This window comes from Triticum aestivum, chromosome 5B, assembly GCF_018294505.1.
Source record: "Triticum aestivum cultivar Chinese Spring chromosome 5B, IWGSC CS RefSeq v2.1, whole genome shotgun sequence".
In the NCBI taxonomy this organism is placed as follows: domain Eukaryota; kingdom Viridiplantae; phylum Streptophyta; class Magnoliopsida; order Poales; family Poaceae; genus Triticum; species Triticum aestivum.
Genome location: NC_057807.1, coordinates 58,703,372 through 58,847,550, shown reverse-complemented (window position 1 = coordinate 58,847,550; position 144,179 = coordinate 58,703,372). Strand labels below are relative to the sequence as shown.

General features: G+C 45.4%; 1 protein-coding gene, 2 non-coding genes and 1 pseudogene across 4 annotated transcripts; 3 read left to right on the top strand and 1 right to left on the bottom strand.

Moving 5' to 3' along the window:
• Nucleotides 1–36,213: 36,213 nt before the first annotated feature.
• Nucleotides 36,214–92,406, top strand: LOC123114631 (uncharacterized; annotated as a pseudogene).
• TRNAK-UUU (transfer RNA lysine (anticodon UUU)) lies at nucleotides 66,571–66,642 on the top strand. Its single transcript has one exon. It is a non-coding gene; the product is annotated as a tRNA-Lys (tRNA).
• Nucleotides 69,109–69,180, top strand: TRNAK-UUU (transfer RNA lysine (anticodon UUU)). The gene has a single exon. It is a non-coding gene; the product is annotated as a tRNA-Lys (tRNA).
• On the bottom strand, nucleotides 69,579–75,067 carry LOC123110396 (protein NAR1). 2 transcript variants are annotated; one of them, XM_044530893.1, is made up of 12 exons: nucleotides 74,819–75,067; nucleotides 73,947–74,340; nucleotides 72,953–73,035; nucleotides 72,707–72,860; nucleotides 72,358–72,544; nucleotides 72,096–72,222; nucleotides 71,551–71,701; nucleotides 71,425–71,474; nucleotides 71,024–71,195; nucleotides 70,801–70,927; nucleotides 70,606–70,697; nucleotides 69,579–70,045 (listed from the first exon to the last, which is right to left on the bottom strand). In XM_044530893.1, exons 2-12 carry the CDS (start codon nucleotides 74,061–74,063, stop codon nucleotides 69,893–69,895), a joined length of 1,413 nt encoding a protein of 470 aa, XP_044386828.1. In that variant the 5' UTR covers nucleotides 74,064–74,340; nucleotides 74,819–75,067; the 3' UTR covers nucleotides 69,579–69,892. The 2 variants fall into 2 exon arrangements, with proteins under 2 accessions (XP_044386828.1, XP_044386829.1); XM_044530894.1 differs by having other exon boundaries at nucleotides 73,947–74,289.
• Nucleotides 92,407–144,179: the final 51,773 nt, after the last annotated feature.

The window sequence follows — 144,179 nt, the reverse complement described above, 5'->3', positions numbered from 1 at the left end:
ATATAGTAAGAGGGGACATGACTCTCTTGTGTCTTGTATGAATTGTTTTTTTACACGTTAAGTTTGTTCTGCCGAACAAGGAATTTGCACCTTGTTATCCCAAAATTTTCAAGCTCGAGTATCTTTTGTCTCACCTGCTTTCAAACTCCCGCTTCTTCAACCCACGCCGCGCCTTGTTATCCCGAAATTTGGACGCGCGCGAGAACTCCCTCATCCGAAATCGCTCCCGCAGCCCAGATATGCAAAATCCCCCTTCTACCCCTCAGCCGGAAATGAAGCTCCACGTCGCGGTGTCAAAACCGGTGGGGGTACGCTGGTAACTTACCCTACATTTCCGACAAGCGCGTCCCTAAGCTTGGCTCCCCCTCCCCCTTCGCTCCCCATTCGTACACCGAGGCCGCCAAAACCCGTGAAACCCCACGCTCCTCCGTCGGCCTCCCGACCGCCGCCCAGCCGGAGACTCTTCCCCGACTACGTCGTCCACCAAAATAGCTCGCCGTCCCTCATCCACCGCACCGGATGAGGATCCATTGTCGATCTCATCGTCCCGATGGATCAGCCGCCCCGTCCTCCACCTCCAAGGAGCTGCCCCGATGTTCGCCTCATCTATCACGCCACGTTAATCCCCACAGCACCGTCTTGACCTGCCCCACTGGAACCGCATCACCCTCACCAATTCCTCCGATGAAGCCGAGGACAACTCGACGCCACCAAGGAGGTTCTGCACTCACCGCTGCATTTTACCTTTTATTCGATCTCACGGGGCTGCCGGTGCTCGTTACCGAGCAGACATGGCGTGTCTCCATCGACGGCGCCGTCGCCGGCCACATCATCCATGGCGTCTTTCCCCCATGTCGTTGCTTCCTCGGCAGCGACTTCCACAACGACACTAGATGCAGCTGCTCCGGCTCTCGCTCGCGCTGCGGCTCTGTTCTTGCTGTTGGTCACGCTGCTGCACTGCTCCTGCTTTCGTTCGTGCTGCTGCTCTACTCTTGCTCTCGCTTGCGCTGCTGCTGCTGCTGCACGACCTCCTGCGGCTACACGAGTTGCTGCTTTAGCACTCACTCGCGGTGCTACTGCATGACTTGCTCTCTGCTAGTGCGTTCCCTGCTCGAGTGTCTGCTGATTTAGATCACTGCTTCTCTGCTACTAGTGCTCGGATGCCCTAAACATCTATTGCAATGCTCTGTTACTAGTTCAATCAGTTTCGACAATAAAATTTAGTTTTGACTGTGAAGTTCATTTTCTTCAGTTAAGTTCAGAGTGAACAGTACTTACAGCATCTGTCGGAGTGGCCTAGGCGCAGCTGATGCGTTTTACATCTAGCACTTTTTGGTGATGTATTTTACATCATCTATTGCAGATGATATTAGGGTCCCACTTCAGATTAACGTTGTTTGTCTTGTCATGCTTCAGCCTCGTTGCCGTATGATGATGTTATGTACCTAGGGTAGGGTCATGGACCTATCTAGGATACCATACCCAAGGACATCCTTAGACGAAGCTACCTTCCAGTCGACCAAGAGAGACTTCACTCGACTGGCTAGAAGACACTTGACAAACCTAAAGACACTCGACCATGAAGACTCACTCTACCACCAGGAGTTCAGGATCTACTCTGTACCCAACGTCTGTAATTAAGTAGTCTTAATGGTCATGATGACACTTTATGTAGGGCATTACCAGTAACGCTCGGCCATAATGTACTTTAACCCTCTGCTACGTGGGTTGGCTGGGGTCCTGGCATCCTCTATATAAGCCACCCCCCTCCACTGGTAGAAGGGTTCGCACCCCTGTAACCCATATACACATAAACCAGTTGACCGCCTCCGGGCTCTGAGACGTAGGGCTATTACTTCCTCAGAGAAGGGCCTGAACTCGTTAAACACTCGTGTGTACAACTACTCCATAGCTAGGATCTTACCTCTCCATACCTACCCCCCATTCTACTGTCAGACTTAGAACCACGACAGTTGGCGCCCACCGTGGGGCAGGTGTCTTAGCGACTTTTTGGAGAAGTTGCAATTTGTCCGATTGCCTTCATCATGGTTTCCAGCGGAGCTATGGTCGAGGGCCACGAGATCCGTCTCGGTGCGCTCGCTTTCATCGCCGACGACTCTGCTTGGCTCCAGGAGGCACCACTCGACATCGATGCGCTCCCCGTCCACGGGGCGACGCACTTTCGGGCGTGTGTCTGCGGCGTCCTACTGCGGCAGCCGTCAACTCCTTACCGGTCGACTCCTGTGCTGTCTTCCCTCCCTGTATCCCGCCAGCACAAGCGCTCCGGTCGGTCGAGGCTCCAGCGATGGGTGAGACACACAGTGGCTCGCCAATCGGCCACCACCCAAGTCGCGGCAATTGAGCCCGACGAATCTCTCTACAGCATGTTCGACTGGCTCCGTAGAGACTGCATCCGAGTGCGATAGCAGTGATCCAGCGGCGGAGGTCCTGATGGTCAACGGACCTCGTAGCCCTCCCGGTATCCCCCGCAATGACGGGATGGACGATGGTGGCGACCCCGCTCAGGCCCACGAAGAGTATTAGCCCGAGCCACTCACTTCTCAGCAGAGGGAAGAACTTCGCCGCCGGAACATGGATGCCATGCATACTCCCATTGCAGGAGAAACTCCTGAGGCTCGTGCCCTAGAAGAGGCGCGTTTGGCCAACTTGGCTGAACGCACTCGACTGGAGAACCTCCAGCGAGCACTCGACGAGCGTGCGCGTCAGCGAGTACCCGACTCCTGCCGACGTCAGCTCTTTCCGCAACCGACTCAGGTATATCGAACCCCGATTCAAAATTTGGCAGCTGCAGCCCGTATAGCGGAATCAATTCAGCCCTCTCGGTCGGAGGCTAGAAGAGGCTTGATGCAGATCAGAGATTTTCTCCGGGCGGCAGGAGATCAGAATTCAGTTGTAACGCAGTCGCGCAATAGGATTCACAGTCGATCCATTGCTGCGAATACTGTTCAGTCGGCTCACAGCCCAAGGTCACCTCCGAGGCGAGTGGGAAGTGAAGGCCGGCGGGACCACTATGATGATTGTTTTGATCATGATGATAGGTGTCGAGTGCCCACTCCTCCCCCGAGAAGTGGGTCTAATGCCCATCGGCAGCAAGATGACAGGCGCCAGCCCAGTGTTGGGCGGAGAGCTCCAGTCGACCCCAGAGAGCCAGGCTTTGACGCGAGATCCATCATCGTGCAAGGTTTGGTCGACGGGAACAGAGCTCACAGAGGAGGCCATGACAGAGATGTGCCCACAAGCAGTCGAGTCCATGTTTCAGGTCCAGAATGCTTTAGTAGAGCCATCAGAGCCGCAGTGATACCCCCCAACTTCAGGTTGGTGACTGGAGTAAGTAAGTTCACCAGAGAGTCTAAGCCTGAAACTTGGCTTGAAGACTACCGAGTGGCCATTCAGATTGGTGGCGGTAATGATGAGGTGGCCATGAAGCACTTGCCACTTATGCTAGAGGGTTCGGCCAGGGCGTGGTTGAATCAGTTAGCTCCTAGCAGCATTTACACCTGGGAAGATCTTTCCCGAGTGTTCGTCAGGACGTTTGAGGGAACTTGCAAGCGACCGGCCGGTTTGACAGAGCTGCAAGTTTGTGTACAAAAGTCGAGTGAAACACTGAGAGATTACATACAGAGATGGATCACTTTGCATCATACTGTGGAGAATGTGTCGGATCATCAAGCGGTCTGCGCCTTCAAGGATGGTGTCAAGAACAGAGAGTTGAGCCTGAAGTTTGGTCGAACTGGAGATATGACCCTGAGTCGGATGATGGAAATAGCCACCAAATACACCAATGGTGAAGAAGAGGACCGACTCCGGAGTGGCAAGTACAAGCCGAGTCAGTCGGAGAAAGGAAACTCCAGTCGAAAGCAGAAGCGGAAGGCCGAGCCAGCTGCTCCTGGAGAGGCTCTGGCCGTGACTCAGGGCAAATTCAAAGGGAAGCCCAAAGGATCTTGGAACCCCAAGAAGGTAAAGGATAAGGAAGGTAATGACGTGATGGATCTACCGTGTCATATCCACACGAAGAAAGACGAAGAAGGTAACTTCATCTACCCGAAGCATACCACTCGCCAGTGCCGGCTCTTAATCCAGCAGTTTCAAGGAAAACAACCGAAGGACAAAGAGAAGGAGTCGGACAAGGCTGAGGACAAGGAGGACAGTGATGAAGGGTACCCTCATGTCAATTCCACTCTGATAATTTTTGCCGATGTAGAGAGCAAAAGTTGACTGAAAGTGATCAACCGTGAGGTCAATATGGTCGCCCCGGCGACACCAAGCTATCTAAGATGGTCGCAAACTCCCATTACTTTCGACCAGTCTGACCACCCTACTCACATTGCCACCCCTGGGAGGCAAGTGCTGGTGGTCGACCCAGTCGTCGAAGGCACTCGACTGACGAAGGTATTGATGGATGGCGGCAGCGGATTGAATATACTATATGCAGAGACGCTCAAGGGAATGGGCATTCCGATGTCCAGGCTTAGTTCCAGCAACATGAGTTTTCACGGAGTCATTCCTGGAAAGAAGGATGAGTCACTCGGCCAAATAGCTCTGGATGTAGTGTTCGGCGACTCAAAGCATTTCCGCAAAGAGAAGCTGACATTTGAAGTCGTGGATTTCCGAAGCACCTACCACGCTATTTTGGGAAGACCAGCCTATGCCCGCTTCATGGCTCGACCATGTTATGTGTACCTCAAATTAAAGATGCCTGGCCCCAAAGGCGTGATTACTATCACTGGCAGCCGGAAGAAGGCAGAAGAGTGTTTCCAGAAAGGCTCAAAGATTGTGGATGACCAAATAACGATTGTAGAGCTAGAAGGATACAAGAATAATGCAGATCCGAGTGATTTGTTACGGGCTAAGAAGTCCGCCACAGAGTCAGCGTTCCAGTTGTCTGGGAGATGAAGCAAGTTCATATCCACCCGACCGACCCCAACGCAGCTCCGACCCATATTTCCACAACACTCGACTCTAAATAGGAAGAAGCGCTCATCCAGTTCCTCCATGAGAACTGGGACATCTTTGCATGGAAGCCAGCTGACATGCCGGGTGTTCCCAGGGGGCTGGCTGAGCATCGCCTTAGAGTCGACTCAAAATCGAAACCTGTTAAAGAACATCTTCGACAGTCCGCCGTTCAGAAGAAAAAAGCCATTGGCGAGGAGGTGGCTCGACTCCTTGCAACAGAGTTCATCCGAGAGATATACCACTCCGAGTGGCTCGCCAATGTCGTTATGGTTCCCAAGAAGGACAACTCACTTCGCATGTGCATTGATTTCAAGCACATTAATCGGGCCTGCCCAAAAGATCATTTTCCTCCCCCTCGCATCGACCAGATTGTCGACTCGACCGCGGGGTGCGAGAGATTGTCTTTTTTAGACGCCTACTCCGGGTATCATCAGATCCGTCTGTATGGACCCGACGAAATCAAAACAGCTTTCATCACTCCATTTGGGTGCTTCTGCTATATCACCATGCCATTCGGCCTCAAGAATGCCGGAGCCACGTTCATGAGAATGATTCAAAAGTGTTTACTCACTCAAATCAGTCGGAATGTGGAAGCGTACATGGATGATATCATGGTCAAGTCACGAAAGGGTTCCGACCTGTTGACTGACCTAGCTGAAACATTTGCCAATCTCAGGAGGTATGATATCAAGCTCAATCCATCAAAGTGCACATTCGGAGTACCTGGCGGAAAGTTACTCGGTTTTCTCATTTCCGAACGAGGAATCGATGCTAACCCAGAAAAAGTTGGCACCATACTCCGAATGAAACGCCCTGTGCGTGTGCACGACATCCAGAAGCTTACTAGATGCTTGGCCGCGTTAAGTCGATTCATCTCTCGCCTCGGTGAAAAGGCATTGCCCCTTTACCGACTAATGAAGAAGGCAGACAAGTTCGAGTGGACTCGAGAAGCTGATGCAGCGTTTGCCGAGCTGAAAACTCTGCTCTCCACCCAGCCAGTGCTTGCTGCTCCAATCAGCAAAGAGCCTCTCTTGCTTTATATTGCAGCCACAGGACAAGTCGTCAGTACTGTACTTACGGTCGAGCGGGAAGAAGAAGGGAAAGGCTTCAAAGTTCAGCGCCCAGTATATTATCTCTCTAAAGTTTTGACCCCATCAAAGCAAAGATATCCTCATTATCAGAAGCTCGTATATGGGATCTACATGACCATGAAGAAGGTTGCTCATTATTTCTCTGATCATGACATTACAGTCGTCAGCGACGCACCATTGTCAGAGATTTTGCACAACAGAAATGCAACTGGTCGAGTGGCTAAATGGGCGATTGAACTCCTTCCCCTTGATATCAAATTCGAGGCAAAGAAAGCCATTAAGTCCCAGGCTATAGCAGATTTCCTTGCCGAGTGGATTGAGCAACAGCAGCCGACTCAAGTTCACTCGGAGCATTGGACCATGTTCTTTGATGGCTCTAAGATGTTAAATGGTTCTGGTGCTGGGGTTGTTTTGGTTTCCCCCCGAGGAGACAAGCTCAGATATGTGCTCCAGATCCACTTTGATTCCTCCAACAATGAAGCAGAATATGAAGCACTCTTGTATGGGTTGCGCATGGCCATTTCACTCGGCGTCCGTCGCCTTATGGTCTACGGCGATTCGGATTTGGTGGTCAATCAGGTGATGAAGGAGTGGGACGTTAGAAGCCCAGCCATGACTAGATACTGCAATGCAGTGAGGAAGCTCAAAAGGAAGTTCGAAGGGTTAGAGCTCCACCACATACCCCGACTGAAAAATCAAGCAGCTGACGATCTGGCGAAGATAGGATCCAAGAGAGAAGCCATCCCCAGTGATGTGTTCTTGGAGCATATCCACACTCCGTCAGTCGTAGAAGATCCTTTTACCGACGAAGCTCCGCAACCTAAGAGTGTTACGGATCCGACTGAGGTTGAAGTCCCTGCAGTGGTCGACCTGATCATGGAAGTTTTAGTGATCACTCCCGATTGGACAGTACCGTATATCGCGTATATATTGAGGAAAGAACTCCCGGAGGACGAAGAATAGGCTCGACAGATCGTCCGCCGATCTAAGGCCTTTACCGTGATAAGGGGACAGCTGTACAGAGAAAGCGCGACTGGAGTTGGTCAGAAATGCATAACGCCGGAGGAAGGTCGAATAATCCTTGATGACATCCACTCGGGGACCTGTGGCCATCATGTGTCCTCTCGAACCATCGTGGCCAAAGCATACCGAGCCGGATTTTATTGGCCAAGAGCGAATGAAATGGCGAAGGAGATAGTCGACAAGTGCGAAGGATGTCAATTTTAGTCCAATATGTCACACAAACCCGCGTCAGCTTTGAAGACTATACCACTTGTCTGGCCCTTTGCAGTATGGGGGTTGGATATGGTCGGTCCTTTGAGAACAGGCAGAAGCGGTTTCACCCATGTGCTGGTAGCAGTCGACAAGTTCACCAAGTGGATTGAAGCTAAACCCATCAAGAACCTCGATGCCGGTACTGCTGTCAGCTTCATCAGAGAATTGATATTCAGATATGGAGTCCCGCACAGCATCATCACTGACAACGGGTCAAACTTCGATTCCGAAGAGTTCAGAGCTTTCTGCACGTCCCAAGGCACACGAGTCGACTATGCTTCAGTCGCCCATCCACAGTCGAATGGACAGGCAGAACGAGCCAACGGTTTGATTCTCAAAGGATTGAAACCCCGCTTGATGCGTGATCTTAAGCATGTGGCTGGTGCATGGGTCGATGAACTTCCCTCGGTGCTTTGGGGGTTAAGGACCACGCCCAACCGGTCGACTGGAAGAACTCCATTATTCTTAGTCTACGGAGCTGAAGCAGTCTTGCCAAGTGACCTTCTCCACAATGCTCCCCGGGTTGAGCTCTACACCGAAGCTTAAGCAGAACAAGCGCGGCATGATGCAGTCGACCTTTTAGAGGAAGAAAGGGAGATGGCTCTGATCAGATCGACCATTTACCAACAAGACTTGCGTCGCTTCCACGCCAAAAACGTGAAGAGTCGAGCCTTCTAGGAAGGAGATTTAGTTCTCCGAGTGGATCAGCAGAAACCACACAAGCTTGCTCCTTCTTGGGAAGGTCCTTTCATCGTCACCAAGGTTCTCCACAATGGAGCATGCTGTCTTTACAATGTCGAGCATCAGATCAACGAGCCACGAGCTTGGAACGCGGAGCTTCTCCGCCCCTTTTACACTTAAGTATTCACTCGGATGAGTTGTAATAAAAGTACTTCTGTAGTTTATTTATCAAAGACAAGAGGTTTATAATTTTCCCAGTAATTGCTATTTCTTTTGTCCACATAAAACAATCCCCCAGTGGGTGGCTTTGCTGCCAATCCGATTCGCCTAAGTCTGTAAAAAAATCCTAACCGAGTGGTGAGCCAGTCTCTCACACGAAGGCTTAGCTGCGAAATCCGTTTCGCCTAAGATAAATAAAATCCTACCGAGTGGTAAGCTAGCCTTCCACTCGGGGGCTTAGCTACAGTCCAAGTACTCGCCTAAGTTAAATAAAATCCTACCGAGTGGTAAGCCAGCCTTCCACTCGGGGGCTTAGCTGCAGTCCAAGTACTCGCCTAAGTTAAATAAAATCCTACCGAGTGGTAAGCCAGCCTTCCACTCGGGGGCTTAGCTGCAGTCCAAGTACTCGCCTAAGTTAAATAAAATCCTACCAAGTGGTAAGCCAGCCTTCCACTCGGGGGCTTAGCTGCAGTCCAAGTACTCGCCTAAGTTAAATAAAATCCTATCGAGTGGTAAGCCAGCCTTCAACTCGGAGGCTTAGCTGCAGCATTGCGCTCGCCTAAGTACAAATACAACGTGTGCTCTACAAGGAGGACGAGGTGCAGGTCGACTGCTACCCTCTCCTTCCGAGGTACGCCACAAGTACAACGTGCGCTCTGCAAGGAAGACGAGGAGCAGGTCGACTGCTATCCTCTCATTCCGAGATACGTCACCAATACAAAATCCTACCGAGTGGAGAGCAGACCTCCCACTCGGGGGCTTAGCTGCGGCCCAGTGCTCGCCTAAGTATCTGAAATCCTACCGAGTGGAGAGCAGACCTCCCACTCGGGGGCTTAGCAGCGGCCTAGTGCTCGCCTAAGTATCTGAAATCCTACCGAGTGGAGAGCAGACCTCCCACTCGGGGGCTTAGCTGCAGCCCAGTGCTCGCCTAAGTATCTGAAATCCTACTGAGTGGAGAGCAGACCTCCCACTCAGGGGCTTAGCTGCAGCCCAGTGCTCGCCTAAGTATCTGAAATCCTACCAGGTGGAGAGCAGACCTCCCACTCGGGGGCTTAGCTGCAGCCCAGTGCTCGCCTAAGTATTTAAAATCCTACCGAGTGGAGAGCAAACCTCCCACTCGGAGGCTTAGCTGCAGCCCAGTGCTCACCTAAGTGTATTAAGGAACAAGTTGATTGCAATAAGCGCTTCGCTTTAACCTGCAAAAGACACTTTGAATCAAAGGCAAACATATTCAACGACTGAATCCAAGCTCGGATAATACCTAACGGAACCGAAAGTGCTCAGGCACTAGGCCTGTTAAGGTTTGTCGGTTACAAAACTCACTCGGCACACCGAGGCAAATTTAAAGTATCAAGCTCAGAAGTTTTTTACCCCTCCTGTGGAGGGCTGGAAGGTGCGACAAACTCGTCCAGGTCAATTCCATCTGCAATCCGAGTGGCAGCGGCAATGAAGGTCTCCATGAAGGATCGGAAATCGTGCTTCTTGGTATTAGCCACCCTAAGAGCCACCAGCTTGTCCTCTCGTGCATCCTTGCAGTGAACGCGGACCAAAGACAGAGCAACATCTGCACCGCACCTAGCCGAAGACTTCTTCCACTCCTGCACTCGACTTGGGACCTCGTTCAGTCGAGTCATCAAAGACTCGAGGTCGTTCTGGAGCGTCTCTCTTGGCCAGAGTGTCATGTCGATGCGAGAAGTTGCGACCTTCAACCTTGCGAGATAGTCGATGACAGCGGCAACACGAGATTCAAGACGGAGCACATTCATGGCGACTTCATCTTTCACGGGAGAGTTGATGGGGTCCAGGTTTACTTCCAGTCGACCGGTCTCCTCTTCGAAGTTCTGGCAAAATTCTGCAAACACAACCACCGAGTCAAGACAACAGTCGAAGATTACAGTTAGAATATTTGTTTGATACAAAAGATTACCTTCAAGCATGAGGAATAACTTCTTGGCGAGTCCACCCAGATAAGCCTCCAGATCGTTCTTCTTTCTCACCAACTCACTGGCCTTGTCATTCAGGGTGGTCTTGTCACTTTTCAGTCGACTGACTTCCTGGTTGGCAGCATCAAGAGCAGCTTTCAGATTGGTGTTTTCTTCTTCATGTTGGGTGGGAAACAAACAAACAATAGTATAGTTTTGGATCCATCCACTCGTTTGCTACCATCAGTCTTGATTTTTGCATGCACCCCTTAGGCCTTAGAAAATCTAACTATTTTTTTATTATGCATGTCAGATATTGTACACAATCATACTAAACATGTAGAGAAAAAGAGAAGACCGTTGCATGCGAATATAATGTCATGCAGACGCCGCTCCATGGTGGGCAAAGTGGCCCCTGTCGGTGTCAAAACCGGTGGATCTCGGGTAGGGGGTCCCGATCTGTGCGTCTTAGGCTGATGGTAACAAGAAGCAAGGGACACAATGTTTACCCAGGTTCGGGCCCTCTCGATGGAGGTAAAACCCTACTTCCTGCTTGATTGATATTGATGATATGAGTAGTACAAGAGTAGATCTACCACGAGATCGTAGAGGCTAAACCCTAGAAGCTAGCCTATGATGGTTATGATTGTGATCGTGATCGGCCTTCTAAGGACCAACCTCTCCGGTTTATATAGACACCGGAGAGGGCTAGGGTTTACACGGAGTCGGTTACAAGGAAGGAAATACAATATACGGATCGCCAAGCTTGTCTTCCACGCAAAGGAGAGTCCCATCCGGACACGGGACGGAGTCTTGAGTCTTGTATCTTCACGCTCCAATAGTTCGTACAAAGTGTATAGTATGGTTGTTTGGATACCCCCTAATCCAGGACTCCCTCAGTAGCCCCTGAACCAGGCTTCAATGATGATGAGTCCGGCGCGCAGTCTTGTCTTCGGCATTGCAAGGCGGGTTCCATCTCCGAATACTCCAAAGTAACTATCGAACACTTAGACTGTGTCCGGATTTCCAAGATGATCTTCACATACCATAGTAGGGAGCATAGCATAAATCTGCTCCGCTGGCAATCTTTGTACGCCGTGCTCTTGCGCCATGGCCCGCCCCAACACGAACCGGTGTTTCTTGTACCACCTCAACTCGCGTTGTGAGGCGGTTTTGTTGGCACGCCCTGCCAAAGCAGAGATCGTGTTCCTCTTATTACGGGATCTTCCATCAATACGGGTGTTCGCCACCCCATGATGACTGTTGGTATGACTCCGTGTTTTTAGATAAGTCTTGAGTGGTCATGCTGAGGACTCTTGATATACACCCCCTTTATAAAGGGGCCGAGGCCTACACCTCTTTTCCACCACCCTTGCGCCTTCTCGCATCTCGAGTTCTAACACCCGAGACCCAAGCGCAAACACCCCAGATCCTCCAATATGTCCGGATCCAACCCTGAAGGCTGGTGGGTGGCCTTCTCGATCAAAGAGGAGGACATTGCGAGGCTTAGGGAGGTCGGATACCTGACTGCCGACATCCATCACAGGCTTCCTGCTCCAGGGCAGGTCATCCCGACTCCCAAGTCTAACGAGAGCGTCGTATTTGTTCCTAACTTCCTCCGCGGCTTGGGCCTCACCCTTGATCCTTTTGTGAGGGGGCCCATGTTCTATTACGGGTTAGATTTTAACGATCTAGCCCCGGACGCTATCCTCCATATCTCGTCGTTCATTATTGTGTGTGAGGCTTTTCTCCACGTCACTCCACACTTTGGCTTATGGCTCAAGACCTTCAATGTGAAGCCGAAGATGATTGAGGGGCGACATGCGGAGTGCGGAGGTGTCATAATAAGCAGGAACACCGATGCCCCGTGGCTAGGGGGTTCTTTCCCAAAAGTATCCAATATGTGGCAGCAGAGGTGGTTTTACGTCATGACTCCCAGAGGCACAACGTGGGTGGCCGCCCCCAACTTCCACTCGGGCCCTCCGTCACAACTGGCGTCATGGAACAACGTAGGACGGAACTGGGGGCCTGCTAGTGATGTACCAATACTGCAGAGCCATATCCGGGAGCTTCTTGAGAGGGACATTAACCTTGTCAGCATAATTCAAGTAATGCTAATCCGACGGATGCTGCCGTGCAAGCGCCGGCCTCTCCGGATGTGGGAGTTCAATCCAGAGGGTCCGTGGACTATTAAGCACTTCTTCGGCCTGAAGCTCGAAGGGATGTGTAAATTATTCTTCGGACCACAAGTAAAGTGTCCGGACACCACCGAGGATGCGGTCCTAAGCTGCAATCGCCTAGATACCCAAGTGAGTAACCTTGACACCGGACACTTCGTTTATATTTGTCATAGTCATTATTCTGAAAATCCTCCATGGCCAGGAATGGCTCAGCAAGGCGGAGAGAATCAGGTGTCCGGCGCCACTTCCCGAAGGCTCGCCTAGTCCAACCATTGCCAAGATGCTTGACTAGGTGCTCAGCAAAATTCCCTCAGGGAAAGGCGCAGGGAAGAATAGAGAAGCCGAACTTCACACGTTGCGCATCCAAACCGGGGGAATTGTTACCTCCCCTGACGAGGATAGTCGGGAAGGGGAGTCTAAAGCCTCCTCCCCGCGCGGGAAGAAGAGGGCAACCTCCGAAGACTTGGAGACAGAGATGCCCAAGCAAGGGAAAAAGGTATCACCAGGGGGCTCTGCCCCGATGGGCACCCTCACCGCGTCATGCCTGCCAACAAGCTAGCCCTCCACCGAGCTGTAAGTTAACCGTAAATCCGAAGGTACTACTTTTCTCCGAGTACACTAACCAGGATCCATTTTTTGCAATCCGGCTAGCAGCTCTTCTCAACAGAGTTCGTCTTTGGGGGATCTTCCTCCGGAGATGATGGAGAGTGAGACCCCACCAGCCTCTCTGCCTCATGAGGCGGGTGACACCAAGGTGTCATCAAGGAGGAGTCTGGATTTGCCGAAGCCAGAAGCTAATCCGTCAGCCGCCCTGAGCCCGAAGCGTTCGGCTCCCACGGGGGGCGATGAGAAGGGTCCGGCACAGTTCGGTGTCCGGTCGGACATACTGGCGGGCCTTCTGGAGCAAGCTGCGCTATCAGAGGAGCACCACTCATTAATTAGCACCGTGCTGAAGAAGATTTCATCCGCCACAAGCGGTTTGAATGAAGTATTTACGAGCCTGCTCAGAGGCTTTGAGGTATGTAGTGAAAAATACACAATTTTTTGGCTCTAAGGCACGCGCTAGGTGTGATCCATATGGATAGTAGCCCTTGAGACTCTGGTTGCCCGCCCTAGGCGGCAAACCGAGGATCATATTGTGTAAGTAATGATTGCGCTGTACATATGCGCACGTATCTAAGGATCCGACAGCCGACCAGTCCGTTGAAGTTGCCAAACTGAGGAGGCAGATTGGATCTATTGATGCCGATATCACGCTGGTGAACGAGCGGCTGAACGAGTCACAAGGTATGTGCTCTGCTTTCCTTGTTATGTTGTATAGGAAAATATGAGAGGGGCATAATATTAATGCGACATGCGTGGATTGCAAACGGTGCTGCTGCCGTGGAATCCCTAAGGGCGGAACTTGCCCAGGCCAAGGAACAAGCTCGGGCTAGCAATGCGGCTGCCCTAAAGGCAGCCGAAGAGTTGAGAGCCGAACAGGCTGCTCCTCACCGAAGCGAAGACAAGACAGCCGAAATGGCTGTTGAGTTGAAAAATGCCGCCGACCGGTATGAGCTCCTTGAAAAGGAGAATCAGGTTAATTCGGCTGACCTGAACAAGACACTTAATGCGGCCAAGGAGATGTGGAACGAAATCAGGGATATGCAGGAGGAGCTTCGACATGCCGGAAAAATCGCGGCTGGGAGCCCCTACTTGTTGCGGATGAAGTTTTTGGATCCAAAGTATGCTCCCCTGGATCGACGCTGGAGTCCTGCAGATGCTTATGCGGACTTGGCGAAGAGTACAGCCGATGCCACCAAGTTTTTCAAGGATCAGGGTGATAAGGAAGTGGAGAAGTTGTTATGGTCCCAATTCAATGCTCCCGCGCGTCCATTGACGTTGAGTGAGAAAATGGCTGCTTTGGCGGAGCTTCATAGGTTGTCCGGGCTTGCCATGCGGTTTGTAATAGACCATCTTTGGCCGAGGGGCCCTAAGCCGGACAGTTATTTTGGTTTGGTGCAACAATTCCTCGGTGCCGTATCGCAGATCGATGCCATGAGGAGGTCGGCGTGTATAGAGGGTGCACGGATGGCCCTTGCCCACGTTAAAGCATACTGGACAGATATGGAGGCCACCGTCATTGCGACCCAGAATCCGGCGGGAGGTCAGGATCCGGCCGAGCACTACTTGGAGCAAGTAACAGAAGGTGCTCGCTTAATAGAGGCTCAGTGCTCAAAGAATGTCATGTTCGAGTGACAAGTCGCTTCATTGTAAAAACGACGTAATTTTGATTATGGGGCTATATTTATACTTTGTGCCCGAAAGTATTATTGTGCCTCCTGTGCGGCCGTTTTTATGTATACGTATAACTCTGAAAGTTAGCAGTCGTTGGCTTCAGCCCCCACGCATACAATGCGGGGGGGTTCGCGAAAAATATGCATAATCACACTTGATCCAACGTCTTGGTCCACTAAGGACGTGATTGCACGTCGAACTAGGCAACCAGACTATATAGTTTTAACACTTTCACTTAGCCATAGGAGTTTGACGGTGGGGCTACTATGTAGCCCCTAGTACTTTTGCATGCATCCGAATACGGGCGCGTGTGTACATGGCCGGGAAATGGCCCTTCATTAATGCGGAGGAATCCTAAAGATTCCTGTAAGTCTTCGAGTGGTTGAAGAGTCTCTCGTTGTATCATGACAGTCAGTTTTCAGCTTTCTCTACTGAGGTGCTCATCCGGAATAACCAGGGTACAATCACAGTAGTTCTCCTTTGGCTGCCTTAGTCGATAAGAACGGAACGTAAGGCGGCAAACCCAGGAGCCGGGCAAACCCAACATTTGACCAAAGACATGATTCGGAGCTGATGCATATAAGGCCAAACTCGTGACGCCGAACACTCCCGAAGGTATTCGCACTTTATAACATAAAATGGGCTGAAAACGCCCTTTCATTATGAACCCTATATTTCCAGGTACGTGCATTAGTCTGTCGTGGCGAAATGCCCATAACGGCAGTACCCTCTGTGGGTATAGTACCCATGAGATAAGTAAGCAACATGAGGCAATAAAAGGTTTACACAGGGGCTTAATCTAAAAAGAAACCTTTGAGAGGGGCCCTGCTGCATGTCTGCGCCTTTATCTCCGTTGTGCCGTGTCCTGGAAGGGTATCGCACGAATGCTGTCTGTAAAAAGAAAAACTCATGTAGAAGAGCATAACGTGAGCGTGCGATGGATAGTAAAAGTGTAAAACATTGGCCTGTAAATAAGGTCAGGCCAACATTGGGGATTTATTAAATATTTATAGCCCCTGGTGTCCTCTATGGGATTTACATATACGGCGCCCTGGTTCATTTTTATTCGGGCTGCCGGACTCGTCTAACCATGTCCGTGGTCTTAATGACCAGTCATGCTTTCTGGTATTGGGGGGCGATTAGAGTCCGGCCACTGGAGTCGTCGTGTATTCCTCCGCGCATGAAGAGCGCCCTGTGTTTCTGTTAACGGTGATGACGCCACGTGGACCTGGCATCTTGAGTGTAAGGTAGGCATAATGTGGTACTGCGTTGAAGTGGGCGAAGGCCGTTTCTCCCAAGCAATGTGTGATAGCCACTCTGGAAGGGTGCGATGGTGAAGAGTAGTTCTTCGCTTCTGGAGTTGCCTGGGTAGCCCAATGTTACCTCCAGTACGACGGAGCCCCTACCGTAGGCTTCAACGCCTGTTATCACCCCTTCAAAGGTGGTGTTGCTTTGGCTAATTCTGGATGGGTCTATCCCCATCCTGCAGACAGTTGATGTCTACTACACAACCTTCTTCTTGTAGACGTTGTTGGGCCTGCAAGTGCACAGGTTTGTAGGACAGTAGCAAATTTCCCTCAAGTGGATGACCTAAGGTTTATCAATCCGTAGGAGGCGTAGGATGAAGATGGTCTCTCTCAAGCAACCCTGCAACCAAATAACAAAGAGTCTCACTAGTTCGGCGAAGAGATGAAGATACAAGTGCAAAATAGATGGTAGATATAGGTTTTTGTAATCTGAAATAATAAAAACAGCAAGGTAACTAAAGATAAAAGTGAGCGTAAACGGTATTGCAATGATAGGAAACAAGGCATAGGGTTCATACTTTCACTAGTGCAAGTTCTCTCAACAATAATAACATAGATAGAACATATGACAAGCCCTCAACATGCAACAAAGAGTCACTCCAAAGACACTAATAGCGGAGAACAAACGTAGATATTATGGTAGGGTACGAAACCACCTTAAAGTTATTCTTTCGGATCGATCTATAAAAGAGTTCATACTAGAATAACACCTTAAGACACAAATCAACCAAAACCCTAATGTCACCTAGATACTCCATTGTCACCTCAAGTATCCGTGGGCATGATTATATGATATGCATCACACAATCTCAGATTCATCCAACCAACATAAAAGTACTTCAAAGAGTGCCCCAAAGCTACTACCAGAGAGTCAAGAACGTGTGCCAACCCCTATGCATAGGTTCATGGGTGGAACCAGCAAGTTGGTCACCGAAACATACATCAAGTGGCACATGATATCCCATTGTCACCACAGATAATCACGGCAAGACATACATCAAGTGTTCTCATAAATACTCAATCCAATAAGATAACTTCAAAAGGGGAAACTCAATTCATCACAAGAGAGTAAAGGGGGAGAAACATCATAAGATCCAACTACAATAGCAAAGCTCGAGATACATCAAGATCGTGCCATAGAGGAACACGAGAGAGAACACGAGAGAGAGAGAGAGATCAAACACATAGCTACTGGTACATACCCTCAGCCCCGAGGGTGAACTACTCCCTCCTCGTCATGGATAGTGCCGGGATGATGAAGATGGCCTCCGGTGATGGGATCCCCCTCCGGCAGGGTGTCGGAACAGGGTCCCGATTGGTTTTTGGTGCCTATAGAGGCTTGCGGCGGCAGAACTCCCGATCTATCTTCTCTTCTGGAAGTTTTAGGGTACATAGGTATATATGGGTGCAGGGGGTACGTCGGTGGACCTCCGGGTTTCTCACGAGGTAGGGGGCATGCCCAGGGTGGGGGCTCCACCCTCGTGGGCATCCCGAGACTCCCCTGGCGTGCACTCCAAGCCCATCAGGTTGGTTTCCTTCCAAAATTAACTTCTCCAGTTGATTTCGTTCCGTTTTGACTCCGTCTGATATTCCTTTTCCTCGAAACACTGAAATAGGCATAAAACAGCAAATTTGGGCTAGGCTTCCGGTTAATAGGTTAGTCCCAAAAATAATATAAAAGTGGATAATAAAGCCCAATATTGCCTAAAACAGTAGATAAAGTAGCATGGAGCAATCAAAAATTATAGATACGTTGGAGACGTATCAACAGTGTCCTGGTATATTAAATTGAGACTACTGCCGCTGTCCATGAGGACGTGGGTGAGATGGTATCCATCGATTATTGGGTCAAGCACCAAGGCCTCTGATCCTCCGTGTCGAATACTAGTTAGGCAGTCCGTGTGATTGAAGGTGATCGGACAAGCCAACCAGTAGTTAGGTGTGGGTACGATGGGCCCTATAGCGTACGTGTCTCGGAGCGCGCGTTCATGCCTTCTCGTGGATGTGTGAGTCACGTGGATCAAGTTTACTGTTTTAACCTCTGGTGGGAATTTTTTCTGTCCCCCAGTGTTCGGCTGGCGAGGTTCATCCTTGTCTTCACTTGGTCTTTCCCTTCCCTTGTGTTCGGCATTTAATTTGTCGGCCTTCTTGAAGACCCAGCACTCTCTATGCGTGTGGTTCGCAGGTTTGTCGGGGGTGCCATTAATTTGGCACAGTCTGTCCAGGACTCTGTTCAGACCGGATGGTCCCTCTTTGCTACCTTTAAATGGCTTCTTTTGCTGATCGGGTCGAGAGCCCCTGAATCCGACATTGACCGTTGTGTTGTCCGGGCTCTCTTCCTTATTTTGATTTTTGTTTTTATTACGTCGTGGCTTCCCGTTGCCATCCCTTATTTCGGATGTGCTTGGGTCGTTGGTGCATTTACGGTCCAACCAGCTATCTTCACCCGTGCAAAAGCGGGTCATAAGGCTTGTTAAGGCTGCCATTGTCCTTGGCTTTTCTTGGCCAAGGTGTCTGGCAAGCCACTCGTCGCGGATGCTGTGTTTGAATGCCGCTAAGGCTTCGGCATCCGGATAATCGACAATTTGATTCTTCTTAGTGAGGAATCTGTTCCAAAGTTTGTGGGCGGACTCTCCGGGCTGTTGGATTATGTGACTTAAATCGTCCGCATCCGGAGGTCGGACATAACTCCCTTGAAAATTGGCCCTGAAAGCGTCCTCGAGTTCCTCCCAACTTCCAATTGAATTTTCGGGGAGGCTTTTCAACCAGTGTCGAGCTGGTCCCTTCAGCTTGAGGGGAAGGTATTTGATGGCGTGGAGGTCATCCCCACGAGCCATGTGTATATAGAGGATAAAATCCTCGATCCAGACCCCTGGGTCTGTCGTTCCGTTGTATGCCTCTATGTTCACAGGTTTAAAACCCTGTGGAAATTCATGGTCCAGTACTTCTTCGGTGAAGCACACGGGGTGAGCAGCCCCTCTGTATCTGGACGTGTTGTGGCATCCCGTCGGCTGTTGTTGTGTCCGGTGTTTATTCTGAACTGGTATTCGATTGGTATCATCATTTTGGTGCCATAGTCCCACGTTGGGGTGTGTCCTTTAGATCCATAGATGGACCTAGCCGCGTCGGCTTTCTTATCCAGGTGCTCACGTAAATCGTGTGCGGCGTCGGTAGCACCTCTGTTGTGGTTATGAAGTGGTTCGTCTGGTCTCTTGGTCATGTTGTTCTTTGGTGGAACGGCCTCGTTGACGAATTCTGGCAGCAGCTTGTGTTTTGGATAGCTCTTTGTATGGCGGTCGTCGCCGTATCTTTCTTCAGTGTCTAGCACTTTATTCCATCTGCGATTGAGCGTTTCCTGTGCGGCCTTTAGCCGTTGCTTCTGCTTCTTCAGGCTTCTCGCGGTGGCCATAAGCCTTCTATGGAGGTTATCTCGTTCCATGCGTGTTTCCGAGATGATGAATGCATCGTCATCCGGACTATGTTCTTGTCCTGGGGAGGTTTGATGAACTAGTCCCACGGGATCATTGTGATCGGGCGTCTGCTCCGAACTGTGTTCGGCATGACCTGGCTCATCGTGCTCCATTGCTGGGTCCGTATGGTCATTGTTGCCTTCGGAGTTGACTAGGGTGTCGATCTTTCTGGCGCTCTTGTCGCTATTTTTATTGTTGCTGGACTTGGAGCGGCGTCTGTGTTGTCGTTTCGATTTTTGCCCGGGGGTTTTATCTTCCAGATTGTCGCTGTCGTCCTCCTTAGGCGTGTCCACCATGTATATATCATACGACGTGGTGGCTGTCCACCGCCCTGTGAGCGGTGGTCCCTGTTCTTCTCCTGCATCGTCGTCCATACTGTCGATGTCTTCGGAGTCGAAGTCAAGCACGTCGGTTAATTCATCGACCGTGGCAATGAAATGGGTGGTGGGTGGGCAACGAATTCCTTCGTCGCCTGCTTCCCACTCGAGCCGAACATAGTTCGGCCAAGAGTTTCCTGTCAAAGAGAGAGATTTTAACGAGTTCAGCATGTCGCCAAGGGGTGGGTGCTGGAAGATATCCGCAGCGGTAAACTCCATTATCGGATCCCAACTAGGCTCGGCGGGCTCGGGAGCGCACGGACTGGAATCTTCAGCCGGATACGAGTCCGGGGGTCCGGTGTTACAGGCTTCCTTAGAGGTAAGGCATGTGTTCAGCTCTACCACCGATGAGTGTGCGGCTTGCGGGGTGGGGTCCATCCACCCGTCCTTGGGCAACGCAGTCTGCTCTGGATTTAGGTCCGAGGCTACCGCAGGGGTGATATCCCGAGCATTGTCCGACAGCAGGTCTAAGCCGTGCTCATCGTGACTGTCCGGCGCTCCTGGCACAGGCCCAATTCCGTCGAAGATCAAGTCTTTGCGGATATCGGCTGTGTAGTTCAGGTTTCCGAACCTGACCTGGTGGCCAGGGGCGTAGCTGTGGATCTGCTCCAGTTGGCCAAGCGAATTGGCCTGCAGCGCGAAGCCGCCGAACATGAAGATTTGTCCTGGGAGAAAAGTCTCCCCCTTCATGGTGTTGTGGACGATTGAAGGCGCCATCAAGCCTTGCAGCAGCGACACAAAGGAACTCTCAATGAAAGCACCAATGTCGGTGTCAAAACCGGCGGATCTCGGGTAGGGGGTCCCGATCTATGCGTCTTAGGCTGATGGTAACAGGAAGCAAGGGACACAATGTTTACCCAGGTTCAGGCCCTCTCGATGGAGGTAAAACCCTACTTCCTGCTTGATTGATATTGATGATATGAGTAGTACAAGAGTAGATCTACCACGAGATCATAGAGGCTAAACCCTAGAAGCTAGCCTATGATGGTTATGATTGTGATCGTGATCGGCCTTCTAAGGACCAACCTCTCTGGTTTATATAGACACCGGAGAGAGCTAGGGTTTACACGGAGTCGGTTACAAGGAAGGAAATACAATATCCGGATCGCCAAGCTTGTCTTTAACGCAAAGGAGAGTCCCATCTGGACACGGGACGGAGTCTTGAGTCTTGTATCTTCACGCTCCAATAGTCCGGACAAAGTGTATAGTCCGGTTGTCCGGATACCCCCTAATCCAGGACTCCCTCAGCCCCCCCCCCCTCCTGCATTTCCAGATTGTATTCCAGAGGAAGATAACTGTTCAGATGGAGATTCAGAAGGAGCCGACCATGCCTGTTTACCACCTGAGGTGTTTGCTCTAACCTGGCATGCTGATGTTGGTCATATCATGCATATGGCGCCTTGCATTGCTTACATTATGCATCTTATATGTCATCAGCTTAGTTTAGATTTGCTTTGTGTGAATGACACCTGTTTGGTTTCTATATCATACTCTCACCATTCCTAAATATTTGTCTTTTTAGAGATTTCAACAAGTGACTACATACGAAACAAAATGAGTGAATCTACACTCTAAAATATGTCTATATACATCCGTATGTGGTAGTCCATTTGAAATCTCTAAAAAAGACAAATATTTAGGAACGGAGGGGGTATATGGGAATTATGCAATGTCATCTTCTTTAGCCAGGCATCATATACATGAATCATGCAATGTCATCCTGTTTAGCCAGTCATCGTATATGTGAATTGTATCGTGCCATATTTTTTTCCATAATGTATTCCATTTGTCAACAATGTTTATACATTCATCTACTCTTCCTGTGCATCAGCCATTTGATCGGTCATGGGAAAATCTGGAGTGAAAACAAGGTCTTTCGAGCAGTCAGTACTACCTGTCGATGCAGATTTCTTGCTAGTTACAGATAGCTCCTCAGAGGAGGATTCAGAGAGAGATGACCAGTCGTATCCCCCCCCCCCCGAGGTGCATGCTCTAACTTGGCTGGGTTATATTGCTCATATCTTGCATATGGTGTCTTGCATTGCCATGCCATCTGCTTAGATTAGACATGCTTTGTGTGAATGCCTCCTGTTTGCTTTCTATATCAGATATGTGAATTATGCAATGCCATGTTTTTCAGCCAGTTCTCATGTACGTGAATTATGCACTGCCATGGAGCCAGGCATCATATATGTGAATTATCTCATGCCATCTTTTTTTCATTACGTATTCCTTTTGTCGACAATCTGTGTATATTGAACTACTCTTCATGTGTATCAGCCATTTGAGCCGGTTATGGAAAAATCTAGAGTGAAAACAAGGTCTTCAAAGCATGCAATGGTACCTGTTGAAGCATATATGTCGATGGTTATAGGGAGCTCCTCAGAGGAGGATTCAGAGACAGATGACCAGTCCTATATCCCATCTAAGGTGTATGCTCTAAGTTGCAATGTTTATATTTCTCATATGATGCATATGGTTTCTTGCATTGCTTAGTTTAGACATCATATGCACAATATTGAATTCTATCTTCTTAGTTTAGAGATCATACATGCGAGTGCTAGCTGCTTAGTACATGAATCAATTGTGTCAATTATATCATGCCATCCCGTATACTTAGACAACATGTATGTGAATTATTTCATCCCAACCTATTTTAGAAAGACATCATATAGTTTTGTCATGTCATCCTGTTTAGGTACTCATCATATGTTGAATTATGCCATTATATCCTGTTAAGTTATCCATCATATATCTGAAACTATGTCATGCTATCCTGTTTAGTTGGGCATCATATATGTGAAATTGTGTCATGCTGTCCTGTTTGGTTGGACAACATATATGTGAATTACCACATCTGTCTATCATACAATGTCTGTACGTTCAATTTCTTTTCTTGTTTATCAACCATTTGAATTGGAGGGGGTGATGGAGGTATCTAAGGGAGCAAAAACCCGTTCTTCGCAAAAAGACAGTGCTACCCGTCGATGTAGATAGAACCATGGTTGTATTGGCCCACAAACTAGCCCACCATACATAATCGAGACTCTTCCAGATTGCGCACTTACACCGTTGGGCAGAGAACCAGCTACAACCCATCTAACCGCAACCCCAGTGGATAGTAACCCACTTATAGTTGACAAAGCACCATTTCCACCACAGAGTACCCCCACACGAGCAACTTGTAAAGCTACTGCAGTGCCCAAAGCACGAAGACCACCACAGCTAACCCAAACTCCACGTTTAAAGCAGAAGAGAAACTGTTCTCAGGTCAGATTCCGTAGCTATGGTCCATACTCCTTTGCTATTGCATCATTGTATTTACTCATACCAACTACTCTCAAATTTGAAGGATCCAATTGAAACTCCAATGGTGCAACAGGTATGTTTTAAATCTATTTGTTTAACTGGATTGTTGTTCTAACTTCTTGCTCTATGTTGCTTTCAGTTTAAGTTGTATAAACAGTTATGTTCTCATGTGATGCACATTACAAGTGCTGCCAATGTTGTGTAGTTTCTCACACTTATATTCTGTCTATGCTGCTGTGTCTTAAAAAATATAAGTTGAACAGTGTCTCTATCTTGATTAGGGAACATAAACTAGAATGATATGGACAATACAGTGACCATAGTACATAGATATATGTTTGTTTCATGCTGTTATCCTGTCCACCTGACTACTGAACTGGTTTACCAAAATAAATTTTGTATACTACAAGCTAAACCTGTGATGTGTCTGCTTGTTTCTCTTGTAGTATGCAAACAAAATATTGGAGAAGAGCACCCCACTATGCAATGGTAGAGAAAGTAATGCAGATAAGGTTCAAGATAGTGAGACAACCCTGTTGGTCTCCAAGAAAGGTGATAAAAACGATCTTGTAGACAGTGAGAAAACCCCACAGTCCTGCGTTGATGTAGTGTTCGAGTTACTGGCCAGTACCGCTGGCACAAGCACTTCGAACTCGTTGCCTGAATCACTTCGGCTTCTTCAGTCTCCGCTACAAGCTCAAAAGCATCAGTCAGCTGTGCTGCGGCAAGAAGCGGAAGGACTGAGGAAGTTCCTGCAGAATTCAGATGCGTACTTTCTTGTGCAACAGCAAGCCCTGGAAGATTTAAGCGCCAAACAAGAGAAAGTTAATAAGCTTGCTAAGCATCTTGCCAGCATTATGGGTACCTAGGATATTGTTTCTTGAACTCTTCTGAAGTGGTTTCAGTTCTGGACTTGTTTTGCTGCGGCGTTTATATGCTACTTTGTTCCCTATATTTGCACTGGTGGCGAACTTTTATGCCCAGTGGATGTAATATGTGTAATAGCCGTGATAGCCTAGCATAAGTTGCTTGCTTATTTATTTCCTTGTTGTCTTGTTTATTTGTTTGCTTGTAGTCAGTGCAGTTCTTTTTCCGCGGTTTGCTAGTGGCTGCAATAACCTATTTTTTAAAACTAGGCCACAATAACCATGGGCTAATATTTACTGTAGTGACACTAGGACTCCTACGGGCCATAGAAGCAGTGGGCCTTCTACGGGTCGTAGAAACAGTAGGCCTTCTACGGGCCGTGGAAACAATGGGCCTTCTACGGGCCGTAGAAACAATGGGCCTTCTACGGGCCGTATCATCAATGGGCCTTATACGGGCCGTATGATCGATTGGCCAAACATGGGCCAATAACAGGCCGCATTATGGTCGTAAACGGGCTAGAGTTGGAATCGTCCGTTCATGGGCCGACCATAATGGGCCATCGTTAATAGGTCGTATTTGATGACACTATGAAAACGGCCCAACGTATTAACGGACCACAAACAGGCCGACTGTAACCACGGGCTGAATTTGGCCCACAAGCAGAAAATTTGATGACAGTAATTCTGGAAATGAGCCCAAGAATAAATGGGCTCTGAGAAGGCCGAAAGATAACATGGGCTGTAAACAGCCCAACGGAATAACGGGCCGTTAATGGGTATAAAGTGATACACTGTTCATTACGGGCCAGTTTCACCACGGGTCGTTAATGGGTGTAAAGTGATATACTGTTCATTACGGGCCAGTTTCATCACAGGCCGTTAATAGGCCAAGAGTTGCATAGGGCCTCATATGGGCCGAAAGACGTCATGGGCCATACATGGGCCAGAAGTGACAACGGGCTGGAATCATATTGGATGGCCCAGATGACGCTACTGGGCCTAATTCGAATAGGGTGTAACGGGCCTTGGGTTAGCGGGCTGTAAATGGGCTATATGTGAACAGGCCGTTAACAGGCTTTCCATGGGCCGGCCCGCCACCTTTTGACCATGTCAAACAGGCCGGCCTTTTCACAGGAATGGGCCTCTGTTGGGCCGTGCCACGTGTCGACGTATCATAGGCGCCTTCTATCCAATGAGTGGATGACATCTGTCCCAACGATGAGCCAACACGTGTTTCCTCCAGCCAATGATGATTTTACACGTGGAAAATCCCCATTGGTCGGGGCTATTAACGGGTTATCGGATCCAAAACCCGACCCGATAGCTTAACGGCGTCCCATTACGGTGGATGCCACGTGTCGGTCACCCTTGACGAAAGCACTTCTATGACGCGCGATTTATTGTCATGGAAGTGGACACTTCTGTGATGATAATTTTGGTAATGTCATGGAACACTTCTACGATAGCACAGGTATGACTATCTTGATTTTGTCATAAAATCGTCGTGGATGTACATGCCTGACAAAAAACGCGACCGACTATTGAGGGAGTCCTGGATTAGGGGGTATCCGGACAGCCGGACTATATACATCGTCTGGACTATTGAAGTGTGAAGATACAAGACTCAAGACTTCGGCCCGTGTCCGGATGGGACTCTCCTTTGCGTGGAAGGCAAGCTTGGCGATCCGGATATTGCGTTTCCTTCCTTGTAACCGACTCCATGTAAACCCTAGCCCTCTCCGGTGTCTATATAAACCAGAGAGGTTGGTCCTTAGAAGGTCGATCACAATTACAATCATACCATCATAGGCTAGCTCCTAGGGTTTAGCCTCTACGATCTCGTGGTAGATCTACTCTTGTACTACTCATATATTCAATATTAATCAAGCAGGAAGTAGGGTTTTACCTCCATCGAGAGGGCCCAAACCTGGGTAAACATTGTGTCCCTTGCTTCCTGTTACCATCAGCCTGAGACGCACAGATCGGGACACCCTACCCGAGATCCACCGGTTTTTGACACCGACAACTGTGACAAACATGTATCATCACGGAAGTGTATTTTTTTTGTAGTGCATATCGGAAGGGTGCCAGGAGAATATATCCCAGTTTTCACAAAGGAAATCCCGTAGTGCGGCATCGACCGTTGGGTCTAGTTGTGCTCTAATAGATGCTGTCTTCTTAGGGTCCATTGGGTGGACCTGGAATTTGACTATTTCTTCTGCCGGCTTGAAGGAGGTGGATTTGGGTCATTTGTCTAAGATCACATCATTTTTATCCACCATAGAGCGCAGTGCGGTTAATTCTTCGGCCGCGAGGGCTTCAGATAATGCCTCAAGGGCCAGGGATGCGGTTTTGTTTTCGGCGCGGAGTGCTATGTCCGGATCACTAACAAGTGTGATTATGCCGTTTGGTCCGGGCATTTTGAGCTTCATGTACCCGTAATGAGGTATAGCTTGGAAGCGTGTAAAGCATCCCGCCCCAGCAGGGTGTGGTATCCGCTGTTGAAAGGAGCCACTTGGAAGGTGATCTCTTCAGACCGATAATTCTTTGGTGTGCCGAATACCACATCAAGTGTGATTTTTCCTGCACATTGCACCTCCCGACTAGGAATGATTCCTCAGAAAGTCGTGCTGCTTTGCTTGATGCGGCTCTTGTCTATTTCCATTTTGTGGAGTGTATCCTCATAGATGAGGTTTAGTTCGCTGCCGCCGTCCATGAGGACCTTGGTGAGTCTAAAGTTGTCCACGATGAGACTGAGGACTAGTGCGGCTGGCGCTCGGACTGTATTGTATTTCGGTTCATCCCCAGCATTAATGGTTATAGCCGTGTTGTTCCAAGGGTTTATCGTTGCAATTTGACAGACTTCGGCAAGGTCATGGAGTGCCCTTTGAGCTTATTGTTTGAAGTGAATGTCTCGAAGACCGTCAATACTATGGGGTCGTCGTCTTCTGGAGGGTTTTGATCTAGGAAGTTTTTGGTAAGGATGCCCTCGCCGCTCTTGGCTACCTGCCGGAGTATCCAACATGCTCTAAGGTTGTGGGTTGGTATGGTGCCCAGTGTTCTATGTATTTTGCATGGGCCATCAAGCCATCCCTCCAGAATGGTTCCATGTCACGTAATAGATTTATGTTTTTGGCTATTAGACTGGGTGTGTCACGGGAATGTGTCCTTTTGCCTTGACCAGCGGTTGAGTTGGGACCGATGGCCCCCAACAAGCTGCCTGATCCTTCCAAGGGCTTTCCATTGCGCTGTACTTCTGTATGATATTTTCCAAGTCAGCGAAGTGTAGTGTACGGCGGCGATTAATGGCGTTGAGGATTCCTCCATTCGTGCAATTGTTGCAGAACGCAAATGTCGCGTCCTCGTCGCAACAATATTTAACCTTATCCTTGACAAGAAGGAACCTGGCCCAGAAGTGGTGGACCATTTCCTGAGACTGCTATTGTATGCTCATGAGAGCGCTTATGTCTGGGTGGGTGGGTGGAATTGAATTCGGACCCTGACCCGATCAATGATCCAGAGTTTGAAGGTTTTCCAGGCTCGACAGTCCGGGCTCTGGAGTATCTTCTGGTTGTCTATGCCCGCTGTCCGATTCTATGTTCGGAAGGCCAGTCACCTCCTTTTGCTGGTGGGTGTTCGGCCCTGCGCGGTCGGCGATCCGGACATAGTCCTTGTTTAGTATAGGGGAAGAGTTACCATCTTGCTCCTCGACTACTGCTACCTGGTGAGTGACCGGTGGAGATTTGATTTCTCTTCGGTCGGGTTTAAGCCCGATCCAATCGTAATCTATGGCGATCCCCAGGGCGGTGATGCGATCAAGGAGCTTGTTTAAAGATGAAAACTTCGCCGAATCCATCTGCTTGGAGTGTTTGGAGTCGATACGAAGGGGATTTCGATGGCCCGAGAAGTCATCGTTGGCTTAACGGACAAGCGGGCGGTCATGGTAAAGCCGCCCAGCCGGAGTGTTTGGCCTGGGGCCGATTCTCCTCCGGCGGTGATATTGTCTTTAAAGACGAGGCGATTCATCGATCCTATTGTCGACGGCACAGTGGAACTCTCAATGAAAGCACCAATGTCGGTGTCAGAACCAGCGGATCTCGGGTAGGGGTCCCGAACTGTGCATCTAAGGTCGATGGTAACAGGAGACAGGGGACACGATGTTTACCCAGGTTCGGGCCCTCTCTATGGAGGTAATACCCTACTTCCTACTTGATTGATCTTGATGAATATGAGTATTACAAGAGTTGATCTACCACGAGATCGTAATGGCTAAATCCTAGAAGTCTAGCCTATATGACTATGGTAATGAGTCTCTCCTTTTGGACTAAGTCCTCCGGTTTATATAGACATTGGGGAGATCTAGGGCTACACAGGGTCGGTTACAGAGAAAGGAATCTACATATCTAGTCGCCAAGCTTGCCTTCCACGCCAAGGAGAATCCCATCCGGACATAGGTACGGTCTTCAGTCTTCGTATCTTCACGGCCCATCAGTCCGGCCCATGGCTAACAGGTCAGGCGCCCGAGGACCCCTTAGTCCAAGACTCCCTCACTAGCAGCTGCCAGAAATGACTTGTTAGGCTTTGTGAGATTTTTCTCTATATATAGAAGTATGTGACGTTTCTCTCATAGCAAACAACTGATTTTCCCTTGAAAGCAAACAACCGATCCTTCTCTTCTTACCTTAAAAAACAATTCACCCTCTCACTCATTGCACGATGCAACGGTCACACTCACATCTCAATTCCCTGGCATGCTCTGCCCACCACGGCTTCTCATCGTCGCCTCCCCTCGACGCCACGTCATTTAGCTCGCACCTTGCTCTCAGCGCCACGCCCCCTCCTCTCCATGATGTCGCCCGCCCCCTCCTCTCCCCTCCACGACATCCCAGGCCGATTCTCAGTTCCAAGGATGGCACACCATCATAGCCAAGGGTGACCACCATGATGACACAACCTGCTGCTCACCACAACGCCGCACCTTCTCCAACAACATATTCCTCTGGTGTGTGTAGATGATGGATGCTGATTTGTAATTGCCAAAGAAACAACCTATGTAGCTTCCTGTTTGACAGCATAGTAGTAAGAGAAATAACCTTGCATACCTAGTTCACATGGTCATGATATCATGATTAAACTGGATTTCTTTTGCTATGATAATAAAATTAACCATAGTGGTCACTACAGTTCAGAAAGAAGTGGTTAATTTGGCGCAAGATAGATAACATAATTCTGGAAAAAAAGCTCCATAATTTTTTTCAGGCAAACCACAAAATAATTTAGTTAGAGGAGATAGTAAAGAAAATACCCCTTCAATTCTAGAATTGTTATAGAGGCGTCACAACTATGCTACTACTACACAAATGTATGAAACTTTTTGAAATTAAATTATCATATCTAAACTCAAAACATCGGGGCATCCTTAATTCATACATTCAGAGCAATGCAAACCTCCTAAACATGCTGGACCTATGTGCTAGAAACTTCTAAAAAAGTTGTAAAGAAATAGCAGATTCATGAACCATACATGACCTAATTAAGCCCTAGTAAGGATAAATCAGTGTCTATATGAATGCAACCACGTACCTTTTATCTCTGTGTCTTCTACATAATCCAATTCATATGATACCCTTGGTTTTCCTGAACTTGATGGGTAACAAACAGTCTTCAAATATCCCGAGGGAAGAAAATTATTTGGAAGCTGCACTCTAACCTGCAACAATAAGGGGAGAAAATTAAAATACACATTTTCTATTAAAAATGATCACCAAGATCTTAAATAAGCAAACAGAGCATTAAGCATTTTACACCATGAGGTATACAAAACAAATGAGGTACGGGGCGACTTCGCGGGCGACGACATGGGCGGTCTCTCCCGCCGGGGAACAGCGGGTAGGAGGGCAATTCTGGGCGCTCTACGACGCCGCTGGAGATGCGGATGACAAGGATGGTGACTCAGACGGCGAGGAGTCGCTGGTGAGATCGCTGACGCCGTCGGATGCGATTTGCGAGGCATTCCGGGTTGGTTACTCCGAGAAGGAGGTGTCACTGCTCGTCGACTTGGCGATCCCCCGCGACGATCCAGCTAGGCAGGGACTGAAGGAGGAAGACATCGTCGAGATAGTCCGTCGGGTCATCCATCGTCGTATGACAGCTTCGGCGATCAGGCCTTGGCGATTGTCAGCAATCAAGCACCTCCAGGCGAACCGGCGACGCGGGAAGCAGCAGCTCAAGCTCCAGCCAGGCCTCGTCGCAAGCCTCAGCGGCCCGCTAGGCTTGCTGGGCCTGAATGGGCCTAACTCTCTGTAACGACTACATATGCGTGTGTGTGAGTGGGTGGGGGCAGGCGGGCAGAACGGCTAGAAGCCGGGACACGGCACGAGCGTGAGGCTCAGGGACTCGATCCCCTTCCTCTCTGATCCCCAATTTGTAATCCGAATGCTCGAACTCCGCCATGATTGATGAGTAAAGAGAGTATTCTTGACAATCTGGTATCAGAGCCCTTCGATCCATCAGCCCTTCCGACTCACCACCGTCACACGCGACTCGCCGACCGGCTGCGGGCGGCGGCGATGGAGCGCATCCCGCCGGAGACGAAGGCCATCTACGACCTCCTTCGTGCCGATTTCGACAAGGTCAGCCGCGAGCGCGACGACACCACCGTGAAGGCCATCGCGCAGCTCGACACCAAGCTCGACCTCCTCTCCGGGCGCCTCGACGAGGTCAAGGTCTCGATCGGAGTCGACATCGACGAACTGTGGCAGGAGTTCGACAAGCCTGCACCAGCTGCGGATCCGCATGGCGCACCAGCAGCTCCTTCTCGAGCGTCAGGCCACAATTCCTCCGGTTCTGAAGCGTTCTGCTCTGAAGCTGAAAATCGGGGCCCTGTTCATCGGGCGTATGTTCCGCCTCTCATCAGAGGTACGCATCTCGAGCCAGCGCTGCAGCGCGTTCCGTTTGCATCCTTGGATTTGAGACAGAATTCTGCTGATGTATATGGTGTTGGTCCTCGGATTGAGATGCCCCGTTTCGGCAGATCCAACCCGAAACTCTGGCAGGCCCGTTGCAAGGATTATTTCAAGTTTTGGGGCACACCGCAGAATCAGTGGATTTCCCTGGCCACTTCGCTGTTCGAAGCATCTGCTGCTAGGTGGTTGGAATCAGTTCGCCGACGAGCTCCTCACGCCACCTGGGATGAGTTCTGCAAATTGCTCCAAAACAGGTTCGGCCGCAACTTGCATCAGACTGTTCTAAGGAAATTTTTTAACATCTCTCAGACTGGAACTGTGAAGGATTATGTTGAATGATTCTCTGAGCTATCTGATCAGTTATCTGCCTACGAGAGTTCTCCCAACACTGTGCATTATGTTACCCGTTTTATGGAAGGACTGAAGCCTGCTGTCAGGTTGGCTGTTGGCATTCAGCAGCCAGCAGATTTGGACACAGCCTATCAGTTAGCTATCTTACATGAGGAATTGGGAATAAGCTCAGTAGGGCCGTCCATGGCTGGCGCCAACCGAAGGGCTTCTGCGTTGCCATTACCACCCCCTCCACAGCCCTCAGCGTCTAATACAGTTGTTGTTCGTGTGGTTGATGATAAGAAGGCAGCAGAAAGTTTCAGAAAACCTGTTTCTGATGATAAGTGGGGTGCTCTGCGTGCTTATAGAAGATCAAAGGGGTTATGCTTTGTGTGTGGAGAGCGCTGGGGTAAGGATCACATTCGTAAACAAGAAGTCCAGTTGCATGTTGTGCAAGAGATGCTGGATTTTGTGCAGCATCTTCCACCGGACTTGGCCAACTATATTGAAACAGATATAGTTTCTGAAGCCAATGCTATGTCACTTTCTGCTGTGGCTCTGGGTGATACTTCTGCAACCCCTGCTCTGACAATGAAGATGAAAATTCAGTTGCAAGGCCGTACCTTAACATTTCTGGTCAATTCAGGTAGTTCTCATACATTTTTGAACTGTGCAGTAGCTGAGTTGCTGTCAGGAGTATCAGACAGGCCTGTTTCCATGGTCAGAATTGCCAATGGCAAGTTAGTTCCTTGTTCCAAACAACTTCTGCAGGGCAAGTGGACTTGTGGTGGCCATAAATTTGTCAGTAACTTCAGGATTTTTCCCTTGGGTTCATATGATGGAATTCTGGGCATTGATTGGCTAGCTGCACACAGCCCTATGCAGGTGGATTGGTCTGCTCATTGGCTTGCTTTCCATCATGATGGTGCTTTCATAACCTTGCTAGGAGAAAATGCTGCTCAGCCTGTTTGTACATTATTCAGTCTCTATGCTCTCACATCTGCAACAGATTCTGCTCTGTCTGAAATACCACCTGAAGTGCAATTGTTGTTGGATAAGTTTGCTTCTGTGTTTGAAGCTCCCTCTGGCCTACCTCCTAGAAGGCAGTATGACCACACTATCCCACTAGTTCCAGGTGCTGCCCCAGTGTCCCTTCGGCCTTACAAAATTGCTCCTGCTCTAAAAAGTGAGATGGAAAGGCAGGTGCAAGAGATGCTGGACAGTGGCATCATCAGGCATAGTAACAACCCATTCTCATCCCCTATGATCATGGTAGAAAGAAGGATGCAACATGGAGACCAGTGGTTGACTATAGACACTTAAGCAATATTATTGTTAAAGGCAAGTACCCTATACCTGTTATAGATGAATTACTAGATGAGCTGGCCGGATCTCATTGGTTTTCTAAGTTGGACCTTAGAGCTGGATTTCACCAAATCAGAATGGCACCTGGGGAAGAATATAAAACTGCTTTCCAAACACACATGGGCCACTATGAATTCTTGGTCATGTCTTTTGGTCTCACTGGTGGCCCCAACACATTTCAGTTTGCTATGAATAGTGACCTGAAACCAGTCATGAGGTGCCATCAGGGCAAGAAATTTGTTCTTGTTTTCTTTGATGATATATTGGTCTTTAGTATCACATATTCTCAGCACTTGCAGCATTTGGAAGAGGTGTTGCAGGTCATACAGAAACAACAGTGGCAAGTTAAGTTGTCTAAATGCACCTTTGCTCAGCAGCAGGTTGAGTATTTAGGGCATGTCATTAGTGGGCAAGGGGTAGCTACAGACCCCACTAAAATTGAAACTATACAAAACTGGCCTGTTCCTGTTACTGTCAAGGAAGTCAGAGGATTCCTTGGTCTGGCTGGATATTACAGGAAGTTCATCAGGCTTTTTGGTGTGATCAGCAGGCCCCTCACTAATCTTCTCAAGAAGGGGGTGTTCTTCCACTGGACAGATATTGAGCAACAGTCCTTTGAGGCTCTCAAACAAGCTCTGGTTTCAGCACCTGTGCTGGCCCTCCCAGACTTTTCAAAACAATTTGTGATTGAAACAGATGCATGTGATGTAGGAATTGGAGCAGTCCTTATGCAAGATGGGCATCCACTGGCATACGTTAGCAAGGCCTTGGGCCCTAGAAACCAGACATTCTCGGTATATGAAAAGGAGTACTTGGCCATCTTGCTCGCTATTGACCATTGGCGTCAATACTTACAGTTGTCTGAGTTTGTCATCAGAACTAATCAGCACAGCCTGTCTAGCCTTTTTGAACAAAGATTGCACACGGTATGGCAGCGAAAAGCACTCACCAAGCTGTTGGGGCTCAGTTACAGTATCTGTTACAAGAAGGGCGCTGAAAATGGTGCAGCTGACTGACTGTCACGCAGGCCGCACTCTGCATCTGAAACACTTCCTGAAGTTTTGGTTGTGTCATCGGTTCAGCCAGTTTGGCTCACAGAAATATTGGACAGTTACTTAGATGATCCTTTCTGTGTTGGATTGCTGCAACGACTAGCTACTGATGCTGAAGCTGACAAGAAGTTTTCCTTAAAAGCAGGACTACTTCGTGTGGATAAAAGCATCTGGATTGGCAATGTACCTTCCTTGCATCAAAAATTCGTCAGTGCTTTCCATGATAGCCCGGTAGGCGGCCATTCTGGTTTTCCGGTCACATACAAACGGGTTCATCAACTTTTCCGGTGGGCTGGTATGCGAGGGTTCATCAAACGGTTTGTGCGTCAGTGCCTAACTTGTTAACAAGCTAAGCCAGAGTGCACTCCCTACCCTGGGCTTCTCCAGCCGCTGCCTGTCCCCAACATGCCGTGGGAAATGGTCACCATGGACTTCGTGGAAGGATTACCTACTTCTGGAAGATATAATTGTCTTATGGTGATCATTGACAAGCTGTCAAAATATGGACACTTTGTTCCGCTGCACCACCCTTTTACTGCCCAGACCATTGCTGAGGCCTTCCTGAATTCAGTTTATAAACTACATGGGATGTCGTTGTCTATTGTGTCCGATCGTGATCGTATCTTTACCAGTCTCTTTTGGAAGGAACTCTTCACCAAGTCTGGAGTCATGCTGCGAATGAGTTCTGCGCGCCATCCTCAGTCTGACGGCCAAACAGAGCGCATGAATCAGCAGGTTGAGTGTTTCCTTCGTTGCTTCGTCAGTGCTCATCCATCTCGTTGGGCTCAGTGGATACCGTTGTGTGAATTTTGGTATAACACTAATTGGCACTCAGCTACTGGCTCCACTCCGTTTGAAATCATTTACGGGCACCCTCCACGCCATTTTGGGCTGACGGCTGATGATGCAGTCCAGCCTGAAGACCTTCAGTAGTGGTTGACGCAGTGCCAGGTCGTCATCGACTCAGTCCGTCAGCACCTGTTGCGTGCTCAACAGCGCATGAAGGTTCAAGCCGACAAACACCGCACTGAACGCACCTTTGTTGTTGGTGACTCTGTCTTTCTGAAGCTACAGCCTTACCTTCAGTCGTCAGTCGCTCCTCGGGCCAATCACAAGCTAGCTTTTAAGTACTATGGCCCTTTCAAGATCATTTCCCGGGTGGGAGAAGTCGCCTACCAGTTGGATTTGCCTGTTACCAGTCGTGTGCACCCAGTGTTTCACGTTTCACTGCTGAAGCGTGTGTTGGCGCCGGACTGTCAGGTTCATTCTCAACTGCCGCCTCCTGATGCACATTTGCAAGTCCCTGAACAGGTGTTGCAGTAGCGGATGGTCCGTCGCGGCAATGATTCGGTCGTCCAAGTATTGATCCGATGGAATGATTCTACCGAAGACATGGCCACCTGGGAGGACAAAGAAACACTCAAGCAGTTGTTTCCTCGTGCGCCGGCTTGGGGACAAGCTGTTTCTAAAGGGGGAGGAATTGTCAGCGATCAAGCACCTCCAGGCGAACCGGCGACGCGGGAAGCAGCAGCTCAAGCTCCAGCCAGGCCTCGTCGCAAGCCTCAGCGGCCCGCTAGGCTTGCTGGGCCTGAATGGGCCTAACTCTCTGTAACGACTACATGTGCGTGTGTGTGTGAGTGGGTGGGGGCAGGCGGGCAGAACGGCTAGAAGCCGGGACACGGCACGAGCATGAGGCTCAGGGACTCGATCCCCTTCCTCTCCGATCCCCAATTTGTAATCTGAATGCTCGAACTCCGCCATGATTGATGAGTAAAGAGAGTAGTGTTGACAAGGTCCTCTACCCAAGGTGAGTCTGCCCAAACCTACCTTGTCTGATTATTTCAAGGCGGGAGCATGGAAGTTGGTTCAGAGAAAGAAGAAGAAGAAGCTAGCCGCGGCGGCGGCGGTGCCGGCGCCGGCGGCAAATTGGCTGAGATCCGTGCAACACAGATCCAGCGTTTGAATTTCCTGTTGGGCTCTGGTGGGCCTTATGTGGATGCTATGGCTGGGGGCCAGTTTGCTGATGGGTGTGAGGCCCAGAAATTGCCGGTACAGAGTGGCCGAGGTTAGCTGGGTATGAGGCCCAGGCTAAACCGGACGCCACATCTGTCGCGAACACCGGCCCGTGCATGCGTTCGATCGATCGTCGATCACACTGCTCGTTATCGCCGCTCCCTAGGGTTCTTCATCGTGCGGCACCTAGCTTCGCTGCGTGCGGTCCCGAGTGAGAAACGTGAATTCCTCCCCTAGCAGTCATGGCTCGACGGGGTGGGGCTGCTCCGCCAGGTCTGAAACCGCCGGTGGCCGCCGGGACTGTGTCGGCTGGCCGTGGTGGTGGCGTTCAGCTGGTTTTGAAGCCTCTTGTGGCCGCGGGATCTGTATAGGCTGCTGCGGGTCGTGGAGGTGATCCTCTAGGGCCTAGGCCGACGGCGTCTGGGCTGGTCGTTCTGGCGCCCGCGCTTGCCGTTGCGGGCCACGTCAACATGCAGGGGCCGAGGCCGCCACCGCTCGGAGCTGCCGTGGCGGCACCCCGCAAACAGGCGCAGGTGCATGGGCAGCAGCCGCGGGCTGCACCGCCGCCACACTTCGTTGAAAGGCCGCCGCAAAAACGGGCAGGGCCGATGCAGGCGCACGCACCTCCGCCTCAACCTGTGCATGCGGGCGATGGAGGCGCGGGACATGCTCGTCTACCGGTTAACCGCGGGGGTAATGGACCACCTCCGGGACAATGGGGTGACGATGACTATGATGCTTATGGTGATGGTCAACATCGTGGCTCGTCGTCGGCGGGCGGTGGGCGTGGCTATGCTTGGCAGAGTGATGGTACTACAGGATGACCTTTTTGTGCCCCCCAGGAGGTTTCGTTAAAGGGGCATCTGGCCCAGATCACTGGTAGAGAGGTGGATACCGAGGTCATCGTGGGGGTTGTGGTGGTAGGAACCGCTACCGCCAACCTCCACCGCCTATCATGGTGGATCCAACGACATCTTCAGAGGTGCCCGCTTCCGGACAGGCGCCGGAGTTGCCCGGTCAGGTTGTCGATGCGGTGACGGCGCTGGCTAATGTTGTGGTGCCGGTGCCCATGACTGAGACCTTGGTGAGGGTGCTGTCAGTGCCGCCGACAAGACAGATGCACATAGAGCTTCAAAGTGGGCTCGTAAAAAGGAGAAGATGATGTGTTATCGAGGTGGTGAGAGGGGGCACTTTATAGCTGAATGTGTGACTGAGTTATGTGATACTTGTCTAAAGCCAGCGCATGACACGGGGGAGTGTCCGATACTATGTGATCAGATGCCGAGTATTACCATTTATGGAGTTTATTGTGCCGAGTTGATGTTTTTTGAGTCTCCTAGTGCGAGGGAGATCCCAGAGGAGCCCCAGAGCACCACCACGGGGATTGTCAAAGTCACAAAAATTGATGTGTCTAAGGCTCAGATTATGCGGAGGCTCAGTGAGTTAGCTCCAGGTAATTTTCAGTGGGAGCTTATTCGACTACGGCCAATATGTATAAGGTTGATTTCCCTACAACAGAGGACTTCGAGCGTCTTCTAAGTTTTGGGTTGTGCAGAGTACCTGGCACTGAGTGCATCCTCGAGTTCCATGAGTCGAAGAGGGTTGAGCCACAGGGCAAGCCTCTCACTCAGGTCTGGTTATGTTTCTCGGGGGCTCCCTCGAAGCCGCTTTCGGATGCTCGGGTTGCTGCTAGCTTGGGGATACTGGTCGGGAAGACCGAGAGGGTGGACATGGCCTTTACCCGAGCCAACGGGGTGGCCCGACTGTTGGGGAACGCAGTAGTTTCAAAAAAATTCCTACGCACACGCAAGATCTATCATGGTGATGCATAGCAATGAGAGGGGAGAGTGTAGTCCATGTACCCTCGTAGACCATAAGCGGAAGCGTTATGACAACACGGTTGTTGTAGTCGTACATCTTCACGAATAGATCGATCCTAGCACCGAAAGTACGACACCTCCATGATCTGCACATGTTCGGCTCGGTGTGTCCAATGAACTCTCGATCCAACTGAGTGTCGAGGGAGAGCTTCGTCAGCACGACGGCGTGATGACGGTGATGATGAAGTTACCGACGCAGGGCTTCGCCTAAGAACTACAACAACATGACCGAGGTGGAATCTGTGGAGGGGGGCACCGCGCACGGCTAAGACAACTGTCAACTTGTGTGTCTATGGGGTGCCCTGCTACGTCTTGAGCTTGCGTTGGTTTTCCTCGAAGAGGAGAGGGTGATGCAGCAAAGTGTAGCGTAAGTATTTCCCTCAGTTTTGAGAACCAAGGTATCAATCCAGTAGGAGGCTCCTCAAAAATCCCACGCACCTACACAAACAAACTGAGAACTCGCAACCAACGCAATAAAGAGGTTGTCAATCCCTTCACGGCCACTTGCGAAAGTGAGATCTAATAAAGATAGTATGATAAGATAAATATATTTTTGGTATTTTATAATATAGATGCAAAAGGTAAAGATGCAAATAAAGGTAGAATGAAATCAAATATGATAAGAGATAGACCCGGGGGCCATAGGTTTCACTAGAGGCTTCTCTCAAGATAGCATAAGTATTACGGCGGGTGAACAAATTAGTGTCGAGCAATTGATAGAAAAGCGCATAGTTATGAGATTATCTAGGCATGATCATGTATATAGGCATCACGTCCATAACAAGTAGACCGACCCCTGCCTGCATCTACTACTATTACTCCACACATCGACCGACTCCTGCCTGCATCTAGAGTATTAAGTTCATAAGAACGGAGTAACGCATTAAGCAAGATGACATGATGTAGAGGGATAAACACATGCAATATGATATAAACCCCATCTTGTTATCCTCGATGGCAACAATACAATACGTGTCTTGCAACCCTTTCTGTCACTGGGTAAGAACACCGCAAGATTGAACCCAAAGCTAAGCACTTCTCCCATGGCAAGAAAGATCAATCTAGTAGGCCAAACCAAACTGATAATTCGAAGAGACTTGCAAAGATAACTCAATCATACATAAAAGAATTCAGAGAAGATTCAAATATTATCATAGATAAACTTGATCATAAACCCACAATTCATCGGATCTCGACAAACACACCGCAAAAAGAGTTTACATCGAATAGATCTCCACAAGAGAGGGGGAGAACATTGTATTGAGATCCAAAAAGAGAGAAGAAGCCATCTAGCTAATAACTATGGACCCGTAGGTCTGTGGTAAACTACTCACAACTCATCGGGGGGCAAGGATGTTGATGTAGAAGCCCTCCATGGTCGATTCCCCCTCCGGCAGAGTGCCTGGCGAAGGCTCCAAGATGAGATCTCGCGGATACAGAAGGTTACAGCAGTGGAAATTGTGTTTCTGGTGCTCCTGGATGTTTTCGGGGTACGTAGGTATATATAGGAGGAAGAAGTACGTCGGTGGCCGCCCGAGGGGCCCACGAGACAGGGGGGCATGCCCTACAGGGGGGGGGCCTCCTATCTCGTGGGCTCATCGGTAGCTTCTTGGCTTGCACTCCAAGCTCTCCGGATCACGTTCGTTCCAAAAATCACGCTCCCGAAGGTTTCATTCCGTTTGGACTCCGTTTGATATTCCTTTTCTTCGAAATACTGAAATAGGCAAAAAAACAGCAATATGGGTTGGGCCTCCGGTTAGTAGGTTAGTCCCAAAAATGATATAAATCTGTAAAATAAAGCCCATAAACATCCAAAAGGGGTAATATAATAGCATGGAACAATCAAAATTTATAGATACGTTGGAGATGTATCAAGCATCCCCAAGCTTAATTCCTGCTCGTCCTCGAGTAGGTAAATGATAAAAAGAGAATTTTTGATGTGGAATGCTACCTAGCATAATTCATAATGTAATTTTCTTTATTGTGGCATGAATGTTCAGATCCAAATGATTCAAAATAAAAGTTCATATTAATAAAAGAAATAGTAACACTTCAAGCATACTAATCAAAGTAATCATGTCTTCTCAAAATAACATGGCAAAAGAAAGTTCATCCCTACGAAATCATACAGTCTGGCTATGCTCTATCTTCATCACACAAAATATTTAATCATGCACAACCCCGATGACAAGCCAAGCAATTGTTTCATACTTCAATAATCTCAAACTTTTTCAACTTTCACGCAATACATGAGAGCGAGCCATGAACATAGCACTATATGTGGAATAGAATGGTGGTTGTGGAGAAAACAAAAAAAGGAGAAGATAGTCTCACATCAACTAGGCGTATCAATGGGCTATGGAGATGCCCATTAATAGATATCAATGTGAGTGAGTAGGGATTGCCATGCAACGGATGCACTAGAGCTATAAATATATGAAAGCTCAATAAAAGAAACTAAGTGGGGTGCATTCAACTTGCTTGCTCACGAAGACCTAGGGCACTTTGAGGAAGCCCATCATTGGAATATACAAGCCAAGTTCTATAATGAAAAATTCCCACTAGTATATGAAAGTGACAACATATGAGACTCTCTATCATGAAGATCGTGGTGCTATTTTGAAGCACAAGTGTGGAAAAGGAGATAGTAGCATTGTCCCTTCTCTGTTTTTCTCTCCTTTTATTTTTTTCTTTCTTTTCCCCTTTTTTCTTTGGCCTATCTTTTTTTTCTTTTTGGACTTTCTCTCTTTTTTCTTCTTTTTTTTCTTTTCTTTTTTTTTCTTTTTGTAAAGTCCGAAGTCTCATCCCGACTTGTGGGGGAATCATAGTCTTCATCATCCTTTCCTCACTAGGACAATGCTCTTATAATGAAGATCATCACACTTTTATGGATTTACAACTCGAAGCTAGAACAAGATATGACTCTATATGAATGCTTCCGGCGGTGTACCGGGATATGCAATGAATCAAGAGCGACATGTATGAAAATTATGAAAGTGGCCTTGCCACAAATACAATGTCAACTACATGATCATGCAAAAAGCAATATGACAAAAGTAATGTGTGTCATATGAACGGAATGGTGGAAAGTTTCATGGCAATATATCTCGAAATGGCTATGGAAATGCCATAATAGGTAGGTATGGTGGCTGTTTTGAGGAAGGTAAATGGTGGGTGTATGGTACCGGCGAAAATTGCACGATACAAGAGAGGCTAGCAATGGTGGAAGGGTGAAAGAGTGCGTATAATCCATGGACTCAACATTAATCAAAAGAACTCTTATACTTGTTGCAAAAATTTAGAGGTCATCAAAAACCAAAGTACTACGCGCATGCTCCTAGGGGGATGGATTGGTAGGACAAGACCATCGCTCGTCCCCGACCGCCACTCATAAGGAAGACAATAATAAATAAAATTGTGCTCCAACTTCATCACAAAGCGGTTCACCATACGTGCATGCTACGGGAATCACAAGCTTCAACTCAAGCATTCTTTAAATTCATAATCACCCAACTAGCATGACTTTAATATCACTACCTCCATATCTCAAAAAAATTATCAAGCATCAAATTAATCATAGCATCCAATTCACTTTCTATGATAGTTTTTATTATACCCAACTTGGATGCTCATCATTCTAGGACTAACTTTATGATCATAGCAAATACCATGCTGTTCTAAAAGACTCTCAAAATTATATAAGTGAAGCATGAGAGACTAGCAATTTCTTCAAAATTAATAAACCACCGTGCTCTAAAAGATATAAGTGAAGCACTAGAGCAAAAACTATCAAGCTCAAAAGATACAAGTGAAGCACATAGAGTATTCTAGAAAATTCTAATCAAATAGGCTTCTCCCAAAAGGTGTGTACAGCAAGGATGATTGTGGTAAACTAAAAAGCGAAGACTAATATAATACATGATGCTCCAAGCAAAACACATATCATGTGGCGAATAAAAATATAGCTCCAAGTAAAGTTACCAATGAACGAAGACGAAAGAGGGGATGCCTTCCCGGGGCATCCCCAAACTTAGGCTTTTGGCTATCCTTGAATATCATAGGGTGCCATGGGCATCCCCAAGCTTAGGCTCTTGCCACTACTTATTCCATAGTCCATAAAAGCTTTACCCCAAACTTGAAAACTTCACAACACAAAACTCAACAGGAAACCTTATAGGCTCCGTTAGTGAAAGAAAACAAAACCACCACATAAGTTACTGCAATAAACTCATTCTTTATTTATTTTGGTGTTAAACCTACTGTATTCCAACTTCTTTATGGTTCATATACTGAATTACTAGCCATAGATGCATTGAAATAAGCAAACAACACACGAAAAACAGAATCTATCAAAAACAGAACAGTCTGTAGAAATCTGTAACTAACGCAAACTTATGGAACTCTAAAAATCCTACCAAAATAGGAAGTCCTGGAAAATTTGTTTATTGAACAGAAGCAAAAAAGAATCAACGCAAAATCACGTTCCTATGATTTAACAAAATTATATTCGTGTGTGCAAAGTTTCTGTTTTTCAGCAGAATCAAATCAACTATCATCGTAGGTTATCCTATAGGTTCTACTTGGCACAAACACTAATTAATAGATAAAAACACATCTAAACAGAAGGTAGATGCAAGATTTATTACTAAACAGGAGAAAAAACAAAAAACACAAAGAAAATTGGGTTGCCTCCACCCTAGCGCTATCGTTTAACGCCCCTAGCTAGGCATAAAAAGCAAAGATAGATCTAATGAGTGGCATCTTTGGCACTAAATTCATAAGTAGAACGCATGATAGATTCATAAGGTAATTTGACTTTCTTTCTTGGAAAGTGCTACATGCCTTTCTTTAAGGGAAATTGGAATCTAATGTTCCCTTCCTTCATATCAATAATCGCACCAATGGTTCTAAGGAAAGGTCTACCAAGAATAATAGGGCAAGAAAGATTGCAATCTATATCTAGAACGATAAAATCTATGGGCACCAAACTTCTATTTGCAACAATAAGAACATCATTGATCCTTCCCATAGGCTTTTTAATGGTGGAATCCGCAAGGTGCAAATTTAAAGAGCAATCATCAAGATCATAGAAACCTAGAATATCACATAAAGTTTTCGGAATCGAGAAAACACTAGCACCCAAATCACACAAAGAAAAACACTCATAATATTTAATTCTAATCTTTATAGTAGGTTCCCACTCATCATTAAGTTTTCTAGGTATAGAAACTTCCAAATTAAGTTTTTCATCATAAGATTGCATCAAGGCATCAACAATATGTTTGGTAAAAGCTTTATTTTGACTATAAGCATGAGGAGAATTAACAACGGATTGCAACAAGGAAATACAACCTTTTAAAGAGCAATTATCATAATCAAATTCCTTCAAATCCGAGAGAGTAGGTTCAATATTATTAGAAGTTGAAGATTCTCCAATCTCACTTTTACCAAATTTAGCATCAAGATCTAAAGACTCCGAATTTTTGGGACGCCTTCTAGGCAAAGTTGATTCATCATCACTCCCATAATCATCAAAATTCATATTGCAAAACATAGATCTAATCAGAGACACATCAATAACTTTAAGATCCTCATCATTATTTTCATGTAGACTAGAAGAACACACTTTTATAAAGCTTTCTTTTTTAGCACACAATCTAGCGGTTCTTTCCTTGCACTCGTCAATGGAAATTCTCATTACTTTAAGAGACTCATTGATATCATGCTTAGGAGGAGAAGATCTAATTTTAAGAGAATCAACATCAAGCGAAAGTCTATCAACGTTTCTAGCCAAATCATCAACTTTGAGCAATTTTTCTTCAAGCAAAGCATTAAAATTCTTTTGAGAAATCATAAATTCTTTCACACTATTCTCAAAATCAGAGGGCATCTTATTAAAATTACCATAAGAATTATTGTAGGAATTTCCATAATTATTAGAGGGATTACTAGGGAACGGTCTAGCATTAAAATTTCCTCTATAAGCGTTGTTTCCAAAACTATTCCTACCAACAAAATTCACATCCATAGATTCATTATTATTCTCAATCAAGCAAGACAAAGGCATATCATTGGGATCAAGAGGAGTATTTTTAGTAGCAAACATCTTCATAAGTTCATCCATCTTTCCACTCAAAACATCAATTCCTTCTATAGCATGCACTTTTTTACTAGAAGATCTTTCGGTGTGCCATTGAGAATAATTAGCCATAATATTATCAAGCAATTTTGTAGCATCTCCTAACATGATTTCCATAAAGGTGCCTCCCGCGGCTGAATCTAAGAGATTTCTATAAGAAAAGTTCAAACCGGCATAAAACTTTTGTATGATCATCCATAAATTGAAATCATGAGTAGGGCAATTGCGAAGCATCAATTTCATTCTTTCCCAAGATTGGGCAACATGCTCATGATCAAGTTGTTTAAAATTCATAATATCGTTCCTAAGAGTGATGATCTTAGCGGGAGGAAAATACTTAGAGATAAAAGCATCTTTGCACTTGTTCCAAGAATCAATACTATTTTTAGGCAAAGACGAAAACCAAACTTTAGCACGATCTCTAAGTGAAAACGGAAATATCTTAAATTTGACAATATTGTTATCCGTATCTTTCTTATTTTGCATATCACACAAATCAACAAAATTGTTTAGATGAGTAGCGGCATCTTCACTAGGAAGGCCGGCAAATTGATCTTTCATAACAAGATTCAGCAAAGCGGTATTGATTTCACAAGACTCAACATCATTAAGAGGAGCAATCAAAGTACTAAGGAAATCATTATTATTGTTATTCGAGAAGTCACACAATTTGGTATTATCTGCGCCATGGCAACAAGTAATCCAATACACAAGCAAACAAAAAAACGGCAAGCGAAAGAGAGGAGAAGATTGGGAAAGAGAGGGCGAATAGAACGGCAAGGGTGAAGTGGGGGAGAGGAAAATGAGAGGCAAATGGCAAATAATGTAAATGCGAGGGAGATGGGTTTGTGATGGGTACTTGGTATGTCTTGACTTGAGCGAAGACCTCCCCGGCAACGGTGCCAGAAATCCTTCTTGCTACGTCTTGAGCTTGCATTGGTTTTCCTCGAAGAGGAGAGGGTGATGCAGCAAAGTGTAGCGTAAGTATTTCCCTCAGTTTGAGAACCAAGGTATCAATCTAGTAGGAGGCTCCTCAAAAGTCCCACGCACCTACACAAACAAACTGAGAACTCGCAACCAACGCAATAAAGGGGTTGTCAATCCCTTCACGGCCACTTGCGAAAGTGAGATCTAATAAAGATAGTATGATAAGATAAATATATTTTTGGTATTTTATAATATAGATGCAAAAAGTAAAGATGCAAATAAAGGTAGATTGAAAGCAAATATGATAATAGATAGACCCGGGGGCCATAGGTTTCACTAGAGGCTTCTCTCAAGATAGCATAAGTATTACGGTGGGTGAACAAATTACAGTCGAGCAATTGATAGAAAAGCGCATAGTTATGAGATTATCTAGGCATGATCATGTATATAGGCATCACGTCCATAACAAGTAGACCGACTCCTGCCTGCATCTACTACTATTACTCCACACATCGACCGACTCCTACCTGCATCTAGAGTATTAAGTTCATAAGAATAGAGTAACGCATTAAGCAAGATGACATGATGTAGAGGGATAAACACATGCAATATGATATAAACCTCGTCTTGTTATCCTCGATGGCAACAATACAATATGTGTCTTGCAACCTTTCTGTCACTGAGAACACCGCAAGATTGAACCCAAAGCTAAGCACTTCTCCCATGGCAAGAAACACCAATCTAGTAGGCCAAACCAAACTGATAATTCGAAGAGACTCGCAAAGATAACTCAATCATACATAAAAGAATTCAGAGAAGATTCAAATATTATTCATAGATAAACTTGATCATAAACCCACAATTCATCGGATCTCAACAAACACACCGCAAAAAGAGTTTACATCGAATAGATCTCCACAAGAGAGGGGGAGAACATTGTATTGAGATCCAAAAAGAGAGAAGAAGCCATCTAGCTAATAATTATGGACCCGTAGGTCTGTGGTAAACTACTCACAACTCATCGGAGGGGCAGGGATGTTGATGTAGAGTCCCTCCATGGTTGATTCCCCCTCCGACAGAGTGCCGGCAAAGGCTCCAAGATGGGATCTCGCGGATAGAGAAGGTTACGGCAGTGGAAATTGTGTTTCGTGGTTCCCCTGGATGTTTTCGGGGTACGTAGGTATATATAGGAGGAAGAAGTACGTCGGTGGCCGCCCGAGGGGCCCACGAGACAGGGGGCGCGCCCTACAGGGGGGGGCGCGGCCCCCTATCTCATGGGGCCCTCGGAAGCTTCTTGACTTGCACTCCAAGCTCTCCGGATCACATTTGTTCCAAAAATCACGCTCCTGAAGGTTTCATTCCGTTTGGACTCCGTTTGATATTCCTTTTCTTCGAAATATTGAAATAGGCAAAAAAAAACAGCAATATGGGTTGGGCCTCCGGTTAGTAGGTTAGTCCCAAAAATGATATAAATGTGTAAAATAAAGCCCATAAACATCCAAAAGAGGTAATATAATAGCATGGAACAATCAAAAATTATAGATACGTTGGAGACGTATCATGCCCCCTCCCCCGTATATAAAGGATTGGAGGAGGGGGGGTCGGCCCTCTATTTTGCACCCTGGGAGGAGTCCAACTGCCACCGGGAGTAGGATTCCCCACTTTCCCTAGTTGGAGTAGGAGAGAAGGAAGGAGGAGAGAGGGAGAAGGAAAGGGGGCGCCCCCCCCCCCTCCCTAGTACAATTCGGACCCAAGGGGGAGGGGGGCACGCGGCCTGCCCTGGCCACCCCTCTCACTCTCCACTAAAGCCCATTAGGGCCCATATACTCCCCGGGGGGTTCTGTTAACCCACTGGTACTCCGGTAAATGCCCGAACTCACCCGGAACCATTCCGATGTCCAAACATAGTCATCCAATATATCGATCTTTATGTCTCTACCATTTCGAGACTCTTAGTCATGTCTGTGATCATATCCGGGACTTTGAACAACCTTCGGTACATCAAAACACATAAACTCATAATACTGATCTCACTGAATGTTAAGTGTGCGGACCCTACGGGTACTATGAAGACATGACCGAGACTCATCTCCGGTCAATAACCAATAGCGGAACTTGGATGCTCATATTGGTTCCTACATATTCTACGAAGATATTTATCAGTCAAACCGCACAACAACATACGTAGTTCCCTTTGTCATCGGTATGTTACTTGCCCAAGATTCGATCGTCGGTATCTCAATACCTAGTTCAATCTCGTTACCGACAAGTCTCTTTACTCGTTTTGTAATGCATCATCCTGCAACTAACTCATTAGTCACAATGCTTGCAAGGCTTATAGTGATGTGCATTACCGAGAGGGCCCAGAGATACCTCTCTGATACTTGGAGTGACAAATCATAATCTCGATCTATGCCAACTCAACAAACACCATCGAAGACATCTGTAGAGCATCTTTATAATCACCCAGTTACGTTGTGACGTTTGATAGCACACTAAGGGCGGGTTATTTTGCTAGCTTTTTTGGGCTTCCAGAATAAGCTGCCCCCTACCCAGCTTATTCTAGAAGCCCAACCAAAATTTTCTTTTTAGAAGCCTACTAGTCAAGTCTCAACTACTAGGCTTCTAAAAAAATAAATTTGGTTAGGCTTCTAGAATAAGTTAGGTAGGGGGCATCTTTTTGCAGCTTATTCTAGAAGCCACCAAAAGAACTGGCCCTAAGTGTTCCTCCGGTATTCGGGAGTTGCATAATCTAATAGTCATAGAAACATGTATAAGTTATGAAGAAAGCAATAGCAACAAACTAAACGATCATCGTGCTAAGCTAATGGATGGGTCAAGCCAATCACATCATTCTCTAATGATGTGATCCCGTTTATCAAATGACAACTCTTGGTCCATGGCTAGGAAACTTAACCATCTTTGATTAACGAGCAAGTAAAGTAGAGGCATACTAGTGACACTCTGTTTGTCTATGTATTCACACATGTACTAAGTTTCCGGTTAATACAATTCTAACATGAATAATAAACATTTATCATGATATAAGGAAATATAAATAACAACTTTATTATTGCCTCTAGGGCATATTTCCTTCAGTCTCCCACTTGCACTAGAGTCAATAATCTAGATTAATTGTAATAATTCTAACACCCATGGAGTCTTGGTGCTGATCATGTTTTGCTTGTGAGAGAGGCTTAGCCAACGGGTCCGCAACATTCAGATCCGTATGTATCTTGCAAATCTCTATGTCTCCTTCCTTGACTTGATCGCGGATGAAATTGAAGCGTCTCTTGATGTGCTTGGTTCTCTTGTGAAATCTGGATTCCTTTGCCAAGGCAATTGCACCAGTATTATCACAAAAGATTTTCATTGGACCCGATGCACTAGGTATGACACCTAGATCGGATATGAACTCCTTCATCCAGACTCCTTCATTTGTTGCTTCCGAAGCAGCTATGTACTCCGCTTCACATGTAGTTCCCACCATGACGCTCTGCTTTGAACTGCACCAACAGACAGCTCCACCATTCAATAAAAATACATATCCGGATTGTGACTTAGAGTCATTCGGATCAGTGTCAAAGCTTGCATCGACGTAACCGTTTACGACGAGCTCTTTGTGACCTCCATAAATGAGAAACATATCCTTAGTCCTTTTCAGGTATTTCAGGATATTCTTGACCGTTGTCCAGTGATCCACTCCTGGATTACTTGGTACATCCCTGCTAAACTAATAGCAAGGCACACATCAGGTCTGGTACACAGCATTGCATACATGATAGAACCTATGGCTGAAGCATAGGGAATGACTTTCATTTTCTCTCTATCTTCTATAGTGGTCGGGCATTGAGTCTGACTCAACTTCACACCTTGTAACACAGGCAAGAACCCTTTCTTTCTTGATCCATTTTGAACTTCTTCAAAACTTTGTCAAGGTATGTGCTTTGTGAAAGTCCAATTAAGCGTCTTGATCTATTTCTATGGATCTTGATGCCTAATATATAAGCAACTTCACTGAGGTCTTTCATTGAAAAATTCTTATTTATGATATTCAGAAATTCAGTATCATTTCCGATCAACAATATGTCATCCACATATAATATCAGAAATTCTATAGAGCTCCCACTCACTTTCTTGTAAATACAGGCTTCTCCAAAAGTCTGTATAAATCCATATGATTTGATCACACTATCAAAGCGTATATTCCAACTCCGAGAGGCTTGTACCAGTCCATAAATGGATCGCTAGAGCTTGCACACTTTGTTAGCACCTTTTGGATCGACAAAACCATATGGTTGCATCATGTACAACTCTTCTTTAAGATATCCATTAAGGAATGCAGTTTTGACATCCATTTGCCAAATTTCATAATCATAAAATGCGGCAATGGCTAACGTCATTCGGACGGCCTTAAGCATCGCTACGGGTGAGAAGGTCTCATCGTAGTCAACTCCTTGAACTTGTCGAAAACCTTTCGCAACAAGTCGAGCTTTGTAGACAGTAACATTACCATCGGTGTCAGTCTTCTTCTTGAAGATCCATTTATTCTCTATGGCTTGCTGATAATCGGGCAAGTCAACCAAAGACCATACTTTGTTCTCATACATGGATCCCATCTCAGATTTCATGGCCTCAAGCCATTTTGCGGAATCTGGGCTCATCATCGCTTCCTCATAGTTTGTAGGTTTGTCATGGTCAAGTAACATGACTTCCAGAACAGGATTACCGTACCACTCTGGTGCAGATCTTACTCTGGTTGACCTACGAGGTTCGGTAGTAACTTGATCAGAAGTTTCATGATCATCATCATTAGCTTCCTCACTTACTGGTGTAGGAATCACTGGAACTGATTTCTGTGATGAACTACTTTCCAATAAGGGAGTAGGTATTGTTACCTCATCAAGTTCTACCTTCCTCCCACTCACTTCTTTCGAGAGAAACTCCTTCTCTAGAAAGGATCCATTCTTAGCAACGAATATCTTGCCTTCTGATTTGTGATAGAAGGTGTACCCAACAGTCTCCTTTGGGTATCCTATGAAGACACATTACTCCGATTTGGGTTTGAGCTTATCAGGTTGAAGCTTTTTCACATAAGCATCGCAGCCCCAAACTTTAAGAAACGACAACTTATGTTTCTTGCCAAACCATAGTTCATAAGGCGTCGTCTCAACAGATTTATATGGTGCCCTATTTAACATGAATGCAACTGTCTCTAAAGCATAACCCCAAAACGATAGCGGTAAATCAGTGAGAGACATCATAGATCGCACCATATCTAGTAAAGTACGATTACGACGTTCAGACACACCATTATGTTGTGGTGTTCTAGGTGGCGTGAGTTGCGAAACTATTCCGCATTGTTTCAAATGAATACCAAACTCGTAACTCAAATATTCTCCTCCACGATCAGATCGTAGAAACTTTATTTTCTTGTTATGATGATTTTCCACATCACTCTGAAATTCTTTGAACTTTTCAAATGTTTCAGACTTATGTTTCATCAAGTAGATATACCCATATCTGCTCAAATAATCTGTGAAGGTAAGAAAATAACGATACCTGTCATGAGCATCAACACTCATCGGACCGCATACATCAGTATGTATTATTTCCAACAAGTCTGTTGCTCGCTCCATTGCTCCGGAGAACGGAGTCTTAGTCATCTTGCCCATGAGGCATGGTTCGCAAGCATCAAGTGATTCATAATCAAGTCATTCCAGAAGCCCATCAACATGGAGTTTCTTCATGCGCTTTACACCAATATGACCTAAACGGCAGTGCCACAAATAAGTTGCACTATCATTGTTAAACTTATATCTTTTGGCTTCAATACTATGAACATGTGTATCACTACTATCAGGATTTAGTAAAAATAGACCACTCATCAAGGGTGCATGACCATAAAAGATATTGCTCATATAAATAGAACAACGGTTATTCTCTGATTTAAATGAATAACCGTCTCGCATCAAACAAGATCCAGATGTAATGTTCATGCTCAACGCTGGCACCAAATAACAATTATTTAGGTCTAAAACTAATCCTGAAGGTAGACGTAGAGGTAGCGCGCCGACGGTGATCACATCGACTTTGGAACCATTTCCCACGCGCATCATCACCTCGTCCTTAGCCAATCTTCGCTTAATCCGCAGCCCCTGTTTCGAGTTGCAAATATTAGCAACAGAACCAGTATCAAATACCTAGGCACTACTGCGAGCATTAGTAAGGTACACATCAATAACATGGATATCAAATATACCTTTCACTTTGCCATCCTTCTTCTCCGACAAATACTTGGGGCAGTTCCGCTTCCAGTGACCAGTCTCTTTGAAGTAGAAGCACTCAGTCTCAGGCTTAGGTCCAGACTTGGGCTTCTTCACTTGAGCAGCAACTTGCTTGTTGTTCTTCTTGAAGTTCCCCTTCTTCCCTTTACCCTTTTTCTTGAAACTGGTGGTCTTGTTGACCGTCAACACTTGATGCTCCTTCTTGATTTCTACCTCCGCAGCCTTTAGCATTGCGAAGAGCTCGGGAATTGTCTTATCCATCCCTTGCATATTATAGTTCATCATGAAGCTCTTGTAGCTTGGTGGCAGTGATTGAAGAACTCTGTCAATGACACTATCATCAGGAAGATTAACTCCAATGTGAAGGTAAAAGAAGCGGAAGATGAAAATATGAATATGAAAGAGAAAAGGAAGCAAAATAAAAAAGAAGGTGATAAGAAAAAAGAGGAGAGTCATAAGACCTCTAAGAAGATGGCTAAGTACAAGGACGAGAAAGAGAAGAAAATGAGAGCTAATGAGAATAAATAAATTAAGGAGGAGGGGGTCGGAGGGAAAGGGAGGAAAATGAGAAGAAGATGAAGGCACATAAAGAAAGAGAGGACGCGAATGAGAATGAGAAAGAAGAGAAGGAGCGGCGAGAAAATAAGAAATATATTGAGGAGCAACAAAAGGAGATAGATGAGCAGAAGGGAAGGAAGGAGAGTGATAAAGGGGAGGAAAGAGATGAGAAGGACTAGAATGACAATATTTTCTGCCCTCAATTCTAAAGGACGATTTATCCATGGAACAAGTGGTTGGTTTTCTTGATTCATAAAAAAATTAAAGTGACTAACTCATGTTTGGTGGTCCATTTTTATCTACCATATTTGCATGATTGTTGTCAAGATTCTCTTTTCCATTGAGGTCCACTTTAGGAATGGTGCTTACTAATTTGACAAAGTTAAGATTGTACATAGTCTTTTTCATCACAATTTTTGTTCGAGTAGTTATTGATATGTTTCAAAGATGGACTATACTGTGTTTCCTGACTTTAAAAATGAGTAAAAGAGAGATAACATATACACACATATATGAGTATGTTATATCCTAATATAATCTGCTTCATCAAAGTTGATATTATTCGTATTTACTGTTTTGTAGATTGTAAAGAAAAGACACACATGTAATATTTCCCCCAAAATATAATGCATGTTTGGACAGGGGATTGCACCCAACCCTGGCATTAGTTCAGATTGATTATTTACACCACTAGCTATCACCCAACTCTTGAAATCAATCTCCAAGACTACTATCGATCATGTCACTAATAAAGGGCTAGAATTGATCACCTTTGACGGGTGTCGGGCCCATCACTAATCTGTTGAGCTCGACATGTGTGTGTGTGTATATATACAAATATTCTTAGACATTGATTAAATGATAACATATGTTGTAGCCAATTCCACTGGACTTCCACAAATACTTGGAAGAGTATACCAGAGTGGTTTCCCTGAGAGTTCCAAGCGGGAACAAATGGCAAGTAGAGCTGGATAAAATGTCCGGGGAGCTAATCTTTGTGCGTGGATGGAAGGAGTTTCTCTCAGACCATCGCGTCGTGTATGACTGCCTGCTGGTATTCTATTATGATGGGCAGTCATAGTTCTTAGTGAAAGTGTTCTTGCCATCATTCTACGAGGACCCGTACGCGTTGCTCGACCATCCACAACACATGGATGCTGCCATGGCCATTGAGGATGAGAAAGGGCACACGTGCACCAATGCAGATGGTGCCCCACAAAATGATGATGATGATGAAGAAGAACCAACCTCTCAAGAATATGAAGGGGGCGATGACATGAGCATCGATGCAGATGACACTGTTTCGCAAGAGGAAGTGGAAAATACATTCTTAGAAAGTCCAGATAAGAAGGAAGAAAGTGAATGGCGCATGTCCTGCAACGACGCAGTGGAACCATCGCAGCAACATGAGGAGGATCGGTCCAAGATCAACCGTGCCCCTGTCACTAGGTAAGACGATGGTTTTGTGGTCAAGAAGAGGGCTAGGTCCAGGAAGGCTGATGATATCATAGTAGAACTGGACCGATCAAACAAGCCAAGGTTGCGGAGAGGAAAAGGCCTGAAGCTCCACCTTGTGATTTGGCTTCTGAGAGAGAAGCATCAAGCGTCAGTTTAGCAGGTAATTAAGAAGAATCCTCCCATCGATCGATCTATTTCAAAGTGGTAGTACTTTTTACATATGTACTGATATGATATGGCTTGATGTTGTAAAATGATTTCTTTGCACTTGGTAATGAGCTAACATGTGTCTGTGTGCACATTGAACTGTAAGCATAATCGGAGCATCGTCCACCCAAGAAGTCCAAGGCTGATGGGGCAAAGTCTCCATCTGGAGAATGATACGTCCCAAATGTATCTACTTTTCCAAACACTTTTGCTCTTGTTTTGGACTCTAATTTGCATGATTTGAATGAAACTAACCCGGACTCACGCTGTTTTCAGCAGAATTGTCATGGTATTATTTTTGTGCAGAAATAAAGTTCTCGGATTGAGCTAAAATTTATGGAGAATATTTCCAGAATATACTGGAGGGCACCACCCAGGAGCCACAAGCTCAGGGGGCGCGCCCACCCCCCAGGGTGCGCCTGGTGAGCTTGTGGGCCCCTGGGGCGTCCGGCAATCCTAATTCCAACTCCATAAGTATCGTCTTGCGGAGAAAATCAGAGAGAAGGAATCATCGTGTTTTACGATATGAATCCGCCGCCACCTCCTGTTCTTCATCGGGAGGGCTGATCTGGAGTCCGTTTGGGGCTTCGGAGGGTGGAAATCATCGTTGTCATTATCATCAACCCTTCTCCATCAACAATTCTATGATGCTCACCACCAGGAGTGAGTAATTCCTTCATAGGCTTGCTGGAAGGTGATGGAGTTGGATGAGATTTGTCACGTAATCGAGTCAATTTGTTAGGGCTTGATCCCTAGTATCCACTATGTTCTGAGATTGATGTTGCTATGACTTTGCTATGCTTAATGCTTGTCACTAGGACCCGAGTGCCATGATTTCAGATCTGAACCCTCTATGTTTCATGAATATATTTGATTTCTTGTCCTATCTTGCAAGTTGTATGCACCTATTATGTGTTATGATTCGCATACCCCAAGGTGAAAAAATTGGGATTCTTTCCGGTGATTACTATAGTATGAGGAGTTCATGTATTCACTATGTGTTAATGCTTTGTTTCGGTTCTCTATTAAAAGGGGGCCTTAATATCCCTTAGATTTCCTTATGGACCCCGCTGCCACTAGGAGGGTAGGACAAAACATGTCATGCAAGTTCTTATTATAAGCACATATGACTATATACTGAATACATGCCTACATTACATTGATGAATTGGAGCTATTGTGTATTGCTCTAGGTTGTGATTTTATATGATGAATACAATCCAACAAAATTATCCATCGTTGATCCAATGCCTATGCTTTTCTCATATTGGTCTTTGCTAAGTTACTTCCGTTGCTGCTACTATTACAATCACTACAAACTACTAGTGTTACTGCTATTGTTCCTATCACTATTGTTATTGTGCTACTAAACACTTTGCTACAGAAGTAAAATTTCTAGGTGTGGTGGAATTGACAAATCAACTGCTAAGGCTCATAAATATTCTTTGGCTCTCCTTCTACCGATCAATAAATTTGGATGAAATACTACCCTCGAAGACTGTCGCGATCCCCTATACTTGTGGGTTATCAGGACTCGGCTTCAAAGGGAGGACCACCAAGTGTCACTTTGAAAGGTAATTAATTAAGATTAACCCTCCGATCCATTGATTTCAAACTAACTATTCTGATGGCTTGATGTTGTAAAATGATTTATATGCTCTTCTTCGATCGGAATGTATATGCTCATTTTCATCGGAATTTATATGCTCTTGTTATCAAGCTAACATGTACCTGCTTGCACATCGAATGGAAGCAGAACTAGAGCCTCGTCCACCCAAGAAGTCTAAGGCTGAGGGGGAAAAGTCTACTGCTTCAGCTTCTAAAGGAGCATAATCAAGTAATAGTTTTGCAGGTAAGTAAGACGGAGCCTCCAATCGAGAATCGATTTCAAATAAGTAGTGATGTTTTACATATATATTTGTTTGAGATGGCTTAAATGTCGTGTCAGTTTTGACTCTGCTAGTATATTTTACATTGTAAAATGATTCATATATATGCTCTTGTCATCGAGCTAACTTGCGCACATATATGTAGTTCCTACAGGTATATTTGCACCAGAATCCATGTGTATGGACTTAACCACGTTGCACAAATCTTTTGGTAACAAGCATGCATCATAGAGTCAATTCCCGATGTTCAACAGGAGCAATGGTGAGACCCAACATGGCACAGGTAAATATTCTTTCTTCCCTCCTGTAAGGGTGTGCTTCTATCACACTATACCACTGATTAGTGAATATAACAAAATTTGAACAGAACTATCTTCATAATTTGCATCTTGTTTTATACTTAGTTGTCATCAAGGTTCAGAGAAGGCCGGAATTAAAGTTGCAGAGACGTCGAGTAACCCAAAGGGACAAGGAAGATGCCATGAACAGGGCACGGAGGTTCCAATCCAAGAGGCCCTTCGTGATCAAGGAAATGAAGCAAACCGATGTCTATGCCTCGTACTTCATGGTAATTAATCAAATTCTTCTCTGCATACACATATTCTAAAACTGCATTGCTCGCTTACTGGTCGACTTGGGACACCGTAGATCATCCTAGACATGTTCGTGAAAAGTTTCCTCCCAAAGGATAGCAGGAAGATGACGCTATGGGACCCACAGCGAAGCCGTGGAAGGTGTTGTACGAGTACACTGGCAGCGAGTGTCCCCACGCGGCATTCAACGTCGGCTGGGGTGCGTTCGCCATGGAGAACAACATGGATAAGTGGGACGTGTGCGTGTTCGAGCTCCTGGACCATGACTACAACATCAAGCTGCACGTCTATAGGGCCGTGCTGGAGATCACTGATACGTCCATTTTGCATCATGTTTTTATGTTGATATGTATTGCATTATGGACTATTATTACACTTTATGATGCAATTCTCATGCCTCTTCTCTCTTATTATGCAAGATTTCATGAAGAGGGAGAATATCGACAGCTGGAATTCTGGATCGGAAAGGAGCAAATCTAAGATCCCTATTTTGCACAACTCCAAATGTCCTGAAACTTTACAAAGAATTATTTTGGAATATATTAAAAAAATATTGGGTGAAGAAATACCAGGAGGGGACCCACCAAGTGGCCATAAGCCTGGGGGGCTGAGCTTGTGGGCCCCCTGGCCAGCCTCCGGTGCCCATCTTCTGCTATATGAAGGGTTTTGAGCTAGAAAAAATAGAGATAAGACTTTTGGAATGAAGCGCCACCGTCTTGAGGTGGAACCTAGGCAGAAGCAATCTAGGTCTCCGGCGGAGCGATTCCATCGGGGAAACTTCCCTCCGGGAGGGGGAAATCGAAGCCATCGTCATCACCAATCTTCACCAACATGTTCAAACCCTAGTTCATCTCATCTCATCTCAAACCCTAGTTCATCTCTTGTATTCAATCTTTGTCTCAAAACCTCAGATTGGTACATGTGGGTTGCTAGTAGGTTGATTACTCCTTGTAGTTGATGCTAGTTGGTTTAATTGGTGGGAGATCATATGTTTAGATCCTTAATGATATTCAATACCCCTCTGATCATGAACATGAACATGCTTTGTGGTTAGTTACTTTTGTTCCCAAGGACAAGGGAGAAGTCTTGTTATAAGTAATCATGTGAATTTGGTATTCGTTTGATATTTTGATGAGTTGTATGTCGTCTTTCCTCTAGTGGTGTTATGTGAACGTCGACTACATGACACTTCACCATGATTTGGGCCTAGGGGAAGGCATTGGGAAGTAGCAAGTAGATGATGGGTTGCTAGAGTGACAGAAGCTTAAACCCTAGTTTATGTGTTGCTTCGTAAGGGGCTGATTTGGATCCACATGTTTAATGTTATGGTTAGATTTATCTTAATTCTTCTTTCGTATTTGCGGATGCTTGCGAGAGGGGTTAATCATAAGTGGGAGGCTTGTTGAAGTAAGGACACCAAACAAGCACCGGTCCACCCACATACCAAATTATCAAAGTAGCGAACGTGAATCATATGAGCATGATGAAAACTAACTTGATGATAATTCTCATATGTCCTCGGGAGCGCTTTTCTTTATATAAGAGTTCGTCTAGGCTTGTCCTTTGCTATAAAAAGGATTGGGCCACCCTGCTCCACCTTTCTTACACTTGTTACTTGTTACTCGTTACGAATTACCTTGCTACCAAACTATCTATTACCGAAAATTTCAATGCTTGCAGAGAATACCTTGCTGAAAACCGTATGCCATTTCCTTTTGCTCCTCGTCGGGTTTGACACTCTTACTTATCGAGAGGACTACAATTGATCCCCCATACTTGTGGGTCATCAATCACCCCTGCGTCCTCGCCCCAAAACATCGTCCACAGGGTTTGTGCATAGCCCTTTGTTTTTGTTCTAGTAATATCGTTGATGCTGGAGGCGCGTGTTGGTGACCATTTTGTTGAATTATTATCAGATCATATTACTTGGGGAATCGTGTTTGTGACTGTTTTATTGGATATTGCCTTTCGTTAGTTTTCTTGTCGTGGCAATTTCAATATATTGTTTTTGTTGTAGTAATATTGTTGATGATGGAGGAGTGTGTTGTTGATTATTTTGTTGAATTATTATCAGATCATATTACTTGGTGAATCGTGTTTGTGACTGTTTTATTGAATATTGGCATTTGTTAGTTTTCTTGTCGTGGCAACTTCAATATATGTAGACTTTATTATCTAGTAAGCATGTTGCATCATCGATCAAAATTGGTACAAGATAGTTAGGCAGTTCGGTCCAATTAAGGTACATTTCTTCTTGCATCACTAGCTAAATCACGGGATGCCACGTTTGCTTCTCTTAACCGTTTTGTTTGGAATGGATTATTATTTTCTTAGTTCTCTATGAACTTGTAGGGTTTAAAAAACCGTCGAGTTGTGGGCCGTCAGAACCTGTTTGGTCCCTTCTACTACAAAACAAGGGTTTGGCCTATTTTTTGAAACGAAAGAAGTGAAGAAACGAAGGACAACAAAACCACAGTTTCTCCAAGTTACATTATCTGCATTACTAGTGGAGAAAACCGTTGAAATTTTTTCATATAGTGTCAACACTGATTTCCTAGTCACTCTTACTTCTCTTTCGAAGTGAATCACACTCAACTTCTACGTCAGGACTATATATCATTATTTCTTTCCTAAGTGCCATGGATTACTCCACTAATATGTATAACGAATTCCCCTACTTATTTCATGCCAGCTGTAGAACTCAGAAAGACACAAACACTTTTCAAAATGCATTCTTCTAGATGGCTCTATGGTGAATATACCAACGATCAAAAATGGTGTGCGGGAAAGAAATTGTAGGTTGCTCCAAATTCATCTTTCAATAGGAACTATGGCTAAGGAGAAGCATTAGCATTGGCAACCACAAACTCTATGAGGTATGCATATCAACCCTTTAGTTCATCGATCCGTATTACACGTCCGTGTTTGATTCATGATGCATGAGACGAGGTCACATTATCCCGCTACATGAAAATCATTTTTTGCCTTGTGCTCACGCATACGCTGAGCATTTTCTATTAGCCACACGACGTATAAGGCTATAAGTTGTGTGTCTAGTATGTGACTCATAGCAAAACCATTCGGCTCGGCATACATCCACGTACGCTGTGACACACCAAAAAGACACGGGGCCTATACAAAGGGCTCGGTGTACATAGCACTACGCTGAGGTCATCACGGAACACACGGCGTACAATTGTGCCACATTGTGATGGTGGCTTACGTAAGTCGTGCGACACCCTCGAATGCCGTGTGCCTTCAACAGCACACGCACGGCGTAATTGCGGCCCGTTAGCCTTTGAGTGCAAGTGGTCGGTGGTTGTTCACACGCAGTGGCGGACCTAGAAAGTGTTTGGAGTGGGGGCAAACTAATTGAGTGGGGGCATATTCTACAGAAATTCAAAGAATTTAAGCATATTTTACAGAAAACACAAGCAAATATTACTAAACTTTCAAATTTTCAGTGGGTGCCTGGGCCCCCACTCACCATAACGTGGGTTCGCCCCTGTTCACACGTGGTTCCGGCGACGGGTGGTTGTTCGGATTCAGGTGATCATGTGGATTCAGCTGCATCCATTAATGGAGGCATAACACGTGGGTCGTCGTTCACCTACCTCGCGCAGCGCCCTCCCTCGCCTAAAAATTCATCCCCCAACCGCACGCGCTACTCCCCTCCCCTCTCCTTGACAGATCTAGTTGTCGCATGCAAGCGCCTGATCCACCACCAAAACCCGACATCAGCAACCTAGGGAAACCACCACGCACAGGCCGGCCGAGATGAGCAATCTTCTATTTATGCTTTTCCCTCCTAATAATTAAGTTTTGTATTATGTTAGTATGAATACTTTATATAGGCATTCAATAATGTTTACAAGGATTTGTACTTAAGATTTGCTTCATAGCTAGATAGATAGGTTTAATTTGATGTAGATAGATGCTAATGTTTACAATATTAATTGATAAAAAAGTGGTATGGATATGAATTGGATCTTTTTTCATACTAATAAAGTTTTCTCACATGCTAGTATATAAATATTTTATATAAGTATACAATAATCTTCACAATGATTTCTCTACTTTAGGTTTGCATACAATTTAATTCTATATATTTTTACAGATGGACGTTAGTAAGGGATGGAACGGGCTCATAGAGGCATTAGCGTTTGGCGATGCTGATCTTGTTGGAAATATGCCCTAGAGGCAATAATATTGTATTATTATATTTTCACATTCATAATTAAGTGTTTATATTTCATGCTATAATTGCTATGATCCTGGAATATGTGATTCAGTGGAAAACTCATATGGACATGTGAAATGATAAACGGATAAAGTAAAGGTTCCTAGTCTCGCCTCTAAGACTAGCTCAAGTGTTATTAGTGATCACGTTTTGCAAATCTTAGGATATCGTTAAGTGTAACGATAGTCCTAAAACAACACTGAGATTATGACGTTGGAAGAACGATCATATTGAATCGACCCAAACTTGTTTGTTATGAATTGACATAATATCGCCTATAATCAACTGTAATAACACGAAGTATTAACGTGTGATTTTGCTCGTTAGACCATGAGAGTATCACGGTCTTCTTACCATACAGTGGGCTTTGGGGTTGCTCAAACGTCACCTGTAACACGGTGATCATAACAACAACTTACAGGTTCATGAGAAAGTTTGACAAGTGACCGGGTAGCTCGAGAGTGGGATTTGATCCTCCGACGATGGAGAGGTATTATTAGGGCCCTCTCGGTGTGATGGCATCGATCATCGTCTAGCCAGACACTAGTGACTTCGTAACGGGATGCTGGAACAAAATAACGAGAAAGTAGAACGAAACTGGTAACAAGGATTTTGGTATAGTGAGCATGGTGATGACTCGGGAGGATACCGATGCATCTTGGGTTCACTTGAATATCATTCGTGTACTCACAGGGACCAATATGGACGTCCACGGTCCCGCTATCGGTCATTGGACAAACGATTTTGTCCATGTATGTGAGTTACCGAACCTACGGGGTCACAAGCTTAAGGCAATCACGATCTGTTGAGTGTTAGTAGGATGAGAGTCATGCAGATATATTTGTGGAATTATTTCATCAATATTCGGAATAGTTCCGAGAGGATCTGGAAGCGTTTCGGGGTCACATGAAGGGTTTCGGTGAGTATCGGGTAATACTGGGTATTACCGATAAATTATATATAGGTGGAGAAAGTTTCTGGAGATGTTTATATATATATATATATAATGGTCTTTAAATATTTAGGACATTTTATATTTAATTTAAATATCAACGGGCCTAAAAAGGCCAAGAGGTGGAAGGAAACTTGGGCCAAAAAGGCCCAAGTAGGAAAGTGCCTCCCTTCCCTAAGGAAGGGGACCGGCGCCCTAAGGAGGCTTTTCCTCCTTGGTGGCAACCATCCTCTTCCCCTCCAACCTATATATACTTGAGGTATTGGCCACAATTGTATAAACATGTTTTAGAACCTCCTCTCGTTCTTCTAGTTCTAGTTCTACTTGGTCCTAGTTGACTAATTAGATCTAGTCTAATCCTATTGTCCTCATAATTAAAAGGCCAATGTGGTTCTAATCTCCTCCCTCTAAGTCTCCGGTGATGATTAGCTCTGGACGGTGAAGCGCTGCCGGATCGTGAAGGTTGCACGCTTGCAACCAAGTAGAGAGGCCGTGTGAGAGGATCTAGAAGATGGGTCTAGAGGGGGAGGGTGATTAGACCCTTAACAAGCAAAAGTTGCAGTTTTTAAATTCTTCAAGCTAAGGTTGAGTTTAAGACAAGTTAAGGCACTCCCAATACATTTCAAGCAAGCATGACAAGAGTATATGCAGCGGAAAGAGTAAAGCATGCAACTTGCAAGAAAGTAAAGGGATGGGATTGGAGTTTGCAAACGCAATGGAGACACGGGGATTTTTGGCGTGGTTCTGATAGGTGGTGCTATCGTACGTCCACGTTGATGGAGACTTCAACCCACGAAGGGTAACGGCTGCGCGAGTCCATGGAGGGCTCCACCCACGAAGGTTCCATGAAGAAGCAACCTTGTCTATCCCACCATGGCCATCGCCCACGAAGGACTTGCCTCACTCGGCTAGATCTTCATGTAGTAGGCGATCCCTTGCCCTTACAACTTCTTGGTTCAACTCCACATCTTGACGAGGCTCCCAAGCGACACCTAACCAATCTAGGAGACACCACTCTCCAAAAGGTAATAGGTGGTGTGTTGATGATGAACTCCTTGCTCTTGTGCTTCAAATGATAGTCTCCCCAACACTGAACTCTCTCTCTCTCTCTCTGATTTAGCTATGGTGGAAAGATGATTTGAGTGGAAAGCAACTTGGGGCTAGAAATCAAGATTCTTGTGGTACGATTGGTATATCTTGATCTCAACACATGAGTAGGTTGTTCTCTCTCAGAAAATGTATGGTGGAAGTGTAGGAACGTTCTTATGGCTCTCTCACAAATGAAGAAGGGGGTGGATGGGTATATATCCAACCATTACACACATTTGACTCATCTCGGAGGGACCGAATGGTTAAACTCGGTGGCGCTGATTAGTTCAAAAATTTGAATGTTAGGAATCTTGGTGGGACCGACTAGAACAACTCAGTGGGACCGATGTGCTAGGGTTTAGGGCAAACCGCATCTCGGTGGCACCGATTGCATCAACTCGGTGAGACCGAAGTGAAGCAATAAGGCAACAGAGAGTTGGTCAAGCCATCTCGGTGAGACCGATTGCTATTTTGGTGAGACCAAAATAATTGCAGCATGCAACAAAGAGTTGGCAAGGCCATCTTGGTGAGACCGAGATCCGTATCGGTAAGACTGAATTGTTAGGGTTCTGGCTGTGGCTATGTCATATGAACTCGGTGGTTCAGGGTAGAAAGAATCGGTGGGGCCGAGTTGGAGTTTAGGGTTTTGACATATTTGGATGGAGAAAGTGGCTGAGGGTTTTGGAGCAATATCACTAAGCATTTGAGCAAGCAAGCCATTAAGCAACACCTCATCCCTTTTTAATAGTATTGGCTTTCCTATGGACTTAATATGATCTTGGATCACTAAAATAAAGATGAAGAGTCTTGAGCTTTTGCCAATATTTTTCCTTAGCATTTTGAAGGGGTTCCACATCCTCTCGTCCTTGCCACGCCATTGTTGGACTTGTGTGAAATACACTAGATGAAACTATTAGTCCAACAAGAGATATGTTGGCATTAATTACCAAAATCACCCAGGGAGTAGTTGTGCTTTCATCGTGCTTTCTGTCTTTGGTTCGAGGGATCGTTCATGGACGGTTTGAGGACTCCAAGTACGATCTACACCAACACGTTCTTTTTCCGCTGCAACTCGGTGACAATAATGATCGTGATCCCAAGCCTTTATGCATCTTCATATTTATCTTGGTTGATCGTAGGTGTGAATTATTTTTGTTCTCTACTATGTTTCCCAAGATGAAGGAGATCGCTTCCTGGTATGACTACAATAGAGGCATTAAAAGTGCACTACCCCGCCACTACGACCCTCGTCAGTAGCTAAGATGGGATGCAGCGAGCCCCTACTTTCTGGTTATGGGCTCCGAAGAGGCGTGCCATTCCCCAAGATCGTCTAGAGTGGCAACTAAAATTCACCTACCCGACATTCAACTATAGGAGCGCCGACAGCTACCAAATCTCGGTACGGGTGATTGTGCCACGTCCGGTCACATCGGGTCGGTACAGACGGCCCTCACCTTTTCCTTTGTCGATGCTGCGCCAATGGCAACCCTCCTTGGAGATGAGGGAAGAGCTAGGGTGGTATAAATAGAGGAGGGATGCAACCCAACAAGGGGGGCACTGTAACCAATCCATAGTAAACAAAGCAATATCATGCTAAGGTAGGAGTAGGGTATTACACCACAATCTGCTGAGTAGCTTCGGTGTAACTTGCTTTCTGTCGCCCATCCCCAGCGGTTGATGACTTATGGAACCTAACGCGTTTAGTCCCTGGCCGAAGTCACAAATGGTTGCTACATATAACCCAAATGCCAGGTTCTTAGACACCAACAACGTGTATTACTCGTTTTTTCCATTCATGTTTACGACCACTATTCATACGATTTTCATTGTATCCATGTGCGAGTAGCTCCCCTTGTTCCCAGGGATATGGATGAACTTTGGTATATATAGGGGATGAAATGTTAAATGAGGATATGAGTTTCTCTGTTGAATGTTTGGTTTAATATCCTTCACGAATGTTGTGAAGGTGCCCTACTCAACATTTCCGCCATAAGGCCACGAGGCATATTATTGTTGTTGTAAAGGTTAGGATGTCGAGGTAATTCGAGGTGACAGTAAAATCCTCAATTATGCGCCTTTGCAATTGATTAGGAAATAACATATAACACTTAGCGAGTCCGCATCCACGGACAAACCCGATGCGGGGAAACTATGCTAGTGGCGTGTGTGGTACAAAGTCTACCTTGAGTAGAACGTATTCTATACTCAGATCTGTCCAATCACAAACATCAGTGTGACTCAAGTGTCCAGCTATGACTATGCTACGACATATGTTGCGATAGACACATACCAATGGGAATTCCGGATTACCGAATGCTTTAATCCACTGCTAGTTCCGACCCTTTACTTGTTCCACTGCGCTCATTTACATTCTTTTGCGCCATTTACTTATAATCTGCACTCTACTAAAAATCATTATACTTCCGCCCTCACTTTGCTTTGAGTTTACAATTTAGTTGCAGGCACATTTTTGTAAGTCCCTACAAGGGACGATAGTCCAATTCCTTTGCTCCTTGTGGGATCAGTACTGTTGTTTATAAATGGCTACAACTAAATCTCGTGTACTTGCAAGCCATCGGTACCTATAAGATTTGGTCTTATTTTATTTGAAACTCATCAAGCAAAACAATGTCAGTATCTTCTGCGTTACCGATATTTGGGCAGCTGAAAATTTGGTGTATTAACCGCATCAAATAAATGTCCCAAGACAGCTGTATGATGATGAACAAAGGATTGGTATTCTAGCTGAATGCAGAGTTGGTTGTTCTCCAAAACGAACGATTCCTCAAATGCATAGTTGGACCAATAATAATTGGAAGACGCGGAAAATTCAGCATTACAAACAGAGAGAATGAAGCGCACGACAGGCTCCTTCGATCATAGGATTTCTAGAACTAAGGAGCAGGGGGAACACATGATCTTTTCTCTTTCTTGGCAAACAAATCAGCGATATTAGAAATTTTCATATATTATTATAACAACTTTAACATACAAGAAAAGCAACCATAAAGAAAGAACAAAGCACAACTCGCGAAGGAAGACAAATTTTTACTCTTATGTGTAGTAGTATAACCCGAAGAGACATCTCACACAAAATACTTGCTTGGTTCATGCTTCCACTTCTCCATGTTTCAATTGTACGAGATACGGACTTGAACCTCGCCGAGCTCCGTGCGGATTGCCCGAACACGTTGGGCCATGTCAAGAGGGAACTCGACATCGCCCTCGAAGGCGATGGTAGCCCCCTCGTTGCTCGGACGTGTCACCTTCAAGCTCACCTTAATCGTAAGAAATGGTTGTGGATTGATGGGCATCGTAACATTGTACCGCTGCATCTGCCGCAGGTGCACACTGCCATCGCCACCAGCGGAGGGGGTGAGCTGCACCTTCTCCTCCTCCGCATAGAAGAAGAGGAGCACGCTGTCGTCCTCGAAGATCCGGTTATGCAGGTTGATCTGACCGTACACGTCCATGGTGCGAGATGCATCATCGCCGCCACCAAAGAGGCGGATGCTGACTCGAACATTGACCTCCAGGCCTTCCCTCATCGTGACATATGACATGACGATGTGGCGGCCATAACGTGTCGTGATGAGGCGATCTTCGTGCTTGTCGTCCACCGTGTTACTTGGGCCAAAGCATAGATCGGCGGTGTCGTAAATGCCAGGCCTATCTCTGTCGGGGATCTTGATTCTCATGACGCCGCTGCCGAATCCCGAGATGGTCTGGAATGGCCCCGTGAGCACCAGATTGTCCTCGGGTCGAGGTTGTGGAGAGGTTCGCCTTCTTCCTGGTGGTAGACGTACTGGCCGCCGTTCTCGTCGGCGACGATGATGTCGCCGACGAAGGGGAAGCAGTATGGTTACACGGCCAGTAGCTCCACCGAGGGCCCGGGTCGGCAAAAACGTAGGGCTTCGAAAAAGTCGACCACGTCACCTTCACTGTAGGTTTTCTCAGGCGGCGGCGGCGGCGGCTTGCTGTCGTCGTCCATCATCGCCCTCGCAAAGAAGGATCCCCGCCGATTGCGGCGGTTGTTAACGGACAGTCCAAACCCTAGAGGAGATGCGGCGGCGCAGGATGTGTTGGAAGTAATCGAACTCGTCCGGTGGTGGTCGGTTGATTACTTTCCCAGTAGTATGCGTGTTTGATGCTAACTACTCCCTCCGTTCCGAATTACTTATCGCACGTATGGATGTATCTAGATGTATTTTAATTCTAGATACATCCATTTTAGCAACGAGTAATTTGGAACGGAGGGAGTATTAGCCAACTAGGTAAGGGGTCAATTTTGCCGTGTGAAAAGATTAGAAAAGCAAGTTTAGTCAGGTTTGGACTATGCCCTACATCTATGTCTATCGAGTCCGAATAGGTTTGGTCTATGTTAGCAATATGGCTGGGTAGTGTGTGTGTATATGCATGCACACCGGTGCTTGAGATCATTGTATCGGGGAGAAGAAAAGAGAAAAGCAATAGGGAGTACAAATAAGAGCACGAATAAGGGCCCTTGGCTACAAGTTATTCGTGTGCGCGTGTTCTTTCTTCTTTTTTTTTTTTTTTTTTGATGTGATCAATCTGTGGGCGGAATTCCAACACATATTTGATTTGTGGTGTTTTCTTCAATTACTTATATGAGAACTCGATTACCTATAACTTTTTAATCAAATACTTAAACAAGGGCCGACCTAGCTCAGTGGTAGAGCGCGTGGCTTTTAACCACGTGGCCGTGGGTTCGATCCCCACGGTCGGCGCCATTCCTTTTTTGTGTTTTGCCGTACTTTATTTTCTCCAAAAAGTGTCTACCAGACACACCACATCTCTTCTGCTTTCCCTTTTGTCCTTGCTGCATCTTAGCTTGTTTTTTATGTGTCTCTTAGGACAAAATATGTACTGCTAATCTGTCTGGACTCCGAAGGAAGGTCTTCAGCCTTGTTCTGGCCTCGTATGGATCTTGCATGATCCTTCTTTGTGCTGGTGACCTTCGTATCCAAGTGATGCAAATCTGGTGGTGGTGTTTGGTAGCTTTTGAGCTTGGTTCGGAGTTTGGAATTTGGTGGTTTGTAAAAGATCATTTGGTATCTTTATATGAAATCAATTGGGGGAGGCCTCTCTTTTGCTTAAAAAAAACACCACAGAAAAAACAGAGTAAATCAGCTGATCTCGCATTTGCTCCAAAAATAGAATTTTTGCATTTACCGAAGCAATTTCTCACATTGGAAATCAGCTATCTCACAATTCTCGTTTTTTTTGGTGTACAAAAAAACCATTTTAACCGTTTAAAAAAATAATACCATTTTAAACCTTTCAACACCCTTTTTTTTGCCAAAAAAAGGTTAAAATGGTAGTACACACAGGACAATGTGCCAGACAAGGATGAAGTCATTTTTCTACGATAAACAAGGAAGAAGACATCAGGATATCTCCAACGGCAACCTGTAAATTTTCTCCCGCATCCGCTCGCAGACACGGGTGCGGGAAGCCGCCATCTAACCGTAACCTGCAAATTTTCAGTCAGCCTCGCAAACAACGGTGATTATTGCAACACATTGACGTTATTGTGAGACCCGATGTCAAAGAAAGCGTGCCAAATCCAAATATCATGTGATGCAACTGCTTCAGTGATGGTGGGCTTCTTAACATGACCCTGATATTGTCTTTGTAAAGTCTTCGGCCAGTTCTTCCATTTCTAATGCACGCACTCAAAAGATCCAAGCAAACCTGGCCATCCTCTTGCTTTCGAGATTGCCAAGAGCCTCTCGGTGTCTGCGACAGTTGGTTCTCTTAGGTACTGAGGTCCAAACACCTCGACCACGATAGTTGCAAACCTGATCATGGCATCTCCACATGTGCTCTCAGACATCCGTAGGTACTCGTCTCACGAATTAGCGGTCGTGCCATGTACAAGCATCCGTAGTGTGGCCGTGCACTTATGGTAACCAGAGAAGCCAATCGTTCCCATGGCGCTCTTCTTCAAGACGAAGTAGTCATCATAGGACCGAACGCCATGGTACAAACGATTGAAGACAGTCTTGTGCATCCGAAAACACCGACGAAAATGGTCAGCAAAGAGTGCATCCGGGGCAAAGTAGTCGGTCATCGGTGTCAAATGGCCACGCGCCCTGTTGCGGTTGAGCACCCGATGACCCTTGATCGATCCCTTAAAATTGAGAACATGCTCCTCCGCACGCTCCACGTCTTCAAGGACCGCCTGCATCATCGCTGTCTCATCCGAGTAATCCTCCTCGTCGGACGAAGCGTCAGGCGACTCAACATAGCGCTCGTATATGTACTCCAAATTGGAGTCCATTGCTAAAAAGAAAAAAGGGAAACTGTTTTAGTTCCGACAATTAATCGAACAGTTGCCAGGCATGGTGAGTATAGCAGTAGCGAATATCTAGTGGGCGGGCGAAGGACATGGGCTGAACGGCGACGGAGGAGAAGCAGGGTGTAGCCCGGTTAGAACATTGGAGGTGACGGAGACTCGGAGTTTCAGCAGGGGTGTGACGTGGCGGCCGGGGTGGTGGAGCGGCGGTGAAGGCAAGAGAGAAATAAGGAAGGAGAAAAAATAAGAAGGATTGAGGCGAGGAGTCCGGGAAGAGTTTTGGATGGGCCTGAGGTGTCGAAGTCCTACGTGTCTGGTGTTCGGACTCCCGTAAAGTTCCCAACGCTTGTCTCCATTCGCGGGAAAAGTACGTCCAGACCGCGGCGCGGACCGATACAGACCCATGTTGAATGGCTTCCGCGATCTGAGCAGCATGGTCCGGATGGTTTATGGGTCCGCCTTGAAAATGCCCTTACAAGACAATGCCGCATCAACAAAACATGGCACCTACATGTTGCTAAAAAAATTACACTGTTTATTGACATCAATTTTTCTCCAAGATCCGCCGTGTGATGCCGTCATGTTTTCTTGAGCTAAGTATATACTAGTCCCTCCGTTCCTAAATATAAGGAGCTGTTCGGGACCCCTCCGCTCTGCAACTCCGCTGCGGAGCGGAGCGACATGCAACTATATTTCGGCAAGCTGCTAGCAGGGTACTCCGTAGCGAAGGAGCAGAGGATTGCCGAACACAGCCTAAGTCTTTGTAGAGATTCCACTATGGACTACATATAAAGCAAAATGAATGAATTTATACCCTAAAATGCATTTATACATATCCATATGTAGGAAGTAGTAGAATTCCAAATTAATGGACTTGTCTAATTTTCGCCAGAGAGCCGACCTAGCTCAGTGGTAGAGCGCGTGGCTTTTAACCACGTGGCCGTGGGTTCGATCCCCACGGTCGGCGTTCATTTTTTTTTGCGCTGCTAAACAAAATCTAACTAAAAAGGAAAATAAAGAAAACGCAGCTGATCTCACGGTTGCTCTCCAAAAATATTTTTTACCGATGAAATTTTATCATGTTCGAAACCAGCTGATCTCACAAATGCCGTTGCACGCACGCATAGGAGACACAATGAGGAGTTCGTCTTCTGTACAAATCTTATTTTTTTTCCGTATAATTTCATAATCCGCTCTGCAAAGTCCAATTTGATGTCTTCATCCCATCAGATAAATGCCAACGCGCTGTCCTCCAGGAAATGAATAATGCCACAATAATAGTAGTTGCAAGGCGTTGAAAAGTTAGATAGTACTGCGACACGATTGTGTCAAACAAGGAGCAAGACATCACAGGACAATGCGGCATGAAATCATCAGAGATCAACTGCTGATTCCTGACGCGGGAAAATTTTTACTATCTTTACATGCTACCAGTACAATTTACTATCTGTCACTGTTTGTTTATCTCTCCGTGGGGCAATATTACACAAGATCACCAAGAAAAGCAGGTGGAAAACTATGGCCTAGCAAAACTCATTTTTTGCCCTCAAGCAAAACACCCTTGGTAATGATGCCTGTATCCTCTAGTGTTGCCATTGTTTCGGCAGTGCGCCCTCTTGGTTTCTTACGAGAACATATGACGATGAATTCTCGGCGCGGCGAACCGATCTTTGGCGGCATCACCAGTTTTGCAGCTGCGAAGTGACGCTTTTCACCACGGGGTGATACTGCGTGTGCAAGTACCTCTTTGCATTGTCTGAACCGGGTTGGACGAGCCAATCATCGTATAATCTTTTCGCAATCGGGTTATCAAAGGGGTTGGATACTGATACCTGGTTCACAAAGTCTGAAGTCAGTGGCAGCATATAATGACTGGCATCAAGTAAAAAGTTCTTGTGGCGATGGCAGCAAGATTCTATGGTAAGTGATAATTATAAAGTACTCCCTCCGTCCCATAATATAAGAGCGTTTTTTACAAAAAACGCTCTTATATTATGGGACGGAGGGACTAGGAACCAACTCGAGTTTATTGTTTTCCACTTCACTAAGGGGAATATACAATGTCGGCAAACTGGAGCAGGATAATAAGACAATCAATGGTTAGTGAGTTCAGATATTACGCACAGCTTCCCAAAACTACAATGAGAAGGTGTGATAGGTACTAAGAGAACTTGCTGTATAGCATGCTTCTTTTCTTGTCTTCTTAAATGGTCAAAAGTACTGTATCAGTAGCATGCTGGGCCTAAATTGGGGACAACCTACGGCCTAAGCTGCAGAAGTATAGCAGAGAACTTGGATATAAAACTTGAATGGGTCACAAGGGATATAGAATTAAATATCGCAAACACCCTAACAAACCAACATGAAAAGTAGTGAGCATGCTAGAACTTACATCTTGCGTGTACACACTCTCTAGTTGTTGGATGAGATCCTTGGGAGATTGGCCTTTAGCAGGTTTTATTTGGCCTCCCCCATTCAGACAACCTGCACGGCAATAATCAGTGTATAGTAGAGGGTATCTAGATCCTAAATCTCAGAAAGAAGTTACTAAAAGCGACCGTGCAACACAGTGTCATAAATGAAATACCTGAAGGGCAAGCCATAACCTCAATAAACTGGTATTCACATTTTCCCATCTTAACCTTCCTAACAATGTTCTGTAGGTTTCTGAACCCGTAACAAAGGGCAAACTTCAAAACAGGACTGCCCTCCACCTGTTAGCATAAACATGTTATATACACAATGATGCAAAGGCCACAGCAAGAGTGGATTTCGAGGTCAATTGGGGATGGATGGGGGCCATGAATTACCTCCAGCGTAACTTCACGGAAATCTGAATTTCGCAAGATTTTGAAATCAAGTGGGCCTTCTATTTCCCTATTAAAGAGCGCACGTGCTGCATAACGAAAGATGGTTTCCGCATAACCACCCGAGCCACCAGAAACCCCATATAGATGACCATCATCATCAACATTTGTTAATCTATGTTGCAATGAAAGTACACGTGAATTCTCAGAAGAGATGAAGCATAAATGTAACCATATAAAATTAGTTTTATCTTTCTTTTTCTCGACAGTTGATTAGATCAAACCATCGCTAAATTCTAAATAGTAGTACTAGTTGAAGAGAACATATAAATATATATTTCTGTATTGGATTTCGTTCAAATTTTATCCAGAGGGACGGAACATCGAGCATACAAGGAGCTTACAATCTGTCCAAAGGAGATTCCTCCATTGTCTTGAAATCAACAGATTTGGACTGCAAAACCATGAAAGTGATATAAGTGTGGAGTTTTTGAAGACATACAAGCAACTGCAGGAAATAAATTAGTAACCTGTATCAAGTCCAACACTTCACCAGTTGTCAATACCGAGTCCACCTCTGTAACTTCCTTTTCTTCCACTGAGAAAACAAAGTCGCCCCGGACAGCTTCAAGTTTTTTATCATAACAGGGCATCACAGTAACATGATATACATCATACGGCCTACACAATACGTTCAAGTATGATTACAAACAAAAATATCACAAAATGATAGTTCATAATCAGAGTGGTTTTTATTTGAAATAATCATCTAATTCAGCAAATGGAGATATTACATTGCAAAGACCAGGAAAAACCTAATGTCACAAACACTTGATCACAAGAAAACGTCAAAAATCGTATATGTCTCTCAAGATATTTTGGACTGGTCACCAGAAAATTGCATATCCAGATTTTTCATGAAATATACTTGCAAGATCTTATACTTATACAAGACAAAACTTTGTGAAGTAAAAAGGGAGTCCAATTTTGGACAAAAGGAAGTACTAAATTCCTCATGTCTGATCAAAGATCTGAAATAACATCTTTAGATCTAGAACTAGGGCAAATTACTCACTTGAGACCAAGTTTTTCAACCATGTGATGCTTGATAGCTGCACCAATCACTTGTTGGGGACTCTTTACAGATGAGATGTAGGGCAAGATATATGAACCAAGAGTCTTTTCAGCATAGCATATCCAGCCTGTAAGGAGGAAGAGATTCACAAATATTTATAGAAGGTATGTAAATAACTAACTAACCAGCAAGGGAATATCAGTAGTACATAGGAAACTGCATAGTAGCAAAAGTGATGCATATTTCGTGTAAATGTTTTTACCTGGACATGCAGATGAAAGCACAGGAAGACTGGTTCCAACTTCTTTGTCGCTAGACAATTGACTCAGCTTATAGCGTGAAATAAATTCATTGCATGCTTCAATTAGGGCCAGATCTCGACTACTACTTGTATCATACACTGCCTTCACGCCCATCGACTTGAACAGAGCAGTTAGTTTTCGGAAAACCTGAAGATAAGAAAAATTGCATTATGTGTTTGTTATCATTATTTACAGAGCACTTGTCATTCAGCTAAAGCAGAAAGACACTAATTAGGGAAAACATTACAAAACACCGTTTATGGTGACAATTTTGATTATGTAGTGGTCAAGTGAAGCACAGACAAATACCTGTGACTGAGAAAGACCAAAGAATGCAGCTAATGATGCTCTTGACTGGGGAGATACAGATACGATGACGGTTTTGCCGGAGTTGGTGCGAGTAACGAAGTCATCCAAGCTTTGCTTCTCAAGCATAACTGTCTCTGCTGATGTTATGCAACCACTATGAGATCAAAGGAAGCCGTCAGCATTATTTACATTTGGGCAGGTCACTACTTTTACAGTTGAGGCGAGGGCTACAAAATTGGTAATAACCTGCAAGCCAAACAGTCCTTGAGAGAAATCTTGACCGATTCTTCTGGAGGTTTTGTACTCACCACAACTTGCTTTTTTTTAATCTGTAAAATGGAACTGTCAGGAATATATGGGAATTGCATGTGGAAGGGAAATGGGTTAGGTGAGGTGCAACAAAGATGAATTTATGAAGTTCTGTTTGTGCTAATGAAAAGTCAATTTATTAGTTTAGTTGTGCAGAAATGCATCTACGACTTCCACAGTGGTTTGATCAAGTTGTCAAATTGCAGACAGATCGTTCCGGTAAATGAGATACAAAAGTAACTTCTCCTTAAAGGACAGATTAAGTTAACACAAGTGTGGCGCCTGTTACTAAGCTCACAGAAAGTTGTAAAAGGAGGAAAATCATAAGCACCAGGAGTTCATCAAGTGAAGCACCTGCTACAATGCACATATGGTTTATTGCCCAGCTGTTGATTATGAAGAAGTGATGTTATTGGACATTGTTATATAATGCAACAAGCTGGGAGAAACCAATGATCTCATTGAGCATCGTTGTACACTTTGCCTTCCGTTCTGTTTGTGCTTAATAGCTGATGCTGAACTTTGAGCTTGGTTCAAACGACCTTGCTGTGAAGTAAAATGAAATACCATGTCTCTGGTGTTGAACTCAAGACCTAATTCGATTGAATCCCCTTCAGGCTGGAAGGGATTTGAACTGGAATTCCAATTCCCCAAATCGGTTCCTAAGATAACCAAACAACAGGACAGAAAGCTCAAACCCGCTCACCAGTCCTCATCCTTTCTACTCTTATTATCAATACTGCATCACCGTCCGAAAGCAAAAATGGAGTATATATAATGCGCGAACTCAGACCGCGTGCTCTGCAGCTGCAGGGGGATGGCACGGGGCGGCTACGAAGAGCAGGGCGGGCCAAATCTCCAGCCCCAGAACCAAATACTAGGGCAAAAGACAAGGAAAAATTTGGGGAGAAGGGGGGGCAGGGCAGAGTACCGGGAGGCGGCTGGCGGCGGAGTTCTTGTTGAGGGAGACGACGCAGTCCTGCGAGGGGGCGATGAAGTCGTTGAGGTCCGACGCCTGCAGCGCCGGCGAGAACCTGCTGGAAGACATCACCGGCCGGCGACGGACCGATCCGCCTACTTGCTCGGAGGAGGATTTCTTCTTGGCCTCCTGTGGAGTGAGGCCGAGCCGAGCGAGCAGTCGGCAATGTCAGGCCCCCTTTGTTTGGGCTACAGATTCCTGAGAATCACTTTGCTATGGATTCCTGAGAATCAGCTGTGGCTCTGGATTCCTAAGAATCAGAATCTGGTTGTTTGTTTGCCCTGCTGTTTGTCAGCTTTAGCAGTTGTGGGTGTTGTGAAATGTCAGTAACGCCCTCGACTGCTGACTGTGATGTTTATATGCAGATCAAAGCACAAGTTATATGTTTTGACTTGATAAAGTGAGAACTAGCACAAAAACACAATATATAGAATATATTTATGGAGAAATGACATGATGGTATGAATATATCATCCGACACAAACATAGAAAAAGTAACATCCAAAAGAAGAATCAACCCTCGTAGTCTTCCATACGAAATATATCATCCATATATGGACCAACCATCAGTCTTACATACGTGCACATATCATCCAAAATATGTACCAAACATCATAGTCTTACATACGTACACATATCATCCAAAATATGCACTAATCATCATAGTCTCATCAAATAATATGTGAAACTATACTTGATCCGCCATCAATCCATCAGCAATTTACAGAACATTCAGCATGGAATCAAGGCCTATTACTAATCTGAACAATTACTAACCTATTACTAAATCTGAACAATTACATTTTTTGGGACTGAACAATTACCTGTTCTCCTCACAGGAAGGAGATGGGGCAGAGCTGGTGCAGTCAGGGAGGACGTGGAGACGGGGGGCAAGGGGAACCTCCGGCGTGGTGCAGCTGGAGCTCCGGCGTGGTGCGTGGGCCGGCGACGTGGCTGGCCAAGGGGCCGGCGACGTGGCTGGCCAAGGGGCCGGCGACAGGGCGGCTACGGGGCCGGCGACGAGGCGGGGGAGGGTCGGCGACGGGGCGGGGGCGGGGGAGAGACGGGGCCGGCGACGGGGCTTGCGAAGGTGGCGGCGGGCGAACCCTAGAGAGCCATCGACGGGGCTGTTCGGTGTGGATGAGATGCGAACTGACGAAGGAAGGACTCGTCCATGGAGAAGTTGAGCTGGGGGAGGCGGTGGCATTTCCATTGTAATAACGGGGAGAAGTTGGCCCATATTTGAAAGGGAATCAGCAAAATCGCAGATTCCAGCTTCCGCCGCTGTCCAGTGCAATTTGCAGAATCGATTCTGGGCAGCTGGCCTACGAATCTGCCTGTTTGTTTGTGAATCCGATTTTGACTAGGCTAGAATCCGGGAATCACAATCTGTTAGCCCAAACAAAGGCCACCTTAGTGTTCTTCGGGATGTGGTTGCAAAACCGGTTAATCCAGGTCAATGACCCAGCAATGAAGCTCTTTATTTTCAAGTCAGATAACAATTTTATTCTAACCCAAGTATATTTGGGAGCTCTCTGATGAGTACCAGAGGTAGTGGCTTCAGGTCCCAGTGACTACGGTTGAAAACTTGAAATCATAAATGAAATTGAAATTCTCATCATCTCTCAGCATTCAATTCCCTCTCCAGACAAAACAAAGTTGGCTGTTGCTGCTACTAGTTGTCAGGCAGCAAGCTTATCTTAATAGCTAAGAAAAACTACCAGACCAGGCCTATACTACTATGCTACAGGACACAAGGATTATGCTAACAAGATTCAAAACAATTAGGTATTTCACATCTCACAGTACACGGTGAATATGCCTACTTCTCAATTCTCGCAGCTTTAGACGGATCTTGAACAATCATCCTGTGTATGTTCCTCGGAGCATAACATAGCATGGTCTGGAAAAAACAAAGTATTTCTAGATAGCTCATAAATTCTTTGGAGTAACTTTTCCACGCCAATCTAACATTATCACTAATGCATGCCACAGAAAACAACAAAAACCTCCATCTCAAAGCTTTGATCAAGGAAAAAAGTTGGTGCGTCATATGTTACATTTAGGCCTAGTTTGGCAGTGCAGTTTTTAAAATACCATAGTATTTCAAAACTTCGGTATTGCAATGCATGTGCAATGAATACTACGGTTTTTAAAAAACTGCAATTTTCGCAGTTTTAGGGAAACTACCCGATATGTTTGGCTGGTGTTGTTTTAGTGTAGTATTGACCTATAGTAACACAGCTTAATCGAACTTCCTATGCCTACCGAGCTACACGACCAGATCAATCAGTGTGTGCTAACGACCACCCGGCAGCATGCAACGCTGTATGACCTTTTGATCTCTGAGCTAGGAAGTTGGAGACTTGATCGGCCGTAGCTAATTACAAAGAATAGGGATCAGAATCCTGTTTAACTAGTGTGGTGCATGCCATGGAGAGGAATGAATCAATACTACAAAAGGATACTGCCGTGTGGCTAGTTATGCTTACAGACCAAGCTGCACGGTAGTCAATGAGCGGATGACATGAGCGAGTTTTTTCCTCGGGTTGAGAAAAAAGAGGTCCGGACCTCTTTTTTTAGTACTAAAAAAAACACAGTATCAAGAATACCACTGTTTATGAAGCTACAGTTTTTGGTATAGCCAAACACCTCTAAGTATTCAAAACTACAGTTTTTGGAAAAACTGTGGTATTCTAGTAATACTTTGAAAATATTTTGCATCCAAACATGGCCTTATTATACAATGGACAATATTTCTATGGTGTACACCTCAACAGCAGCAGTGGGACAGTAGGGGGCATGTGTCGGCCTAGTGGGAACCAGGGTACCACGGGCCACCTGCCTACGGCCCAGGAGGGGTCGCTTGGCCCAACTCATGAGGCGGCCCACCAACGGGCGCCGCGAGCCGAGAGCCTCGCGAGGGCTCCGCCTCGCGAGGGGCTTTCCCCAGCGGAGGACTTCACCATTTCAACCACCACCACGGGCTGCCTCGCGAGGCCGCCCCCGCGCGGGGCGCCCCCCTCTTGAGGCTTCCTGAAGAGCCGTGCGAGGCGGGAGCCGCCCGTCACGTGGGTGACGTCGACAAAGCAGACACCAGCCTACGCGGTCGGGGCAGTTTCCCCTTTGGTGCTAAGGGAACAGAAGTGCCTACCTGCCCCCAAAGCAAGTCCCATGGGTTTCCCCTTTGGTGATAGAAGACCAAGACAGTGGCGCGGCAGGACAGAGGTCATCGTGGAGCCCTGGCGCGTCATGGATAACACCTTTTGCAGGCGAAGACCACCTTTCATCAGAGAAGAACCGGCGCCTGTCCCCTTTTGAATTGCCGCGCTGTTGTGGCCCTTCCCGCTCATATTTTCAGGGAAGAGGCCCAAGGCGCCGATATAAGGGATAGGGCGGCCACCGTAGAGAGGATGGGTTCCTCACCTCCTACTCAAACCCTAGCGCCCTCGAGCTCCGGCTCATCTTGTAGCTCCAAGAGTTCTTCCCACAAGCAAAATACAACCAAGCAGGAGTAGGGTATTACACCGCAAGGTGGCCCGAACCTGGGTAAATCCCCGTGTCTTCGCCATGCCTAGCTCGTAGCCTCGTACATGCAAAGCCAGGCCCCTAGAGCTCGAACTAGGGTTTTGGTGGATTTCTCGTAGCTCGGAATCAATCCCCCGACATTTGACGCACTAGGTAGGGGGCTTGGTTTTTGCGACTCAAGCTTCAGCTCCGCCATGGCCAACGACCGCGCACGCCGCGCCCAGCGCCGCGCCAACCGCGTCCAGACGGAGCCCATCGTCGCCCCTCGCATCCTTTGCGCTCGTGCCGCCAACATGGGCGCGGAGCCGGAGGCGGAGACCTCCTCTGAGCATCCCTCGGTCGGGCAGCACCGGCAACAGCCACCGCTGGCCCGCACGGCCACGGCGACCTCGCTTGCCCACCGCAAACAACTGGCCCTACAGGCTGTGCTCCTCATGGCGCATGAGCTATTGCGCTACCGCCCCACCAACAATGGCTACGATGCCCGGCTCGCCCGCATCACCGAGCTCATCAACGTCTTCGACGACGCCCCGACGCCATCTCACTCCCTGCCGCCTCCGCCATCTCGTGATGCACGAGCGCGCCACCTCCACCTCCTTCGCGCCATGACAGCGCGCCACGCCACCGACGGGAGCACTCGCCTGAGCCCTCCCATGGCTCCTCTCCGCCGCACGATGACGGCACGACCTGCCAAATCATCCAGCGCGCGTGCCCGGATGTACGGGTGCTCCTCGAAAAGCAGCGCGAGCACCAGAACCGCACCATCCAAGAGGTCACGGCCGCCAGGCACCAGAACCGCGCCACCCTCGCCGGCAGTGTCGACTCCACCGTCGGGGGCTACATGGCCTCCACACGTGAGCTCCGCGGCGTGGTGTGGTCCGCGAAGTTCAAGCCGGAGCTGCCTCCCCGCTTCGATGGCACCGCCAACCCCGTGGAGTTCCTGTCGCTCTACCCCTTGAGCATCTAGGTCGCCGAGGAGGACGACAAGGTCATGGCGAACTGGTTTCCCATGGCCCTCAAGGACGCGACGCGCACGTGGCTGATGAACCTCCCTGAGGGCTCCATCTCCTCGTGGAGGACCTGTGCCAGCAGTTTGTTGCTAACTTCAAGGGCACGTCTGACCGCCCTCTCGCGCTCAGCAATCTGCGTGTCATCCATCAACGCCCTGACGAGCCCCTCCGCAAGTACATGCAGCGCTTCAGACAAGTGTGCAATAGGATCCCGCGGGCCTCCAACACCGCGGTCATCGCGGCCTTCTCCGCGGGCGTCACGGATGTCAGGATGCTTGAGAAGCTCGCCATCCACGACGAGCTCGACACCGTGGTCGAGATTTTCAACCTCGCCCACAAGTGTGCCAAGACTGAGGAAGGCCGCCTCTTCGCCCACAACGACCCCGACACCGGTCTTGGCATCACCAAGCCCAAGGGCAAGGACACCAAACGCAAGGGCCATGTCGTGCTTGTGGCAGAGCCCGAGCGGAAGCGCGGCCGTGACCGCGGCGAGGCCCAGAAGGACGACAGTCCCTTCTGCGCCTATCACAATTCACAACATGCACTCCCACGCCACTAAAGACTGCCATGAGCTCAAGCTGCTTCGTGACGAGCGGCAGGAGAAGTGCGGCGACCGCAACGACCGCGGCTCGGGCTGCAGCGACAGCCGCAAGGGAGGACGCTGGAAGGACCGTGACAACAACAACAGCAACTCTCGCCAGGGCTGGCAGGACCACTCTCGGCAAGTCAGCCCTCACGAGGCCACCCTCAGCAGGCCAACGCGGCCCTGCCGCGCGCCAACTGAAACATCGGCAATGACAACCTGCTTGAAGAGGATGCCGAGGGCAACCAAGAGCAACGCGCGCTGGCCTGCATCCTTGGCGGGGCTCAGGCCCCCCCTTCCAACCGCCACTTCAAGCAGTTCTCTCGCGAGGTGAATGCGGCCCTCCCGGGGCCTTCAGACGCCAAGCCCCTCAAGTGGTCACAGTACGAGATTTACTTCGACCACACCGATCATCCCAAGTCCACGAAGTCCGTGGGCACCATCCCTCTGCTGTGCACGCCCACCATCAACAATGTGGCGGTCACCAAGACACTCATTGACGGTGGCGCCGGCCTCAACATGATCTCTGTGGACACCTTCGAGCTGCTCCAGTTGCCCTATGAGCGCTTGATGCCCACAAGGCCTTTCTCCGGTGTAACTGATGGCTCCACGACGCCCCTCGGGTAGGAGCGCCTCGCCGTCACCTTCGCCTGCCACAAGAACTACCACACCGAGCTCATCAACTTCGATGTGGCGCACATTGGCCTGCCCTACAATGCCATCTTGGGCTACCCCGCGCTCGCCAAGTTCATGGTTGTGACCCACCACACCTACAACATTGTCAAGATGTTGGGCTACAGCGGGACCATCACCATCTGCTGCGATGAGAAGGACACGATGCGCACCTTCGAGCATGCCTACAAGGCCGCCGCCGCCACGTACCCGTCAGACGAAGACGAGGCGGGACCTGATACGTCCATTTTGCATCATGCTTTTATATCAATATTTATTGCATTATGGGTTGTTATTACACATTATATCTCATTAATTATGGCTATTCTCTCTTATTTTACAAGGTTTACCATGAAGAGGGGGAATGCCGGCAGCTGGAATTCTGGCTGGAAAAGGAGCAAACATTGGGAACCTATTCTGCACAGCTCCAAAAGTCCCGAAACTCCACAAAACAACTTTTTAGAATTATTAAGAATTTCTGAGCGGAAGAAATAGGCCAGGGGGGCCACACCCTGTCCAGGAGACAGGGGGCGCCCCCCCTATAGGGCGCGCCCCTATCTCCTGGGCCCCCTAGTGAGCCTCCGTCGTCCATCTTCTGCTATATCATCACTTTTATCCTGGAAAAAATTGTGGGCAAGCTTACGGGACGAAACTCCGTCGCCACGAGGCGGAACCTTGGTGGAATCAATCTAGGGCTCTGGCGGAGCTGTTTTGTCGGGGACACTTCCCTTCGGGAGGGGGAAATCATCACCAACGTCATCACCAACGATCCTCTCATCGAGAGGGGGTCAATCTCCATCAAAATCTACAGCAGCACCATCTCCTCTCAAAACCCTAGTTCATCTCTTGTATCCAATCTTGTATCAAAACCACAAATTGGTACCTGTGGGTTGCTAGTAGTGTTGATTACTCCTTGTAGTTGATGCTAATTGGTTTACTTGGTGGAAGATCATATGTTCAGATCCTTTATGCATATTATTACTCCTCTGATTATGAACATGAATATGCTTTGTGAGTAGTTACGTTTGTTCCTGAGGACATGGGTGAAGTCTTGCTATTAGTAGTCATGTGAATTTGGTATTCGTTCGATATTTTGATGAGATGTATGTTGTCTTTTCCTCTAATGGTGTTATGTGAACGTCGACTACATGACACGTCACCATTATTTGGGCCTATAGGAAGGCATGGGGAAGTAATAAGTAGATGATGGGTTGCTAGAGTGACAGAAGCTTAAACCCTAGTTTATGTGTTGCTTCGTTAGGGGCTGTTATGGATCCATATGTCTAATGATGTGGTTAGGTTTACCTTAATACTTCTTTTGTAGTTGCGGACGCTTGCAATAGGGGTTAATCATAAGTGGGATGTTTGTCCAAGTTAGGGAAGTACCCAAGTTCCGGTCCACCCACATATCAAATTATCAAAGTATCGAACGCGAATCATATGAACTGATGAAAACTAGCTTGATGATAATTCCCAATGTGTCCTCGGGAGCTCCTTTATTATTATTAGAAATTGTCCCGGCTTATCCTTTGCTATATAAAGGATTGGGCCACCTTGCTGCACTTATTTACTTTATTACTTGTTGCTCGTTACTATTTATCTTATCACAAAACTATCTATTACCTACAATTCCAGTGCTTGCAGAGAAAACCTTACTGAAAATCGCTTATCATTTCCTTCTGCTCCTCGTTGGGTTCGACACTCTTACTTATCGAAAGGACTACGATAGATCCCCTACACTTGTGGGTCATCAAGACTCTTTTCTGGCGCCGTTGCCGGGGAGTGTAGCGCTTTTGGTGAGTGGAACTTGGTAAGGAAACATTTATATAGTGTGCTGAAATTTTCTGTTACTTGTCACTATGGAAACTAATCATTTCAAGGGCTTGTTTGGGGTATCTTCGCCCCAACCAGAAGAGCAAAGAGTTGCTCCTCAACCTACTAAACTTTATGAAAATATTCACTTTGAGATTCCTTCGGGTATGATAGAGAAACTGCTAGCTAATCCATTTGCAGGAGATGGAACATTGCACCCAGATTTACACCTTATCTTTGTGGATGAAGTTTGTGGATTATTTAAGCTTGCAGGTATTCCCGATGATGTTGTCAAAAGGAAGGTCTTCCCTTTATCTTTGAAGGGAGATGCATTGACATGGTATAGGCTATGTGATAATACGAGATCTTGGAATTATAAGCGATTGAAGTTGGAATTTCACCAGAAGTTCTATCCTATGCATCTTGTTCATTGTGATCGTAATTACATATATAATTTCTGGCCTCGCAAAGGAGAAAGCATCGCTCAAGCTTGGGGGAGGCTTAAGTCAATGTTATATTCATGCCCCAATCATGAGCTCTCTCGGGAAATGATTATTCAGAATTTTTATGCTCGGTTTTCTCTTGATCATCACAACCTGCTCGATACTTCCTGTGCTCGTTCTTATATGCTGAAGACTATTGATTTAAAACGGGACTTATTGGAAAGAATTAAACGCAACCCTGAAGATTGGGGTTCCGACGATGGTAAGGAGTCAGGTATGACACCTAAGTTCGATTGTGTTAAATCTTTTATGGATACCGATGCTTTTCGTGGATTTAGTGCTAAGTATGGACTTGATTCTGAGATAGTAGCTACTTTTTGTGAATCTTTTGCTACTCACGTTGATCTCCCTAAAGAGAAGTGGTTTAAATATAATCCTCCTGTTGAAGTGAAAGTAGTTGCACCTATTACAGTCGAAGAAAAGACTATTACCTATAGTGATCCTATTGTTCCTACTACTTATGTTGAAAAACCTCCTTTTCCTGTTAGGATAAAGGATCATGCTAAAGCTTTGACTGTTGTTCGTAAGAGTAATACTAGGACTTACACACCTCCTGAGCAAATTAATGTTGAACCTAGTATTGCTATGGTTAAAGATCTCTTGTATGAGGACTTAGATGGGCATGTTATTTCTTTCTTGGGTGAGACTGCTAATATTGCTAGACCTGATACTAAGACACGTAGACCTGTCATTGGCATGCCTGTTGTTTCTATTAAAATAGGAGATCATTGTTATCATGGCTTATGTGATATGGGTTCTAGTGCTAGTGTGATACCTTATGATCTTTATAAAGAAATTATGCACGACATTGCACCCGTTGAATTAGAAGACATTGATGTTACTATTAAGCTTGCTAATAGGGATACCATTAAACCTATTGGGATTGTTAGAGATGTTGAAGTTTTGTGTGGGAAGGTTAAATACCCTGCTGATTTCCTTGTTCTTGGTTCCCCACAAGAATACAATTAAACTCATGAGACATACCATCTATGCCAACAGTGACAATACATTTTTGCTTTCTAGATGGTTATTCTGGTTTCTCTCAGATACCTGTGTCAGCGAAGGATCAATCTAAAACTACTTTTACTTGCCCTTTTGGTACTTTTGCTTATAGACGTATGCCTTTTGGTTAATGTAATGCTCCTGCTACCTTTCAAATATGCATGATGGCTATATTCTTTGATTTTTGTGAAAAGATTTGTGAGGTACTCATGGATGACTTCTCCATCTATGGATCCTCTTTTGATGATTGTTTGAGCAACCTTGATCGAGTTTTGTAGAGATGCGAAGACACTAGTCTCTCCTGAATTGGGAAAAGTGTCACTTTATGGTTAATGAAGGCATTGTATTGGGGCACAAGATCTCCGAGAGAGGTATTGAAGTTGATAAAGCCAAAGTTGATGCTATTGAAAAGATGCCATGTCCCAAGGACATAAAAGGTATAAGAAGTTTCCTTGGTCATGCCGGCTTTTATAGGATGTTCATTAAGGACTTTTCTAAAATCTCTAGGCCTCTGACTAATTTATTGCAAAAAGATATTCCTTTTGTCTTTGATGATGATTGTGTAGAAGCGTTTGAAGTGCTTAAGAAAGCTTTGATCACTGCACCTATTGTTCAGCCACCTGGTTGGAATTTACCTTTTGAAATTATGTGCGATGCTAGTGATTATGCTGTTGGTGCTGTTTTAGGGCAAAGAGTTGATAAGAAATTGAATGTTATCCAGTATGCTAGTAAGACTCTTGATACTTCCCATAGAAATTATGCTACTACTGAAAAAGAGTTCTTAGCAGTTGTGTTTGCATGTGATAAGTTCAGACCTTATATTGTTGATTCCAAAGTTACTATTCACACTGATCATGTTGCTATTAAATATCTTATGGAAAAGAAAGATGCTAAGCCTAGACTCATTAGATGGGTTCTCTTGCTCCAAGAATTTGACTTGCATATTATTGATAGAAAGGGAGCTGAGAACCCTGTTGCAGATAACTTGTCTAGGTTAGAGAATGTTCTTGATGACCCACTGCCTATTAATGATAGCTTTCCTGATGAACAACTAGCGGTCGTCAATGCTTCTCGTACTGCTCCTTGGTATGCTGATTATGCTAATTACATTGTTGCTAAATATTTACCGCCTAGTTTCACATACCAGCAAAAGAAAAAGTTCTTTTATGATTTAAGACATTACTTTTGGGATGATCCACACCTTTAAAAAGAAGGAGTAGATGGTGTTATTAGATGTTGTGTGCCTGAGCATGAACAGGAACAGATTCTACGTAAGTGTCACTCTGAATCTTATGGAGGACACCACGATGGAGATAGAACTGCACACAAGGTACTACAATCTGGTTTTTATTGGCCTACTCTCTTCAAAGATGCTCGTAAGTTTGTCTTATCTTGTGATGAATGTCAAAGAATAGGTAACATTAGTAGACGTCAAGAAATGCCTATGAATTATTCTCTTGTTATTGAACCGTTTGATGTTTGGGGCTTTGATTATATGGGACCTTTTCCTGCCTCTAATGGTTATACACATATTTTAGTTGTTGTTGATTACGTTAATAAGTGGGTAGAAGCTATTCCAACTAGTAGCGCTGATCATAACACTTCTATTAAAATGCTTAAAGAAGTTATTTTTCCGAGGTTTGTAGTCCCTAGATATCTTATGACTGATGGTGGTTCACATTTCATTCATGGTGCTTTCCGTAAGATGCTTGCTAAGTATGATGTCAATCATAGAATAGCATCTCCTTATCATCCGCAGTCTAGTGGTCAAGTAGAGTTGAGAAATAAAGAGCTCAAATTAATTTTGCAAAAGATTGTGAATAGATCTAGAAAGAATTGGTCCAAAAAACTTGATGGTGCATCATGGGCCTATAGAACTGCATACAAAAATCCTATGGGTATGTCTCCTTATAAGATGGTTTATGGAAAAGCGTGTCATTTACCTCTTGAACTTGAACATAAAGCATATTGGGCTATTAAAGAGCTCAATTATGACTTTAAGCTTGCCGGTGAGAAGAGGTTATTCGATATTAGCTCACTTGATTAATGGAGAACCCAAGCCTATGAGAATGCCAAGCTTTTCAAAGAAAAAGTCAAACGCTGGCATGATAAGAGGATACAAAAGCGTGAGTTTAACGTAGGAGATTATGTGTTATTATTCAACTCTTGTTTAAGATTTTTTGCAGGAAAACTTCTCTCAAAATGGGAAGGTCCCTACGTTATCGAGGAGGTCTATTGTTTTGGTGCCATAAAAATCAACAACTTCGAAGGCACAAATCCAAGGGTGGTAAACGGTCAAAGAATTAAGCACTATATTTCAGGTAATCCTATCAATGTTGAAACTAATATTATTGAAACTTTCCAGAATGTTCAGATCCTTTATGCATATTATTACTCCTCTGATTATGAACATGAATATGCTTTGTGAGTAGTTACGTTTGTTCCTGAGGACATGGGTGAAGTCTTGCTATTAGTAGTCATGTGAATTTGGTATTCGTTCGATATTTTGATGAGATGTATGTTGTCTTTTCCTCTAATGGTGTTATGTGAACGTCGACTACATGACACGTCACCATTATTTGGGCCTATAGGAAGGCATGGGGAAGTAATAAGTAGATGATGGGTTGCTAGAGTGACAGAAGCTTAAACCCTAGTTTATGTGTTGCTTCATTAGGGGCTGTTATGGATCCATATGTCTAATGTTGTGGTTAGGTTTACCTTAATATTTTATTTATAGTTGCGGACGCTTGCAATAGGGGTTAATCATAAGTGGGATGCTTGTCCAAGTTAGGGCAGTACCCAAGTTCCGGTCCACCCACATATCAAATTATCAAAGTACCAAACGCGAATCATATGAACGTGATGAAAACTAGCTTGACGATAATTCCCAATGTGTCCTCGGGAGCTCCTTTATTATTATTAGAAATTTTCCAGGCTTATCCTTTGCTACATAAAGGATTGGGCCACCTTGCTGCACTTATTTACTTTATTTACTTGTTGCTCGTTACTATTTATCTGATCACAAAACTATCTATTACCTACAATTTCAGTGCTTGCAGAGAAAACCTTACTGAAAACCGCTTATCATTTCCTTCTGCTCCTCATTGGGTTCGGCACTCTTACTTATCGAAAGGACTACGATAGATCCCCTACACTTGTGGGTCATCAGGACCCTCCGAGGCCGCCCCTGAAGAAGCCCCAGCTCTCCCAGGTCTGTGCGGAGACCAAGAAAATGTCACTGGGTGGCGCCACCGTGGGCCCTTCCCTCACCATTGGGGCCGACCTATCTCCCAAATAGGAAGACATGCTCGTCGCCCCCCTCCGGGCAGGTGCTGATGTGTTCGCCTTGACAGCATCAAGCATGTCCGTATGGCCAATGGAGGTGATCGAGCACCACTTAGCCGTGTGTCACAAAACACGCCCGTGAAGCAGAAGATACATCGCCAGACAATTGGGAAGCAAGAGTTCATCATTTAGGAAATCAAGAAGCTACAAGAGGTAGGCGTCATTCGCGAAGTGCTCCCTCCCCCCCACCGAGTGGGTCGCCGGCCCCGTAGTCGTCCCAAGGCCAGTGGCGGCAAGCGCATGTGTCGACTTCATCAACCTCAACAGGGACTGTCTCGAGGACCCTTTCCTCCCGCTGCGGGTCGAGAGGGCCCTAGGCCCGCTCCATCACCCATGCATGCCTTTCGGCCTGGAGAATGTTGGGGCCATCTTCGCAAGGCTAATGGGCGTGAGCCTAGAGCCCCGGGCAGAATAAGCTGACGAAATGTGTGTTGGCGGCGCGCAGGGCGCTGGGCCTTGAGACCAAGGGTTTCCTGAAGAAGTCCACCTTTTTGTGCATTAGTAAAACTTTGTTTTCTAAATATTTGCAAGTACTTGTCATGAAGTGCCCTCGAGAGACACGTGCGCTCGCCCGTCTTCCCTCTATGTGCCACGCGAGCCCCTGGCGCGTCATGGTTAACACATTTTGCAGGCGAAGACCACCTTTCATCAGAGAAGCACCGGTGACTGTCCTCTTTCGAATTGCCTCGCTGTTGTAGCCCTTCCCGCTCATATTTTCAGGGAAGAGGCCCAAGGCGCCGATATAAGGGATAGGGTGGCCACCGTAGAGAGGATGGGTTCCTCACCTCCAACTCAAACCCTAGCGCCCTCGAGCTCCGGCTCCTCTTATAGCTGCAAGAATTCTTCCCACAAGCAAAATACAACCAAGAAGGAGTAGGGTAGTACATCACAAGGTGGCCCGAACCTGGGTAAATCCCCGTGTCTTCGTCAAGCCTAGCATGTAGCCTCGTAGACGCAAAGTCAGGCCCCTAGAACTCAAACCAGGGTTTTGGTGGATTTCCCGTAGCTCAGAATCAATCCCCTGACAGCCTGCACCGTCCAATTAGCTACATGCGGGAAGAATCACAAAGCATGAACTCCAACTATCAAAACAAACAACTCCTTGATGAGAGTGTTCAATTTCTGATCCAAGGGCTATTGGCAGGATGAACTGGAGCCAATCTGGTTCACCCAAACGAAATCTAATAGGTGAAATCCCAAAAAGAGTGATTGCACTATTAATACAAGAAGTTGTCCAGGAAGTTCAGTTCCAGACATCAAGTATCAAACTTTACACTTGGGTACATGATGTTGCATAAATGGTACTCCCTCTGTTCATTAATATAAGATACAGAGTATTTTTTAGAATTACCATAAGTCTGAAAAACGTCTTATATAAATGAACAGAGGTTGCACAAAACAGCTCAGCCCAACCACGCGAGGCCAACGTGGCACGCCATGTAGTTTTTTGAAAACTTGCAGTTACAACTTACTAATTTGGTCCTCCTTGATCATTTAATCTTCAGAATAGCATCTGGCCCTAAATTCTCAAATTGAGCGTCAAATCCCTAGCTCAATCTCTGTTCCTCTCGTCCCCAAATCCAGCGGTGACACTCATGTCACCCCTCTCTCACATGTCCCCTTTCCCACTCACTCAACCCAGGGATGACGCCATGGCCGAATGGCGAGGCGGAGGGCGAATCCAGAGGACGGCACTGCACATGGCATTGGTGAAGTGCACGTCTTGCCAGGAAAAAAAACCATGGTGATGTATTTCCAAGTGAACTGATGAGCGTCATTGCTTACATTGCAAGATCTGATTGAAAGATGTCAACTTTCTAAGTATTTGCATGAACATATGTGAAAAAAGGGCATTCTAATCCTAACAGAGCAATCTATCAAAACAGTAAACTACTGATCATTTACCGCTTAATACCGTACAACATTCGCAAATCTACTACGAATGTGTGCCACTAAATACCAGTTACAGAGATCAATCAAGAGCATGAAAACCCTGATTGAAATTGACAGAACTAACTGCAAAGAGCACAAAAAACTACACGCCACAACCACAACTAATTCCGGCTGCACACATCCTTTCCCCTCCACCCTCACGTGTCGCTCACGCACGAAAAATACCGCCCAAACACTCAGATTAAAGTGGCATTCCACGTCGGTGTCGCGTGAGTGGGTCGGCTGTTTTGTACTCCCTGCGTCTCATAATATAAGTGTCAAAAACGCTCTTATATTATGGGACGGAGTAGTACCATTTATGCAGCATCATGTACCCAAGTGTAAAATTTGATACTAAATGCATGAAACTGAACTTCTTTGACAACTTCTTGTATCAACAATGCAATTCACCCTCCCAGAAAGGCAGTGTGAATATATCACTACCAATTCCAAAATGACGAAAATATGCACCTTTCTGTCCCCAAAATGACAAGATTGCCACCAAGCACTGCAAAATTATGCTGCCCAAATCAGAACCATAAGGACTCCAAATGGACACAATAGTTACCTTCCTGATGATGGCGAGAGCGAGCAACCACTCAAGCTTGTCAAGAGTCGCCTTGTCGGCCTTGTCGAAATCCACCTCAACCCTCCCATCCACCTCTTGGATCCACCCGCCTATGTCCTTCATAATGACGACCGCTTTCCCCTGCAAGTCCACCGGCAGCCACGGCAGCTCATCCTTGAGCCTTGCCCTATGCACGGTGACCGGCGGCGGCGACGGGAGCGCCGCCAAAATGGAGACCCACCCTGACTCGAAGATGCGAGAGAGTTTAGCAGCACTCTCGTACACATCGTCTCCCTTGTTGTTGTAGGTCATGGCGTTGCTGAAGGTACGCCGGACATCCTTGGCAAAGCAGAGCAGGTTCGGGTAGCGACACAATTCAAGGCGGCGGCTTACAGTGCCGAGATCCATGGGTTCGGCGATGATAGAGAGGTAGTCGCGGAGTTTGAGGCTGTGTGTATCCACCGGCTTGGCGAACACCCACCCATCCTCATGTTGCAGCAGCTTGTCCAGCAGCCTGCGGTAGCGTTCGAGGGCACGGGGAAGATCAGCGGCGGTGAGGTGGTGCATAGGTTTCTTAGGGAAACCGGGCAGTGCTACAGGCGGGCTGCTTTGGGACGGCATAGGGCCGGCCGAGAGGATTTGGGTGGGAGTCAATTTGGGTCAATTTCAAACCACGAATCCGGCCACATGCCATCAAACACAATAAGCGTCGTTAGAGCAACTCCAACGGGCGACCATTTCGTCCGCGGGCGTCCGTTTGAGTCGGCGCGGACAGAAAAGTCAGCCCAACGCGCCGATCCAAATGGACACGCGTCTGCTTTTCGTTTGCCTGCCGACCCATTTCCGGCCCATTTTTAGCCGGATTTGTGTTGGCCGGACGTGCGACGGATGTGCGCGCGCCGCCTTCTCCTCTCCCTGGCCCGCTGGTCGACGGCACATTGGCCATCCTTTCCCATTTCAACAAGCCCTCGCCAGCCTCCTTCGTCGTTGTTGCCGCCGCCCACACCTCACATTTCTTCCGCTGGCTCTGTCAGCTGCCGGCACCACAACATGTCCTATGCAACGCCTCCACCTCCCACGTCGCCCGCCACCGTCGTCTTGCCGCCGGGAAACCGAAAGTTGCCCACCCCCGCTCCCCCGACACAACCGCGACCGCGACAAAGAAGCCGCCTCGCCGCCCCGTCTAGATCCTCACCAGCATGCTCATCGGACGCCGACACGCACATCGGATGCCGACATGCTTGTCGGACGCCGCCAGGGCAGCTAGCTGGTCCGAGGGCGCGCGACTCCCTTCGCTGATCGTCTCCTTCATCGAGGCCCGCAAGCTGTTCAACAGTTCGCCAAGGTACAAAATGGGCTCCGCCGATGAGTTCTTTTTTCACAATTTCATTTGCGACTCTGATGATTCCTTGTCCGATGAGGAGGAGGAGATCTTGGCTCCCGTGTTGGTCCATCACCACCTCAATAGCCAGTGCCCGTTGTTCCGTGGCTCCATTCCGGGGCATCTTCCGGCGTTGAATCACAACTGAGAGAGCGGACATTTCCTTCTTTGGAAGGACTACTTTGACACAACAAACCCGTTATTCAAACATCAAAAATTCCGCCGCTGTTTTCCGTATGAGTAGGCATCTTTTCAACCGTATTAGAGAGTGAGTGGTCGACTATGATGACTATTTCGAGTGCAAGGAGGATGCCGTTGGACAAATTGGTTTCTCCTCCTATCAAAAATGCATTGCCGCCGTCCGAATGCTTGCATACAGAGTGCCAGGTGATCTCATTGACGAGTACGTCCGTATGAGCGAGTCTACATGCCTAGGCTCCCTGTATAACTTCTGCAAGGCTGTTATTGTTGTGTTTGGCCGTGAGTACTTGAGAGAGCCGACTCCTGAAGATACAATCCGTTTGTTGGCGATGAATGCCAGCAAGGGCTTCCCAGGGATGCTTGGCAGCATAGACTGCATACACTGGGAGTGGAAGAACTGCCCTTTTGCTTGGCAAGGGTAGTATAAGGGCCATGTCAGGGCTTGCACTGTCATACTTGAGGCCGTGGCGTCTCAAGATCTCTGGATCTGGCACTCTTTCTTTGGCATGGCCGGATCACACAATGATATCAACGTGCTTCAGCGCTCGCCGGTGTTTGCTAGGCTTGCCAAAGGCAACAACCCACCGGTGAACTTTATTATCAACAACCACAACTATGATAAAGGATACTACCTGGGTGACGGTATCTATCCTCAGTGGACCACTATTGTGAAGATAATCCCCAACCCTGTCAGAGAGAAGAGGAAAAGATTTGCCCAAGAGCAAGAGAGTGCTAGGAAGGACGTCGAGCGTGCCGCCCTTCTACTACTCCCCAAGCGTTGATGCGGGCATTCGACATCACCAGCCCCAAGCTAGGGCCTGGGGCCTGGCCCCGGGCTCTCCATTTCAGCATTACCAGAAGGAAGCAGAGAATCGAGGAAGAGGGATGTATGGATGAATGCTCCTACTCATCCCCCGCCCCTCCTTTTATAGGTGGGCCGAGGCTGGGAGCCGATCCCTCGGCGGGTAACCGCCGTCCTCCTCCACCAATCCATGAAGACCGGACCCCTGCTTTGACGCTCTCCCACACCACGCGCCTCCGTTACCTGCCCCACTCAATACATGCGGCATACGTGGCTAAGGATAAGGCGTGGTGGGAAGATTGAATTGGCAGTTACTCACCCGTGCGTTAAAGTCATTCGCGGGCCATTACAAAAGTGGCCCTACCACGATTGGCGTTATGCGATGCACGGGAGAACCAAAAACTGCCTCGGCCTCAGATTAATGAAGAAGCAAAGAATATCTCAAAGGACAAGCATCTACTCTTCTCTCACTTGTGCACTGGTTGGGGCCTACCCTGACGACGCCCGACAGCGCGTTCGGGCCAGGCCTGGAGGCTCCTGTCGGTGCAACAAACCCTGGGTCTGTTGCCCAGACTGTGCACAGGCCCGAGATCGAGGCTACAACATCCAAGACAATGCCGAGATGGAGAGATAAGCTCTTTGAGAAATCAAAGGACAGGTTGAGAAGACCAGGTCAAGCCAAAGATACAAGATACCACCAAGGGAAAACCTCCCTTGCCGGGCAGGCGAGCCTGGCAAGGTCGGGGTTGCCCCGGAAGCAAGCCTCAAGACGGTCCCGGCAGGCCTGCCAGGGCCTATGAAGGCAAACTACCCTGCCAAGGCTCCACCGCACCACCTCACAGCGACGCAAGTCATTAATCGGTGCGGTGTCAAGCCTCCAAGTGACTAAGAGGCTATTCTCGGCACATGGCAGCCACTTTCTACCGAAACCACCGCCAAATGACACCCGTCCAGAGACATGTCATGTAGACAGACAAGAAGGTGGCCGAACAGCCCGGCAAGGCTTACCGAGCAGGCCTTGATGTGACACTAAGCGGCACATTTAATGTGCTCTACCCTGCATGCAGAGTTAGTATGGTAGCACTGTTTGCTATCTAACCAGTGCATAATGACTGATTTGCCATTGTGGTGACCCCTTGATCTATAAAAGGAGGCCCATGGCAACCATAGAAAGGATTCGGACCCTTGTACACTCATACGTGTGTAGCTGCTCTCGTCCTGAGGCAAGCCTGTCGGGCTAGAGCGCTGCGTTACCACCACCATCCACCATCAATCCACCAAAGCAGGAGTAGGGTTTTACGCCTCATGGCGGCCCGATCCTGGGTAAAATCGCCCGTGTGATCTCTGCCGTGCTGCCCTGCGGTTCTTCGATCTTTGTGCAACGTGCTCAGCCCCCCTCCAAACCAAAAGGGGATCATGGCCCCATAGGTGCCCGTGGTTTCCCATGACGTTGATGGTGGATGGTGGTGGTAATGCAGCGCTCTAGCCCGGCAAGGTTGTCTTGGGACGAGAGCAGCTACGTGCGTATGAGTACAAGGGTCCGAATCCTTTATATGGTTGCCATAGGCCTTCTTTTATGGATCAAGGGGTCACCACAATGGCAAATCAGTCATTATGCACTGATTAGATAGCAAACAATGCTATCATACCTAACTCTGTAGACAGGGCAGAGCACATTAAATGCGTTGCTTAGTGTCACATCAAGGCCTACCCGGCAAGGTGTTCGACCACCTTCACTCATGTCTGCGTGACACATCGTTGGACGGGTGTCATTTGGAGGTGGTTTCTGTAGAAAGTGGCTGCCATGTGGAAAAGAACATCCACTTAGTCACTTGGAGGCTTGACACCACACTGATTGACGACTTGAGTCGCTGTGAGGTGGTGCGGTGGAGCCTTGGCGGGGTAGCTTGCCTTCGCAGGTCCCGGCATGCCTGCCAGGACGGTCTTGAGGCTTGCTTCCAGGGCAACCCCGACCTTGCCAGGCTCGCTTGCCCGACAAGGGAGGTTTTACCTTGGTGGTATCTCATTTCTTTAGCTTGACCTAGTCTTCTCAACCTGCCCTTTGATTTCGCAAAGAGCTTATCTCTCCATCTTGGCCTTGTCTTGGATGTTGTAACCTTGTTCTAGGGCCTGTGCACAGTCTGGGCAACAGACCCAGGGTTTGTTGTACCGACAGGATGAAGGAAATATGCCCTAGAGGCAATAATAAAGTTGTTATTTTATATTTCCTTATATCATGATAAATGTTTATTATTCATGCTAGAATTGTATTAACCGGAAACTTGATACATGTGTGGATACATAGACAAAACACCATGTCCCTCGTAAGCCTCTACTAGACTAGCTCATTAATCAAAGATGGTTAAGTTTCCTAACCATAGACATGTGTTGTCATTTGATGAACGGGATCACATCATTAGGAGAATGATGTGATGGACAAGACCCATCCGTTAGCTTAGCATAATGTTCGTTCAGTTTTATTGCCATTGCTTTCTTCATGGCATATACATATTCCTTTGACTATGAGATTATGCAACTCCCGAATACCGGAGGAATACCTTGTGTGCTATCGAACGTCACAACATAACTGCGTGATTATAAAGATGCACTATAGGTATCTCCGAAGCTGTTTGTTGGGTTGGCATAGATCGAGATTAGGATTTGTCACTCCAAGTATCGGAGAGGTATCTCTGGGCCCTCTCGGTAATGCACATCATAAGAAGCCTTCCAAGCAAAGTGACTAACGAGTTAGTTGCGGGATGATGTATTACGGAACGAGTAAAGAGACTTGCCGGTAACGAGATTGAACTAGGTATGGAGATACCGATGATCGAATCTTGGGCAAGTAACATACCGATGACAAAGGGAATAACATATGTTGTCATTACGGTACGACCGATAAAGATCTCTGTAGAAAATGTGGGAACCAATATGAGCATCCGGGTTCCGCTGTTGGTTATTGACCGTAGAGGTGTCTCGGTCATGTCTACATAGTTCTTGAACCCGTAGGGTCCGCACGCTTAATGTTCGATGACGATTTTGTATTATATGAGTTATGTGATTTGGTGACCGAGTGTTGTTTGGAGTCCCGGATGAGATCACGGACATGACGAGGAGTCTTGAGATGTTTGAGAGGTAAATATTCATATATAGGACGATAGTATTCGGACACCGGAAGTGTTTCGGGGGTACCGGGTATGTATCGGGTCATCGGAAGGGGTTCCGGGCACCCCCCGGCAAAGATATGGGCATTATTGGGCCAAGGGCGGGACAGACCAGCCCCTAGTGAACTGCTGCACCCCCATATGGGCTGGCCTAAGTGGATAAAGGAAAAGGGGAGGAGGAAAGGAAATAGAGGGAATAGGATTCCCCCTTCCTTTCCCCTCTCCCCTCTTTCCTTCCCCCCTCCGGAGATAAGGAAAGGGGGAGGCCAAATTGGAGGAGGCCTCCAAGTAGGATTCCTCCTACTTTGGGCGCCCCAAGGCTGCTCCCTCCCCCTCCCACCTATATATACATGGGGAGGGGGCGCCTAGAAGACACACAAATCATTGTTAGCCGTGTGCGGCGCCCCCCTCCACAGTTTACGCCTCCAGTCATATTCACGTAGTGCTTAGGTGAAGCCCTGCGTGGATCACTTCACCATCACCATCACCACGCCGTCGTGCTGATGGAACTCTCCCTCGACACTTTGCTGGATCAGGAGTTCGAGGGACGTCATCGAGCTGAATGTGTGCAGAACTCGAAGGTGTCGTACGTTCAATGCTTGATCGGTTGAATCGAGAAGACGTTCGACTACATCAACCGCGTTAAGCTAACGCTTCCGCTTTCGGTCTATGAGGGTACATGGACACACTCTCCCCGTCTCACTGCTATGTATCTCCTAGATAGATCTTGCGTGATCGTAGGATTTTTTTTGAAATTGCATGCTACGTTCCCCAAAAGTGGCATCAGAGCCAGGTCTATGCGTAGATGATATGCACGAGTAGAACACAAAGAGTTGTGGGCGATGATAGTCATACTACTTACCACCAACGTCTTATTTTGATTCGGTGGTATTGTTGGATGAAGCGGCCCGGACCAACCTTACATGACCACGTTCATGAGACCGGTTCCACCGGCAGACATGCAACTTGTTTTGCATAAAGATGGATGGCGGGTGTCTGTTTCTCCAACTTTAGTTGAATCGAATTTGACTACGGCCAGTCCTTGTTGAAGGTTAAAACAACAAACTTGATGAAACATCGTTGTGGTTTTGATGCGTAGGTAAGAACGATTCTTACTAGAAGCCCGTAGCAGCCACGTAAAACTTGCAACAACAAAGTAGAGGACGTATAACTTGTTTTTGTGGGGCATGTTGTGATGTGATATGGTCAAGACATGATGTCACTACTGCAGGTTGCTACTAACGCGACACTACAATCAGAGACCCTTCGCCGAAACTATGTGCGATGCATTAATCGCAAACGGTGGTGTAAAAAAACCGTCAAAAGAGGTGCAAAACGTTTGCGATGGAGGATGCATCAAACACGGTTCAGATTTTAGTTGCGTGTGCGATGCAGGGCATACGGTTCAGTTCAATTAACTATTTGCGATGAGGAGGAACAAAAGAAACGGGCAGCCATATGAAGGTGTCTGCGATATACAACATACGGTTCACTCGGATGAATTGTTTGTGATTAGGCAACACAAAAGAAACGGTCAGACAGATCAAGGTGTGTGCGATATACGACATGCGGTTCAGTCGGATGAACTGTTTGTGTTGAGACAAGAGAACAGAAATGGTTCAATATAACAAGATGTGTGTGATACGTGGCAAACATGTCTGTAAACAGAAATGTGTGCGAAGACCGATAATAACACAGACGGTTGCTGCTAATAAGATGTGTGTGTTATGTGATGGGATTGCATATAGATCAACAACATTATATACACACTTATAAGGACATGGTTGCATAACCAAATTAAACATCCACTTACATAGGTGGCTAGCTACTACAACCATGGCATTTGCACACACCAAAGTAAACTATTACATGCATAATTACATAGGTGGCTACTACACACATGACATTTCCACACACCAATAAAGTAAACTATATACTACATGCATGATTAACTAGCATAAACGATCATCTGATCATCATCTACTTCTTGTGACGCTTGCTCTGCTTGTTACTCGATCCGGGCTCGTCGATTTGGGTAACAAGGCACTTCCTCATGTCAACGATCCGCTTATGCATCTCATAGCATGTGTACACGCTCTTGGCCACGAACTTGAGGTGAGGTTCATCCAGTTGCCGCATCCAGGCCCTCTGTCAGGATAAGGGACTTGTTCTCTGGGCATCCTGGTTCATCTTCTCGTAGTAGGGGTCGATGATGGCCGAGGCGAGTTCGACCAGGGAGTCCTTCTTCGTGCTACCTCGGACCCTGTAGTGGTCATGGATTTCGTCAAGGTTCTTGCAGGCCAAGCCCGTAACACTGAGCACATTTACATCGTCTTTGGTTTCCACCATGGCGAACTTGTAGTTGGTGCTGTTGACAAACCTATTGAAACGGTCGCAAGGCTCTGTGGCCATGCAGTAGTGGTAGATGAGGACATGATGGTGCACATACAACTAGGCGATGACAACCTTCTGATCTATGCCGGGACGACTGACGGTGTACTGGAGGTCGATGCCGACCACCTTGTACTTGTCTCGAGCATGCAACTGCTCAACATTGTTGATGTAGTCGTCCACCAAGGCCGGGTCGATGGTGTACACCACCGAGAGATCCGTCTCCCTCGTGTGGGTCTCCACTCTATGCTCGCCGAACTCCATTGGAGCGCCGCTAGACATCCCCTCTCTATGTGTCATCGTGGGTGTGCTTGTTGTGTTGTGGGGCGCGATCTAAAGGTTGAAGAGACTAAGGTTATAATGGCCGCGGGAATTAAAGGGGAAGCCGGACGGCCAGGAATATCGGCAGGCCCGAATGACAGTTCTAATTTGCAGCGCATAACTCCATCGTGTCACACGTAACTGCATCGCGTGGCAACGCGCGTGGCGCAACCGCATGCATATGGGCCCCCCGACGTGATCATGCACACGGCCAACTGCTGGCAGAGCGCGCGCGGAGGGACGCGAGCAGAGCTCTCCGCGGTCGCCTCAACGCCGAGCAACCATATATATATATATGCATATAGCAGTTGAACACTCAAGGAAAAGGTGTCCACAAGCCCAGCGCGCCGACAGACGCGAGCAGAGTGTGCCGTGGCGCCTAACGGCGAGCAGAGCGCACCGAGGGACGCGAGCAGAGGCCGGCACAGTGATAGGTGGCAAATAAGACAAACTGTGCGAGCTATGTCGGGGACATCAAGCACGAATCAGATTAGAGTTGCGTGTGCGATATGTGGCATACATTTGATCCATCCGAGTTGTTTGTGATGGAATAAGCCGTGTGTGTTATGGGCAAACGCTTGTTATAACCTTAAATTTAACCAAAAAAGTGTTAATACATGTTACAAAAATTGTATAGCTGGAAACTATGTTCAAATACGACTCCAACGATATAATCTTTCGCGACATGCATTCATATTTTATTAGTTAAATCCTACTTATAAACCAGGACGGGGGTATAGTAGGTAATTAAACCGCAAACATTTTTTGTATTAACCGTATGTGTACGTGTCCTTTCGTCCTCCTCTCGCATGTCTTGTCACCCCGCTGCCGTAGACGGCTTACAGCGCAAGCTTGCGCAACGAGCGGGGGTGTTCTTTTGGCCAAACGGTGGCTCGAAGTGGCGCCAATGAATCATCGGTGAGCCCGTTCCCACGCAAGCTTCCCGCCCGACTCGGTGAAATCCCCCAAAATCCCATTGCTTACCGGCCTGCTATATAAACCCTCATGGCCGGCGAGTCCTGCGTCACATTTTCCCCTCCCTCCCTGTAGCTTATATCGTCTGCTTCTCCCACAATCGCCAATGGCACCAGTCCGTCGTCGTCGCTCAGCCACTCCGCCGTCATCAGAGGACAGCTCCAGCTAGGAGGCTACACCGCGGCGGTGGCGCAGTCCCCGACATAGTGTAGTGCGCGTGGCATCCCTGTTGGGTGTGCGCGGAACACCCACCACATGCTCCGTCGCTGCTGCCCGTCGGCAGCTGTTGCTAGCCATCGTTGCTGCCACACCACTGTCGAAAGCCAGGGCCATCTCCCGCTCCGCTGCCGCGGCCCAAAGGCGGGAGGTGGCCGTGGTGGCCGCCACCCCACTGCCGGCCATCGTGGCCATCACCCGCTCCGCCACCACAGCCCGAAGGCGGGAGGTGGTGGTCGTGGCTGCCACCCCATCGTCGGCCGCCATGGCCACCAACCCGCCATCGACCGCCGGGATCATCACCCGCTCCGCCACCACCGCCCGAAGGAGGGAGGCGGAGGTGGAGGCCCGCACGTGCGTCAGCGACCTTGGGTGCTACATTGAGTTCCTGCAGGAGGAGGAGGAGTGCCTCGTCAAGCATGCAAAGAGCCTTACCACAGCCGTGGCAGCAACACACACCAACGCAGAGGCGAGGAATCAGAAGATCTACGAGCAGTCCGGTCGCTTTGAGAGGGGTCGTCTGGAGCAGCAGTGTGCGTTTGAGCTGGCGAGCGTCGCTGAACGTGCAGCAGAGGTAGGCGCCGTATTGTGTTTGTCCAGCTCGTCGGTAGGCTCCTACTCCTCCTCCTCGTCTGCCTCTTACTGAGCGCACTCGGCAGAGGAGAGGCTGCCGGAAGTAGCACAAAGCTTCTCCGTAGTAGAAGTATTTAGGGGCTATTTTGTTCAGTTCATCTGACTATAGATGTGTGGTGGAACTGTACAACGTACTTAAAAATTAGCTAGTATATATAGTTGAACTAGCTATTTCAGTACGTGGTTGACAATAATTGGGGAAAAGTTTGGTCGGTTGAGCTGTCGAGTTGAACTGTTTGTATAAATTAAGAACGACCGCTTAATCTATGAATGAAATCTATGCTTAATTACTGAATTTTAGTTGCAAAAATTAGATAGTGCTAGTGATTTTTAGCTATATTTTGACAAATCGCAGTGTTACGGATTGACAAATGGCAATATTACTAGATCAACAAATGTCAATCTTTCCAATTTGACAAATGGCAACATAACCAATATGACAGATGCAAATCTTACCAAAGTGTTTGTACGTGGTTGCACATGGGTCATCCAAAACAACCGTTTGCGTTGAAGGGATGCACAAATCCTGCGCTGCGAATTTTCCCTCGACTTAAGGGGGAAGACCATAGCTCTCACTTTGCATATGGGTGTTCTATCTAAAACTTTTGCGATCAAGAGCTGTAGAAATCCCGCTTGACACATTTTCTCTTGGCTTCCTGGGGAAGCTGTCGGTTTGCATATGAGTGTTCTTACTAAAATGTTTGCGATCAAGAGCTGCACGAATCATGCTAGGCACATTTTCCCTTGGGCGCCATTAATGGAAAGGGTGCGAGCAAGGTGGGCGGCCATGGAAGTCAAAGGGCTCGCTTCCCGGTGAGCCTGCGTAGCGTACAGGTCACATGCTTCCCGGTGAGCCTGTGCATTGGAGGACAACTTGCACGCCTCTCGGTCAGCCGACACACTGGATTGCGCTCGCACACATCCTGTTCAGTCAAGGTTAAGCAGCTGTTCGCACAACACCTCCTATAGCTATTAAAACCAAGACACGTGGCGTCACATGAATGGAGTACAAATGTTTGAGATATTAAAGTGGCAGCTATTTTTTCAAAATGCCTTTGTTGGCTGTCATTATTCGAGTGCGCCTTCTCTCAAAATGGACACGAAAAATACCACAACATGTCGGGTGCCACTCCATGATAGCATGCCAAGTTTCATGAATTTCAAACGAGTTTTGGATTTACTAGAATTTAAAAATAAAGTATCTCAACATTTTGTCGGCAACCAACGGTGCTCTGGTGTTTGAAATTCATTCCCATTTCTTGCATGGGACCTAAGCATGGAACCAATGACACAAATTTGATTTTTCAACCAGTTTATATGCAATGGAGCATGTGCATGTAGTTCAAATTTGAATTATGCACCTGAAATGCCCACAATACCAAGTTAATGTATAAAAATGTCCAAACAAACCCCGAAAAATTCAAAAATTAAACACAACATTCCTGTTGTTCTATGTTGACACTAGAAATTTTTTGAAAGCAATAAGAGGCAACAGATATCGTTTCCTCCCCAAAGGTGGCATGTGCCCTACCGAAACCATCACACTTGTTGTGAGAAGCTTTGATTTGTGAGACGCTTATACCCAAACCTGCCCCAAATGGGACAAAAAAATTACCACGACATGTTCATGCGGCTCCATGATATCATGCCAAGTTTCATGAATTTCAGACGAGTTTTGGATTTACTAGAATTTTAAAATCAGGTATCTCAATGTTGCGGCTGAGTGACGGTGGCAGGGTGTTTGAAATTCATTCACATTTCTTGCATGGGACCAAAGCATGCAACCAAGGACACAGAATTGATGTTTCAACCAGTTTATATGCACTTGAGCATGTGCATGTAGTTCAAATTTGAATTATGCACCTGAAATACCTACAAAACCAAGTTAATGTATAAAAATGTCCAAACGAACCCCGAAAAGTTCAAAAATTAAACACAACACTCTTATTCTTCTATGTTGACACTAGAAATTTTTTGAAAGAAATGAGAGGCAACGGATATCGTTTCGTCCCCAAAGGTGGCACGTTCCCTACCGAAACCATCACGCTTGTCGTGAGAAGCTCTGGTTTGTGAGACGCTTATACCCAGACCTGCCCCAAATGGGACAAAAAATTTACCGCGGCATGTTGATGCTGCTCCATGGTAGCATGCCAAGTTTCATGAATTTCAGACGAGTTTTGGATTTACTAGAAACTAAAAACCAGGTATCTAAATGTTTGCGGCCGAGTTACGGTGGCAGGGTGTTTGAAATTCATTTCCATTTCTTGCATGGGACCAAAGCATGCAGCCAAGGACACAAAATTGATTTTTCAACCAGTTTATATGCACTGGAGCATGTGCATGTAGTTCAAATTTGAATTATGCACCTGGAATGCCTACAAAACCAAGTTAATGTATAAAAATGTCCCAACGAACCCCAAAACATTCAAAAATTAAACACAACACTCCCGTTGTTCTATGTTGACACTAGAAAATTTTTGAAAGTAATAAGAGGCGATATCGTTTCGTCCACAAAGGTGGCACGTTCCCTACCGAAACCATCACGCTTGTTGTGAGAAGCTCTGGTTTGGGAGAAGCTTATACCCAAACCCGCCCCAAATGGGACAAAAAATTTACCACGGCATGTTGATGGCGCTCCATGATAGCATGCCAAGTTTCATGAATTTGAGACGAGTTTTGGATTTACTAGAATTTAAAAACCAAGTATCTCAATGTTTGTGGCCGAATGACGGTGGCAGGGTGTTTGAAATTCATTCCCATTTCTTGCATGGGACCTAAGCATGCACCAAAGGAAACATATTTAATTTTTCAACCAATTTATATGCACTGGAGCATGTGCATGTAGTTCAAATTTGAATTGTGCACATAAAATGCCTAGAAAACCCAGTTAATGTATAAAAATGTCCAAACGAACCCCAAAAAATTCCAAATTAAACACAACACTCCTGTTTTTCTATGTTGACACTAGAAATTTTTTGGAACCAATAACAGGCAACGGATATCGTTTTGTCCCCGAAGGTGGCATGTTCCCTACCGAAACCATTACGCTTGTTGTGAGAAGCTCTGGTTTGGGAGAAGTTTATACCCAAACTTGCCCCAAATGGGACAAAATTTTTACCACGACATGTTGATGGCGCTCCATGATAGCATGCCAAGTTTCATGAATTTCAGACAAGTTTTGGATTTACTAGAATTTGAAAAACCAAGTATCTCAATGTTTGCGGCCGAGTGACGGTGGCTGGGTGTTTGACATTCATTCCCATTTCTTGCATGGGACCTAAGCATGCAACTAAGGACACATATTTGATTTTTCGACTAGTTTATATGCACTGGAGCATGTGCATGTAGTTCAAATTTGAATTATGCACATGAAATGCCTACAAAATCAAGTTAATGTATAAAAACGTCCGAACGAACCCTGAATAATTCCAATTTTTTACGACACACCTATAGTTGCATGTTCACTGCAGATAAAAGTTCTTGCAATTCAAACACCATCCTTTGCAGCTGTGACCCCATTACGTAATTCAAATCAAGATGAAAAATCAAGTAGATCGCACACAGTTTATTATCACCAACCGTGTGAGATGCAACACAAAATATCTTGGAGCACCGTTGGTGTATAGTACGCCTATAGCTTACGCGAGAAGGTGCGTCGGCTACAGTCCATAGCCAGCGTGTCAAGCACACTAGCTCACTCCCCAAATATCATTTCACTATTAAATCGTCGCCGATGAAAGACGGGGACATGGACCCGCGTCGTGAGGGCAACTTCGGCGGCCCACTCCAGCGAGAGCGCGGCCGCAGCCGCTAGGCACATGCTAACAAGCTTCATGAGGGCGACCGCAATCGGCATCCGGGCGGCCAAGGCAGCCCAAAAGACCGTTGTTGCTTCTCAGGCGGAGGCAACAACATCTGCCTCGGGGATAGCAACTGGCGAGAGCGGCACAACAACTATTCGTTCCGCAGCGGTGGCCTTAGCCCTGATGGAGGCTGAGGGAGTCCTGGATTAGGGGGTCCTCGGACAGCCGGACTATATACTTTGGCCGGACTGTTGGACTATGAAGATACAAGACTAAAGACTCCGTCCCGTGTCCGGATGGGACTCTCCTTTGCGTGGAAGGCAAGCTTGGCAATTCAGATGTGTAGATCTCCTTCTTTGTAACTGACTCTGTGTAACCCTAGCCCCCTCCGATGTCTATATAAACCGGAGGGTTTAGTCCATAGGACCAAGAAGAACAATCATAATCATAGGCTAGCTTCTAAGGTTTAGCCTCTACGATCTCGTGGTAGATCAACTCTTGTAATACTCATATCATCAAGATCAATCAAGAAGGAAGTAGGGTATTACCTCCATCGAGAGGGCTCGAACCTGGGTAAACATTGTGTCCCTCGCCTCATGTTACCATTAGCCTTAGACACACAGTTCGGGACCCCCTACCCGTGATCCGCCGGTTTTGACACCGACATTGGTGCTTCCATTGAGAGTTCCACTGTGTCGTCATGGTAAGGTTTGATGGCTCGCCTTGTTATCAAGGACAACATCACCTCTGGGGGAGCTCTGGCTTTAGGCCGAACTCTCCTACTAGGCGGCTTCGTCATGACCGCCCGTTCGGCCTCCGCGCCGATGATGACTTCTCGGGTCATCGAAAACAACCTCCACGTCATCTTGGAATACACCGAGCGGATGGATCCAATGGAGCTTTCGTCCTTGAACGAGCTCTTGGATCGCATCGCCGCCCTGGGAGTCGCTACAGACTATGATCGGATCGGGCTTAAACCCGACCAAAGAGAGATTAACTCTCCGCCGGTCACCCATCAGATAGCAGTGGTGGAGGAGCAATGCAGCGATTCTTCCTCTATTTTGAGGACGAACTATGTCCGGATTCCCGAGCTCTCTGAGCCAGATACCCATCCACGGGAGGACATTACCCAAGCTCCATACTTAGAATCGGACAGCGGGCCAGAAAAATTGGGCAATATCCCAGATCCCGAACTGCCAAGTTCGGAAGCTCTTCGGCCCCTGAGTCTTAGATTGGGTCAGGGTTCGGACTTAAATCTACCCACCCGCCCAGATACAAGGGATCTTCCCCACATTATACAAGAGTCCCAAGAGACAGTACATCACTTTTGGGCCAGATTCCTCCTTGTAATGAACAAGGTCAAGGACTGTTGCGAGGAAGACACAATTTCATTATTTTGCAAAAATTGCACGAACAAGGGAATCCTCAACGCCATACGTCGCCGTGACATAGTACACTTCGCTGACTTGGCGTCCATAGTATAGAAGTACTGTGTGATGGAAAGCGCCTGGAAAACCCAAGCAAAATTCTAGGATCCACCAGCCCTCAATAAACCCCTCGTCTGAACTAAAAGGGTGCACTCTCACAAGTCACCCGATTCAATCACAGAGAAATCAAAGCCCACTACAGGGTGCAGAACCATATTGGAGGGATGGCTCAATGGGCCATGCAAAATTCACACTGCACCGGATACCATACCAACACACAGCCTTAGAGCATGTTGGATATTTCGGCAAGTGGACAAGAGCGGCGAGGATCTCCTCATCAACGATACCGCAGAGCATCATCTCGTAGAAAGCAACAATACAATATTAACAGTCTTCGAGACCTTCGCCTCAAATAACAGGTGCAAGAGAGCACTCCGCAGCCTCGCCGAATTCTGCCACATTGCAACAACAAATCCCTGGAACAACACGGCTATAACCTTTAATGCCAGTGACGAACCGCCATTCCGAGTAGTCCGAACCCAGCCGCTTTGGTCCTTAGTCCAATTGTGGACGGCTTTCAGCTTACTAAAGTGCTCATGGACGGCGGCAGCGGATTAAACCTCATTTACGAGGAAACTCTCAACAAGATGGAAATAGACAAAGGCCGCATTGAGCAAAGCAGCACTACCTTCCGAGGGATTATCCCTAGTCGGGAGGCGCGGTGTGCGGGGAAAATCACCCTTGATGTGGTATTCGGCACGCCAAAAAATTACAGGTCTGAAGAGATAACATTCCAAGTGGCCCCATTCAAAAGTGGATACCACGCCCTTTTAGGGCGGGATGCATTCACGAGCTTCCAAGCCATACCCCATTATGGGTACATGAAGCTCAAGATGCCCGGGCCCAATAGAATCATCACTCTCGCCAGCGACTCGGGCATAGCACTCCACGCCAAAAACAAAACCACCGCCCTCGCTCTTGAGGCATTATTCGAAGCCCTAGCGGCCAAAGAATTAACTGCACTATGCACCATAGTGGATAGGGATGATGTGATACTCGACAAACGATCCAAATCCACCTCTTTCAAGCTAGTGGATGAAATCGTCAAATTCCAAGTCCACCCAACGGACTCTACAAAACCAGCAATCATTGGGGCACAACTGGACCCTGCTACATCTTGAGCTTGCGTTGGTTTTCCTTGAAGAGGAGAGGGTGATGCAACACAGTAGCGTAAGTATTTCCCTCAGTTTTTGAGAACCAAGGTATCAATCCAGTAGGAAGTTCCTAGAAAGTCCCACGCACCTACACAAACAAACAAAGAACTCACAACCAACGCAATAAAGGGGTTGTTAATCCCTTCACGTCCACTTGCGAAAGTGAGATCTGATAGAGATAATATGATAAGGTAAATATATTTTTGGTATTTTATAATATAGACACAAAAAGTAAAGATGCAAATAAAAGTAGATTGAAAGCAAATATAATAAAGATAGACCCGGGGGCCATAAGTTTCACTAGAGGCTTCTCTCAAGATAGCATAAGTATTACGGTGGGTGAACAAATTACTGTTGAGCAATTGATAGAAAAGCGAATAATTATGAGATTATCTAGGCATAATCATGTATATAGGCATCACATCCGCAACAAGTAGACCGACTCTTGCCTGCATCTACTACTATTACTCCACACATCGACCGACTCCTGCCTGCATCTAGAGTATTAAGTTCATAAGAACAGAGTAACGCCTTAAGCAAGATGACATGATGTAGAGGGATAAATTCATGCAATATGATATAAACCCCATCTTTTTATCCTCAATGGCAACAATACAATACGTGCCTTGCAACCCTTTCTGTCACTGGGTAAGGACACCGCAAGATTGAACCCAAAGCTAAGCACTTCTCCCATGGCAAGAAGATCAATCTAGTAGGCCAAACCAAACTAATAATTTGAAGAGACTTACAAAGATAACTCAATCATACATAAAAGAATTCAGAGGAGATTCAAATATTTCTCATAGATAAACTTGATCATAAACTCACAATTCATTGGATCTCGACAAACACACCACAAAAAAGAGATTACATCGAATAGATCTCCACAAGAGAGGGGGAGAACATTGTATTGAGATCCAAAAAGAGAGAAGAAGCCATCTAGCTAATAGCTATGGACCCAAAGGTCTGTGGTAAGCTACTCACAACTCATCGGAGGGGCTATCGTGTTGATGTAGAAGCCCTCCGTGATCGATTCCCCCTCCGACAGAACACCGGCGAAGGCTCCAAGATGGGATCTCACGGATACAGAAGGTTACGGTGGTGGAAATTGTGTTTCGGTGGCTCCCTGGATGTTTTCGGGGTACGTAGGTATATATAGGAGGAAGAAGTACGGCGGTGGCCGCTCGAGGGGCCCAGGAGGCAGGGGCGCGCCCTACAGGGGTGGGCGCGCCCTCCACCCTCCTGGTCGCCTCGTTCGCTTCCTGACTTGCACTCCAAGTCCTCCGGGTCAGACTCGTTCCAAAAATAACGCTCCCGAAGGTTTCATTCCGTTTGGACTCCGTTTGATATTCCTTTTCTTTGAAATACTGAAATAGGCAAAAAAAACAGCAATACGGGCTGGGCCTCCGGTTAGTAGGTTAGTCCCAAAAATGATATAAATATGTAAAATAAAGCGCATAAACATCCAAAAGTGGTATTATAATAGCACGGAACAATCAAAAATTATAGATACGTTGGAGACGTATCAAGCATCCCCAAGCTTAATTCCTGCTCGTCCTCGAGTAGGTAAATGATAAAAAACAGAATTTTTGATGTGGAATGCTACCTAGCATAATTCTCAATGTAATTTCCTTTATTGTGGCATGCATGTTCAGATCCAAATGATACAAAATAAAAGTTCATATTAACATGAAAATGGTGATACTTCAAGCATACTAATCAAGTAATCATGTCTTCTCAAAGTAACATGGCCAAAGAAAGTTATCCCTACAAAATCATATAGTCTGGCTAAGCTCTATCTTCATCACACAAAGTATTTAATCATGCACAACCCCGATGAAAAGCCAAGCAATTTTTTCATACTTTAATAATCTCAAACTCTTTCAACTTTCACGCAATACATGAGAGTGAGCCATGGACATAACACTATATGTGGAATAGAATGGTGGTTGTGGAGAAGACAAAAAGGAAGAAGATAGTCTCACATCAACTAGGCATATCAATGGCCTATGGAGATGCCCATTAATAGATATCAATGTGAGTGAGTAGGGATTGCCATGCAACGGATGCACTAGAGCTATAAATATATGAAAGCTCAACAAAAGAAACTAAGTGGGTGTGCATCCAACTCGCTTGCTCACAAAGACCTAGGGCAATTTGAGGAAGCCCATCATTGGAATATACAAGCCAAGTTCTATAATGAAAAATTCCCACTAGTATATGAAAGTGACAACATAGGAGACTCTCTATCATGAATATCATGGTGCTACTTTGAAGCACAAGTGTGGAAAAAGAGATAGTAGCATTGTCCCTTCTCTCTTTTTCTCTCATTTTTTTATTTTTCTTTTTTTCTCTTTTTTTCTTTTTTTTCTTTGGCCTTTCTTTTTTTTTCTTTTTTGGCCTTTCTCCTTTTTTCTCTTTTTTTTTTCTTTTTGTAAAGTCCGAAGTCTCATCCCGACTTGTGTGGGAATCATAGTCTTCATCATCCTTTCCTCACTAGGACAATGCTCTAATAATGAAGATCATCACGCTTTTATGGATTTACAACTCAAAGCTAGAACAAAATATGACTCTATATGAATGCCTCCAGCGGTGTACCAGGATATGCAATGAATCAAGAGCGACATGTATGAAAATTATGAAGGTGGTCTTGCCACAAATACAATGTCAACTACATGATCATGTAAAGAGCAATATGACAAAAGTAATGCGTGTCATATGAACGGAACGATGGAAAGTTGCATGGCAATATATCTCGAAATGGCTATGGAAATGCCATAATAGGTAGGTATGGTGGCTATTTTGAGGAAGGTATATGGTGGGTGTATGGTACCGGCGAAAGTTGCGCGGCACAAGAGAGGCTAGCAATGGTGGAAGGATGAGGGTGCGTATAATCCATGGACTCATCATTAGTCAAAAGAACTCATATACTTATTGCAAAAATCTAGAAGTCATCAAAAATCAAAGCTCTACGCGCATGCTCCTAGGGGGATAGATTGGTAGGAAAAGACCATCGCTCGTCCCCGACCGCCACTCATAAGGAACACAATCAATAAATAAATTGTGCTCCGACTTCATCACAAAGCGGTTCACCATACGTGCATGCTACGGGAATCGCAAACCTCAACTCAAGTATTTTTCATAATCACCTCAACTAGCATGACTTTCATATCACTACCTCCATATCTCAAAACAATTATCAAGCATCAAATTGATCTTAGCATCCAATTCACTTTCTATGATAGTTTTTATTATACCCAACTTGGATGCTCATCATTCTAGGACCAATTTTATAACCAAAGCAAATACCATGCTGTTCTAAAAGACTCTCAAAATAATATAAGTGAAGCATGAGAGACTAACAATTTCTTTAAAATTAATCCACCGCCATGCTCTAAAAGATATAAGTGAAGCACTAGAACAAAAACTATTAAGCTCAAAAGATATAAGTGAAGCACATAGAGTATTCTAGCAAATTCTAATCAAGTAGGCTTCTCCCAAAAGGTGTGTACAGGAACGATGATTGTGGTAAATTAAAAAGCAAAGACTAATAAAATACACGATGCTCCAAGAAAAACACATATCATGTGGTGAATAAAAATATAGCCCCAAGTAAAGTTACCAATGAACGAAGACGAAAGAGGGGATGCCTTCCTGGGGAATCCCCAAGCTTAGGCTTTTGGCTATTCTTGAATATCTTGGGGTGCCTTGGTCATACCCAAGCTTAGGCTCTTGCCACTCCTTATTCCATAGTCCATCAAAGCTTTACCCAAAACTTGAAAACTTCACAACACAAAACTCAACAGAAATCTTGTAAGCTCCGTTAGTGAAAGAAAACAAAAACCACCACAAAAGGTACTGTAATGAACTCATTATTTATTTATTTTGGTGTTAAACCAACTGTATTCCAACTTCTCTATGGTTTATAAACTATTTTACTAGCCATAGATGCATCAAAATAAGCAAACAACACACGAAAAACAGAATCTGCCAAAAACAGAACGGTCTGTAGTAATCTGTAACTAACGCAAACTTCTGGAACCCCAAAAATTCCACCAAAATAGGAAGTCCTAGACAATTTATCTATTTATCAGCAGCAAAAATAATCAACACAAAATCACATTCCGGTGATTTACTAAAAAAATTCTTGTGCGCGCAAAGTTTCTGTTTTTCAGCAGAATCAAATCAACTATCATCATAAGTTATCCTATAGGTTCTACTTGCCACAAACACTAATTAAAACATAAAAACACATATAAACAGAAGGTACATGATAAATTTATTACTAAACAGAAACAAAAACAAAAAAACACAAATAAAATTGGGTTGCCTCCCAACTAGCGCTATCGTTTAACGCCCCTAGCTAGGCATAAAAGCGAATATAGATCTAAGTAGTGCCCTCTTTGGCACTCAATTCATAAGTAGCTCTCATGCTAGATTTATAAGGTAATTTGACTTTCTTTCTTGGAAAGTGCTCCATGCCTTTCTTTAATGGAAATTGGAATCTAATATTCCCTTCCTTCATATCAATAATCGCACCAATCGTTCTAAGAAAAGGTCTACCAAGAATAATAGGGCAAGAAAGATCGCAATCTATATCAAGAATGATTAAATCTACGGGCACCACATTTCTATTTGCAACAATGAGAACATCATTGATCCTTCCCATTGGCTTTTTAATAGTGGAATCTGCAAGGTGCAAATTTAAAGAGCAATCATCAAGATCATGGAAACCTAGAATATCGCATAAAGTTTTCAGAATCTTGGAAACACTAGCACCCAAATCACACAAAGCAAAACACTCATGATCTTTAATTCTAATCTAGTAGGTTCCCACTCATCATTAAGTTTTCTAGGTATAGAAACTTCCAAATTAAGTTTTTCATCATAAGATTGGATCAAGGTATCAACAATATGTTTGGTAAAAGCTTTATTTTGACTATAAGCATGAGGAGAATTAACAACAGACTGCAACAAGGAAATACAACCTTCTAAAGAACAATTATCATGATCAAATTCCTTTAAATCCAAGATAGTGGGTTCAATACTATTTAAAGTCATGACCTCTCCAATCCCACTTTTACCAAATTTAGCATCAAGATCTAAAAACTCCGAATTCTTGGGATGCCTTCTAACTAAAGTTGACTCATCTCCAGTCCCATTATTATCAAGATTCATATTGCAAAACAAAGATCTAATAGGAGACGCATCAATAACTTTAAGATCTTCATCATTATTTTCATCTAACTTTTCTGGTTTGGCAACCATCTTATTAACTAAGGTGGCTTGCTTATCAGAAATTTTGGCTATAGCATCTTCAAGCCTGGCAATTTGAGAGTTCACACCAAAAAATTCTTTATTCATATCATCAAGCTCTTTGTTCATAAAATCCAAAAAACCTTTTTGTTCCTTAAGCTCTTTTCTAAGGAAATTATTATGCTCAAATTGTAAATTCATAAAGCTTCTAATATTTGATTCAATCTCTTCCATCCTTGTAAGAAAGTGGTCGGCACTCTTAGGCAAAGCCATAAGGATAAACAAGCACACAAGCAAAAAAAAAAGGCAAGCGAAAAGAGAGAGAGATTGGGAAAGAGAGGGCAAATAAAACGGCAAGGGTGAAGTGGGGGAGAGGAAAATGAGAGGCAAATGGCAAATAATGTAAATGCAAGGGAGATTGGTTTGTGATGGGTACTTGGTATGTCTTGACTTGTCTTGGAAGCTTCCCCGGCAACGGCGCCAGAAATCCTTCTTGCTACGTCTTGATCTTGCGTTGGTTTTCCTTGAAGAGGAAAGGGTGATGCAGCATAGTAGCATAAGTATTTCCCTCAGTTTTTGAGAACCAAGGTATCAATCCAGTAGGAAGTTCCTAGAAAGTCCCACGCACCTACACAAACAAACAAAGAACTCGCAACCAATGCAATAAAGGGGTTGTCAATCCCTTCACGGCCACTTGCGAAAGTGAGATCTGATAGAGAAAATATGATAAGGTAAATACAATTTTGGTATTTTATAATATAGATGCAAAAAGTAAAGATGCAAATAAAAGTAGATTGAAAGCAAATATAATAAAAGATAGACCCGGGGGCCATAGGTTTCACTAGAGGCTTCTCTCAAGATAGCATAAGTATTACAGTGGGTGAACAAATTACTGTCGAGCAATTGATAGAAAAGCGAATAATTATGAGATTATCTAGGCATGATCATGTATATAGGCATCACGTCCGCAACAAGTAGACCGACTCCTGCCTGCATCTACTACTATTACTCCACACATCAACCGACTCCTGCCTGCATCTAGAGTATTAAGTTCATAAGAACAGAGTAACGCCTTAAGCAAGATGACATGATGTAGAGGGATAAATTCATGCAATATGATATAAACCCCATCTTTTTATCCTCGATGGCAACAATACAATACGTGCCTTGCAACCCTTTCTGTTATTGGGTAAGGACACCGCAAGATTGAACCCAAAGCTAAGCACTTCTCCCATGGCAAGAAAGATCAATCTAGTAGGCCAAACCAAACTAATAATTCGAAGAGACTTGCAAAGATAACTCAATCATACATAAAAGAATTCAGAGGAGATTCAAATATTTCTCATAGATAAACTTGACCATAAACTCACAATTCATCGGATCTCGACAAACACACCGCAAAAAAGAGATTACATCAAATAGATCTCCACAAGAGAGGGGGATAACATTGTATTGAGATGCAAAAAGAGAGAAGAAGCCATCTAGCTAATAGCTATGGACCCGAAGGTCTGTGGTAAACTACTCACAACTCATCGGAGGGGCTATGGTGTTGATGTAGAAGCCCTCCATGATCGATTCCCCCTCTGGTAGAACGCCGGCGAAGGCTCCAAGATGGGGTCTCACAGATACAGAAGGTTACGGCGGTGGAAATTGTGTTTCGGTGGCTCCCTGGATGTTTTCGGGGTACGTAGGTATATATAGGAGGAAGAAGTACGTCAGTGGCCGCTCGTGGGGCCCAGGAGGCAGGGGGCGCGCCCTCCACCCTCATGGCCACCTCGTTCTCTTCTTGACTTGCGCTCCAAGTCCTTCGGGTCAGATTCGTTCCAAAAATAACGCTCCCGAAGGTTTCATTCCCTTTGGACTCCGTTTGATATTCCTTTTCTTCGAAATACTGAAATAGGCAAAAAAACAGCAATTCGGGCTGGGCCTCCGGTTAGTAGGTTAGTCCAAAAAATGATACAAATATGTAAAATAAAGCCCGTAAACATCCAAAAGGGGTAATATAATAGCATGGAGCAATCAAAAATTATAGATACGTTGGAGACATATCAGACCCCACAATCGACTCCGCACTGCGGGCATTCTTACGCGAGAATTGGGACATCTTTGCCTGGCACCCCTCAGATATGCTAGGAATCCCATGCAGGCTCGCCGAGCATAGCCTTAATATACTAAAGGGATACAAGTCGGTCAAGCAGACACTATGGCGCTTTTCAGAACCTAAACGACAAGCCATGGGAGAGGAGCTAGCCAAGTTACTCGAACCTGGATTCATTAGAGAAATAAAACACCCGGACTGACTAGCAAACCTGGTGATGGTACCAAAGAAGGACAAGTCCTGGCGCCTATGCGTCGACTTCAAGGACCTCAATAAGGCATGCCCAAAGGACCCCTTCCCTCTCCCTCGCATCGATCAAATAATCGATGCCACCGCAGGACACGACTCATTGTGCTTCCTCGATGCATACTCCGGTTACCATCAAATCAAGATGGCAGAGTCCGATCAAGACGCAACAACATTCATAACTCCTTACGGTCCCTTCTGTTTTAACACCATGCCTTTCGGGCTCAAAAATGCCGGTGCAACCTATCAACGCATGATTCAGACATGCCTGGAAACACAAATCGGCAAAACAGTGGAGGCATACGTAGACGACGTAGTCATCAAAACCAGACACGTCGAGTCTTTAGTAGACGACCTGATGCTTACGTTCGACAATCTCCGAACATATGACATCAAGCTCAATCCTGAAAAATGCGTTTTCGGCGTTCCTGCCGGAAAGCTCCTGGGTTTCATCATTTCCAATAGAGGAATTGAAGCAAATCCGGCCAAAATTCGAGCCTTGTCATAGTTGGCTACCCCAACAGACCTCAAGCATATCTAGAAATTAACTGGATGCGTGGCTGCCTTAAGCTGCTTTATCTCCCAATTGGGAGAAAAGGCACTACCTCTCTATCGCCTCCTTCGACGCACCGAACACTTCGAGTGGATGGATGCGGCCACAACCGGACTAGAAGAAATAAAGGCCGTCTTGGCCGGTAACCCAATCCTGGCCGCACCAAACATCGGCGAACCCATGCTGTTATATATAGCTGTAAAGCACCAAGTTGTTAGTGTAGTGCTCGTCGTCGAACGAGAGGAGGATGGACATAAGTTCCCGCTTCAAAAGCCGGTATACTATGTATCCACCATCCTCACACCATGCAAATCACGGTACCCACATTATCAAAATATAGCATACACGGTCTTCATGGCATCCCAGAAACTATGCCACTACTTTCAAGAGTGTTCAATCACGGTGGCCTCTGAAGTACCACTCAACAATATAATAAATAACCGCGATGCCACATGCCGGATTGCTAAGTGGGCTATCAAGCTCCTCCCGTTCGACATCATATACAAACCACGACGGGCCATTAAGTCGCAACTACTGGCTGACTTCATTGCCGAATGGACAGAAGCCGAACTCCCTAAAGAGTACGGCGCGTACTCCAATTAGATCATGCACTTTGATGGCTCTAAGATGCTGGCGGGTCTGGGAGTAGGCATTGTCCTGACATACCCCACCGGAGATACAGTCCAATACGTACTACAAATATTATACACAGACCCCAACAATGCAGCCAAATACGAGGCTCTATTGCATGGTCTTCAGATGTCAGTCTCCATGGGCATTCAATGCCTAGAAGTGCGTGGGGATTCGAACCTCACAATATCTCAAATAAATGGAGACTTTGATGCCAAGGACCCAAAAATGGCGGCTTACTGCAATGCCGTCCTCAAAATGTCAGCTCGGTTCGAGGGGCTTGAATTCCACCATGTGGTCCGAGAAAACAATCAAGCGACGGATATCCTCGCCCGCATCGGCGCTAAGCGCGACCCTGTTCCACCTAATATCTTTTTGGAAATGCTGTTCAAGCCATTTGTGGTGTGGGAAGGAGAGACCGGCAATACCAGTACGAATCCGAACACAACCCCTGACCCCTAACACTCTGACGTAATCGGAGGCTCCGCCACCGAAATAACACCTTCGGCCCACGTGATCATGGCTGTCATCGCCCCGTGGACAGAACCCTTCTTAGCCTACCTAAATAGGCAAGAACTCCCCGAGGACCAAAATGAGGCACGCTGCATTGTGCGGCGCTCCAAAGCCTACAAGGTCCATGAGGGAGAGCTTTATAAGAAAAGCGCGACCGGAGTGCTCCAAAGGTGCATCTCCGAAGAGGAAGGGCGGAAGCTCTTGGCCGAAATTCATGCTGGACTCGGCGGCCACCATGCCGCAGCTCGGGTCCTTGTAAGCAAGGCCTTCCATACAGGTTTCTACTAGCCGACAGCCCGAGCAGACGTTCAGGACCTCGTCCAGCATTGCGTTGGATGCCAGCTTTTCGCCAACCAAAGCCACATGCCACCTACCGCTCTCCAAATAATCCCCATAACTTGGCCCTTTGCGGTCTGGGGGCTTGATATGGTCGGACCCCTTAAAGGAGGAAGCCTTAAGAAAAAATACTTGTCGGTCACGGTGGACAAATTCACCACATGGATAGAAGCCAAACCAGTTAAAACGGCCGAATCCGGACCAGTGATAGACTTCATATCCGGGGTCGTACACCGTTACGGTGTCCCCTACAGCATCATCACCGATAACGGCTCCAACTTCACAGCCGACGAGGTGAAAACTTGGTGCGACAACATGGGCATTAAGCTCGATTACGCCTCCGTCTATAACCCCCAAACAAACGGTCAAGTCGAACAAGCAAATGGTCTTATTATGAGAGGCATCAAACCCAGACTAGTGTGATCCTTGAAGAAATCAGATATGCACTGGGTCGAGGAGCTTGACTCCGTATTATGGGGGCTGCGGACCACGCCGAACCGCACTACTGGATACACACTATTTTTTATGGTGTACGGCACAGAGGCGGTATTGCCCTGCAACATCATTCATGACTCACTTCGAGTGCGCATGTACGAAGAGAGAGAAGCCGAGCTGGATTGACTGGACAATTTAGATGCCCTGGAGGAGGAGCGCGACGTTGCAAAAGCCAGTTTCGCATTCTATCAGCAACAGGCTCGGAGGTATCAAAGCAGGGAAGTACGGGCCAAAACTTATAACATTGGCAAACTCGTTCTACGCCTACGAGAGAAGAAAAAGGACAAGCTGAAGCCCAAGTGGGAGGGTCCCTTCATCATTGATAAAGTTCTCATTGGAGGAGCGTATCGTCTGTGCGATGCATCAGATAATCGACTCGAGCCAAACCCATGGAACGCGACCAGACTCCGAAGAGTCTACGCCTAGTGCCGAACTCTGTGTTCATCTCCTTACCCCCGCCTTTCTTTTTTAAGTTATATTCTCTTTTTCTCTTTCTTTCCTTCTTCCTTTTTTATAGCCTTAAAAGCTTCAAGTGTGCTTCGACTACACACTCCTGCCGCGCTATGCGCGCTCAATATACCTGGGGGCTTCTTATACAGAAGCTTAATATAATTATCTTCCGGGCTTCATGCCCACTACCTATGTGTCACTTTTCTTCGCAATTATATGCATCGATATGACTTAAGTTTTGGCCAAGCTGGGTTGCCTGGCTCTGTGTTCATGCCCTATGTTCCCGTTAATTCGGCTGGGGCATAAGGGGAATACCTCTGCGATTGTTACTGGCGGGTCAGCCGGATGTGTATCTCAGACTGGGTGAAGCCTAAAGCTAGCGTTCTTTAGGGAATATTCGGTCGGTGAACAAAAGATGTCTTCTTAGCTATTACAACAGAAGCCCCCAGATTTTTTATGTCCCGCGTCTCTGTTCGCAGTTCGGACATGCACATTCATGCATGCGTACCTAGGGAAAGGAACCCTTAACAGAACTATTCTCCCTGGAAGATGTTTCTTACTATCCATGTAATATAACATAACTAGTTGGGTACTTGTCTGTTCAAGCACTTATGACCCCTACGCCTGGTTTCCACGCGTACCCCGGTTTACATAACCGAGCGGGTATTTAGATACACTTCAGACTGCCGGTTCCGGAGGTTGAAGCGAAAAGGTCCGCCATGACAAATGATTTACAATCCGTCTATGGACAAAATATGTCCATTGAAGTACACAGTCATTTAGACTGGCTAAATTCTTCTTCTATACCATCCAACAGGCTGTCTAGCCTACAATCCTGTTGGGAATACTTTGCGGCTAATCCTACCTGGTCATATACCAGACTTACGGGAATCTCTTTCCCATGTGACCCTACAGGTCCGACCTGTGCCATGTGATTCAGATCAACCTTGGTGTACCGTGTCTTCACCATAGCCCAGGCTACCCTCGCACCTTGTCGACAGGCCGATATCTTCCATAATCGGAAGCACCGCCGCGCTCTCTTGAGCATCTCTACAAGCTCTCCCATGCCTCCTGGTAGGGAGGCAGATGGCCACAAGGCTTGGGCAATACCCTGCATCACTTGCCGAACTTGCTCGTGCAATTGTGAAAGCTCTTGTAGCAGATCGCCTGCGGATCCGGGCATCTCCTCTTCAGGGCGACTTGTCAGCATACCTACAGACATAACTCTGTTAGCCCGTTTCTTTGCCGAACTGTATAAAGGTTCATTCGAGCACTTACTAAAAATGTCGCATCAAAGCCTCTTATTCTCCTTCACGAAGTCAACAAGCTGGGCCCGAACATCTTTTAGTTCAACGCCTAGCCGGGTATGGGCATCCTGGAGATCATTTTTCTCTCGAATAACCCGTGTAAGCACGCGCTCGCCAGCCTCTAACTATCATTGAGCATGTTTCTCATCCCTTGGTACTATCTTCGGATTCACTCCGAGATTGCCTGCAGAATCTATTGTTAGATTTGCGAGCATGACGAATACTAACTGGTACACGTTATTACATTCTTGTTAATCAAGACAAGTATTACCAGAAGAGGCCTTCTTGGATTCCTCCATTTCGGCAACTGCGGCCCTTAGCTGGGCTTTGCACTCCTCCAACTCTTGAGACAAATGGGTATTCTTCTCTGTCAGAACCTAGGCTTACAATGATCCTTAAATTAGTTGTGCCAACTGTTTCAAGTCTCAGGGGCTAATGATATACATAATTATCAGATTTTTCTTACTCGTATATCCTTTAAATACTGGTCTGTGGCTCTAGCAAGCCCACCTCGAGCAGCCCGGATGTACGCGTCTCCCGAGTTGAAGGCATTAAACGCATCCTAGGAGAAATTAGGTCGCGGAGTACGACCCAACGACGCCTGTGATTCATGGTGCTCTCCACCTCGGAATTTGTAGCGGATATTCTATCCGCATCCTCTATAGGAGGACCGTCCGGTGTTGTCCCCACGTTGGCCTCCACCCTCAAGTCCGGTTCTTGAGTCTAGCTGGTGGAGGCGTGGCTAGCAGGTAGGGATGGCAATGGGTACCCATTACCCATGTACCCTGCTGGTAAAAACCCTATTAGGGTAAGGGTATGGGACAAAACAATATCCATGGGTATATAAATAGGGAAATGTTAAACCCATTGGGTAGAGTGGGTATGGGTATGGGATCATATAACCCATACCCACATACCCATGTACCCATATAAATTCATATGAACTCGAAATTATTTCTTCACTTCATCATGATTTTGTGAACTCAAAATATATGACAATATGATGATGTTTTGATGTGTTGTTGTTTATGAGAAAGTGATGTTGTTTATTAAATATATTGTTGTTTATGATGTGTTGCTATTTAAAAATGTGTGTTATTGTTATAATTGTTCTTTATAGATTATAATTATTTGTTGTTTTTATGACAATGAGTTGTTTAAAGCGATGCTTTGCAAACATGGGTAATTTTACCCACGGGTACCCATCTACCCTGCCGGGTAACCGGTATGAGAAAAAAGTATACCCATTAACAGTTACGGGTAAGGCTGATGGGTAAGCTCAGAGGGGATGTGTAAGGGTATGGGGTGGCTCAACCCGTACCCAAACCCTGCGGGTGCCATCCCTACTGGCAGGATCTCCGGTCACAGTCCAGCGAGCACTCTTTCTGTCAGGGGACAAGGGACATTGTTATATTTCAAAGACGACAATTACAGAGCAGGTTTTAAATCATACCTTTGTGACGGTGTCTCGGTCCTGACCGCCTTCCTTTTAAGCCTACCCGGCTTCAATGCCCCTTGTTGGCAATTCACCGCGGATTCGGCACGGCGCCCCGATGGCCTTCCCTGTGAAACACAATACATGTGCGGTGGGTAAAGTGCTAAGAAGGGATCCTTCTCGGAAGTTAGGACTCTGGTTTTACTTACATGCGATGCAGGGAGTAGGCCGGGATAATCGGCTATGATGGCCACCAAGGCACCGTCACGGCTTAACTGATAAAACATCCTGTCGACGAGCTCCACAAATACGTCCGGATCTTCTTCGAGTCTGGGGTCGAGGGCCCGGTCAGGGTCCTCTGGCTGTGGAGGCGGGCTGTGGACCTCCCTCACGGCTTTTCGCAGTTCCTGCTATGAACTAGCAAGGTAAATATTTACAGTAAAAGACTGCGGGGATGAATAGATTTGAGTAAAAGATAATAGCTCACCCAGTTAGGGGGGTTATACATGGAAAATCCATCCCGTGGCTTAATGCGGGTGAACTCCTCTTCGTCTCCTTTGTACAAATCAGATAGTATTTTTGCCAGAGCGGTGGCGGAGTCCGGACCTTTACGACCGCAGCGGGTGGCATCGTCTTCTCCATTGAAGTTCCACATGGGTTTCCCCCGATACAGAAGTGGTTGCACCCCCCGCATTATACATATTGACATAACCTCGATTATTGTCAGTCCTGATTTGGCCAGCATTCTTATCCTGCCCATCATGTAAAGGACTTCTCTGTTATCTTCCTCCTAGGGGCTCCGAGGGCGCCAGCTGTGGCATTTCTTCAACGGGGCGTTAGCAAACTCAGGAAGGCCCATCCGAATAGGGTCCGTAAGGGGGACGTCCTCCATATAAAACAACTCCGAAGGCCAGTCTTCGGATGTCTTCTTCGGAGTACCGTACAGGTATCCGGTTCCGACGATACGCCATATTTTGGCTCCGCCCACTTGATATATCGACCCCTCCTGAGTGCAGGGGACGAGGCAGAATAGCCTCTTCCATAGCTCAAAATGAGCTTCGCAGCTCAAAAAAAGCTCGCAAAGGGCAACGTAGCCTGCGATGTGTAATAGGGAGGCATGAGTGAAGTTATGCAGTTGGAGGCCGTAGTACTCCAGGAGCCCGCAGAGGAACGGATGGATTGGAAATCTGAGGCCCCTTAGCAAGTAAGGGACAAGGCATACCCGCTCCCCCCTAGATGGGTTGGGAAAACTCTCCGCTTGCTCCCCGCCATCGTAAGTGGCTAGTCCAGCTCGGACGGGGACCATATATGCGGGCGGGAGAAACCCCTGGGTCTGCAACTCCACCAATCGGACATGGGATACGGAACACTTCACCCAATCGCCTGGCTTAGCGCTACGGGAGCGAGAGGAGGAGCTGTGGTGGCCGACCATGATGGGATGGTTTTTTCGGGCGCGCTCTAGTGATTCCTCGCTTGGGGAAGATGGTGTGATTTGGATCTGAGGATCCCCGTATCTTTAATAGATGATTTACTTACATGGTCAGGGTGGCAAATGTAAAAATTCCCCGACTTCTCGCATTCGCTCGACACGTGGAGATTACCATTATTAAAGTACAGAAGCCGAGGAGTACAACATTAATGGGAAGCCGGACACTACTCGTTACAACAGGTACTCTGGATTTGGAGAAGAACCCGCCTTGCAATGCCGAAGACAATCTGCAAGCCGGACTCATCATCATTGAAGCCTGGTTCAGGGGCTACTGAGGGTGTCCTGGATTAGGGGGTCCTCGGACAGCCGGACTATATACTTTGGCCGGACTATTGGACTATGAAGATACAAGACTGAAGACTTCGTCCCGTGTCCGGATGGGACTCTCCTTTGCATGGAAGGCAAGCTTGGAAATTCGGATGTGTAGATCTCCTTCTCTGTAACCGACTCTGTGTAACCCTAGCCCCCTCCGGTGTGTATATAAACCGGAGGGTTTAGTCCGTAGGACCAAGAAGAACAATCATAGGCTAGCTTCTAGGGTTTAGCCTCTACGCTCTCGTGGTAGATCAACTATTGTAATACTCATATCATCAAGATCAATCAAGCAGGAAGTAGGGTATTACCTCCATCGAGAGGGCCCGAACCTGGGTAAACATTGTGTCCCCCGCCTCCTGTTACCATTAGCCTTAGACACACAGTTCGGGACCCCCTACCCGAGATCCGCCGGTTTTGACACCGACAGAGGCCGCTCGCCAGCATGTTGAGGCCATCCACGCCCAGCTCATGGCGATCACCGTACAAATCGAAGGAAGCTTCTCTGACAATGATCGGCAACCCACGGCCGAATAGTTGGCAATCGCCGAGAGAGTTCGAGCAGCCATCCGTTCCTGCGCAGCATACCTTGCCAAGGGAGCCCGCCAAAGCCTAGATTGTGGCCGCCCACGCCCACCTCGTGGCGGACTATTCCAAACATATGGTGGATGCGGATGGCGAGATGCTTGCCGAGTATGGTGCGATTGATGCCATGGAGCCCCTTCCCCAGGAGACCATCGGCCGTGAGCTGGACATGGAGGCAGCGGCGGAGATCGACGAGCACCAGCCATAGTAGTAATCTTTGTTTTTTTAATTAAGAGCACCAGTCTTTAATTTGTTTGAGTAATGTTTAGGTCAGCTAGCTTTGTTTAATTGCTGAACTCGCTCGATTAAGAAGTGTGGGTGTGCTGTAGTCTCCTTTGTGTACCCTAATTATGCAATGACATGGATGACCACTGTAACCATGGAAATTCGAACCAAAATTTTTGATATTCAAACTCATCACACATGGGTTAAGCTATCTGAATCGTTTGTGATGTTCACATATCATACACAGTTCTGAATAAGGGACCGTGTCTGATGACACTTTGTGCGCCAGTTTTTTGTCTGAAGCGATTCCAAATTTTTGGCTTCCGCGGAAATATCTACCTCCCTGCCCCCTCCCCCTTACCAAAAGCCACATTTCCCCTCTTTCCGCCCTCCTTTCCAAGTTGAAACCTTTACCCCTTGCTTGCAGTGCCGCCTCCTCCTCGCTGGCAACCCTCCTTCACACTGCTCGGCCTCGCCTATCTAGGCAGGTAATCCACACCTGACCCCCATCCTCCTCCTCCTTCCACATCCCACATGCCCCAACCGCCGGCGCGAGCGCGACACCTTCCACCCAAATCACTAACCCCTCCACCAAATAAGCGCCGCCCTAAGCCATGGTGCACGCAGTATAGCCAGGATCTCAAGGAGCATTTGGCAGCGGAGAAGCAAATGATGGCTGCATGCGTGGAGGCTGTGATGGCTGCCATTCGTGCCGACCCTAGATCTTGGAGGAGCACCTTGCCATTTTCTAGCTACGCCGGTTAAGCATGCTCGGTTTACCCGTTGCGTGTGTTGCTCCTGCCTTTCCTTCATAAATTCTAGTAAATTGTGCTATCTAATTTTACCGTGCAATCGGTTGCTCTAGTGTATATGTTCTATATGTCGTGCAGTGTGGTGCTCACTTATTAACTGTTTTGTTAATTAGTTGTCGTCTTCAGTTAACTGTTTGGTTCAATTCTGCAAATGTGATGTTCAATTCTTCACGCTGCAATTTTGTATTGTCTTCCATGTGAGAAATAAATCGAATTTATCTTTACAAAATACATGAGAGACGAATACAATTGCTATATTTCCAAGTTGTCAAGCATGCTTTGTTTGGTTATCCATTTTGCAATGTGGTGCTCAGTTAACGTTTGGTTCATTTGTGTTGTGGTGCTTAGTTAACTGTTTGGTTCAATTCTGCAATGCGATGTTCAATAGTTGTGGGTGCATTCTGTTATTGTATACCATGTGAGGAATAAATTGAATTTGGCTATAGTAAATACATCAGAAACAAATACAATTGCTATATTTCCAAGTTGTTAAGCATGCTTGGTTTGGTTAACTATCTGATCTTCTCTTAGCAGTATGCTATATTGTGCAATGTGGTGCTCAGTTAATATTTGGTTCATTTGTTGCGGTGTTTACTTAACTACATGGTTCAATTCTGCAATGCGATGTCCAATTGTTGTGGCCACATTCTGTTATTGTATACCATGTGAGAAATAAATCGAATTTGGCTGTACTAAATACATGAGAAACATATACAAGTGCTATATTTCCTAGTTCTTAATTATGCTTGGTTTGGATAAATGGGTTTTCCATGTGGCTTGAATTAATCTGATGAATCTGCAATGTGCTTATTTTTCATCAATATATTTTACTGATAGCATGCGAACCCTTACTTAACCTGATGACTAACTACCTTATATGTGTTGCAGGAAAACAATGGGAAGCACCGAGGTTTCCAATCGAGGTTAACACGTGCATGGTCCGTTGTCTAATAGCACATTATTGTGCAATTGCAGGAACCATTATAATATTTAGGTTTTTAACAATTTGGTCTTGCACATGTAGGTCCTGCTATCAGAGGTTTTCACCCACTATTCGACCCTTTTTGCATATGGGGAAACGAGTTGTCCATGAATATCAGTCAAGTCAAGAAACTCCGGAAGATTGTTAGGATAAAGAAATTAGCAACAAAAAACAACAAGATCTTTGTCTGCACAATGAACAAGACATCAGTTCACTACAGGATGGTACTAACTATTATACCTTGCCATTTTTATTCCTTTGCTCCATTTCCAATATAGAGAAGATATTTATGCACATCCTTGTTTTCAGGCCTTTCCAAAGCAGTTCACTGATGATTACCTCTCAAACCACCTATATGGTCAGGAGGCAAGGAATATATTCATACAACACCCACGGTTCAATATTGAAGTGTTCCTAAAGAGGACGGAGGATGGACGGTCAATCATCCACAGGCACTGGCCTAAAGTTACAAAGACCTTCAACATCAATGAAGGCTCAATATTCGCCTTCCGCTTCAGTAGTTTTCCAGATGAGATACATCTGTCTATGTACCGTCTATGATGCTAATTTCGAAAAGTTATAGATGTTGCATGTGAAACTTGGTGCTGGTGTAGTTGTGTAATGGGGTAGCTGAGTGCTGAAGCTATATGATGTTGTACTCTGATGTATTTCAATTATGAAAATGAAATATATTGTGTGCTTAATATGAAATGTCAATTAGATTAATAAATGGATTATTAATAATCGGATAATCAGCCTGCTAATTGGCTTTTTCTATTGCAAATGGTTATTGAAAAAACACCGTGTGTGATGCATTCAATAACGCACACAGTTTCTAGGAACAAACCATGTTAGATTAACGAACAATCACACACGACATCCTCTTGAAAACTGTTTGCGTTAGGCCACCTGGCGCAAACGTTTACCACATAAACTGTGTGTGATGGACAACCCTTGAAACACAGTTTCTTCTACGCACCATGTGTGATGCATTCAGTAACGCAAATGATAAAATTGTTAATACCGTGTGCAATGGAAACGCTATCTCAAACGATTTAATGGGGAAAATTGTGTGTGATGTACTTGCAAACAGAAACATTTTCCTTGGAGCGACTGTGTGGGATGTATATACGAACGAAAACGTTTAGCGGTGACTGACTGTGTGGGATGTACATATAATTGTATTTTTTAGCTCTACTGTATGTATTTCCGTATTTGAGCGCTTGTCGGTCGCACACAACCTCATTTTTTTGACCGTGTGTGCCAAGAGCGCATATCCCCGACGGTTTCTGGGTTGTGTGGGAAGGACCCCCCTATCGCCCACAATCACTTGGCGACGGTTCCAAATGCCGTCGCGAAAAGGGGTTAAAAACCGTTTGTATATAACAACTCACTGTACTAGTGTGTGATATACGTTATTGTATGCGATGTTCATGTTTTGTAAAAGTTATCAGCAACTGGCAGGAGCCTTATGGTTGTCACTTTATTGTATGAAATGCAAACGCCATGTAATTGCTTTACTTTATCACTATGCGTTAGCGATAGTTGTAGAAGCAATAGTTGGCGAGACGACCACGACGCTACGATGGAGATCAAGGTGTCAAGCCGGTGATGATAGAGACGATGACGGTGCTTTGGAGATGGAGATCAAAGGCACAAGATGATGATGGCTATATCATGTCACATATTTTGATTACATGTGATGTTTATCTTTTATGCATCTTATTTTGCTTAGTACGGCAGTAGCATTATAAGATGATACATTAACTAAATTTCAAGGTATAAGTGTTCTCCCTGAGTATGCACTGTTGTGAAAGTTCTTCGTGCTGAGACACCGATCGGACATGGTTTAGTTGATTTGGATCACGTATCATTTAGATGACTTGAGGGATGTCTATCTAAGTGGGAGTTCTTAAGTAATATGATTAATTGAACTTAATTTATCATGAACTTAGTCCTGATAGTATTTGCATATCTATGTTGTAGATCAATAGCTTGCGATGTAGCTCCCCGTTTATTTTTGATATGTTCCTAGAGAAAAATAAGTTGAAGATGGTAGTAGGAATGATGCGGACTGGGTTCGTGATCTGAGGATTATCCTCATTGCTGCACACAAGAATTATGTCCTTGATGCGCCGCTAGGTGATGGACCTATTGCAGGAGAAGATGCAGACGTTACGAACATTTGGCAATCTCGGTATGATGACTACTTGATAGTTTAGTGCGCCATGCTTTACGGCTTAGAACCGGGACTTCAAAAACATTTTGAACGCCACAGAGCATATAAGATGTTCGAAGAGCTGAAATTGGTATTTCAGATTCATGCCCGAGTCGAGAGGTATGAGACCTCTGACAAGTACTTTGCCTACAAGATGGAGGAGAAAACCTCATCCAGTGAACATGTGCTCAGAATGTCTGAGCACTACAATCGCTTGAATCAAGTGGGAGTTAATCTTCCAGATAAGATATTGATTGATAGAGTTCTTTTGTCACTATCACCAAGTTACTGGAACTTCGTGATGGACTATAATATGCAAGGGATGACGAAAATGATTCCCGAGCTCTTCCGATGCTAAAATCGGTGAAGGTAGAAATCAAGAAAGAGCATCAAGTGTTGATGGTTAACAAGACCACTAGTTTCAAGAAAAGGGGCAAAGGAAAAGAAAGGGAACTTCAAGAAAGAATGGCAAGCAAGTTGCCACTCCCGTGAAGAAACCCAAAGCTAGACCTAAGCCTGAAACTGAGTGCTTCTACTGCAAAGGGAATGGTCACTGGAAGCGGAACTACCCCAAATACTTGGAGGATAAGAAGGATGGCAAAGTGAACAAAGGTATATTTGATATACATGTTATTGATGTGTACTTTACTAGTGTTCATAGTAACCCCAGGGTATTTGATACTGGTCCAGTTGCTAAGATTAGTAACTCGAAACAGGAATTGCAAAATGAATAGAGACTAGTTAAGGGCGAGGTGACAATGTGTGTTGGAAGTGATTCCAAGGTTGAGAAGATCACCATCTGAAAGGACCACGATGTCGCCTAGAGGGGGGGGGGGTGAATAGGCGTTTTAAAATCTTTTATGGATTTGGTTATATCCTAATGCGGAAATAAACTAAGCGGATACTTTTCAAGCACAAATCCTAAATATACTAGGCTCACTAAGTGCACCAACAACTTAGCATAAACAAGATGAGAACAACGAGGATATGAGTAAGCACAAGTAAGTTACACAAACTTACTCAATGCATATCACGAGATATGGAAATGAATAATACACACACCCACAAGTAGGCAATACAAGCTTACACAAATTGTATCACAATATATGGAATTGAATGATACAAGCAAACTCAAGTAAGCAGTACAAGCTTACACAAGATATGTTATAAGCTAGCAATTCACACTAAACACAAGATAGAACAATAGTAGGAAGTATGAATTGTGGACTATAAAGTGTTGGCCTAAATAATCTCTATGATATGGTAACCAACACAACATAATGAGGACAACAAGAATAGTGAATTCGCGGTCAAGTGACCAAGGTAAACCAGAAGTAAGGAGTTAGGGTTAGGGATAACCAAAGTCACGGAGACGATGATGTATCCCGATATTCACTTCCTTGGAGGGAAGCTAGTCACCGTTAGAGAGGTGGATGTTACCACGAAGGCACACCAACACCATGAAGGCTCACCCTATTCTCCTTGAGATATCACCACAAAGGCGATTCCCAACCACTAGTGGTAGACCTTGAGGTGGCCTACCAACCTTCACAAACTTTTCGGGGGACAAATCACAAGTTGATTCCTCACCGAAGCACTCCTACCGCCTAGGAGTCTCCAACCTCCAAGAGTAACAAGATCAAGGGGGAAATGCTTAAGACTTGCTCAAATCACGAATTCCTTTGGTCAAGAGAGGGAGAGGGAGTGGATCTTCACTTGAGTGGAATCTCTCTCAAGAACTCTCACAAATCTCTCCGGGATCTAAGATTTGAGGTAGGAGAAAGGAGAGGGAGCTTTTCTTCAAGTGTGGGTCAAGATAGTTGTGTTGCTCAACCCCTCCACGAAGTGGTGAAGGGATATTTATAGTATGGGCACAAATCTGGCCATTGGGGGGAAATTCTGCTCAGGAAAGTGTCGGACGTCCAGTGGATTACCGGACGTCCGGTGGCAAAACAGGCACCGGACGTCCTATAGAACACCGGACGTCCGACGGCTATAGCACGCCATCAGACGAATGTATCAGGATATTTGCGGAACAGGTTTGACGGACGTCCGGAGACCGGACATCCGGAACTTACCGGATTTCCGTCCGTTTGATTCTGGATTGGCGCACCGGATTTCCGGACGTTACCGGACGTCTGGCCAAAATAACAGCAGGAACCCCAAAACTAAAACATGCATAACTTTCACACCGGGACTCCGATGTTGATGATCTTGGGCTCGCTTTGAAGCTATGGAAAAGCTCCAAGTCCTCAGAAAGAGAACCACCCAAAATAAACCAAAATGGAGGGTTCAAATTATGAAAAGGTTAGATCATATATTTTGGGAAACTATTTGGCTTTGGCTTTTCTTTGGTATATAGGATATGAGTGGAATTGTGTATAGAAGATGTTGACTTGAGCAAATCCATCACAAACCCCTTTGATCCCCTCTTAATAGTGCGGGATCCCTATAACTCAAGATTCATAAAAATAGCTACACTACATAGCTATCAAGAATCCATTCTTGAGTGTATATGTTTCTTTGGTGGTCATCACTCCACAACACTAACGTCAAAGGAACTAATACCTTTGACACGAGCCGTTCACTTGAGCTTGATGTTGATGTTTCTTCTTGGCTCAAGATGAAGGCAAGACATTTGTGAAGTCTTCAAGTCTCTCCCCCATACACAATGTGGGGAAGCTTTGCTTGTATTCATCTTCACTTGTCCATCATGTGATCATCCACAAGCTTCAAGCATGTAATCCTTTGGGATGGTTATCTTGAACTTGCCCTTGTCAACCATGATCACCAACACTTGATGTCATCCTCTCATAGACTCTTGAAATATCTTTCTTGATGCGAGCCCATGAGAATCACCTAACCCTCAAAAACATAGACAACACATAGTATGGGTTAGTACACAGAGTGCAATTGATAATTTCTTATCATACCACAAGATCCTATGTGGTGCATCATTTGCGCTCGTGTGTTGACCATTTAGAGTTCGATCTTTGAGCTTCATCTTGGTCAACCTATATCTCTACTCCATGTTTAATCTTGACGTCTTGAAGGGTATATTGAATTCTTCACTTGAATAGCTTGCTTAAATACTTGATCAATCATGACTCAACACATGAGTCCATTATGATCATATCTTTGAGGCACTCCTAGAGTTCATCATTCAAATCATCCTTTTAAGATCTTGATCCATTATGGCTCAAACCATAGCTCTAAGCATGGCAACCCTTAAGATACTCCAATGAACTTCAGTTTGATCATCTCAATGTAATTGTTGCTTCAAAGGAGTTGTCTTCCATTATTCTTCAATCACATTCCAATGGGACTAACCTTCAAATGTATATCTTAATGCAAACATTAGTCCATAAGGATTGTCATTAATTATCAAAACCACACATGGGGACAACATGTACTTTCAATCTCCCCCATTTTGGTAATTGATCACAATCTCAACAAGAGGGTTCATATAATGAATTTTTAAACAAGCACGCAATTTTTTTCGAGGATAAATTGTATACTTGCGGTGATTTTGATAGCATCAATTATCACAAAGAAACTTGATGATATCAAAACCGGTTGTACTAACATCAAAACACTACACAAGCATTTGATGTTAGTAAGACCACAATATATAGAGTAAGCTCCCCCACAATATATGCATGTGTGAATGAACTTTGAATTTCATTGCATATATTGGTTGATATAAACTAGTTGGAGATTTCTCTATATATTCATTCATGCAACAAGCATATATAACTAGGGTGAATAGCAAGAATGACAACAAGAACTTCAAAAGATATTTATTTTAAACCTTCTAAACTTCTCCCCCATTGGCAACAAATGCCAAAATGGAAGACAAAACATCTAGAAGACCAATATAGTATGAGTTCCTCCTTGATGTGTGCATATCACAAGATGTGAGTGAACACAAATGCACATATTCAATAATGAACAATTTGAGGAGCTCAGAATCTATAAAATGCAACTAGATATGAAGATATGAAAAGAAGCATAAGACATGTGAGGAAAACAGTCAAAACACATGAGTGCGCAAGATTATATGCCAAATATACAAGCACTCACGTCACAACCTCTTACCGAAGCCACCATAAGAATAAGAGGAAACAAACAAAGTGGCTGGCAAGGAATAAATGATATCAAGGAAAGACATGAACTTTCTCATGTATAAAAATTTCTGAGTGGCCAATCATAATCATGATATGTATCCGCAAAGAAACTTTGCAAACACAAAATAGATGCAATTGATAAGAACATGATATACAGAAGTGAATCCATTATTATACAACTGAAACCTAGTGATAATAGCAGGGCACATGGCACAAAGCACATGGCACAAATAAGTGAAGCAAGCAATCAAATGATCCGATGAGCCAAAAGGATAAAAGAATATAATGATTTGGGAAAATGAGTGTTCTAAGGAAAATAGAGAAGCTCCCCATGATTTGTGCACTATTTAGAATTTTTGTATTTGGATACAAGTGCACAAAATAGGATCATCACTCCCCCAAAATCAATAGGAACACAAAACAATTTCAAGCAGGCATAGATAAGAAAAGAAACCTAGCATTTGCAACAAACATATGGTTGAGCAACATGTAAATGAGGCAACCTAAGAATAGGCACAACCAAAATGATGTGTGTGAGTCACGTCAAAGCACTTGAGAAGACTAGTATAAGGATGAGAGTTAAGCATCAACATAGCCTTGAGTAAATGAGATACAAGGTGCAAGACATGTCCTTCCCACACACACGAAGTTAAGAAGGACACACACACATCAAGCAAATGGGTTCACAATCTCACTAATAGCAAACTAAAAATCAAAGCTTGTGACAACCCACGATGAAGATAGGAAATAATAGGCTTGTCAAGACAAGCATGAGCACAACAATCTTCACCAAACATGAGTGCACTAAGATGCAAAGAGGTAAGACATGCACTCATTCAACAAATGCTTCCATGGAGCCACCAAAAAGATATAGAAAGTGAATGAAATGGTGGACATGAAAGAATAGGGATATCAACTAGAGATTAACTTCTCTCACGTGTATAAGATACTAGGTAGATGATATCCACAAAGAAGGATGTACACATAACATAGTTACAAAAGGAAGGAATAAGACATCCAAACGGGCGTCATAAAATATACCAATGAGATCTTTGCTTGAAAGCATAGCACATGGCTTAATATAATCTTATTGTATATTAATGAACTCCAAACACACAACCATCAAAGACATCACAACTAGCAACAAGAGATCATTGTTGGGATGCTTTGAGAAAGGAAACAAGTATCATAGGAACGAGTCAAGAAATTCATGCCATGAAGCAACCTACACAAGGTTGACCCCATTTATATATATATGCATGAAGTAAATACTTGTTACCGAAATAGCATTGGTATGAAGTCGTAGATCAATAAAATGTCCAAGCCTGGCTCTAATTTCCTCATAGTGCCACCACCTTCATGAATAAGCCAAGCACCCAATGCTTCTCAAATGTACCTAAAACATTTTAAGTACAATATGGTCCCCAAACTTATTGGGTCCGAAGTAGTTAGCATAAATACAACACATATGGTAAAACCACTTAAATATGTGCCTATTGATATGAATTTGAATTTCATGCACATCATAGCTATTAAGAATTTGATGGATTTACCATATATATATATATATATATATATATATATTGGATCAAATAACGCAAAGAAGGCATGTGAATTTACACATAGTAAATATGCATGCACAAGCCTACCAAAATCCAGGGAGATACAAATTGGACAAATGACCACATAACCGTTAATACTTCCAATAACATCACTAGTCATTCATGTTGACCAAAATGAATCAAAGTGACAAATCAACATATGATAGCACACAAAGTTCAACATATGAACCAAGAAAAAAAAACAATGAGCATATAAGATATGCATTGCACACATACTCATAGGAATATCTCACTCAAATAGATATAGGACACTATAAACAATGAGATAACAAACTCTCATATAGAGCAATAAGATGAATTCAAACAAAATGGTATTTCGGGTTATCATTCGGTGTAGAAACCAAATAAGTACATGATCATCTATACTAACACAAGCATAACATGAGAGTTTAGAAATAAACACAATGCTTGGATAGAATAACATTAACATTTCAACTAGATAGATCATTATGCAAAGCAATAATTGGAATAGCTTTAATCAAATGATTTTCCAAATATGATTTTAAAGATAACCATGAGCAAAACCGCACAAGAATGCCATACGTAAACAAGACATTGCATGCCATGGAGATATAAGATAATCTCAAATATAAATTCTAAGTGGCATCCCTCAATTTTTCATATTAACAAGGATTGTGATATGCACAAAGCATATCACTCCCACATAATATGATGATCCATGTATTATCCACAAGAAGCAAATGAAACCCAACTAAGGATAATTAATGGATGAGAATTTGAGTTTCAAATGAGCTTTACATACCACATAGTAACTAGATAATATTGCACTAACAATACTAGGTGGTATCCCACATACATACACATTTAAGGTTTGTGAAATGCGTAAAACATAGCACTCCCCCATAATGTGATGATCCATTAATATCTCAAAAGAGCCAAGTAAGATTCAACTAATGAAGCAATAAAGGCTTGAAACCACACACACAAATATATGAAGTGCATTGCAACCTACACATGCTAGATAACTCAAATCAAGCATACTAGGAAGCACAACTATAAAACCACATGCTAGGTACAAAACCTAAACATACAAGGGACATAGTAACTTTCAATGTAAACAATGCAAGTACAAATTACCGCAAAGAGGAGCATTGGATTGATAGATATGATGATAATCCACTTGACTTGGCATTAACCATAACATATGGTGAAAATAGTTTTTCTTCATGAAGTAGCCAAGTGTACAATGCCCTCCACACACCTATTGATCAAGTTTGAGCTTGATGGTCCCCAACCAAGTTGGGTCTTAAGAAGTTAGTAATAATAGGCTTGGAAACCCAAATGGTCTTGTCCACTTTCAAACTTCTTTGGGAACCCACAAACTTGGCAAACACATTGCCTACAATATCCTTCCTTAGAGAATAATGATTATTGACTATAGGAGGCTTAGATATGTTACCGTTGGGACAAGATGAAGCTATGTGTCCCTTCTTACGGCAAATATAGCAACATGTGCTCCCCTTTCTCTTCTTCTTTACCTTTTCAACTTGTAGAGCATTATCTTGGTTAGGCATGGGAAGAGGCCTTTCATTATCTTGATATTGAACTTGAGGCCACTTCCCTTGATGCTTCACATTTGAAGCCTTCTTCTTCAATGGACATGATCTCACATGGTGTCCAACATTCTTGCACTTGAAGCAAGTAATGTTGGCCGAATTCTTGACTTGATCTTGTTACTTCTTCTTGTTCTTGGACTTCTTCTTGTTGGAGATGAAATCAAGTCCTATTTTGTCTTGAGGGTCCTTCTGCACACTCAAGATATTATCACAACATTTTTCCAATTCTTTCTTCAAACTAGTGACTTGGGCCTTGAGCTCTTTATTTTCCTCTACAAGGTTAGTATTAAAAAAGAACTAGAGGAAGTAGAAGCTTCATTGTTAGAGCAACAAGGCATGTTGAGCAATTCATTACAAGATGTACCAATATCATGTAGAGAGGAATTGCAAGGACTAGCACATGACAATAAGACATTTCGAGTAGAAGATGTGCTAATATCCACATGAGACTCACATGATTTTACCTTGGTGACCATAGCCTCATGAGCTAACTTTAACTCATCACGAGAGATTAGAAGATCCTCATGAGTGCCTGAGAGCTTTTTATGACTTTCTCCCAATTTCGCATAATTGCTAGTTAGCAAATCAAGTTGAGTCCTCAGCTCAACATTTTCTTTTAATATCGATGCTTCACACAAGATAGAGTTAGTAGCACAAGCATCATTATCAATATGAGAGTAGCATGTAGAAGCTAGAGACTCCGCATGAGTAGCTTGAAGTTCCTCATGAGACTTAGAGAGTTTGGTGAGCTCTCCTTTGACCTTCTTGTAGTCAAGGTCAAGGTGCTCAAAATCTTCTTTAAGTTTACAATGAGTAACTTCAATCTCTTCTTTTAAAGACCTCAAGTCACTAAGACATTGATGAGCCATAGCAAGTTCATGTTCAAGTTGTTCACTTTTTGCTTGCTCGTAAAGAAATAAGTCGTTACATTTTTTAAAGCAAGCAATAACATCTTGGAGCCTTTTATAAGTGTTATTTTTAGCTCTACGAAGAGTTTTCCCAATCTCATAGAGATTTTGAGTCAAGACTTCATCATCTTCCTCATTACAACTATGATCATTATCACTAAGAGAAGATGATACCTCATCATTACCTCTTGCCATGAGGCACATGTGAACAAAAGGGGTTGATGATGATTCTTTTGGAGAAGAGGGTTCTTCATCAATCAAGCATGACTCATCTTTCTTGATTTCATCTACATGGTTAGTCATAGAACAACTAGAGGAAACCAAAACATTTCTATCATGGCAATATGGAAGATCACGCATATCATCACAAATGAGCTTAACACCATCATTACATGATATTTCTTCACTCACCATGTCATTACCTTGTGGTATGCCACATGTTGGTGAAGTGAAAGATGTTGAGGTATGCAAGTAATCGAAGGTGGAAGCAATAGAGAGCTCTTCATGATTTAAAAATGTGGAGAACTCCTCCATTAAGTCCCCAAACAGAATATTGTCTTCATGAAGATTGGACCCACCATATATATCTTCAATTTTGGTCCAAGCATCATGAGCCGACGAACAAGACGAGATTGACTTGAACACCTCGAAGGTTATAGCTTGGTGAATGATACTTAAAGCTTCACTATCAAGATGCATATCACCAAGTGACGGAGATTGTCCATACTTTAGATTTGAATTTCCAACAATCACAATCCACAAAGCATTTGGACCCATGGCCCGAAAATGACAAAGCATGTGTAATCTCCACATAATGTAATTTGTGCCATTAAAACAAAATGTGTCATCATGCACTAGTTCACTAGTCGACATCGTTACTCTCTAGGCGGTTAAGCCTAATAAGGAGAGACCTAGCTCTGATACCAATTGAAAGGACCACGATGTCGCCTAGAGGGGGGTGAATAGGCGTTTTAAAATCTTTTACGGATTTGGTTATATCCTAATGCAGAAATAAACTAAGCGGATACTTTTCAAGCACAAATCCTAAATATACTAGGCTCACTAAGTGCACCAACAACTTAGCATAAACAAGATGAGAACAATGAGGATATGAGTAAGAACAAGTAAGTTACACAAACTTACTCAATGCATATCACGAGATATGGAAATGAATAATACACACACCCACAAGTAGGCAATACAAGCTTACACAAATTGTATCACAATATATGGAATTGAATGATACAAGCAAACTCAAGTAATCACTACAAGCTTACACAAGATATGTTATAAGCTAGCAATTCACACTAAACACAAGATAGAACAATAGTAGGAAGTATGAATTGCAGACTATAACGTGTTGGCCTAAATAATCTCTATGATATGGTAACCAACACAATATAATGAGGACAATAAGAATAGTGAATGCGCGGTCAAGTGACCAAGGTAAACCACAAGTAAGGAGTTAGGGTTAGGGATAACCGAAGTCACGGAGACGATGATGTATCCCAATGTTCACTTCCTTGGAGGGAAGCTAGTCACCGTTAGAGAGGTGGATGTTACCACGAAGGCACACCAACGCCACGAAGGCTCACCCTATTCTCCTTGAGATATCACCATGAAGGCGATTCCCAACCACTAGTGGTAGACCTTGAGGTGGCCTCCAAACCTTCACAAACTTTTTGGGGGACAAATCACAAGTTGATTCCTCACCAAAGCACTCCTACCGCCTAGGAGTCTCCAACCTCCAAGAGTAACAAGATCAAGGGGGAAATGCTTAAGACTTGCTCAAATCACGAATTCCTTTGGTCAAGAGAGGGAGAGGGAGTGGATCTTCACTTGAGTGGAATCTCTCTCAAGAACTCTCACAAATCTCTCTGGGATCTAAGATTTGAGGTTGGAGAAAGGAGAGGGAGCTTTTCTTCAAGTGTGGGTCAAGATAGTTGTGTTGCTCAACCCCTCCATGAAGTGGTGAAGGGATATTTATAGTATGGGCACAAATCTGGTCGTTGGGGGGAAATTCTGCTCAGGAAAGTGTCGGACGTCCGGTGGATTACCGGACGTCCGGTGGCAAAACAGGCACCGGACGTCCTGTGGAACACTTGACGTCCGACGGCTGTAGCACGCCATCAGACGAATGTATCAGGATATTTGCGAAATAGGTTTGACGGACGTCCGACATTTTCCGGACGTCCGGAGACCGGACGTCCGGAACTTACCGGATTTCTGTCCGTTTGATTCAGGATTGGCGCACCGGATTTCCGGACGTTACCGGACGTCCGGCCAAAATAACAGCAGGAACCCCAAAACTAAAACATGCATAACTTTCACATCGGGACTCCGATGTTGATGATCTTGGGATCGTTTTGAAGCTATGGAAAAGCTCCAAGTCCTCAGAAAGAGAACCACCCAAAATAATCCAAAATGGAGGGTTCAAATTATGAAAAGGTTAGATCATATATTTTGGGAAACTATTTGGCTTTGGCTTTTCTTTGGTATATAGGATATGAGTGGAATTGTGTATAGAAGATGTTGACTTGAGCAAATCCATCACAAACCCCTTTGATCCCCTCTTAATAGTGCGGGATCCCTATAACTCAAGATTCATAAAATAGCTACACTACATAGCTATCAAGAATCCATTCTTGAGTGTATATGTTTCTTTGGTGGTCATCACTCCACAACACTAACGTCAAAGGAACTAATACCTTTGACACGAGCCGTTCACTTGAGCTTGATGTTGATGTTTCTTCTTGGCTCAAGATGAAGGCAAGACATTTGTGAAGTCTTCAAGTCTCTCCCCCATACACAATGTGGGGAAGCTTTGCTTGTATTCATCTTCACTTGTCCATCATGTGATCATCCACAAGCTTCAAGCATGTAATCCTTTGGGATGGTTATCTTGAACTTGCCCTTGTCAACCATGATCACCAACACTTGATGTCATCCTCTCATAGACTCTTGAAATATCTTTCTTGATGCGAGCCCATGAGAATCACCTAACCCTCAAAAACATAGACAACACATAGTATGGGTTAGTACACAGAGTGCAATTGATAATTTCTTATCATACCACAAGATCCTATGTGGTGCATCATTTGCGCTCGTGTGTTGACCATTTCGAGTTCGATCTTTGAGCTTCATCTTGGTCAACCTATATCTCTACTCCATGTTTAATCTTGACGTCTTGAAGGGTATATTGAATTCTTCACTTGAATAGCTTGCTTAAATACTTGATCAATCATGACTCAACACATGAGTCCATTATGATCATATCTTTGAGGCACTCCTAGAGTTCATCATGCAAATCATCCTTTTAAGATCTTGATCCATTATGGCTCAAACCATAGCTCTAAGCATGGCAACCCTTAAGATACTCCAATGAACTTCAGTTTGATCATCTCAATGTAATTGTTGCTTCAAAGGAGTTGTCTTCCATTATTCTTCAATCACATTCCAATGGGACTAACCTTCAAATGTATATCTTAATGCAAACATTAGTCCATAAGGATTGTCATTAACTATCAAAACCACACATGGGGACAACATGTACTATCATGTCTTCACTTGAAAAGCCTCCCACTTTCTGGGCCAAATCACGGCCCAGATCATGTCCGGCCCTTTAAGAGGCTTTGGGCTCAATTATGGCCCATATCAGATTCGGCCCGTTGACTGGACGCTATGCTTTTGGGCCCACTTGCTAAAGGCCCATTTAGTAATTCGGCCTGATATTAGTTTCGGCCTGTTAAGGGCCCATTTAAAATTTCAGCCCTATATTAATTTCGGCCTGTTAAAAGCCCGTCATATAGTTGGGCCTAACTACGACCCGATTTGCATCCGGCCTGCTCGCAGCCGATATCTGATTGGGCCAAACAAGGACCGAGACAACTTTGGCCTGTTAAAAGCCCGTGAATTGATTCGCACAATCATGGGCCGGGGTCCATTTCGGGCTGCTGCCGGCCTGTGAGCTATTCGGCACATTGCAGGCCCAGCCTACTTCTCAGCCTCCTAAAAGCCCATTGAGTTTTCTTGCGAAAAGAGGGTCGGGGTTTACTCGGCCTATTAAAGGCCCGAATCTACTAGTGGGCCAGTTTGACGAGGCCCATGATGTGGATCATACATCGTGATTGCATGACGGCCCGATTATGTACCGTATTTTTATGGTTTGACCGGTTTACTGCGAAGACATGACATATATACAGTAAAATAACTGCAGCATCGTGAATAAGAAAAAACCTAGACTATACAGTAAAGAAATTACGGCATATTACATCCACTGGGCATCAAAGTTCGCCACTACAATAATAAAGCACAAGCAGACAGCAAATTACATACACTGGGCATCAAAGATCGCCACCAGTGCAAATAAACACGCCGACACAATAATATACAAAACCGACAACGCTTCAATAGAGTTCAAGAAAGGTTAGCCCTGCCGGGGAGCTGCAGCGCAAGCAGCTGAGCAAGATGATGAGACTGCACTTGTTCAACACTTATATCTTCCTCACTCTGAAAGATAAACAAGCAGACATATGACATGTTTCGCACATAAAAGTACCAGTGCTGACAATTCATCACATTTCTTACTGACGAATAAAGTGACACAGTTTAAAATTGCATTAACACGATATGGTATTATTCAGGTCAAGACATTGCAGGAAATGACATTGTGAAGGAGTTGGCAGCTTCACGACACCACTGGATTACATATCAAGAACTCATAAGTATCAATGGTTAGTGTGCTGTCAATTTATCCCATTTCAGATTGGCAAATAAAGAGACGGTTTAAATAATAGTAGAATGATATGACATTGTTCATAGTTAAGACATTGCAGAATATGACATTGTGTTGTAGTGGGTAGGTTCACCACACCACTGGATTACAGATGAAGAACAGAAGCATACATGCAGTGCAAAAGAAGATCACTTGCTCTGAATAGTTTAATTTACATGGTATGAAGAAGGAACTTGGTTGTACAACTGAAAACTTAAATTGAGAAGGACAAACTTTTGTTTATGAACTACATAATAAAATTTAAACATGCAATTTGATGCAAAAACCAAAAATAAACAACTGTTGCAGTAATGCCTAACCAAATATACACAAGAAAGTTTGAAGGCTTGAGAAGGACAAACTTACATTACTGGTGAAGACAGGCTCTATAAAGCCCTTGTACATGCTGATGGGGGGGGGGCAATTCAAGAAGTTTAGCACAGAATCTTCTTCATAAGCATTGCCTTTATTCTACATTTTGTTAAGAGTAAATATAGATGTGATAATATACAAAAAAATGGAGAATATTTAAGATAAGATGAAGAGTGATGCTACATAACCAAGTAGCTATAAATGTATGTGCAGCGAGACATGCAAAAGGCACAGCCAAGAGCAATGCACAGCTAAACTTCTTCAGTACCAACCTTATGGTAAGAGTAAATATAGATCTGATGTGTAGAAAATGGAGGGCAAAGGAAAATAAGCTGCAGAGTGATGGTACATGAACAACTACCTGTCATTATAAGTACACTGATAAAGGACAACATGTACTTACAAGAACAATGCAGAGCTAAAAAAACATTGGCATTGGATATATTCTACACTACTGTAACCATTCATACAGATCAGATAATTTGGAGCGAACAATTGATAAGCAAGCTATCATGCATACTGCTGTCACATAATGAACCAGGTATGTATGCAAGTACAGTGATACAGGACAATAGGTACTAACAAGATCAAAGCAGTGGGCAGCATATTTGCGATATCCTGTCGTTCTTTTCAAACCGGAATTCTTCTTTGAGCTGATTTCCTACAAAAAAGATCTGTAAGGCACATGTGGAAAAGTAGAAGTTCAAATTGTCATGTGATTTCGTAGACAGTACCTCATCCTGGGAACGAGACCAGTGCATAACAAGGTTTTTCCATTCAATGTCTTCTAAATTTAGCACAGCAGACTTCACTAGAAATTCGTTTATAGACTTGCCATCAAAGTGTGATTTCCTCAGGTAACACTGATACTGCTGCAATGCTTCCTTGTAAAGCACAAGCAAGCTTTGCTCGTCATGACTATCCAGATTGACCCTCACCTAGTTACAACAATGTAATGTAAATCATTGATATGTTCGATCATCAGAAAACAGGAAAATAATAACCATGAATAATAGCACTTACACGTAAGTTGGACAGGAAAATGTGAAAATGGTGTTTGTCTTCACTATAATCTTCCCATGATGGGAATATATGCACGTAGTCCCTAACAACATTGAAAGCATTGTCTTTTAAACTGGGAATAAATGGAATGGGGTTCCAATCTGCAGGAATTGGCCATCTCTGCAGTTGGGATAGGTCTTTGGCCGGTGGACTTGTTGTACTTTTTGCTGGAGTGGGATTTTTCTGTGGTACAGCTGATGCTATGGCAAATGAAATCGGTATACCTTTTGCTGGAGTGCAGGTCCTGTGCGGTGGGGCTAGTGGTGTGGCCAGTGAAGTATGTGTACAGTCTGCTGGAGTCGGTCCTATGTTTTGTGTCACTGGTTGTACAACCAATATAAGTGGGGCGCTGTCTGATTTCTCCGGCACCACCACGTTTTTCAAGGACTTTGCTGGTTCTCCTTCAGGTTCGGCAATCACCCTCTTCCTTTTTGATGTCTGATGCACAAGAACAACATTTGAGTGGAAAAACATGGTATGACGACAGATGGAATATGTATTGATAATGGATGGGCATGGCATCTCGAGTTATATGATGAGTAAACTAAGCAGATGGTGGTGCAAAAAAGTAGAAGAAATGCAAGACAACATATGCAAGATACACGCAATCAATAAAACCTTGCCAAATTAGAACAGGCACCTTGATGGGTGAACAGGACAGGCCATCTGCCTTTGACTCCTTGAGGTTAGAATAGTCATTAGGATGATATTCTGAACAAGAATCAACAGGTGGGGAGCGTACGAGTTTCATTGCTTCCAGAATGGCACTCAATGCCTTGGTGCCAATTTTGTAAGTCATTGCAGTGTTCCACAATATTCTTCTGATGCGCGGATTCTGATATTCACTATAATTGCGCATAATATCTGAGAACCATGAAAACATAAATAGTTGTGAGATTATCTTTGTAATGCAGATGATATTCTAATATAGGGGCGCCCCTGTAAACACTTATGTGCTATCACTGGATTCTGATGAGAGATCTTGTGTGTGCTGTAATATTGTGCGTGCATTTATATAATCTGGCACAAGTACACAAAAAAATATGCTCCAGAAGTAAGGATAGCTGGCATATGATAGGTTCATAATATATTGTATAGAGAGTTTATTGCCAAACCATGATAGCAAGAGCACACAACAACTAGGCAGATCATAGTGTACATAACAAGGGTACACCATAACCATGATATATAAATCAGGAAAGTGGAACTGGCTTGAAAATATGGTGTTGTATTGCCGCTAGTAATTGAAAGCCTATCGATCATGTACAGGCCAGCACTATCGAACATGGTAAAGAAGAGCAAGCAGATTTTGGATAATAAAATGTTGGTTGCGCAGTGCCCACACATGATGAGCCAGAGCGCATTAAGAATGCAACTCCCAGTTGTCTCTCGACCATTTCAGGCGGTTGGATGAAGATCCTACGTTTCCTAACCCTTCTTCTTCCTCGTCTCTGATTCTTCCCATATAGAACACCACACGGGCCGCCGGCCGAACCACCGGCCCCCACCGCCTGTGTTCCTCCGCCACCTCCACCCCCCACCCGCGTTGAGTTTTCTTTGTTCAGCGAGGCCCCACAACTACCCGAGCCCCTTGGATCGCACCGGCGAACTCTGACGAGCTCTGAAAAATCGACTGACCCAATTTTGAAATTTAGTCTACTGTGATTTAACTAGTGTGGAATATAAAAGGGGAAAACCATAAGCATTGGGAGTATAGTGTTGAGCGTGCCATGGCGGATCTGAAGGTGCAAACCGGACAAAGGAAACTTCGCAACCAAGACAAGAAATCAGAGTAAAGCAGTGGCGATCTATTTTCTTGCTGTGATAAATAAGTTGAGCAGATACGAAAGAGTACCGCCTCTGGTGCGGCGCCGTGTACGCATCTGCTAAGAATTTGACGGTGCTGCGGTAGCGATGGCTGTCGGCAGCGTGGAAGCAGATCTAGGAGGGCAGACGGTGGCGGCAGGGCGCGGTGGACAAGACAGTCGTAGGAGCGGCGCCGGCAAGGTGGGCGACGGCGGGGATGAAGCGAGAGGACGGGATGCAAGGATCCCGGTCCGAAGGCGTGGATGAGGGAGGTTGATCTCTTGTAATGGACGGCGGCGTCGGGGTATCAGCTCCGGCATGGTGGAGGAGGACGGTGGTGGATGGGGTGGCGGACGGTGGCGGACGGAGGAGGGTGGGGTGGAGAGGGTGTTTTGGCGCCCACGGAGTATGAATGGGGAAAAGGGAGGTAGAGAGGAAGGGGGGAACCATGTATTTAGGGCGCGCTTGTCTCAAATGCGAGGAAATTTACAAACTTAGCCCCAGTTTCAAATTTCTATTACATCACAGCAACATTAGTCGGTTGGGGATAGGACGGTAATCTCGCATACACTGAATATTGGCCGACGAGAGTTTGTTTTTGGCGCCCACCATGTATGAATATGAATCGGGGAGGGAGTCGATTTCGGCCGAGGGCACACTATGTTTTGGCGCCTACCGTGTATGAATCCGGGTGAGAGGCGGTTACATCACGTTTGGGTGAAATTACAAACTTACCCCTATCTAAACCTATAGATATCCAGCAGATAGGCTTTGTGTGGCAGGGATAGGCAGTAGTGATTTCCATCTCGCAGATTTTGGTTTCGGGTGGTTACTGCGACTTTCCCCGCTTCGTTCAAATTTTGCACAGTGCACGTTTACCGTGCCAACTCAATTCGAATCCCGTTTGTATTCCACTATTTTTTTTCGGGCGGGATCCATTTTCAATTGGAAGTTACATTCTATATACATCATTTTTTATATATACTTTCAAAAGCACAACACCATTTATACATAAATATGGTTTACAAATGGCATGATCTCAGATTCATAAGGTTGTATCCATCAATTTGGATTTTCAAATATTTGAAACCACTTTATGTTGAAATCCAATGTATGCATTCCTCGCTAATTGTCTCTAATTAATGTGTGTTTCGTGCGGGTTTTTTTAACTTCTCAAACATGTATAATGTGTTTCACACACGCAACATATAGTCAGCGGCGGAGCTATGTTGTGGTCTGCAAGGGCCATGGCCCCCCAGCCTGGGTAAATTATGTGAAGGAAAAAAATTTGGAGAGGAAGATTAGAAGAAATATAGACTTTTGGCCCCCCAAGCATCCATATTTTCTGTTTGGCCCCCCCCAAACAATTTTACCTAGCTCCGCCAGTGCATATAGTGTAATCCCGTTTAGACATTAATTTCATATAAACCATGCATTATTTGTAATTGAAGAATCTATGGATCACCAATATTGATAAACTATATAACATTACACGTGTGCCCAAATTCAAATGAATATGCATGTTTGATACACCAATTTGCGTTATGATATTATCGATGTCGTGATCTCCAGTTTAAATATTTGAATCCCCTTTAATCCAGATATTCGTCTCATATAGCTATCACTCATGCTTATATAGGACTATCTCTCTGGACCTATACGCGTTCATCGTCTCTCAGGCATATCTCGTGCTACCTGTATGTCGACAATGATCTTTTATCTTCGTAACACACTGACGGTACTCTCTCCCTCGACCTTCATCACCCTATCTCTCTCTAAGTATATCTCGCTCCCTGCTATGTGTCTGTAGCTATGATTCTCCATGTGGAATCCCTTTCTCTCACACAAACACAAAACTTTGTCTCCCGGGGTCTCATTTCTCTCAACTATTCCCATGTGTGCCACTCGCACACCCCTCATACAAAGATGTCTTTCGCTCCTTAGATATGATAACCTAAGACTCTTCCTCTTCAATATCTCTTTCTCACACACAAACACAAACTCTGTCTCCCAGGGTCTCATATTTCTCCATTGTTCTCTTGTATGTCGCTCAAACACACCCTCTCTCCCTAGAGATATCTTGCGTTCCCTCATATGTCTTTCTAGCTATCACTCTCATTGTGAAATATTTTCTCTCTCGCAGACAAAAAACTCCGTCTCTCTGGATCCCATTTCTCTCTGATATCTGTTTGTATGTGACTCACATGCACCCTCTATCTCTCTCACACCCACACACATAACCCAGCCTTTTGATCCACTCGACTCCTATCTCCAGCGCACACTAGCTAGCATCTTTATCTTTCTATTTATCTATTTCTCCATCAACCTTCTTTCTCGCCCTCACTCTTGATTCCTATCACGCACACTACATATGTTTCTCTCTACATGCAGTCAAGTGCCCTCTCATACACATATATAACTTCACCCTTTGAACCACCCGACGGTCATCTCCGACACCCAAACTAACGGATGTATCTCTAGCTAGCATCTCCATCTCTGTATCTATCTGTAG

What these genes read in the sequence shown, in the direction of transcription:
- LOC123110396 (XM_044530893.1), bottom strand. Translation starts at nt 74,063, where the DNA reads ATGTCTTCCAGCAGGTTCTCGCCGGCGCTGCAGGCGTCGGACCTCAAC. An exon ending in TTGGTCTTTCTCAGTCACAG is followed by an intron (nt 72,545 to 72,706) that starts GTATTTGTCTGT and finishes TCTTATCTTCAG; the next exon opens with GTTTTCCGAAAACTAACTGC. An exon ending in AGAGTGTGTACACGCAAGAT is followed by an intron (nt 70,046 to 70,605) that starts GTAAGTTCTAGC and finishes TTTGTGAACCAG; the next exon opens with GTATCAGTATCCAACCCCTT.